General features: G+C 42.5%; 2 protein-coding genes across 2 annotated transcripts; both read right to left on the reverse strand.

The window, feature by feature from the left end:
• Positions 1–17,081: 17,081 nt before the first annotated feature.
• Positions 17,082–80,614, reverse strand: CUNH3orf20 (chromosome unknown C3orf20 homolog). The gene is made up of 15 exons (XM_016122029.2): positions 80,119–80,614; positions 79,198–79,338; positions 76,053–76,172; positions 67,892–68,027; positions 66,590–66,874; positions 58,827–58,979; positions 57,998–58,118; positions 51,878–52,009; positions 47,234–47,357; positions 45,656–45,908; positions 30,987–31,290; positions 28,857–28,964; positions 27,506–27,648; positions 17,811–17,945; positions 17,082–17,178 (listed from the first exon to the last, which is right to left on the reverse strand). Exons 1-15 carry the CDS (start codon positions 80,612–80,614, stop codon positions 17,082–17,084), a joined length of 2,748 nt encoding a protein of 915 aa, XP_015977515.2.
• Positions 80,615–87,338: 6,724 nt separating this feature from the next.
• Positions 87,339–110,568, reverse strand: CCDC174 (coiled-coil domain containing 174). The gene is made up of 11 exons (XM_016122068.2): positions 110,450–110,568; positions 108,225–108,329; positions 107,412–107,512; positions 101,706–101,764; positions 99,492–99,669; positions 96,426–96,521; positions 94,887–95,029; positions 94,356–94,450; positions 93,700–93,829; positions 91,862–92,014; positions 87,339–90,837 (listed from the first exon to the last, which is right to left on the reverse strand). Exons 1-11 carry the CDS (start codon positions 110,489–110,491, stop codon positions 90,539–90,541), a joined length of 1,401 nt encoding a protein of 466 aa, XP_015977554.2. The 5' UTR covers positions 110,492–110,568; the 3' UTR covers positions 87,339–90,538.
• Positions 110,569–144,179: the final 33,611 nt, after the last annotated feature.

A 144,179-nucleotide genomic window follows, 5' to 3' on the forward strand; every position in this document is an offset into this window, starting at 1 on the left:
CGTGGGGAACTGAGGCAGGGAGAACCCATGAGGCTCAGTGTGATTCTTGTTAGTGTGAGGGTGAGGAGAGGAGTGGACACCTGAATATCCCTTGGAAGGCCCAGGGAAGGGGTTCACAGCAGGCCAGGCCCCCCGGCTCACCCTTCTGCTCTGGTGTTCCTTGTTCATTATGGCAGAGCTCCATAAGAACAGCTTAAAAATGACTTTTAAGAAAAAGTATTTATTTGCTACTTAAATTATTAGAGGTATAAAAAGTTCTTGTGAAAGTCAAACAATAGCCCTGGGGTAACTGATATCAGCAGTTTGGTGAATATTTCTTTCCACTTTATTCTTTCAAACATACTTACAAAAATAAGATCACACCATATACCTGACTTTGCAATTTTTTTTTTCGTCTAATAATATACCATAAACATGGTTCCACGTTCATATATCTAGGTATGTACATACATACATATCTATTTTTTATCAGCTGCCCAATATTTTATAGCATGAATGTCTCAGGATTCAATCATTGCCCTACTGATAGATACTTAGTACGTTCTCTTTCCCTCTCTCTATCTCTCTCTCTTTTATAGCAAACACTCTTATAGGTATCACCTTATGTGTCGTGTCTATGTGGTTTTGCAGGACAAATTCTCCAAAGTGCAATTGCTGGATCAAAGGACATACACATTTTAAACTTTAATAGAAACTGCAGATTACTGTCCCAAAAGATTATGGCAGCTCACACTCTCACCAGCAGTGTCAAAACTGCTCGACTGCCCCCCTTCTTGCTGGCACTGGCTGTCATCAATATTTAATATTTTTTTCTAATCTGATGGGAGAAAAATGGCATCTCATTGTTCTTTTAATTTGCATTTCCACAACTGCCTGAGAGCTTGAGCATCTTTTCATTTGTTTGTGGGCTATTTGCATTTCTGTAGCAAATTGCCTGATCATATTCTTTGCCCACTTCTTTCTTTCTTTCTTTCTTTCTTTCTTTCTTTCTTTCTTTCTTTCTTTCTTTCTTTCTTTCTTTCTTTCTTTCTTTCTTTCTTTCTTTCGTTTTGTATTTTTCTTATCTAGTTTTAAGCAGTTTTTGTATGTCGATATTAATACTTCGTCTGTCTCATATGCTATCTACCTCTGTGCCAAAAAGACCTCTGCAAGCTGCATGGACAGAATTTGATTTAGGATTAAATGCAAATTCTTGTTCTTGGGTCTGCAAGCCCACACTGTGCACAGTGGATGGAGGAGGCTGGGCTTGTTGTCAGCACAGGGCATCAAAGGTAGGTGAACTCAGTGGGAGGTAACAGTGAAATCCGCTGCTAAAAAACAGCTAAATTGGGACCTTAGGTTCATTCATTGAAATAGAGGGTTTAAAATGCTCTGCCTACTTCTGCGAAAGATGTTTAGCTCTGAGCTGCTGGAGAAGGGTGAGGAGGGGCTGGAGCTCCCTTTGCATGAAGAGCTGGCTCTGCTCAGCCTGGAACAGAGCAGGGCTATCCCAGGACAGAGGGAGTGGAAGGGCTACAGGGCCCTGAGGAAAAAGTTGGGACTCAGGAGATAACCCAAGGAGCTGGGTCTCAGCTGAGAGTGAGGGCAAAATTTCTCCTTAACCCCTTCTTTTTAGAATTGTATCCAAAGGACCTTCTACTCCTTTCCCTGCTTTATCTTCTCGTAGTGCTTGCAATTTCTAATATACTATAAATGTTGTTATGTGTACTATCTGCATCTCTTCCTAGAATATTAGCTCCATGAGCACAGAAGTTTTTTGTTTCGTTCACTACTGTGTCCCCTCCAGAAGCACTGTGATTGTATTTCCCAGTCCAAGCTGTGCAGATATGGGACGGGCTGACTAATAGGTAGTGAGCTTCCCATTGGGAGAGGTGACAAGCAGAATCTACCTAGCCACCTAGCTGGCTTTCCGTGCAGGGAACCCCAGGAGCCATGTGTGGTCCTCTCATCAAGGTCTGGAAGAGCCTCTGGATCAACAGGAGACCCCCTGGGCATCCCCTGGCTGCACGGGGCCTGTGAGTCAGCCAGCTGGGACACTGGAGCGCTCCAACTGGGTCAGCTTCTGTTTATGTCCTCCTCCTGGCCCATCCTGAGCTCTGGCCCCACCCCCAGTCAGCCCCTATCCAACCTCAACTCTCCCCCCAGCATGAGGCCCTCATGTTTTGGAAAATCAACCAGCATCACACCAGACTGAAAATATCTCAAAATACCGCTTGTGACTTCCTCCTGCTCCCTGAGGCCCCACGCCTGGGAGGGAGCAATCTTTCCCTTGCTGTTGATTTTCAAGAAAGGCTCTTCCATAGCTAGAACAGGGAATTTCCAGTATTTTTCTTCCTCTGCTTTTTTTTTTTTTTTTTTTTTTTGCCTTAGACGCCCACATTGTGTTGTCCTGACGCAGCTCCAGGCAATGTTTTGGCCCCAAAGGCCTGGGCTGGGTCAGTGAGGCCTGAACCAACAGCCCTGGCTCCTTGGGCGCAGGAACAATGCCTCCATAATTCATTGAAAACTCCCCTCGGATGACTTTTTCCTGTTGCTGATTGCTTCTGCGTTCCAGGACTGGACAAACTGCTTTTTCCTTCAGCTAAATTTAAAAGGGCCAGACCCTGGAAACAGTGCACTGGCTGGCCTCGCTGTGGGAGCAGAGGTGGGGAGGCTGGGTGGAAGCAGAGCCCTGAAGCCACTACCTCCCACCAGCCCTGACACTAACACCTACACAGGTGGCCGCAGCCCTGTCTTCTTTGAATTCCTCGAAATACCTTTAGAGCCCCTTGGGCCACAGCCTTTGGAATTCAGAAAACCCTCTGGGTCTGTCATGGTTAGAGAGGCCCCAGGTGCTGTCCAGAGCAGGAGGGCTAAGCAGGTCTTGGAAACTACAGCACCAGACCCCAGCAAGCATCGATTTACAAGGTGAGAAAGAGGGTTCTCTCAGGTAGAGCAGAGTAGGGAGGGTACAGCCAGCCACTAGGAAGTGAGCCCCCCATCACTGGGGTGTACAAGCAGAGGTGGCATGCCTACCTACCAAGGGCTGACAGAGGCAGGTGGGATGCAGGTGGCCAAGGTCCTTTCCTGGCTCCACCCAGGCCAGGGCTAGGAGGGGCTGGCCCTTCTGTACCAGCAGCCTTGGAGGTCACAGCTGGAACGGAGACGATAGCCTTTCCCCCTCTGCCCACGCGGTCCTGGACCGTGGCGTTTAATAAGAGGGGAGCCAAATTCTCTGGGTTCGATGTCCAGCTCTGCCACTGACCTGCTGTGTGAACTTATGAAAGTCTTTTTACCTTTCTGTTCCTCGATGTCCCTATCTTTTAAACGGGAATAAGAGCACCTACACGGTAGAGCTTTTAGGAGAGCTAAGCAAGTTAATACCTACCTGTAAAGTGTTCAGAATAGTGCCTGACACAGAGTAAATATGATAAAAATGATGATTTATATTGAAGGACTCCAAAAAGAAGTCTTTATCTTTTGTATGTCAGGAACGGCAGCCTTTTGTGTTAAGCATGGCTCACTGGGAGTCAGATTTAAGAGCCTCTGAGGGAGAAGTAAGACCCCAATGTCTGGGGAACCTAGCTTTATCCCAAAGTCTGGCCACATGGTTGAGCCCACGAGTTTGGGAGGAGGTCCAGTCCTGAGGCCCCTCCCTCCATTCATCTCCTTGCTCCTCTGGCCACCCTTCCAAGTGGCTCTTCATGGAGCCTAGCCCAGCATCCACTACCATGTCTTCTGGGATCAGCCCCTCGTCCTTCAGGTGACTTCACCAGCCTTGTCACCTCTCAGTGTTGGTCCCATCAGTGGGCTGCTGAGAGAGAGGGAGCTGAGACGGTGCACAGAGAGCAGGGTGCTGTGACTTGGACAGCCCTGGTAGGCAGAAAGCAAAACTTGGTGCTTCTCCGAAGCCCCAAGGACCTACGGCACAAGGTGTGAAGTCAGTGCAAAACGGACAGAGCAAGTGCAGGCAGATCCCGCCAGTGTGGAGACGCCCCCCAGTGGACTGAGACCCAAAAAGGATGCAGACCCAGCTCTCCAGGAAAAGGTTCTCAAATGTTGCAAAGTTTGGCCAAGGCTGGAGGGACAAAGCCACTCCCTCAATTCTTAGAGGAAAAGGCCAGGGGACAAGAAAGAAAAAGGCAACAAAATATCATAGCGAGGCACAGACACAGAAAGTATCCTAAAGGACTGACACAAGCCAAACCTCACAGCAACCCTACAAACAAGATTGTTAAGGGAGTGTTTCCCAAATGGCAGGTATTTATGCATCACCTCCCTTATGCTTGCCTCATTTATTTATTGAATATCTTTCATTAAATCCATTCACATTTTCAACTTAGATGTAGTTAAAAGAAACTTCCAATCACTGCCATGATTTTCCATAAATTAAATACAAGATCACTATAAAAAAAAAAAAAGACTGGACATTAAACTAAAATGTTAAATTCCAGCCACACACTTTGTTGCCAGCTGAGGCTCTGAGCTTGATAACTGTCCCCCTCCCCCTTGGTTAAGAAGAGAAATTAGCAAGTGTCAAAGAGGTATTAAAGATGGCGTAGCACCCACCTGAGACTCTCCTTGATGTAATGGGAGGATTGGAAGAGAAAAGGAAAGAATTTCACCTTTCTCACTCTGAGCCCTGTCTACTTTCACCTAAAATAGCTTACCGTTAGTGACAGGGCTGAAATTTCTCCTTGAAAGAGCTCCAGCCATGCTCAGGGGACTCCCCTTCTGACCTCCCTCCTCACTTGGGAGTTCTAGATCTCAGGTCGGGGAACCCCAGGATCTAGGGTGTGTGATTCTTTCTGGTATCTCCTTTACCTCTTTCAGCTCCTCAAGGGCCTCGATTCCCCCAGAAAGCTCCTCCCGGAGCTGAAAGTGCCCCTCCTTTCCCCTTTCACCCGCAGAGGAGATGCATTGGATGGGACCTGGGGAAGATGGCACCGGCCCTCTCGACCTGGGTGCCTACTGGGTATCCCCAATTAATACAAACAAAATCCAGTTCCTAACGTCCCTCCTGAGGCTGGCTCCTCTGCAGCCCCCAACACCAGAACACTGAAGTCATTCCCGCCACCTCTCTTCTCTCCCACCCCAAATCCAATCTGTTAGGAAATCTTATTGGCTTGGTCTTCAAAATACATTCACATTCTGTCTGCCTCCACCTTGCCCCCAGTCAGACTATTCTTCCCCAGAAGCCAGAGGGATCCTGTTAAAACCAAGTCAAATTCCGTCCCTCCTCTGCTTTATACCCTCTGTGGCTCTCACCTCACTCAGGGACACAGCTGAAGTTTTTCCAATGGTCTGCAAGGTCTTCCCCAACTGTTACCTTTCTGTCCTAACCTCCGACCCCATTGTCCCCTAGCTCCTCCATTCTGGGCCACGTGGCTCTCGCTGCTTTTTCAACATTCCAAGCATGCTTTACCCCAGGGCCTTTGCTTGGCAAGCTCTTCCTTCCTTCAGACATCCACATGGCTCATCTCTTATCTCCTTCAGGTCTTTGGTCAAAGATCACCTCCTCTGTGAGGTGAGGTCCTCCTGGCTTTACTTCCCTATATCACTCACCACATGAAACACAGTGAGTATTGTACTTATTGGGTTTGGTGTCTGTCTCTCTTCAGGGAGGGATTTTGCTCATTTTGTTCACTGCCATAGCTTTTTGGGTCAACACATATTTGTCGATGTGAGCAGATGTAGAGAGAGGGACTCCTGCTGCCCTGGGAGCATTAGCTGCCACCAATATGGCCAGCCCAGCAGTGCCCCCCACTCAGCTCTAGCGACAGGCTCGTGGGGACAGAGCAAAGCCTGTAATGTCTGGCTTGGGGCTTGTGGTCATCAGGAGCTCATGGAGCTATGGGAAGCTGGGTGGCCTCTGGGCTGGACCCAACACTCTGCAGAACAGTCTGGCCTCAAGTTTTTGCCCAGTAGTCCAGTGGGCATGAGGAGCAGGCCATGGTAGCTCCAGTGGCTGGAGGGGGCCCGCTGACTCCACCTGTGTTTGTAAGCAAATCTGTCATTGATGCAGGACTAGACCCGTGTGTCCTGACTCCTAGGCTCTTGCACTAGATAACAGAGTTCCCCACCCTGAACTGTGCATAAACTGCCCTCTGTAAAATGGTCCCGTAGGAGCACCTATACCCTAGGCCTTCCTCAGGAGTTTTAAATGAGGTAGCTCATGCGGGGTGATCGGCACCTTGAATCAGGGTGAGATAAATTGTGCCAGCCTATGAGAGCCTCTTGTCGGGAGGGACTCTAAGGATGGATTTTAGTGAGTCTAAGAGGGAGAATTGTCTTTTAGAGTGGAGGGCTTTGGCTACCTCTAAACTGAGGCTAAGGATGAGAGATGAGGCAGAGAGTAAGTACACTGGAGCACATGTGAGGGTAAGGGGAGAGGAAGGGAGCTTTGCTGGGTAAGTTGGGGTCTTCTCTGGGGCATGCAGGTGTGCTCCTAAGTCAGGACTGATCAAAGGCCATCCTCTCCCTCCCTTCCTACCAGCCTACCTCCCTTCCTTCCAACACTCACTCAATAGGTCACACAGTCATTCAACAAACACTCCGTGGACACTTTCTCTGGATCAGCATCTAGCAGGAGCAGGAACATCAGTGAGAGATGAGATTCAGGTCTTCCTGGAGGAGCCCGGATTCAACAGGAGAGCCTGAGGCTGACAGGTATTAATAAGTATGGGAAATGGGAGTGAGGTGTTTCAGAAACCCAGAAGAGACATAGAGCCCCACAAGCTTGGGGAAGGCTTTCTGCAAGAGGTGATATCTAACCTGAACTATGAGTAGACGAAAACTAGTTAAAGGCACAGGGAGAAATAAGGCACAGGAAAGAACATTTGCAAAGGCAATGGGAAGCCATAGAAGAGTTTTGAGCAGGGGGTGCCACTTGTGGGGGCCAGAAGACTGGTTGTCCAGAGGAGCCCCAACAGGGGTCTAGGCTGAGGCAGAGGCAGCAGGGATGATACATGAGGCTGGCCTGGAGGCTGTAGAAGTGACCTATTTTCTTCTTCTGGTCAGGGCTATGCCAGACTGCCAAATCTGTGCCATGACCAAATGTCCATGGCCTGGAATCTTCCTGGCTCAAGAGCTCAGGCTTGTGGCACACAGGTGGGGAGCATCAGCTTTATAAACCGAAAACACTGCAGTGACAGTTGGAAACCCTGGGCACAGGTGACCCTGGGTAGGGAAAGTGATTTCAGGTCGCCACCCCTCCTACTCCTCCTCCCTCTGTCCTTGGCACCTTGGATCCTGTTTGCCATGGAAAGCTGGGAACTGGGCCTTAGGGAGTCAGGAGCCTTACTTTGGCATTTGAAGTCTTCTGGCTCCTATCCACTTTCCTACCATGTCCTCTACTGCTCCCTTCTAGAGACTTTGCCTTCTAGCCAAACACTCCCCAGTGCTGCCTGCCTCCAAGCCTTTGCCAAGGCTGTGCACACCCTACCTTTGCTTCACCTCTGCATGCCACACCCTCCCTGACACCCTCACCTTACCCTCCTCCCCACAGCTTTGGGGCGGGAGAGGCCCATATTTGTAATCCTGAAGAAAATTGTTGCTTTTCATTTTTCCCTGTCCCTTCTTCTCCCCTCCTTCTATCTTTTCCCATTTCCTGTGTTTTAATCTTTGTCCTAAGCACAAGCTTTGTCGTCAAAAGATTTGAGTTCAAATCATGGCTGTGCCATTGACTGTGTAATTTTGGGCAAGTTCCTTAACTTCTTAGTGTCTCAGTGTCCACTTCTGAAAAATGAGGAGTAAAAAAAAAAAGTCAGAAGACTGATGGCCCCTTACTTCAAGACTTACTACAAAGCTACAGTAATAAGGCTGTGGTATTGGTGAAAGAATAGATACATAGGTGGTTGGAATACAGAGCCCAGAAGTGACCCACAGAAGTATAATCGAGGGATCTGATCTTTGACAAGGGAAAACTCAACACAATGGAGAAAAGATAACTTTGTCAGCAAGTAGTCCTGGGACAACCAGACATTTACATGCAAATAAATAAATAAATACATAAATAAATCTAGACATAGATCTTACACCTTTCACAAGAATTAACTCAAAATAGATCATTGACCTAAATGTCAACTGCAAAACTATAAAACTTCTGGAAGATGCTATAGGAGTAAATCTAGATTACATTGAGTGTGGTGATGCCTTTTTAGATACACCACCAAAGGTACAAACCATGAAAGAAATAATTGATTAGCTAGAATTCACTGAAATTAGAAAACTGCTCTGCAAACAGACAATATCGAGAGAATGAGAAGACAAGCCACAGCCTGGGAGAAAAGATTTGCAAAAGGTACATCTGATAAAGGACTGTTACCCAAAATATACAAATCACTCTTAAAACTCAACAATAAGAAAATGAAAAACTCTCTTAAAGAGTAGGCAATGGACCTGAACAGACACATCACCAAAGAAGATATACAGATTGCACATAAACATATGGAAAGATGCTCAAAATCATATGTCATTATGAAAGTGTAAATTAAAACAACAATAAGATGACACTACAGGCCTATCGGAATGGCCAAAATCCAAAATACTGTTAACACAAATGTTGACAAGGATTTGGAGCAACAGAAACTTTCGTTCATTGCTGGCGGGAATGCAAAATAGTACGGCCACTTTGTAAGATAGTTGAGTGGTTTCTTACAAAACAAAACATGCTGTTACCATATGATCCAGCAATCACATCCGTTGGTATTTACACAGAATGATTCCAGCAGCCACAGCAAGTTGTTGGGGCGAGGGAGGCCAGTGAGTGGTGTAAACGTGGAGGGCCGCGCACACGCAGACTTGCCCTGGGGACTCTGGCTTTTCCTTTTCCTCTCAGGCCCTTCTCCCCTAATTTGCTAGGAGCAGCACCCCCTGCCTAAGGCTGCACCCTGAATTCTTGCCACAAGCAGGGCCTGTGGCCAATCCTCAAATCCAGTGGTTTTCAAGCTTTTATTACGACATCCTCTCCTGGGGAAGAAATATATCTTACACAGTGAAGACAGAAAAAGAGCCAACACTCACGATGGTTTCATGTTCCCTGAGCCCTCTGTACCACCCCTTTCATTCCTTACAGCAACCCATGATGGGGGTGCTATTCTTCTCCAAAGACGGATAAGGAAACTGAAGCTTGGAAGATCACTCTGAGGTCACACGGCCCAGCAGGTAGGTTCCAGGATCTGTAACTGGAATAAAGCTTGTCGCGTTATTATATGCAATGCACTCTATTGTCTATTCCAGTTCTCATTTTAAAAATGCGAATCACAACCCACTAAATGGATTTCATAGATCACTAACGGGCTGTAATCTGCAGACCCATGACAGATTGGGTTGGTTCTCTGAGACCTAGAGTGACGGACACACTGACTGGGTATCCCCAACCTGCCAGCATTCCCCCCAACTCCAGGAACCCCTCCTAGCTCCCCTCACCCTACCCTATTTTCCTTTCCTCCAGCCCCACAGGGCCGGGAGCTGGAATGACTCAGTCTCTCTCCCACACCAAGCTGACAGCTCCAGGGCAGCTCAGAGGCCTCTGCATCCCGGAAACCTAAGGAAGCCAGAGCCAAGAGGCAGAGAGAGGGCCCATCCCTATCTCCCTGTCCAGGGAAAGTCATTATGATGCAGGCAGCAGAGGTGCTTCAGCCTAGAGGGGCTTTTATTTCCCAAGGCTCGAGCCTGGGGGAGGGAGGAGATTGCTCACAGATAGGGAGACTGCGCTGGGGGCCGCTGCTTCATTTCTGCTCCTGGGCAGGCAGCCGAGCTCCTTAACCCTTGATGGAGCCTGAGACTGGGAGGCAGCCAGCAGAGGGGCCTTGCTGTGGTGGAGGTTGGCATTGGGTAGGGGCACTCTTTAACCCATTTCCCGTTTAGAAAAAAAAAAAAGTGCAGCTTACTGCCAGCATTAATTTAATTTTACATAAATGCATTCTTTGAAGCTGAAGCAAATTTGGTTTTCGATGTGAAAATAAAATATAAAAACTGTTCTTGGAGTTATTTCTAAACAGAACTTGTCTCTGATCCCAAAGTAAATGAAATGTATATGATGATCATATACATTTAATAATTTAAAAAATATATTTATTCAACATGTATTTAATAATTTTTTTGTGTGGTAAATTTCAAAGCACAGAACACAAAGCAGAACATTGTGTTCTGCTCAAAAATATCACATTTCAATTCTTGCCATCCTTGTCGTTGTGTGAGCAGCAAACTTTGCAGGAACCATTTGGATTCTGTTTCCCTGGTGTTGGTGGTATGCTCTTGGGGAAATGTCTTCCAGATAGGCCAAGAGGTGTGACATTATCAGAGCACGAATGTCCTCAAAGACATTTCTGCCCTGGTTTGCAATGTTTTTCCAGCTTTCTTTCAATCCATGTCAGTCTGAAGTTTTACATGGCTGATCATGTGCTCAGGATTGTCCTTCTTGAACAGGATGTAGGAGTTCAGCACTGTAATGTTTAGAAGGTGGCAAAAGAATTTCTTATATCAAAACGTGTGCCTTTTGCTTCCAGTTGGATAAGAAGTGAGCGTCTGATCAACTGGGGTCATTCTTGTTATAATCCACACGACATGTGGCTTCTTACTTTTCTTTCCATTTCTGTTGTCCACTTCAATCACAGTGTCATTGTGGAATGTTGACAACATTGTCATCTCCTTCTTGTCACACCATTTCAGTGCCGTAAGTTCACCACAGAATCTGGCTACGGTCGCGGCCGTTGCAATCCTTTTTCCCCCCAGATCATTTGGCATCTATTTTCTATTCAAACAAGGTGCCCAACTCCATCAGTCCTATTTCGATGTAATTCTCTGAAAAGCAGGAGAAATGTACAGCATACTTTGTGGGTAAGGCTGGGGCTGTAATCTGCGAGTTATCTTGGGGTAAATGCAGCAGCCACAAGCACTGCTGGTGAGTAGTTTTGGGACAAACGGTAAGTGGGTTAATCACTTTATTAATAAATAGTTATTTTCATCCACGATGAAAGGAGCTAAGTCCTTCCTCTGCCATATCATATTTAATCCACCCATATCCCTGGGAGGTTGTAACTGTCATCATTCCCATTCTATAGATGAAGAAGTGAAGTCCTAACGACCAAAGTCATTTGCCTACACTCTCAAGGTTTGAATGGGAGAAGGAATGCAGGGAGAAGCAGGTTTTGGTTTTTGAAGGGAGATATACTTGCTGGTTCTGGGTGAGGGGTGTTAGGGATCTCTACAACTATGCGCCTCAGGTTTATTCTTCGTCTTCCTGAGACCTCTTGGGCTCTCAGAAGAGAAGCTGCATCCTCTCTCAGGCAATCAATCACCCTGCTCCATCTTTCTCCTGCTTCGGTTCACTCCTGGCACCAATGCCACTGTGTTATGGATCTCAATCTGTTTCTCATCCACTCGTGCTGAGTCTTTAAGACCCTGTATTGTTGTGCATGCAACCGGCCCACCGCTTCTCACTGTGAGAAACTGACTTTTGTGCTGTTCTTGTGTCCAGCACCTTGTAGAATCCATATTAGCTCTAATAGTTTGTCTATTAATTCTTGGTTGCTTTTTCTGGATTGATGATTAATCACCTGCAAAAATGGTAGCAATTTTATCTTCTCCTTTCACATTCTTATATCTCTTTGTTATGGACTGAACATTTGTGTGTTTGTGTCCCTCCCAAGTTCCTACGTTGAAGCCCTGACTCGTAATGCGATGGTAATTTGGAGGCAGAGCCTTTAGGAGGTAATCAGGTTTAGGCGGGGTCATGAGGATAGAGCCCCATGATGAGATCAGTCTTCTTCTAAGAAGAGGAAGCGACAGATTCCCCTCTGTGAGCGCATGCCAAAGAAAGTCATACCTTGGAGGAAGGCCATGCCCAAGAAGAGGGACCTCACCAAAAACCCAACCATACTGGCACCCTGATCTTAAATTTCCAGGCTCCAGACAGTGATAAATAAATTTTAGTTGTTTAAACCACTCAGTCTTTGGTATTTTGGAATAGCAGACTGAACTGACTACGACACATTTATTTCTCTTTTTTCCATATAGGGTTCAGAATTTTCAATATATTTTGGATAGTGGTATTGACTGTAGTACCCTTGTCTTGTACCTAACTTAATGGAGAATGCGTTTAAAGTGTCTCCCTTAAGGAAAATGTGTGCTGCAGGGTTTTTGTTTTGTTTTGTTTTTGAGGTAAAATACATGTAACATAAATTTTATCATTTTATGCATTTCCATTTTGTAAAATTAAAATTCTATACCTATTAAATAATAACTCCCATTATCCTTTCCTCCCAGCCCTTGGCAACTACCATTCTACTTTCTGTGCTTTGGACTTTTCTTGGGACTTCATGTAAGTGGAGTCATACAGTAATTGACTTTTCGTGACTGGTTTATTTCACTCAGCTTTATATCTTCATGGTTAATTTATAGTGTAGCATATTGCAGAAGTTCCCTCCTTTTACAATATTCCACTGTATATGTAGACCAAATTTTGATTACCTAGTCATCTGTTGATGGACCCTTGGGTTGCTTTCACATTTTAGCTATTGTGAATAATGCTGCTATCAACATGGGTGTACAAATATCTCTTTAAGACCCTGCCTTCGATTCTTTTGGATATATTTAGAAATGAAATTGCTGGGTCATATAGTATTCCTATTTTTAATTTTTTGTGAAAACTCCATCTTATTTTTCACAGTGGATGTACCATTTTACATTCCCACCAACAGTGCATAAAGGTCTCAATTTCTCCATATCCTTACCAATATTTTCTGTTTTCTGGTTTTTTTGGACAGTAGCTATCCTGATGCATGTGAGGTGGCATCTCATTGTAGTTTTGATTTCTATTTCTCTGATGATTAGTGATGTTGAGCATCTTTTTATGTGCTTGTTGGACTATTCAGGTCCTTTGTCCAGTTGTGAATTAAGTTATTTCAGAAATTATGTATTCTGGGTATTCATTTTTATCAGATAAACGATTTTCAATATTTCCTCCCATTCTATGGGCTGCCTTTTTTTCTGTGAATGGTACCTTTTGATGTGCAAATATTTAAAATTTCCATAAAGCTGAATTTGTCTATATTTTCACTTGTTACCTGTGCTTTGGTGTCATATCCATGAAAACATTGCCAAATCTAATATCACAATGCTTTCGTCTTATGTTTTCTCTAAGAGCTTTATTGTTTTAGGTCTTATATTTAGGTCCTTTGCCCATTTGAAGTTAATTTTTTAAAATTTTTTCACTCAGCTTTATTTGTTAGAAAAGGGTCTAACTTCATTCTTTTGCATGTGGAAATCCAGTTCTTTACCTGACCACATGAAGCCACACCCTAAAATGTGCAGTTTAGCATTCAGCTGAAGACTCAGGGAGACCCCTATGCAGATTTCTAGAGTTCTGTCTGCATAGCTCTCTCTTCTCTGATACCCTGCCTCACAAATTCTATTCACTGCTCTCTCTATAAACCCTGCTTCTCTTGCCTCAGTTCAACAATATTGTCATACTTTGCTTGAATTCTCTCTCCCTGCACAGTGATCCAGAAATTATCTCTGGGAGAAAGCTGGGGGATTCTAAAACTCACTTTCTCTTGTCCTGGTTGTTTGTGTCAGGAGGACACTCCAGTACCAGTCACACCAACATGTCTGGAAGTAAAATTCAGTCTGTATTTTTTGTTTGTTTGTTTGTTTGATAGTGTCTTGCTCCTTGCTTATGCTTTCAGATCCTTCTTTTATATAAATGTTGAAAAAAATATTCATTTTATATTGTCTGACAATTCCAATATCCGAAGTCTCGTATGTCCAATTTAATGTTCAATATTTGTTTTTATTCACTTTGGCTTATATTTTTAAATTTTGGCTGATTCACTCTCAGCCTAGACCTCATAGGATTCCCACAGGGAAAATCCAGTTGAACATGAACTCACAACCCAAAATTTAAAAAGAGAAGATTTGTGTTTGTTTCTGTCAGGCCTGGGTTTCCCAGACCTCATAGACAGCATAGATATAGATATAGATATAGATATAGATATAGATATAGATATAGATATAGATACAGATACACACTAAACCCCCAAGTCTCTGGAAGGCCACCCTGGGTTATATATTTTCAGAAGGATCTATAACCAAAACATTTCTCTCTGAGACTGAGTGAGACATTCAAGTTCCCTTGTCAGTTTGTATGTATTAAGGGTCCCAGATTTATATTTGGCAGTCTCATTTAAAGCTTGGTGTCTTACCCAGGCCCAAAGTTTTGTCTCACGTCTCCTACAGCCATTAAAGCCCAGGTTCTGGGTCACTGGGATGAACAAAACAGCCTCTGGACCACTGTGGTTTTAGTGCTTGCTTACCACTTGGTTTCCCACATCCTCTTTCAGCCCTTGAAGACTTTCCTCACTACCTGGGAGTGCCAATATGTAATTAAAACAGCTTTGATTTATGTTATTTAATATCTCTGCGTGTTTTGTAATGAGATGGTTTTTTTTTTTTTTCCAGGCCATTTAATCCATACTACAGCTGGAAATGAAAGTCTTATCTTCGTCTCACTGCCCTCCTGGTTCCCCTTTCCTCTGGCCCTGGGTCCACCTCCACACAGAGGAATGAAGCGGAGGAAAGATGGTGGATTTGGTAGCAGGCACCTTTCCTAGCACTACCATGTGCTTACTGTGTCTGCCTCTGACAGTCCCTTCCTTTCTCAGGGCCTCAGCCTCCCTCTTTATAAAGTGAGAGATTAGATACCCTAATGCCTGGGTTTCCTTCTAGTCTTAATTTTGTTTGACTCTGTGTCTATTCATGTACAGTCTTCCCCTCCTGGCCCTTCTGCTGGGTGGATCTGAACAAGGATGGGGGAAAGAGTGTTCAGTGATAAGGGTCCTGGGGCTGCTGAGCATTACATGTCCCCTTGACAGGCTAAGTACCTGGGAGGTGAGTAATCATGTCATCCTTTACTTTCCTGCTGGCACAGGTAGCACATAGCAAGATGTCCTAACAAGAGCTACTCCCTAGACTCTGGCTCTAACTCCACCCTCACTGCCTCCAAAAAGTCTTCCTAAAAACTGAGGCCCTTGTATGGGATAGGACTACTCCGTGTCTGGCAAAGATTAGTAGTTGATTGGTAATGGCTGCCTGGACCTTTGCGGAAGATGGGTTCTGAGGCATCACCTAGATTCAGACCTCTGTGATTGATTAGCGATGCCTGGAAGGGCCTGGGGTGAATGGCAGCAGCACGTGTGATGTTTTTGCCATCTCTGGAGCTTCCACTAGAGTCATGCCACAGCTTTTTGCTTTAGAAAGCCTTGGACTTCCCTAAGTCTAAAAAAAGAGATGGTAGAAGGGAGCTTAAAGATAAAATCCAGCTACTTTAGTCAAGAGTGTGACTTTTACAGATAATCTCACACCTTTCCATCATGGCCGGTTTGTTTAGGGCAGTGTTGCAAGGGCGAAGCGCATCCCTCTCTCCTAGTGTTCCCGTGGGGAAGGGAGCTTCCCATTTTCTCCCTCCTCCCCCAGGGAACAATTTAATTACGTAGCAGTGGACATTCGCTGGGCCCCGTCCTATCAGTGGGAGGCGTCCCTGCTCACGTGCAGCTTGTTTCAGGGTGGCGAGCACCGGGGTTGGGACAAGGCCTGCCCTTTAGAGATAGGTCTGTACTCCCTGTGCTCGCAGCTGCGGACGCGCATGGCTGAGCAAGCGGGCCCAGCGTTGGATTCAGGGTGGAAGGTAAGAGGGTGAGCGACGACGTCTCCTTTCCAACCTTTGCAGTGTTGTGCCTGAGGGGTTGGAAGGTGCCTGCATGCCAGGGCAGAGGTGGAACTTGCTTCCCCTTGCCTTCTGGTCCTTGTGTGTCTCTGTGCTCAGACGGGGAGGTGGGGAGAGTCATTGGACGCCCAGGACACCTAACAAATATCAGGCCCCTTAAGTATGAAAGGATGCAGGCTTACGAACATAGCATGTTATTTCAAATTCATTTCTAGGGGACAAATGAATAATTTTTTTAAAAAAGCCTTTGAACGATACAAAGGATAACAATTAAACCTCAACAATTTCAGATTAATAAAGCATCTATTACAAAGGGAGCACAAGCAGTTAAGTGCATGTCACTGAATATCACTCACAGATCAGGGCCTGAAGTCTCTTCTGGGCTTGGAAAACAAGGCAGACCTATGAGGTCCTTGCCCTCCTCCTGGGAGGTGGCTCTGGGAGCCTCCGACAAGTGGGCCCAGAGCTGCCGTGCTATCCGTCCCTCTCAAGTGCCGCCAGGGAGGTAGGTGTCAGCTGTCATCTCCGGGCCCCTGATGCTGGTAAGGAATCTTCAGGCCCATTAGGTCAGGCACTGAGGCTGGGCCAAATGGGAACATCAGCAAATGGGGGACCGAGGGACTCTGGCTTTCAGGGACTCTGGCTTTCAGGGCGTCACCGAAGCGTCCCTGGGTGTGGCCGGTCACTGCTTCTTCTGCCCCACCCCACGCCTCTCCTTCTCTTTCCACCTGCCCTTCATTCTCCCTCCTCCCTCCCTTCTTCCTCCGCCCCATCCTCCCTCACCACATTTCTCTCTCTTCCCTCTCCCACTTCCCTCCCTCCCGCTCTTTCCCTTCCCATCATCTCATCTCCCCGTTTCTCCCTTTTCTTTTCTCCCATCTGTTCCACTTTTCTCTTTCTGCGTCCCCCCTCCCCCTTTTTTCTCTCACACCCTGTTTTCCACCTGGGCCAGAACCTAAGCCCTTCCCTACCCAGTGAAGAGGAGGAGGGCATAGTTTAGTCCCATCTCAGACGCCCCTCCCCCCACCCGCCTCCAGGGTTAATATCTCATTCGGCCTGGCCCCCTTGGAGAAGTTTGTTTCCTTGGGAGCATGAGATTCCCATGCTGACCTTGTTGGCCACAGAGGAAGCTCTGGGTCAGAGAAACCAAGTTTCCAAGGACTTGGCCTGGAACAGGGCTGCTGGGGGTCCTCTGGCCTTGTAGAGCCAGCCTTGCCCATGGCCTCACCCAGAGGCTGGAGGTACACTTGTTTATTACATAGAGGCTCAGAGAAAGCGGGTAGGGCTGGGAGGCGGGACAGGGTGGTGGGCTGGGTGTGGAAGGAGGCACATCCAGGCCTGTTGCTCTGGGTGGCTGAGGGCCTGAGGGGCTGCATCACTTCTTGGAGGCCAGTTTCTTCCAGGTGGTTATCCTCCTACTGCCCCTCCTAGTTTTGATGTGAGGATGCAGATCCACATCAGGATGTTTCATCCTAAAAATCAAAATAGAGAAAAGCAAATGCTGGGGAATAAGATGAGAGTGCTGGTCTGGACAGAGCTCCAAGCTGAGCTGAGGTGAACGTGGTCCTCCGTCATGCACAGCTGAGGCCCTCTGGGTGTCACTCCAACCTGGGGGTCCCAGCAGCACCTGTGACTTTTCTAGGTGCTCACAGTTTTGTTTTTCAATCTTCATGAGAAATGTTTGATTTTTCACTTCTTAATGAACACAGCCAAGGTAGTGGACTTTTGACAGGTCTAGGAAGTTTCTGGCAGGGAGACAGCCAGTAGTCTCTACCCTTCTCAGACAGATGGGTCTAGGCTTTGTGGGGCTTCACTACAAAGTTTACAGACTCCAATCCCAAAGACGTCAATCTCTACCACTCAGACCAATGCCAGCAGCTCCAGAGAGCAGCCTCAACACCAAACTGGATATCGTATTGATAAAATGGGCCAGAGGTCAGTGATTGTTGGAGATGACCTGTGCCCGGGGGATTATGACTGCCCAAGGTCACTTAGCCCTATGTGGCCTCTGGCCTGTGGCAGAGCCAAGGGCCCTGCTGTGAGACATCCCCATTCTGCTGACCACAGGAGGGCCCCTCAGCCCCAGGCCAAAGTGGCCACCTACCTCTTCTCAGCTTCAGAGGAAGGCTCCTCCATCTTGTCCCACGAGTTCAACGAGGAGAAGCTTCCTTGGATGTCTTCCATCATTGCTCTCTTGACTGAGTCAGGGTCTTCCAGGCTCTGGATGGAGGTTGAAGCACTGCAGGGGTGCAGGAAAGGGAAGACAGTGCTCAGTGGAGGCCCAGAGCTGGAGATGCCTGGGCAGCAGCCCTCACTGGGAACTGTCCCTTTAATTTCTAGTTCCTGGAAAGAAAATGGTGTAGATGCTTCTCCAGAGGGTGGGTGAAAGGAGGACCTGACCCCCTGGAGACCCAGAGACTCACTGGAGGTCAGCTTCCCTGGTTTCTTTTTAAAGTCAGGATTGTCCTAACTCTGTGTCCATAATATCTGTCTACTCAGCACTGGCCACTGGAGAGGCCTGCAGTGGGGGCAGGAGGGCTCCATCAAGAAAGCAAAGGAGAGAGGATAGGAGGCCAAGAAAATCAGTCATCATGAATAGTGTTATGGGTTGTGTACCCCCACCCCCACCCCCACCTCCAATTTACATATTGGAGTCCTCCTAACCCTTAGTACTCCAGAATGTAGGAAATAGTGTCATTGCAGATGTAGAGTTTTGATGAAGTCATACCAGAGTAGGGTGGGCCTCAATCTAATATACCTGCTATCTTTATAAAAAAGGGGGACATGTGGACATACACACAAGGGGAATGTCATGTGAAGACTGGAGTGGTTCTGCCACAGCTCAGGAACAACCAGAATCTAGGAGGCCTGGAAGGGATCCTTTGCTAGCATGCTCAGAGAGAGCCTAGCCTTCCCACACCTTCGTCAGAGATTTGCAAACCTCCCGAACCACAAGACAATACATTTCTGTTTAAGCCACTCAGTTTTTGGAACAGTGTTATGGCTGCCCTAAGAAACTAATAAACACTCGTCGTCACTCCTCACCTTCGTGCCACAGCTCAAGGCTTTGAAGCCATTCACTGTCTACAAACACTTTCTGGGTTACAAGATGGTTTTGAGCATCACAGAAGCCCTGGGAGACAGGCAGCTCAGGGTTCCCATTTTAATGACCAAAGGAGAGGGGAGACCGGGCTTGCTGGATGACACATGGTAGGTTCATGGCAGAGACAAGGCTTGCCCTTTCATAGTCTCTTTATATTTATTGAGTCCCTACTATGCGACTAACTTATGGGCAGGGCACTTCAGAGACAAGAGACAAAACACAAGGGGAGAAGGGAGAGCGGGACCCCAGAAAAATAAAACATGGAGAAATACCAAAAAGGGTCACATAGTCTGGGTATTTCAAAGTATTTGCATTTGTCAAACTAATGCCTCCCTACATGGCTCACTCTGCTACCTCGTCCCATGGGGAGAACACACACACGAAGTCCAAGTGACCCTTCGCAACGCTGCAATGGGGATGAGGGCGAAGGCCTACCTGAGGCCCTTTGAGAAGTGAGTTCCTTAGGTGGCTTGTGGAGGTGTCTGGGCTGAGCCTAGGGGCACTGGTGTCCATTTCCAATACTCCCAGAGGGCAAGGGAGGGGATACAGGAGCAGGGGAAGGGGTGCAGGGCCAGGGCCAAGCTGAAAGTCTCCTCCCGGGCCCTCATGCAGGGCCCCAGACCAGGGTGGAGGGGGAGGAGGTCCCTGGGCTCTCTGGGTGGCATAGTATACCTAGGGAGTGCAGGAGACGATCCCAGAAAGAAGAATATCCTCTCTAAATTTCTTCATCATCCCTTCATTCATTCATTCATTCATTCACTCACTCACAACATGAGTATTTACTGAGCACCTACTCCCTGAGATAAGCTCTAGGAACAGATGCACGCACGGGGCTCTGAGTTTGCAGCCTGCTCTTTAGTTTGCAGTGGCCTCTTCAGGACAGGGCCTGCTACCTGGCCTCCCTGCTTCTGGCCTCACCCTTTCTTGCTCAGTGTCCATGCTGCTGCCTGAGGGCTCAGCTTCCTTGATCCGGCCTTGCAGCTCCTGCTTAAAGCCAGTCTGTGGCTGCTCAACTTCTTCAGGGGTGAGCTCCAACTCCCTGAAGTGATGCCCAGCTCAAAGCCTATCTGAATTTGACCACAGACCACCAACACATTTTTCTAACAGCCCTCTTGGCAGCCCCCACTACTAAACCCACTGCTATTCCGCTCACTGGTCCCCAAAGTGGGCCTTGTCTTTGCTTGCCCTAGCCCTGCCAACACCGTTTTTTCTCTCTCCTTTTCTACGGGGCCTCTACTTATACTTCAAGGCCAAGTTCTTGCGTCACCTCCTCTGAGAAGCCCTCCTTGAACTCTTGCAAAAGGAATGATTTGCGCCACTGCTTGTCATGGTGCTGAGTTCATAGCTCTACAAATCTGCCTCCAGTCGCCTGAGGGGAGGACTTAGCATGGCTTTCAGTAGGTATGAGTGAGTGAATGAACAAATGAAATGAAAGGGACGTTAGAAGAACGTACATGAGTGACTAAGACGGTGGGGCCACATGGCCATCCTGCTGGGGTAACAGGAACACTCTTGTTCCTGCTGACAGTAGGCCAGGTGCTTCCCTGGAAGAATGATCTAGGGGTGGAGGTCAAGATTATCTTTGGTCAAGGATAAGCAGAAGACGCCATCTAGGGCTGCAGCAGACCCCTCCGGAAATTTCAAAAACCTTTATACTCAGCAAAGTGTGGCAAGAGCTGGCCCTTATGGGACATGAAGCCCACCTTTCCATGACATCAAGGCAGCCCCGTTTCTGAGCCCCTGCTCCACTTCAGGAAGGTAACCTCTCTCCATTCAGCCCACTCAGGCCCCCAGTACAGGACAGAGGTGGCTTTAAAACTACGCTCATTGTGACTGCTTCTGTGACAAGTTTGTTATGTCCTTCCTGGTTAGCCCTAACCCAGTCCCTGCCAGGTTCATAAGTCTAAAGCCCACTCTGATCAAGCTTCTCCCCAGCTTAAGAATCTTCAATAGTTACTCACGACCTGTAGGATCAAGTCACAGAAGCTCCCCCAACATGCCCTTCCCTGCTAAGACAGTGCCTGTTTACCCCTCAGCAGGGCTCTCTGCTCCAACAGGTCTTCCCAGGACTCCTCATGAACTGGTCCACAGTCACCTCATAACGTGTGGAGAACCTGGGCATTGCCTCATTCTGGCAGGCTTCTACTTTCTCCTCTCTATGAGTTGACAGGTCTTATCTCACCAACCAGGCCTGGCCTATGCCTCACATGTGTCTGGATCCCCTTACAGAGTGGCTTGACATAGAGCAGGTCAGCAACAGGCTCATAGTGCCACAAAACCCTGGAGCTGGACCAGAGCTGTGCTGAGAACGGACATGGCTAGTTAGGGACCAGCTGCCTGGCTGTGGAGGTGAGGAGGCAACTTAGGACAGGGAGGGAAGTTCGAGGGCCAGCTCTGCCATGCAGTGTCCCTGTAAACACACAGAGCTTATATACTCTTCCAAGAGCCTGGGTTGACCCCTCTTTTGCAAGAGCCGTTGAAGTACTTGAGGACAGAGTAAGCAAGGCCTTGGGAGGTAGACTCCAGGTGTGCTTTCTGGGGGGCGGGGGGGGGGGTGGGGTGGGGTGGGGTGGGAGGATACTGGTGTGAGCAGCTGGCAGGGGCTGAGTGCCTCTCTCTGAGCAGCATCACTGTGGGAGGGTCTGGAAGTGGCTGGCTCCTCCCTGAGCACTGGCACACTCTTCCCATCCCCATCTTCGAAGAGGTCCTGGCAGGGTCAGCTGAGGAGGGTGTGGGCCCCCAGGACAGCTGACCCGAGGAGAGCCCTAGGCTTCCTGACGCCAAGCTCCAGCCTTCCCCTGCCTACTTGCCTCTGCTCCCATTCAGTCTCCCTTTGCCTCTTCTCAGGTGGGTGAGAGGTAGGAGTGTTACTAAGTGGCACAACTGTGAAGAGCTTCCCCTCCATACAGATGGTACTTTATAGTCTACAAAGCCTATTGAGGGTGTTAGGTATTTACATAGCACTGTGCCTTTCCAGTCTGTAATGTACTCTGCACTTCACAGAGCACTTGATAGTTTATAAGGCACTTCATCATTTATGGAGTGTCTTGTGGTTTACAAAGTGCTTTACAGGGCGTAGGATACACTGCAGTTCATAAAGCACTTTACGGGGCTTCCCACTTACAAAGTGCTTTGGAGCAGGTCCATCTCCCAGTTGGGACAGAGGGCACACAGCACTTGACAAGATGCTTTGCAGGTTACAGGGCACATCGCAGCTTCCAAAGCCCTTGGCGATTTATTGGGTGTGTGGTACTTACAAAAGACTTTGTCTTCCATAGATTCCAGGACAGTTTGGAAGGTGCTCTGTGGCTCATGTTATAGTTTGCACAGGGCTTTGCGGTTTACAGGGTACATGTTTTGTCATTACAGAATGTGTCTTCTCTTACAGCTTTTGATTCTCTCAACTCACTCCTCTAAGAATGGTCCTGAAGGAATGATGTCCTCAACCCAGAGAGAGACAACAGCGGCCCAGGGAGGGAAAGTGACATATCTGAAGCCATGTCTGAGGCATGGCCTGGCACCCCGACTCTGCAGGGCGCTTTCCTGTCCTCGCTGGCTCCCTGTCTCAGCGGGATGGGTACACTAGGGGCACCTCCTCCCGGTTTCCCACATCATCAGCAGCTGGGCTTGGATGAAAAGGTCTCATGCTCCTCACCCCACCATTCTGTGCTGGGTGGGCCCCAAGCCGGCCCCGTGGGCAGATGGCGAAGGAAGGTCCAGGTGGCAGAAGCTGCACTGACAGCAGGATGGATCTGTGCTCTGAGGCCCTGAGGTGTGGACTGGGCTGCCTTCCCTACCCCCTTCAAGTCCTGGGGACACAGAGGCGGCAGGAAAGCAGTCCCTGGTGGTGGTTCTCTTTAGACTGCCTGGGCTTGGGCTTGGCAAATTGCAGTGAGAAGGATGGGCCATGGCTTGGCATTTCTTAGGAACTCAAAGCACAGCTAAATGGAGAAATGGAGTCAAATCCAGTGGGGTGCAGGGAAAGGACCCCCAGGTGAAAGCTGCATAGCATAGTGTATGACCAGGACATGGAGGGGCATCACTTCAAGGCCTCAGAAGGCCTCAACCAGAGCCAGGCTGCGATGGCAAAGGAGGTGCATTCATATCTGTGTAGTTAACCAGCTAGTAGTGAACAGTCTCATTGCTCCGTGAATGAACTGTGGCCCTGGATTATGGAGACCAGTCTTTCTGAGAGGTCCCAGCACTGAGGGTGAGTAAAAAGCTCCAGCCTCCCACAACCTTGCTCCTTCAGGGCTTCTTCCAGAGAGAGACAGGGGCCCTTCTTCGCAAAACTGCCCAGGCCGACCTCCTACTCAAAGCCCCCACAGTCCTGGCTGCGCTTGGAAAAGGGATGGCTGTCTTGGCGAGAATCAGGTGGCCCTATCTTGCCTCTAGTGAACATGGCCCACATCCCCATCATTCCCCTCCAGGGGCTCCTGGCATATAGAACTTCTTGGTGTTTATTCCTGAGAAAGGTGGTGGTGGGGGTGGAGGTGGGGGTGGGGTGGAGTTAGGGTTGTCTTACTGCTCTCTCTGCTTGGCCAGCCCTTCCTGCCCTCTGTCCCTGCCCCTTTACCCCTATGTCACATCCCACCCTGACCTGGTCCCCACTATAGCACAGCGTGCCTCTGCTCTCAGGCACGGATCGCAGGCCTGCAAATAACATGACCGCGCTTGGCCATGATGAGGACTCCCCAGGCCAATGAGGAAGTGGGGGAGGATCAGCCGCCCAGCATTCGGGTGGGCACAGCCCAGACTCACAAGGCAGCCACCTCCTCAAGATGCCACCCCATGTGTATTCTCACTGTCCTTTCAGGCAGGCTGCTGCCCACTTAGCCAGGAGCTAAGGTGAAGCAATTCAAGGTCTTATATGTCTCCAAATCCCCAGTGCAGAATACAAGGCTGGGCATATAGTAGTTGCTCAGAAAATGAAGGAGTGGCATGACTCTTATGCTGAAAAAGGGAGCCACTTCTGGAGAGAGGAGCCTCCCATCACTGGAGGTATGTGAAGGATGGCCTGATGACCATGGCAGGCAGCTATCGGCACTCTGTCAACCAGCCCTTCCTCATTCTGACCTAACCTCTGACACCCTGGGATGGAATGAAATTAGCCCTAGGTCATCATTCATTGCACACTTCCCAAGGGCCTCCTATGTGCTGGGCCCCGGGGTGAGAGAAGGACAAAAGAGAAGAGAGATGCAGTTTGTAGGGCATGTGACACAGGATACCTAGCCCTCTGAGCTGGCATAGCGTAACACATGCAAAGAGACCTGCAGTCCCTTCCCAGCTCACTGGTGCTCCTCAGGGCAGAGCTGTCCCCAGGCGACCCTAGCCCCACAGGCCTGCGTGAGTCTGGGGCCTTACCAGTGGCCCCGCAGCCTGCCCCAGTTACCCTTGGCCTGGCCTACCCCCATCCTTCTGCTCTGTTTGTCACAACTAGTCTACTTGCTAGGCAGGGGCCCACTCCAATCTAAGCTGGAGCTCAAGGATTCAGCAAGCAACCCTGTCTCCCTGGACATCCTAGCTCCATCACTAGCCACAGACAGACCCAGCTCTTCTTCCTTGCTCACAGCCCTTGCTTCTCCACAGTGTCCTCACAGACCCCACGCCTGGACTGAGGACCGTCTCTGTGGCCGGCTCCTCTGAGGAAAGAGAAGGTGTAAGTAAGTACCCCTAGCGCATGACTGTCCCAGCCTTTCCAGATCTAGCTCCCAGCTCTGCCCCCTCCCTTAGTTTACTCTGCTGATTGGTCTCTCCTCCCCCTACCTCCCTACCTACCACAGCTATATAAAAGCAAGCAGATTAAAACTCCAGGTGAGGAAGACATGATCCTCACTAAAGGATGGTGAGCCCCACCCACACCCCCAGCTCTGAAGGCGAAATTGTCCACAAACATCCTTCTTGAAACAGAAGACCCAGAAATGCAACATTTGCACTCCAGGTGCTACACCTCCTTTGCATTACACATGGATACTTGTGTCTTCTGATTTTTTTTTCAGCATAATAGTCTGCCATGCTGGGATGTCCACATCCACTGACTGTAAACCTTCCAAACCTAAAGGTAATCATTTGTTCTTTTGCTTAAACCACCTCTTGGTGGCTGAGTGTACTGTATACCCACTCAAAGGCACAGCTGAGCAGCAAGCCTCCCATGTACTCATCCAACTTGCATATTTAGGAAAAATGTGGACAGGCCGAGCACTGCCAGAGGTCTACCCTTAATGCTGCTACTGATCACCATCCACTGGGTGTGGGCGAACAAGCAGTTACTTGAGCCACGTCTATCCATCTGGTCCATAAGGGCATCAAGAGCTTTTACCCAGTGTCTTTCCAAATCCAGGCAATCTAGGCTAACAGTGAGCCTCTTGCTACTGATCTAGCTGCCCTGCTTGCTGGAAGAGGAAGTGGAGTCCATGGGTGGTTCTAAATCATGTTCACAAATTCTTCAACAGTCCTCCATCAAGAGGTGAGGTCTCGCTTCTCTCTCTTAAAGTCAGGCTGGTCCTAGGGACTCACATGGAGGGGAAGGTGGTGCTACATGACTCATGAAGATGAATCATAAAAAGCAATGCAGCTCCCACCTGGCTCTCTTGAGACCTTGCTCTTGGAACCCAGCCGCCATGTTGTGAGGAAGCCCAGGCCATGTGGAGAGGCCACACATAAGTATTCCAGCTCACAGCCTGCATCGACCACCCGCTGTGTGAGTGAGCAGGCCTTTCAGAAGAGACCAAACTCAGCCAACTTCTGACTTCGACTATGCAAGAGACCCAAGGAAGAACCAACAAACTTAGCCCAGCTGGCTTCCCAACCATCAGAGATGGTAATAACAAACAATTGTGTTGTTTCATACCACTAAACTTGGTGTGGTTAGTTTCACAGATATAGATAAGAGAACTGTTGTTATGGAAACATTTTCTTGTAGAGATTCCATTCCCTTTTTCCTTAAGTGTTTTTCAACTGTCAACCTAATAAGCCATTCTAGAATTAGGAAGAGTCCTACTGGTTTATAGTTTCAGGAATCTGCCCCTTTCCATTTTCAAGAACCTAAACCATCCGTGTGTGCATGTATGTGTGTGTGTGTGTGTGTGCGTGCGTGTATGTGTGTGTGTGTGTGTGTGTGTAGTTTTCTGATTCTTTCTCTACCATTCCTCAAAAATTGTTGAAAAAGTCCTTTCAGAAACCTTAGATATAACAAATTAGGAGCCCAGAACTCATTTTAGTGACAACAGCAGCAGCGGCAGCAACAACAGCAACAACATTAACAACTGTAATTTCTAATCTCTAAGTAAATGCTAGTGATGTGCCAGCACTTCACATATATTGACTCATCTAATCCTCACAACCCAATACAGGTAAAACTATGTTTATTCTTGCTGAGGTAAACAGAGGTTAAGTGGTTTTCCCAGTTTGCACTGCTGCTCCTTTCTCCTGGCCCCTCGCCTATCTTAGGCATAGGCTGCCTTTTCTTATTAAAGGTTATCCTCATTTGAGGACAGTAGAAGCCAAATAACATCTGTGTCTTTTTGTAACTATTTTTGACAACACACACTCCCCATCTACACACCCCTAAGAGGCAGGCTGGCCTTCTGAATGTTTCTGAAAATGCCTTTGCCTATTTTCTTTGGCCTCGGCTTATCTTCAGTTTGGGCCTTCCTAGAAAGCTGTGTGAGGGGCCTGGTGGGAATAGGGGCTGCCTGACTCAGTGCAGTGGGTGTGCAGTCGAAGGCAAGCCCATGTCTGTGGGCAGGTTTATAAATCACTGCAGCAAACACACTTTCATAATTTTCTCACAGCAACACTGCAAGGTGGGCATTATTACCCTCATTTCAAAGGTGAGGAAAGTGAGGATTAGGAAGGCAAACAGATTGGCCCGGGTCACCCAGCTAGTAAAGAGCAGAGCAGGGGCTTCAGCCTCATCTTGGGACCCTTGACCCAGTCAGTTTTCCAAAGCACCGTGAGGCCTAGACATTCTAGAATCTGGTCCCATTTCCTAATACAGCTTTCAGCAACTTCATGACCTCCAGGCTCCTTCCCTGGACCAGGCAGCATGCTTTTTGAACCAAGAGACCTATCTTTGCTCTTCTCACCCCAACTGGGCCCTGATGGTGCTCAGCAGATGGGCATCACCTAGTTGAGCTCAGAGGCTGAGAGGCTGACTTAAGCCAGGCCACACCGCTTCCTTTTACAAGGGCCTGAGCTCACTCTATGAATGACCCTTGTCTATGTGGCCATGCTGGCAAACAAAGCAGAACCTGGACTGGCATCGCACAAAGCATGGGATGAGGTTGGGTGCAATGGGACAAGAGGCAAGAATGTCACAGGGGCCTTTGCCCAAAACCCTGTCTTCATTATCTCTCCTACAGAAACTAGCACTGGGCAAACAATCCTATGTCTTCTTTCTCCAAGAGGACCCTTTTCCCAAGCTTGTGTCCCAAGGAAATCAAAAGCATGGCTTTGTTCAGCTCTTTCTCCCCCTCGCCGCCCCATCGCCTGCTCTCCTTCCTGCCCTGTCCACCTGCAAAGACCTCCCATGCCAGCCTCTACTGTAGGCTGCAGGTTGAGGCTATGGTCCCTATCTCTGCCCCCTCCTCACCTCACTCCTATTTGACTCACCAGAGCCCCTCCCACAATGCCAACTCTTCCCTCCCCTCCACCCGCTCCCGCAACACCCCCAGTCCCGGTTTTTCCTGTTTTACCTAAATTTGTAGTTCTCTGGCAGGAAGTAGCCCATCTTACAGTCCTGTCGGGCCTGGAAGATCTGTTTCAGCAGATTCTGCTTGCTGAAGCCATATCCATTCAAAACACAGCCCCCAAAAAGGAGCTTCCCGCCAGCGAACATCTGCTTACAGATAGGAAGGAAACAGAGAAGAAAGGCCCTCAGCACACGAGCACTGAATCTCAGGACAGGACCCCTGGCTCTCAGAGCTTTGCCAGATCCAGGCCTTTCTTTGGTGGCTGGGGAAGGTGTATTACTCTCCCCGAGTGTGGCTGAGCCTGCTCCTCCCTCCTCCTGTCCCCCACCTAGGCCACCTGGGTCAGAGGGCAGCCCCAACACCCTAGCCTCTGGCCCCTGCCGGACTGACCAGCTCTTCACACACGTCTTCCCCAAACCCTGAGCCTGAGGCCGGAAGGGTGTTTTCCTGCTCAGAAGCAGCTGGCCAGCTCTGCTTCTAACCCACTCTGATGTACTGACCAGCTGGGCCCATAGGATGGGAGTCCCTGGAGGGCAGGGATGCTGTTCACAGCTCTTTGTGCTCCCATCCTCTACATGTCAGTCTCCAACAAGTAGAGATACATCCAAAGGTTTCCGTGCAAGGATATTCATTAATGTTGTCCTGACTAAAATAAGTAAATAAATAAATACATAAAAATAATCTAAAAAGAGCCAACAAAAGTGGCACAGGTAGAAATATAAAATGACCTACTCAACACAGCAGTTAAAAATCAGGTGTTATAAACTATTATAAGACATGGGGAAATGCTCATATCATTTTAATTAAAAAAGCAGGACCCCAAAGTCAGAAAAAGACTGAACAGGCCAGATACCAACATGTTAGCATGGGGGTGGCCCGGGGCCTCCCGTAAGGCTGGACCGAGCAGGTGCTGGTACAAACTTGTTGAGTGAACAAATGAGGCAATCTGGGTGATCTGATGAAGTAACTGCTTTCTAAAATGTATTTTCCAAATTTCCTACAATGAATATATATGTTTTTACAACCCAATGTTTTTAGTAAATGGTTATTTAAAATTAAACTTATGAAGAGAATTTGGATTTCCAGTTAAGCATCCCTTCAGTCTCCTGAGATGGCAGACATGAGGGGTCAGGCTGGGGACAGGAGGCCGGGCTCCAGCCTCAGCTTTATGCTCCAGGTGACTCTGGTAAGTCCTTTTGCTCTCTGGGCCTCAGCCTGGGCTGGGAGAAGATCCCACTGGCCCTCCTTCCTATCCCCTCCCCGCTCCCAATCTGTGACTCCACAAGGGGGAGGAGCTGTGGAGACAGGGGTGGCAGGTGTTTGGCGGTGAGTCCCCCTCTGGGCTCTGGCTCACCAGGACCATCCCCGGCACCACAGCATACTTCTTCACCAGCAGGGGCGGGTTCTTCTGCAGGGGGCTGTCCAGGTCATACTGCAGGAGGCGGTAGGGGTCATGCCGGCACTGCCGAGAGAATGGGTGCCCGTCACCCCCACGTGCCAAGAGGACGCACTGAGATTCCCACATTCTCAGTCAGGCCAGGTTCCCACTGAGTCCTGGAGCCCCGTACAACACTCCCTCCCAGCTCTGGCTCAAAGAGACCATTTAGCCCTGTACACATAGCCCCTGTGGCCATCCCAGAGAATGCCTCCAGACAGCCTCTATTGGTGAAGGCTGTCACGGAGATGACTATCCCTACCATGTGACATCTATTACTAGACTGGCCCTCTTGGGTCTGTGGAACATGCCTGTTCCCTCAGCCTGAGAGAAGTCCTGTGGAGATTTGAATATAGAAACTGGGTTCCTGGGTGTACCCATTTCCAGGATTCTTCCTCCCCCGCCCCCCCGCTGGCTGCCCCTTGGATACCTCCCTGTCATTAAATCCTTTAACTTCACTGAATTGAATCAATCCAGAGTAAAGCTGGTCTCTTTCTCCTCCTTTCTAGGTGCTATGGATTCATTAATATAGCTAATGTGATCCTTTCTGATTTTATGTGCCTTTTATTTCAGGTGCCTAAGGTTGTCCCGCCTGAACTTTGAGTGTGAAACTCAGGATCACACCTGGTGTTCTAGCTATCAGAGGAAGAGAACATCAGGGAACGTTTCTGTTTTAAGATATCGAGTGGTGGAGCCAGAGTCCAGTGTAACCCAAAACCACCATCTGAGTCTGCCCTCTGCGCTCCCCCAACCCTGCTGCCCGTCCACCGGGGCTTCCACCAGCTCGGGCCAGGCCCTGTCCCGGCTCATACTGATCATGGCCGGGCTGCACCGCCATGTGCGCTTGTGCTTACAGACAATTATTAGTGAACAATTAATAGTTCCAAGGTAAACTAAAGTCAACTCTAAGTTTAAAACATATGTGGTTTCAATGTATGAGACTAGAAAAAAGCCTCTGATACCTGATTAGAAAGGTTCCAATGCCGAGCTCCTGGCACTGGCAGGGGGGCAGGCCTGAGGGTGGGAATGTCAGGGCCAGGGAAGCAGCACTCCTGGAAAGAGGACTTGAGAGGGTGTCCCCAGGGTGTACGCAAAACCTCAGAACTCGGGACTGCAGCCAAGGGGAGACAGGACAAAACGATGGGTTCGAGAGGGGACCAGGGTGAAGAGGGCTTGAAGGGAGTCAGCAGCTGGGTTGGAAGCTCTCATGCTCCCTATCCTTAGACCTCTGCTCCAGCTGGTCTGGGGGTAGGGCTATCCCTTGAACTGTGCTGGAGCAGCTGCTGACTCAGGATGATGATGAGGTTTAGAAACCACTATGCAGCAACGAGGTGGGGGTAGGTTTCATGTGTCCATGACCGATCAACCTTTGGGACTCCAACCACAACAAACTGGGACCTTGAGTGGCCTTTCCCCTGTCCACCTTGACACAGACCACTGGCTCTGCCAGGAACACTCACCCACCTGCTAAAACCCTCTCATCCTGGGGGATTCTCCAGCCCTTTGGAGGCACAGGCCCTATACCCCAGCTCCTACACGCCCACAGCTGTCCTGTCATGGGCCTTATGGGGGCATGCTGTAGTTAGTGCCCCACCACATTGGGAGCCCCTCCAGGGCTGTGTCTGAATCAACAGTGGAGGTGGGGGCCTGGCATAGTACCAGCACACAGTACTTGATCACTGTCCACAAATATTCCTGAGTCCTGAGGATCCAGTGGTGAGCGAGGCTCTGCTCTACATACTCACACCAGTACATTACCACAAACTGCAGTGAATGCCCTTGAAGAAAACAACAGGACCCTGACATTGTCTCAAGGTCAGAAAAGGCACTCACCTTGATGTGGTGACATTTAACCTGGGACAGGAGGATGAGTAGGAGAGAAAGAAGTAGGGATGAAAAATGCAATGCAAACAATAGGAAGTATACTGAGGTGGAGGAGCAAACTCTCAGCCAGGTGCTCAGCCAGTCTTCGTCCTCCATGGGGATCTTCCCCCACTTGCCTACCCAGCCCCAAACCCAAGGGCCTCTGCTGCTGGGCCCAGGACCCACCTGGATGCAGGGTGAGGCACGGCCCTGCTGCCGGTGACTGTAGAGTGTGTTGAGCAGCCACTGGAGTTGCCCCGTGCTGGTGGGATTCTGGCTTGACACTATCCCAAACACCAGCACCTGGCTGGGGTCCCGGGGCGCCGACAGGAAGCGCTCCAGTTCCACATCAGAAACCAGAGGTGCCTTCACTACGCACTTGCAGCCAGCGCGGATGTCTTCCTTACAGATGAGCTTCCGCAGCACCAGTGGGCAGTCAGAGGGTGAGGCTGCCCACCTGGTGGGGCTGAACGCCTCCTGTGCCTTCCCTCTGCAAGGAGGAGCAAGTGGGCAGGCGTTAAGCAGGTGGAACACAGGTCCCTCTCCCTTCCCACCCTCAGCCCCTGTCTTTGCATGGACAAAGGCCCCGCCGAAGAGTCTAGGCTGTAGCAGTTCTAGCCTGGCTTCTGTCATCAACACACAGCACTGACTTGGATGGGTCCCCTGACCTCTCTGGACCTCAGTTTCCTCAGGTGCAAAATGAGATTAACAAATTACTCGTTCACTTATCCATCTAACAAAAACTTTGGAGTCATTCTGAACTCCTTTCTCTCTCTCACATGCCACACCGCATCCAACCTATCAGCAAGCCCGGCTGCTCTACTTTCAAGAAAGATGCAGAGTTCCACCACTTTTCCTACCTCTCACTTCTATTAACATGGTCTAAGTCTCCATCATTTCTTGCCTGGATGCCTGCAAGTACCTCCTAATTGGTCTTCTGCTTTCTCCCTTGCTTCCTCTTCAGTCTATCCCAGCAGACTGAGGGAACTTCTTAAAATCTGAGTCACATCATGTCACTACTCTTTTTGAAATCCTCCAGTGGCTTTCCACCTTTCACAGAATAAAAGCCAAAGTCCCTACAATGCCCTTCAAGGCTGCACACAATCTGGCCTGCTTCTTTATCCCCTTAACCTCTCTTATCCTTCTCCAACATCTTACCTTTGCGCATCGAGCTCTGCCCACTCTAGCCATGGCTTAATCTCCAACCTCAGGGCCTTTGCTCTTGCTGCTCCTTCTGCCAGCTCTGCTCTTTCCCCAGCTAGCCACACAAGTCATTTTACCGCCTTCTCAGTAAGACTTTCTCTGACTGTACCATTCAGAATTGCATCCCTCCACCCCTAACACTTTTTCCACTTCCTTGCCTCATTTTCCTCCTTAGCATTGCTTACTATCTAACACTCTACATTTTACTTATTTATTTTGGTAATTGTACTTTGCCATCCCAATAGATCATAAGTTCCATGAGTTCATAATTTTATTCTTATCATTACTACAACCTTATATTGTTGTTAGTATTTTATAGCATCCTCAGCCCTTGGTATAGACATTGCCTTGGCTAGTTTTGTAATAACCTGTGTAATAGGCTAGGCAGAAAGTGTTATCACCATTTATAAAGCAGGAAACAGAAGGTTCCCACTGGGTGAATGGATTGCCCAAGTTCATATGGTAATTAAGTGGCAAGGGTCAGGATTAGAAACCAGGTCATCCTAAAACAAGAGCAATGCAAGTAATTTATTACTCAGAATCTTTCAAAGGCTATTTAATACTAATAAACAGTTGCTAAACAAACTTAAGAATATCTCTTGTTCAAGAACCTGAATATCTCTTGTTCGAGAGCCTGAATATCTGGGGAGGAAAAGATTGAATCTATTCATCACAACTTATATACAATGATAAACCCAAAATGGGTCAAGGTTTTAAATGTGGGAAAATTAAGCCAAAAAGTTTCTAGTAGAAAATAAAGAAGAATTATTTTTATAATTTTGGAGCAGGGAAGGCTTTTTATATTTAAGACTTAAAATTCCAGAAGTCATGATAGAAAAAAAAATTGATAAATTTAATTACGCAAAAGAAAAAAAATCCCAAAATGCTGACTGGCAAAACCAACACAAGCAAAGACCAAAAACAAATGACAGACTGTGAAACATATATGAAACTCCTATCACAGATGAGTGGCTAGATTCCCAACTATGTAAGAACTGTAAATGAATTAGAAAAAGTTAACAACCCAATAAAATATGGACAAAAAAGTAGATGTGAGATTCACAGAAAATATATAGAAATAATTTTTTAAATTATAAAAAAATAGAAGTGACATCACCGAAAATGGCAGAGCAGTGAACTCCTAAACTATGTCCCTTCAGTAACCAACAATTAAGCTGGCAAAAACTGTCAGAATCAACTTTATCAGAGCTCTGCAACAATCAAGGAAATACTTAATGAAGAAAGAAACTACTAAATTTTGGTAAGAGAGTGTTACGATATTGTCATGAACCCACCTACCATCCCCTACTCCCCAGCTTGGTGGCATCCATGGGAATGGCAGCCCATGTTCCCGGTGTGGCTGTTGGTACCAGAGGTGTTATGGACTTTGTTCTCAAGAAATTGTGGTTGTGTGGTTTGACCTGTCTGGAGGTTCCCTGAGGGATTGGCGAAGGAGCCTGCCTCTGTTTCGCCCACCCTGGCACTTCCTCAGTAATGGAATAGCCACCTGGGCAGCATTTGTTAATAGCATTTAAAGGGAAATATACCAGACACAACCTCCTAGGGCAAGGAATAACAGATAGGGAAAATAGCAGGTAGACCAAAAGCTTGGGAAGAAAGAGTCTGGGGGAAAAAATACATGAGGGAATAAAGGCTTTAAAGAGTTCCATGTATACCCAAGAATCTAAAGGGGAACATGCATGCCCAGGGTTGGAATCATGTTTAGAAAAGGGCCTGAGAACACTTTTGGCTGACCTCTGGGCTCTGTGCAAGTGGGAAGTGAAGGCTAACGCAGAATTTAAATAGTCTGGCTAAAAGCACTGAAGGAGTACTCCAACATGGAAGAGTCTATTTGCAAAAGGTGGGAGAGTGTTTTGTTTGTTTGTTTGTTTTGTTTGTTTGTTTTGGTTCCAACTATTTAAGGAAATCTCTGTCAAATTTAATTAGTTGACCACTAAGTTAACCAAACAGAGACTTCAGTGACCACATAATAAAGAATACAGTCTTTATAAAAGTAGTATAGAAAAATCATTAAACAAACAATTACAAACTATAATCAACAACAAACAACCCTGGAGAGAGGGTAGAATTTGATTTCTAGAGTTACCACTTTATAATGTTCAAATTGTTCAGTTTTCAACAACAAAAATAATTATGAAACAAAGAAACAAGAAAGTATGGCTCATTCACAGGATAAAAGACATGAAGAAAAACTCTACTTGAGGAAATCTAGATATTGAACTTTTTAGACAAAGATTTTAAGTCAACTGTTTTAACTATGTTCAATGTGCTAAAGGAAATTAAGGACAAAGAACTAAAGAAAACCAGGAGAACAGTGTCCCAACAAATAGAGAATTTAATAATAAAGAGATAGAAACTATAAAAATAACCAACCAGAAATTCTAGAGCTGAAAAGTACCATAACTGAATGAAAAATTCAACCTTGGATCTGAACAGACAAAAAAAAAAGAATCAGCAATTTTAAAGATGGGACACTTAAGATTACCCATCTGACCAGCAAAAAGAAAAAAGAATGAAGAAAAATTAATAGAGCTTAAGATACCTGTGGGACACTATCAGGAATACCAACCTACACTTAATGGAATTTAGGAGAGGACAAGAGAAAGGAGCAGAAAGAATATTTGAAGAAATAATTGCCAAAAACTCTCTAAATTTGAGTTTTCATAAGAAGCTCATAAGCAACAAGTAGGGTAAATTCAAAGAGATCCACATGAAGACACCTTATAATAAAATTGTTGGAAGACAAAGACTGAGAGAATCTTGAAAGCAACAAGAGAAAAGTGATTCATTACATACACGGGATCCTCAATAAGATTAACAGCTAATTTCTCATGAAAAATCAGAGGCCAGAGGCAGTGGGATGACATATTTAAAATACTAAAAGAAAAAGAAAACAAATGAGCCAAAATTTCTATATTGAGTAAATTTATCCTTCAAAATGAAAGAGAAATCAAGACATTTCCAGATAAACAAAAGCTGAGGGAGTTTGTCACTAGTAGGCCTGTCTCACAAAATATGCTGAAGAAAGTCCTTAGATTGAAATGCAAGAATGCTAGACAGTAACTTAAACTATATGAGAAAATAAAGAATACTGATAAAGGTAGTTATATAAGTAAATATAAAACCAGTATTATTATCTTTTTAGTTTGTAACTCCTCTGTTTTTTTTCTATATGGTTTAAAAGACAAATATATAAAATAATAATCATAAACCCATGTTAGTTGGGCACACATTTCATAAAGATATAATTTGTGACAAGAACATGGTGGGAGTACAGAGCTGTATAGAGTAGAGATTTTGTATATTATTAAGCTAAATTGGTATTAATTCAAATTAAATTGTTATTGTAATCCCCACAGTAACCAATAAGAAAATAACTAAAAATATATACAGAAAAGGAAATGAAAAGGAAATCAAAACTGTATATATGATTCAGGATTCTCCAGAGAAACAGAACCAATAGAATATATAGAAATATATGTAAGAGGAAATTTATAGGAATTGGTTCACATGGTTATGGAGGCCAAGAAAACCCATAATCTGCTGTTTGCAAGCTGGAAAACCAGAAATCCAGTGGTATAATTTAATCTTAGTCTTAAGACATGAGAACCAGAGGAGCCAATAGTGTAATTCCAAGGGACAAAGCCTAAGAACCAGGAGATTACTGTATAGGTCCTAGGTTCCAAAGGCCCAAGAATCAGGAACTCTGATGTCCAAGGGTAAGAAAAAATGAACTTTCCAGCTCAGGAAGAGAGAGAAGGAATTTCCCCTTTCTTTATTTTTTAGTTTTATTCAGGCCCTTACTGGACTGGATGATGCCCACTCATATTGGTGAGGACAAATCTCTTTAAACTGTCAATTAAATGAAATGCGAATCTCTTCCAGAAATGTCTTTGCAGATGCACCCAGAAATGATATTTATCTTTAGCCCAATTATCCCTTAGCCCAGTCAAGTTGAAACAGAAAATGAATCATCACACCATGATACACACACACATACATAGACCCAAACACAAAAGTCAACGATGGAGGAACAGAGGAAAAAATGATAAAATATTTATAGAAAACCAATAGCAAAATGGCTAATGTAAGTCCTTCCTTAATTGTCATTACTTTTAATACAAAGGGATTAAAATCTTCAACAGAAGTCAGAGATTGACAGTATGGGGTGGGGCAGGGGGGAACAACCCATGATCGAACTATATGCTTTCTACAGAAGACTCGTTTTAGATTCAAAGACACAACAGGGTTGCAAGTGAAAGGATGGAAACAAACTCAAAGGAAATAGCAATTAACTATTACCAGTGGTGGCTAAACTAACATCAGACAAAAATAGACTTTAAGTCAAAAATTATTTCAGGAGACAAATAAAGCATTATATACTGATAGTGATATGTATTAGTGATATATTAGATAGTGATATATGTTATATCATTATCTCTAGGAATGTAACAATTATAAACATATATGTATACAGCAATATAGCCCCTAAATATATAAAGCAAAAACTGACAGAATTAAAGGGAGAAATAGACAATTTTACAATAATAGTTGGCTATTTCAATGCCCTGCTTTCAATAATGGACAGAACTAGATGAATGATAAACAAGAGACAACTTGAAGAAAACTATAAACCAATTAGACCTACGAGAAACACATAATCGATTATTTAACCGAACTACAGCAGAATACACATTCTTCTCAAGAGCACATGGAACGTTCTCCAGAATAGACCATATAATCACCCATCAAAAAGTTTCTGTAAGTTAAAAAAGAATGAAGTCATACAAAATATCTTCTTCAAAACAATGGAATGAAATTAAAAAGAAGAAGAAAATTTGGAAAATTCATAAATATGTGGAAATTAAGCAACACATTCTTAAATAGACAATAGATCAAAGAAGGAATCACAGGGACACTAGAAAACACTTTAACATTAATGAAAGCAAAAACACAACATTCCCAAACTTATGGGATACACCGAGAGCAATACTCAGGGGAGATGTATAGCATTAAAAAAGAAAAAAAAAAATCTCAATTCAATAAGCTAACGTAAACTTACACTAGAAAAAGGAGAAAAAAATTAAACCCAGGGATGGCAGAGGGAAGAAATTAATAATGACCAAAGTTGAGATAAAGAAAAAAGAATAGAAAATACAGAGAAGATCAAGAAAATCAACTAATCTTTAGCTAGACTAAGAAAAAAGAGAGAAGACTCAAATTACTAAAATCAAAAATGAAAGTGGGACATTACTACTGACCTTACAGAACTAAAAGGGATTATGAAAAGATATTGTGAACAGTACACTAACGAATTAGATAATCTAAATAAAATAGACAAATTCCTAGAAATACACAAAGTACTAAAACTCAAGAAGACTCAAGAAGAAATATAAAGTCTGAATAAGCCTTTAACAAGTAAGAAGATTGAATCGGTAATCCAAAAACCTCCCCAAAAAGAATAGCTCAGGACCAGATGGCTCCACTTGTGAATTCTACCAACATTTGAAGAGCACCAATTGTCCTCAAACTCACTTAAAAAATAACTTCCTTACTTGGTCTATGAGGCTATCATCATACCAAAGCCAGATAAAGACACTATAAAAAAAAAAAGAAAAATACAGATGAATATCCATTATGAATAGAGATGCAAAAATTCTCAATGAAATACTAGCAAGCCAAATCAAGCAGCATATTAAAAGGATTATATACTATAATACATTGCATTAATACAATAAAGAGAAAAAAACCCATGATCCTCTCAGTTGATGGAGAAAAATCACTTGACAAAGTCTAACACCTTTTCATGATAAAAATACTCAACAAACTAAGATTAGAAGAGAACTTCTTTTAGCCAATGTTACCTCAATAAACAATAAAAAATGCATAAAAATAAAAATAAATTAAGAAAATAAAATAAATAAAAAAAGAACAGAACTTCTTCAATATGACAAAGGGCATTTATGAAACACTTACAGCTAACATTATAATCAATTGTGAAAGACTGAAAGCTTTACCCCTTGGAGATCAGCAACAAGACAAGGATGTCCTCTTTCACCATTTCTATTCAATATTATACAGGAAGTTCTAGCTAGATCAATTAGGCAAGAAAAAGAAATATAAGCCAACTAAAGTGGAAAGAAAGGAGTAAAATGACTTCTATTGACAGATTATATAATCTATATATGAAAGTCCTAAAACACACACACACACATGCACACACACAAATTGCTAGAGCTAATAAACCAACTCAGCAAATTTTCATGATGAAAGACGAACATGCAAAAATCAGTTATATTTCTAAACACTAGTAATGAACAATCTGAAAGGGAAATTGTAAAAATAATTTAATTTATAATAGTATCAAAAAGAATAAAATAGGAATAAATATAAAAAGTGAAAATCTCATGCAGTAAATGCTATAAAATGTTGTTGAAAGAAATTTTAAAACCTAAATGAATGGAAGACATTCCATGTTCTCGTACTGAAAGATTTAATATTGTTAAGATAGCAATACTGCCCAAAGCAATCTATAAATTTGATATACTTCCTCCTATAAAAATCCCTTTTTTCCAGATATGGAAAAGCCAACCCTCGAATTCATATGGAATTGTAAAGGGCCATAAAGAGCTAAAACTACCTTGAAAAAGGAGAATAAAATTGGAGGACTCAAACCTCTTGATTTCAAAACTTACCACAAACCAACAGTAATCAAAACAATGCAGTATTGGCATAATGATGGACATATAGACAAACGGGCCAGAATAGAGACTCCAGAAATAAATTCTCACATATATGGTCAAATGACTTTTAACAAGGGTACCAAGACCATTCAATGGAGAAAGGACAGTCTTTTCAACAATGATATTAAGAAAACTGGACATCCACAAGCAAAAGAAAGAGGTTGGACCCTTACCTCACACTTTATACAAAAATTAACTCGAGATGGATCAAAGATCTAAATGTTAAACCTAAAATAATAAAAGCCTTAAAGAAAGTATTGGAGAACAGCCAAAGCACAATAATGGATTTGGCAATAATTTCGTGGCTATGACACTAAAGGCATAGGTAACAAAATAAATTGACAAATTGGATTTTGTGAAAATAAAAATTTTGTGCAACAAGAGATGCTGTGTACGGAATAAAAAGGCAACCCACAGAATGGGAGAAAATATTTGCAAATCATATATCTGATATGGAGTTAAAATCCAGAATATATAGACAACTCCCAAAACTCACCAAAATAACAAACAACTTTATTAAAAATGGGAAAAAGGCTTGAATAGACATTTCTCAAAAGAAGATACTGAAATGGCCAATAAGTAGATGAAAAGATGTTCATCATCACTAATCATCAGGAAAATGCAAATCAAAACTACAATGAAATACAACCTCACACCCATTAGAATGGCTACTATCAAAAAAGAACAGAAAATAGCAAGTGTTGGTAAGGATGAGGAGAAACTGGAACCCTTGTCCACTGTTATGGAAATGTAAAATGGTAGGGCCACTGTGGAAAACTGTATGGTGGTTCCTCAAAAAGTTAAAGAATAAAATTTCCATATAATCTAGCAAATCCATTATGGGTATATACCCCAAAGAATTTCAGGTGGGGTCTCAAAAAATCATTTGTACACTCATGCTTACAGCAGCATTATTCACAAGAGTTAAAATGTGTAAGTAACCCAATGTCTACTGACAGATGAACGGATAAGAAAATGTGGTATATACATATAAGAGAATATTGTTCAGCCTTTTAAAGGAGGGAATCCTGTTATACGCTACAACATGGATGAATCTTGAAGATGTTATGCTATGTGAAATGAGCCAGTCATAAAAAGACAAATAATGTATGATTCCATTTCAAACTCATAAAGACAGAAAGTAGAATGGTGGTTGCCAGGGGCTGGAGGAAAGGGAGAATGGGGAGTTACTGTTTAAGGGGTAGAGAGTTTCAATTTTACAAGATGAAAAGAGTTAATGGAGAGAGATGGTGGTGATGGTTGTACATTATGAAACCATTTAACACCACTGAAATGTACACTTCAAAAATGATTAGGATGACAAAATATATTATGTGTATTTTACCACAATGAAAAATTGAAAAAAATTATGAAAAGATGCTCGATTTCACTTATAATGTGATAAATGTAGATAAAATTACACTAAGGTAACATAGTCTGTTGATAAAAATTTAAAGTAGTATAGCTCTTAAGATTTATTTGGTGCCATCTCTTAAAATTATAAACGCACATAACCCTTGGCCCAGCAATCCCATTTTTATAAATTTATTTACAGATATATTTGTATAAATATGAAATGATGAATACATATGGTTATTGCTTTCAGCATCGCTTAGAATAAGAAAAAAAGGATTGAGCAAATCAATCATGAAACATCTATAGATGGATATTAAGTAGAAAACACTATAAAGGTCACAAGAGGTTCATAGAACAATCTCTAAGATATGTTAAGTGAAAAAAACAAGTTCAGAACAGTGATATTAACAATGATAACTTTTAAGCGGGGAGGGGGGGAGAAATGCAGTATATTTGCATTTCCTTGCATAGGCATTGAGAAACTCTGGTTGGGTTTGCCAGTGGGGGTACCAGTAGGAGACTAGAAGGAAGGAGGAACATTTACTTCTCCAGTTCCCTCCTGTGGGGTCACATATCTCTCAACCACAGGCCAATGTTCCTCTCAGAAGGTTCTCAATCCTTGCACTCTCTTGTACAGGTCTTAGTCATTTGTCCTATGCATCAAATACAGCTCTTCAGCCTGGTCTCAGCAACTGTTCCCCTTCCCATTCTAACTGGACTTCTTTGCCGTTCGGACAGGCCTATACATTTGGAATAGCCCCCACCTTAGACTTGCCACCTCTAGCCTCTGCAATGATGAAAGCCTGGCACCTAAGTTTCTATGCCTAGTGGCTCCTCCTTACAGCTCCCCAAGCTCCCAAACTCAGGCTATCTATCTTTCTAGATAAGACAGCTGTTGGAGTAGCCAAAAACTGCCCCCCTTGCTCGGTGCTCTGCTGTTCAGCATCCTCTCTAGCGTTTCTGGTACTCAAAGAAAGGCTAGAAAAGGGGATTTTTACAGGTTTTATTCACCCTTGTTCACTGTCACCTCTGGAGAGGGAGTACTGCCTTCCAGATTCCCACATGAACCCCTCCCAGCCCCCTTGCTGCCTGTTTTCCCACTGTCTAAGGAAAACCTAATTCAAGTATATGGTAAGGCAGCTCTGGTGTAACAGATTTGTCAGTTACTTCCTTACTTCCCACCCATGTTTTTGAGGATATCTGGAAATGATATAAGCACACCACTCCACACTTTTGCAGCACTTACAGTCTAAGTAGCACTTTTGCACATCTAATAGTCTTTCTGCTCTTCATAGGAACCTGGAAGAGCATACATGGAGAAGAGAGACAGAGCAGAAATTATTATGCCCATTTGATAGATAAGGAAACTGAAGTTTTCGGAATTTGAGTTACTCAAACAAAAAAGTCTATTCCTAAAGAGCTGTGTAAACATGGTTAATTCCGAAGAGGAGACTGCGCTTTAGGATCAAAGGAGAAAAGGACTCAGGGTCCCAGTGAGCAGCCCTATGGAAATTCATAACAATGACTCTAAATGTTTCCTGAGTTCTCTCCATCTGGCCCAGGATCTTTGCTCACATAGGTATGAATGTTCACCGAAGGTAGCATGTTTTCAGTTTTCACATTTATTGTTACTGAACTCTTCCCAACCTACTTTGCCATGACTCTTCCCCATTTAAGATAATACCATCATTATTCAGTTATTTAAGCCAAAAATCTAAGCCATTCATGATGCTTGTTTTCCCTTATCCCACATCTATCAGTCATTTCTGTTAGCTCTACCTCCAAAATTCATTAGAAATATGTCTAATTTTCTTTTTTTCTTTTTTATGTTTTTTTTTTATTTTTTTTTTTAAATTTATTTTTGATGGTGACATTGGTTAATGAAATCCAGTAAGTTGCAGGTGTACAATTTAACAGGCATGTATATACTGCGTTGTGTGTTTCCTCCTTTTTTCTGATACTACCTTTGACAGCACAATATCAGTGTCACCTGGATTACTAAAACAGTATCTTAACTACTCTAATTCCACTCTTCCCACCCTAAAATAATTTCCCCTCAGAGCAATCAGAAATGTTCCACTTCCAACAATGGTTGACTAGGGTGTTTTAGACCAATCCTCTGAAAAAAAAAAAAAAAAAAGAAAGAAAAGCTCAACAAAATATAGTTTAAAAAACTGTTTAAATGCATTAGAGTTTTCACAAGTAAGTGAAAGTCTGCAGGGTCAGCATCAGGAAGAAGAGAAGAAGCCAAGAAAGGTGAGTGTAACATATAGTACAGCTTTACCCCTCACGGTGAATACTGATTCTGGACGTGAAACTTGGAGATGATAGGATGAGAAGCTGAGCAAAGCTCCTGACATGTTCATGGGTTGGAAGGAAAAAAAATGGGAGTTCAGGGCCCACCAAGGATGCTGGCCTGATGAACATTCTTGGCTTTTGGTTGTGGATCTGAAGAGCTATACCTGAAGAGTAAAGGTGAAAAAGAAATAGACAAGCCCTCACAAGATTGAAGCACCACTTCCACCTCTGCGTGGATGAATCTTGCATGCATTATGTTAAGTGAAGAAGTTGGATTCAAAAGGCTACATACTGTATAATTACATTCATATAACACTCGAGAAAATGCAAAACTTATAGCTACAGAAGACAAGTCAGTAGTCATTAGGAATTAAGGACCAGAGAAGAGTTGGACTACAAAGAAATAGCATGAGAGAATTTGTGTGTGTGCAATGGGGGTGGTAGAGAAAGATGATGAAACTGTTCTGTATCTTGGCTATGGTGGTGGTTATACAACTCCATGCATATGTCAAAACTCGTAGACTTTTACACCAAAAAAGTAAAGTTTACTGTAAGTAAATTAAAAATAAATTTAAATTCAGATAAAATCAATTTCCTTTCTATAAACCAACAACAAATAGAAAAATTAAATTAAAAACAATTCATAACAGCATCCAAAACTATTAAGTATTCTAGAATAAACCTAATGAAAGACATACAAGACCTCTATGCTGAAAACTACAAAATATAATGGCAAGATTAGAGAAGACCTAAATAAATAAATAAAAAGATAAACCATGTTCATGAATCAAAACATTCCAATATTACAAAGACATTAACAATCCAATTGAAATCCCAAGACGTTTTTTCAAATTGACAGAATGATTCTAAAATTATATGGAAATATAAAAGGCCAAGAACAACATAACAATTTAGAATAATAAAGTCTGAGTACTTACTCTGCTATACATCAGTACTTAATACAAAGCTATAGTAAGGCAGTTTGGTATTGGTAAAAGGTTGGACAATAGGGAACAAAATATGGAGTCCAGAAAATGATCCTTGACTTATACATAAAGAGCCTTGTGATTTATGACACAAAGAGTTGGGGGAAAATTACAATCTTCAATAGGTGATGCTGGATCAGAAATATACATGAAAAAATTAAAACTTGGCTTCTACTACACATCATGTGCAGAAATCATTTCCAGGTGGAGAATAAATATAAATGTAAATGATAAAACAAGAAAAGTTTTAGAAAGCAACTTGGAAGAATATCATCATGTTATTTAAATGGGAAAATTTATTAAACAGAATACAAAAAGCTAATTATAAAGAAAGACTGAAAATTGGACATTAACCTAACAACTTGTTTATCAATATGCACAAGTATTAGAGTAAAAAATGAAGACATGAGGAACAGTATAACTGACAAAAGTCTTGTATCTACAATATATAAAGAACTCTAAAATATAAATGAAGAAATGACAAACGCCCAGTAGAAAAGTGGACAAGAGAACTGAACAGGCACTTCACAGAAGAATATCCCAAATGGTCAATGAACAATTGAAAAGGTGTTCAGCCTCTGGAGTCACCAGGGAAATGCAAATGAAAAACCATTTCATCATTGTAGATTGGTTATAATGAAAATGATTGACAATATTAAGTACTGGTGAGCATGTAGAGCAACTGGAACTCTCATATGCTTCAGATGGGAGTGGAACTTGATACCACCAATTGGGAAAATGAATAGTCTCTACTAGAGGCTTCACATACAGATGCCCTATGACAGCAATTTCACATCCAGGCATATACCAATCAGAAATAAGGACACATGGAAACACTAGCACAGTTTGTCATTATCAAAACTGTAAACAACTCAAATATCCATTCACATTAAAATGCATAATTTGTAGTATGTACACACAATATATTATTATAAAGCAATGAAAATAAACAAACTACTGCTTCATGCAGCAATGTGGACAAATCTCACAATTATGTTGACCAAAAGAAGCCAGACTCCCAAGAATACATACTGAATATTTCCATTTAAAGGGAGTTGTAAAAAAATTAAAAACTAATCTATGGTGTTAGAAATCTTCCTGGTACGGAGGAGTGCAGAGTTACTGACTGGGAGGGGACAAAAGAGGACTTCTAAGAATCCAGTAATATTCTATTTCTAGACATGGTGGTTACAGGATATATTCACTTTAGGGTACTCATTGAGCAATACACTTAGCAAAATTCATTTTTCCCCTGTGTTTATTTTATATTTTTTGAGTTAAAAAATAAAAATATAAAAGATATATATCTATTTTTTTAAGTTTTTTTTTTTTATTTCATAAGTCAGGTGATGTCACTTCCTGTCTTAAAGTTATGGAATGACTTCCTATAACACTAACTAGGCTACTTGATCCAGCTCCTGCCTACCTCTCTGTCCTCAATTTACATTACTGTCACTTCTTCATCATGAGGCTCCACACTGGTCTTCTTACTTTTCCTCACACATACCAAACTTGTTCTTATCTTAGGGTCTTTGTACTTGCTCTACCCTCTGCCTGATGTTCCTTCCCCATTCCTTTTTGTGGCTGCCTATTTTTCATCTTTCAGGTCTCCAATATAATATCATCTCAGGACTGACTGCCTTTTCTAACCTATCTACCTCATAGAGCACATCCCACCCCACTTCCTAGTCACTCTCCATCCCAGGTCGACATTTTCTATAAAGGACCAGAGTATAAATATTCTAGTCTTTGGAGGCCAGATGGTCTCAGTCACAACAGCTCAAGATTTCTGTTCTAGTGGGGAAAGTAGCTATAGATAATATGTAAATGAGGGGACATGGCTGTGTTCCAAGAAGTCCTTACTTAGGGATCTTGACATTTGAATTTCATATCATCTCACATGTCATGGAAAATTCTTTTGATTTTTTTCTCCCCCAAGCATTTAAAAACATAAAAACCATTCTTAGCTCACCCATAAAAAAGGCAGGCAGTGGTGCCAGATCTGCATATGGCCCTAAATTGCCAGCCCCTGCTGTAACCCATCACCCTGATTTATTTTCTTCCTAGCTTTATCACTATCTGAAATGATTTCAGTCGTTCACGTGTTTCTCTTCCATATTTTCCCACCATTAGAATTCCAACCCTGAGAGGGAGGGGCTCTCATCTGTTTTCTTCTCCATTGTGTATCTACTACCCCATCGCAGCATCTGACACACCAAAGCTAGAAGAAATGAAGGCCCAAGCCCACCTGGATATAAACAGGGCTTTGGCTTGGTTCTTGATGGTCCTCCTCCGAGTGGGGCTCACAGGAGCAGACTCAGGCTCTTCCCTTACAGACTCTCCAACTAAAGATTCAGGTCGGGCAGACTGAGATCGTAATGAAAGGCCTTCTCCTGAGAATAGACTTAGCTTGGTGCCCCGCTCAAGATGGGACGAAGATTTCATCCTGGTTTGATTTATTTCTGCCTCTTCCTTTACTGGATATGTTATGGTGAGTAGGCCTGTTAACAGAAGGAACTGCTGTCACTCTCCCTTGTGGCCTGGCCTTCCCTCCCTGCTGTGAGTCTCTGCACATGGGCACTTTTCAGCCCATTTCCCTCTTCACACTTTCACTCTTGTAGGTTCTCCTGCCAGGCTGCCTCCCCTCTTTTGTCTGGCACAGTGCTCCAACCTTAGTACAGTTAGTGGATCAGTAAATGCTGACTGAAGGTAAGAACGAATCAATCTCACTTCTATTCATTCATCAAGACCCAGCTTAGATTCCGCTTCTTCCAAGGGGCCTGTCCTCCACAGCCCTCAGTGTAGAGACTGGGTACACAGTGCATCCATGCTGCTTCCTTCCTGAGAATGTTGTTCTTTGTTTCTCTAGATTTAAGTAATTTCCAAATAGTTTCTTTGTTATATTGTATGTATTCGTATTCTTATTTTACTTTCCCTACTAGACTGGAAAACTTCTGAGACCAGGGACCTCTCATTCCTTCATTTACTTACCAAACATTTATTGAGTGCTGGGTGCTGGGCATACAGAGACCACCCCAAACTAGTTCCTCTGCCTCTGGGAACTCCCAGCAGCAGTATAGGGGGGATGGGCAAACAGAAATATTCACAATGCTAGGTAGTAAGACTTATAATTACTTCCTATAAAGTGCTGTGGGAGCACAAAGGAATGTGGCTCCATTCTGCTGGGAGAATCAGGGAAGGCTCCCCAGAAGAGGGGTGCAGTTGAATTGAATCTCTAGGGATAGGAGAAACACCCCAGGGAGGCCATGGAGGGAGCCCAGTCCCTCTGTGCCCAACCAGGAGGTTACAGTTGGGGTCAATGTTCCTTTGTCCCAGGCCCACCAGCAGTGAGAAAAGTTCAGAAGTGGAAGTGGAAGTGGAAGTGGTCCTGAGACTACTCATGTGGGCCTAGCAGAGACAGCCTGGTGAGGTGGCTGTTCTCTTCTCTTCTGCTGAGATCTTCCATAACAAGAAGAGAGAAATGGGAGCTGCGAATGGATAATGGACCATATGGGAGATGGAGCTGAAAAGTAAACCAGGTGTAGGGGTGAGGACAGAGATTATAGAAAGATGATGAGGCCCAGCAAAAGAAGATAATTAATGGGAGAACACTCAGACATTGAAGGTGTCAAAGGTCACCATTGTTAGCTGTGTAGCCTTGAGCAAGTCCCTTCAGCACTCTAAACCCAGTAATCCAATCTACCAATGGGGAACTCTCCTTGCCACGCCCCGCTCCCTGTAGAGTTGTCCTTGGAGATGACTTGCAGGTGACTCAGGACTTGGGAAGCCATATGATAGTCTGTCACCCACCTTTCTGTCCCCTTACCTGCTGCTAGCAAGACAGAATTCATGAACTGAGACACTGTCTTCTGAAACCGCCTCTTGATCTCTGCCAGGGCTCGGCTCATCTTTGCCATCTTGTCGTCCAAGCTGCTGATTTTGTGGGTCACCTGGGGAGAGTCAAAGGGGAGGGCATTGTCACCTGCCTCCCCAGGGGTCATCTGCCCAGGCCAGCAACAACTAGGCCAGGCCTTGCTCTGACTTGCAGGATGTGCTGTCCGTCCTCTCTACCTTGGACACACCTTTCTCCCCCTCAACCCAGTGACTTCCTGAACTCTGGCTCAACCTGACTCAGATGCCCCCTCTTCGGAGGGTTTTCCCTGACTCTACTGGGCAGAACTGTTCCTTGTCTTGGACCTCCATCATCATGATATCTATGCAGCCCGAAGATAGAAGTTAGCCCTTTATGAAGTAAGTGGATACATATGAGCCTGTCTCCCCCACTGGACTGAGTGCCCATCATACAGGAGGTGCTCAATTAATGCTTGTTGCATTATGAATAACTAGATGAATAAAGGCTTCTCTGGAACCTTTGCTGTCAGTCCTTCTCTGTAGGCAACCCCCATAACCCCCTTCCTCTCTCCAGCTGCCAAGATTACATAGATTGACTGGTTACCTGTGAGCACAAAGGCTCCAGACTCCTGCCTCAATTTGGGGTTACCCTGAAGGGCCGTTCTGGTTCTGGGGCTCCCTGTGGGGTGGTGAGGCAATTGCTGGGGCTATCTTGCAGTTCAGCTTCTTCCTCTGGCAGTTCATCTCAGTGGTACTGCAAAACTAGGCTCAGATTCCTGAGTTAATGGCAGTCAAGATTTGACTTTTTCTCCAGGAAGGCTTTCCTGATTTCTTCAGCCAGCAGAAGTCATTCTTCATGCTAAACTTGCACATTTGCCCATTCCTGTTCTTTCTGCCCTAGGTACTGGTAATTTTTTTTTTTTTACCTTCTTTATCCTAAAGTTGGTCAGTTCCTGAAAGGCAGGATCCATGCTTTCTACATTTCCCACTTAACACAGAGGCAGTGCGAAAAAGGTTTTCTTCTGTGGAATTGAAGCCTCAGGTGGAGAGAGTTGGGTGGGCAGTAGATAGATTTTCTGAAGAACAATGAAGTCAGCCCACATGTCTTTCTTTGCCCTGCAGGCAGGATTTCTGTAACGAATGCCCCAATTAATGGCAAAACCCCAACCATCCTTCCAACTGCTGGCCTCAGCTGCTGCTTCTGGGATAATTTTATTTATTTATCTGTAATTTATACCCAGCCCGCTTCCAAAAAGGATTTGAGGTGGCACTCTGGGCTAATAAAGCATTTAAATTGAGGCATTGACTCACTTTCAAAGTGCTGCCTTGATAGAAATATTTAGTGAAGAGCCAGGCTGCAGGGCCGTAAAAGCTGGGACTGCCATTCTGCTTGTCACTCTCCTTCTGGGGAGATGGGTATATGGGGAAGCCATTTAACAAGCTTCCCAATGACAGGGACTTTGAGGGAGGAGGCTACCCTACCTCCTACCCTCAGCTTTCCTAGACTGCCATGGAATTTGCTGATGAGTGATAACTAGCCCCAAACACACACACAGGATGAAAGTGTGTGAAAGCTGGGTGGGCCCTTACACATCATGATACAGATGGAGAAACTGAGGCTCATAAAGGAAGGGACTGGCCGAAGAGCCTATGGCCTCTTCTTAGCCGAGGCTCTTTGCCAGCAAATTTTCTCAGGGGCTTCTTATAGCTCTCATGGTCCAAGAATCCAAAAAGAGGCAGTTCTCTGAGCTCAAGGATTTCATCTAAAACATTTCGAAGTGCTTATCCTGGCAGGTAAGGTCAATGATTGGAAATCTTTTTATCTACGATAATTCTTATCTTTCTTCATTTGCTGTTGTTTTTCTAGTTAGACAGTTATGATACACAGTACACCTCTCCACTCTCACACACAAGGGGTTATGACCTGGACACTTCTTGACAAGTCAGTCTTTTTGGACAAAATCAATGATTGTTGTATAGAATGCAGTACTGTTTTAAAAAGCTATTTTAATGTCTATTTATCCCTATGGTAAATGTCCCCAAGACGGTTATGCTTTTTGAGTTACAATGTCCTTTTTAATAACTCCCAGCCTCTATCACACTGTCAGTGACTCTGGGAGCTTCCCTTATGGAGACTCTGCCTCCTCGACCCACATAGTTCAGTAGAAATATAATGGGGGCTATTTGAGTAGTTTCAAACATTCCTGCAGCCACATAAAAAAATGTTCTTGAAAAGTGAAGTTAATTCTAAGAACATATTTACCTACTCCAATATATAAAAATATGATTATTTCAAGGTGGAAACAAAATAAATGATTAAGGAGAAATTTTCCATTCTCTTTTCATACTAAGTCTTGGTAACGGAGTATGCATTTTCACTTATGGCCCGTCTCCATTGGACTTGTCAGATTGAAAGTGTTCAATAGCCATTTGCAACTTTGCTTGCCAGGAAAGCAAATTTATGGAAAAGAATAATTTTCTAATACCTATTGTCTCTGATAAGAAAAGTAAATTTACAGGTTTTGGTTTTTTTTTTACATAGTCTAAAAGGGTTTTCAAGAAACATGGACATGTGACCTCATACATACTTAGTCACTTAATCATGACTTTTAGAGTAATAGTATGGAACCAAATTAACAGGATGGACTGATCAATAATTATGTCATTCATCTCAGTCCAGAAGGACTCAACATCCTGGAGTTGTTTTGCTCTTTGAAGTAACAAGAATAGGCTGAAGTCACAGGTATCTAAGTTTCCTGGGTGCTCTTATGAGACCCTGTTAGTGAACCCTGGCAGCTCCCTCAGAGCTCCTATCTCTTGGGCACACACCCATCAAGCTGGAATACAACTGATGTTAATGATTTTGCCCCTTCAGAGACTAGAGGGAGTGAAACTTCTTTCTTTTCTATGTCCCCAGAAGCCAACTTGGATATTGTAGATGCTGATAAATGTTTATTGAATTAGTTAATGAATTAATGAAGTTGAAATGTTGCTGAAATAAAAATGCAGTGGGAAAAACAGGTGCAATGCTTTCTCCAGGAGAAACACGGGTGTTCTCTGTATCTTGTTCAGATAACATGGGTCCCTAACAAATGCCTGTCTTCTGTGTCCCCATGTAAAGTGAAGACATTGGGCTGGCTGCCCCTTATGGGCTCTGTCAGCTCTGTGAGTCTATGAGCCTTGGCATGTGGTGGCAAATGCACCCACAGCACAAGAGCCGCACGCAGGGTGATCATATATATAACTGATCATCTGAACTGGGACACTTTTGAGAATGAAAGAGATGCTATTAATAATTCCTGTAGGCTAACAAGTGTAAACAGGGATTGACCCTGGGCAAACTGGGAGGTGCGGCCTTCCCGCTCCTATTTCATGGAGCCATCCTGAGTGAGCCAACCTTAGCCAAGCTCTCTGTGTGCAATGCAAGTGGCCTGCTGAATCAGTGAGCCCTTGATCACCCCAGTCTCATAATGTATGCAAACTACCCTCTTCTAGATTATAAACTCCTTAGGAATCATGGATTGTGTCCATTTCATTCTTTCCATCTCTCTCCATGATGTTGACTTGGGACTAGGCACACAGTACAATCCATAAAGATCTAGCAAATGAAGACTTGAGTTTCCAGTCTCCACTGCTTTCCGACCCACTCCACAAATATTTAGTAAGTACTTAATTTGAAGCAGTTCTCGTGCTGGGCACTGGGGCAACAGACATCAGTAGGTATCACAGGGAATTTCCAATTTGGTGGAGAAGATTGGCTTGTAAATAAAAGTGTGCTAGAATGGAGGTGGAGTAACAGCTGGGAGGGCCAAACAGAGGGAAAGGCAGTCTCTACCTGAGATGGATAAGGGGGTGATAGAGACATATACTGGCAGTTATTCTGTCCAGCATTACCTCTCACTCTTATGGTAACAGCACCATGATTTTCCTTTAGGAAAACACTCCTGCCTCATCCTTCGTCTAGTGTTACTTACACCTGAGGCTGATCACATCCATGGCTCCTAGGATGGACATAACACTTAAGTTGATTAGTGAGAGTGACACACACTCCTGGCTTAGGGCACATTTCAGGCATGGGCAGCCAGTAGAGCTAATGATGTTGTTGTTGGCATTGCTACTAGAGCACTTAGGAAACAGAAGCCCTCCTTCTCCTGGGAAGACCAACGCTGGTAGAATAATGAGACCAGAGATGCTCATGACTATTTTGTTACCATAAGGGGAGGAACTCCCTGACAACAAAGCCAAAAGTCAAAAAGCAGAGCCAAGAGATGGCAAGATCTGATGGATGCAGTTGAGGGCCTGGATCCAGACATGCCTGAAGCTGCCTACTGACAGACCTGTTTACTTAGCCAATATAGTCTCTTTCCATGTTTAAGCCAGTCTTCATTGTATTCTGTCACAACTGAAAGACTCCTAACTGATAGAAGTTTCACAGAGAAGGTACTAAGGTTAGGCCATGAGTGATGAGTAAGAATCCACTCAGCAGAGAAAGAGAAAGAGCCTTGCATGAGTATAGGTGGGGTGGGGTAGGAGGAGCAAACACATTGAAAGGTGGAGTGGCAAGACATGTTGAGATACCTTGGGGTCAGGCCTGGGTGCCTGGTCTACTTAGCCTTACCCGTGTATCATGCCCTACCCTGTGGGGACAGTTGTTGGCTGATACAGTGAGTGTTACTGTCTCATTCAGGGAAGTGAAGGTGACCGTGATCGAGTCCTGTCCCAGCACCGTCAGCTTCATTTGCTCATTCACCTGCAGATGAAGAAACCAGTACTCAGCGGACCCCTGCTTCTATTGTCGCCACCCGCCCCCGCCCCACCCCCCCGACCCCGGCTCCAAACACGTCCCTTCCTGACCCACCACAAAGCATAAAACCCCTACTGGCTGGGACTGAGGGGGCCGTAAAATCTTTCTGGTTCTTATGTTGGAATATAGCTTTCATGGAGAAGACAAAAGAATTCCAGTCTCTCTTCATGAAATAAATGGAAAAAGTAACTGATGACTTCTTATGCCTGCCCCCACCCTTTCCATCCCACGCTTGGAACCAATTGTGAAAGACACACAGGCGTCTGGCAGGTGAGTTAGTTTTGGTTCTGGTAGAACTGGATGGGGATGCAGCTTCAGCCAGAAGCCAACACTATCCCCGAATCAAAATACGTTCACCCAGGTACCAGATCTGACTCCAAGCCTTGCTCTACAGCCTACGGAGCTGCCTTGGGAAGCTGACAAATGGCAGAGAACACCAGAACATACCCCGCCACAAGTGGGTGGGAAGATAGCAAAAGAGAACCCAGCAGAGGCCAAGCCACACGTGCTCAATCTCCTCCCCTACAGTCACCAAATATGTCACCACTTTTCCCCTGAGGTGGAGCCAAAAGTAACTATCCTTTTCCAGCACTTCCCAAAGGGTGAGGTTTCTTATGTATTGGTCCCAGAGAGGAACACAAGGAGGGTGAATTGCCCTTATAGCAACTCACTTCTCACTGAGAACTCTGTGTTCTAGGGGTGAGTCCCAGTTCTGCCTTCTGTTAGCATGTCATTGAGCCTCTCTGAAGTGAAAGTTCTTCAGTATGTAATAGTTAAAAGGCTAGTATCAGGTTCAAATTAGATAAGGAACGGTGGAAGTGGCCTCATGAGACACAAAGGCCCATACCAAACACGAGCAAGTATTGTCAGGATGTGGCAGAGCAATTCATGTGTAAGGCCCCTGGATGGTTCACGTGTGCAGTTATTTAAACACATTGCTCCTACCCACAGCCTAGGAGACTGAAGCCCTACCTGTTGCATGGCAATGCTTCCTTCAGTCTTCAATGTCCTTGATCTACATATGCCCAAGGACTGCTCTGAACTAAGAAAACACTCTCCTTTGTGCCTTTCATTTCTTTCTACTATTCTATTTGTTAGCCCAAAGGTCCACACTCAACTTCATCATCATTGAGTCCTATCCTCACACTGTGTAATCTGGATGCTAGTCCCCTCCAACACCCTGAAAACATTTGACCCGTGGCTGTCTTCTTGCCAAGTCTTTTGACATCTTCAAAATTGTTGATTACTCTCACTTAAGAGAAACCCTACCCTCTCTGATTCTCTTTCTAGAGAGATGTAGAATAGAGCCATGGTTGAAAACTCAAGCATTACAGTTGGGCAAGGTTCAAATCCCAGTATTGTTACTTGCCAGCTGGGCAATTTCAAGCAAGTTGATTTTCTTCTCTGAGCCTGGGGACAATAATAGACTCTATCTCCTAGGGTACTGAGCAGATTTCATGGGATAAAACAGGCAAAGGGCTTAGCATGGTAAAGCTGTTTTTATTATCCCTCCTTCCTAGGGGGTTCCTTTTCTTCTCTCCAATGCCCCAAATAAAGATGTTCTACTGCTTGTCTTCTCATGAGTTCATGAGCCAACTCAGTTAGTTATACATATCCACATCCCCAATCTCTCACCCTAGGTGAGGATCCAACAACCTTTGCAAACCCGATCAGCACACCTAAAAACACACTGATTTCTGACCCTCTCAGAAACTTCTCTGTTTCCACCCAGATACACATTCTATTGTGAAGTCAATTCCTTCTTCCTCTCATTTATCCCTCACAGCCCATGCCTGAATAACATTGAATTATTTTATTGAAATGGTTCTTTTTAAAAATATTGCTACTATCCTTAATCATGTCAGGTCTGGCTAGTAACCCCCAACCAGTCTTTCTATTAGCCTATCCATTGATCTTTTCCTCTCCATGAGACCTTTCACACAAATGCTGGACTGAGCATGCCAGCCCTCAGCTTAAAAACTAACCAGTTGGTTCTTCTTCCAGTATAGCTGAATCAGCTCTTAAGAGGCTTAAAAAAAAAAAAAAATCCCCTCACACACACACACAAAACAAAACTATGAAGAGTTTAAAAAGAGCAGGAAGATTTTAAAGAGTCAAAACTTAAGGGAAAAGGACCAGCACAGGCTGAATTTCTGTTTTATAGCTTTAGCCTGAAGACAACCCACAGTCATGGTCCAAACTCTACCATCTTTCTGGTTCAAGGAACCAAAGGTCAGAACCTGGGGCAACTACAGAAAAGTAAACATTTCCAAAAGGACAGATCCAGAGAAATAAACCTCCTAATTCTATGAATAAAATGCCCACATCTCTGGCCGATCTCTGAACTATGCATGAGCAGGGCAGACTCAAGACAGCTTACTACTAGGGAAACAAACAAACAAAAAAACCAAACTGAGATTCCAGTCGCTGCCTACTGCAGGAGAGAAAAGTTCATGGTGTGAGTCTTGCCTGTTAAAATAAAAACGTCAACACTCTTCAGAGAAATGCATCAGAATCCAGAGACTCCACCACATAACATTCACCATGTCAGCAATTCAAAATTACTCAACATGTGAAGAATCAGCGAAGTCTGAGCCACTCTCAAGGCAACAGATAATCAGTGGAGGGCAATCCTATCTGATATGATCCAGATGTTGAAATTATCAGAGAAAGACCTTAAAGCAGGGGTCCCCAACCTCCAGGCTGTGGAACTGGTACCTGTCTGTGGCCTGTTAGGAGCCGGGCTGCACAGCGAGAGTGAGTGGCAGGAGAGCAAGTGAAGCTTCTCTGTATTTGCAGTCACTCCCCAGCGCTAGCATCGCCACCTCAGCTCTACCTCAGATCATCAGGCAATAGCTTTCATAGGAACACTGGTATCTGGTGCCAAAAAGGTTGGGGACCACTGCTTTAAAGCAGTTAATTTAACTCCATTCAACAAGATAAAGGAAAATATGATAAATAAAAAAGTAGAAAATGTCAGAGAAATAGAAAATGTAGAAAAGAACTAAATGAAAACTCTAGAACTGAAAATGTCTGAAATTTACATATATCACAGGATTAGCATAATAGCAGAATGGAAATGATAGGATAAAGTCAGTGAACTTGGAGACGGATCCATGGAAATTATTGAATCTGAAAAGGGAAAAAATTTAAACAACAACAAAAAATAACAGAGCCTCAGGAACTTTTGGGATGATCTTCAAATGTCTAAAATACATGTAATTGGAGTCTCAGAAGAAAAGGAGAGAAATTGAAATATCCTCTTTTTCTGATGGCAGAAGACTTCCTGAATTTGAGGGAACTATGAATTTACATATTCAAGAAGTTCAATTAATCCCAAAGAGAATAACTATGAATACAACAAATAGACATATCATATTCAAACTTAGAAAATCAAAGGAAATATAAAATCTTGAAAGCAGCTAGGGAAAATGAACAGCTATATGAATAACAACAGACTTCTGATCATAAACTCTGGAGATCAGACGTAGTGAAACGTCACCTTTAAATGCTGAAAGGGAAAAAAATGTCAACTCAGAATTCCAGATTCAGCAAAAATATCCTTTAATAAAGACATTTTTCACATGAAAAAAAAAAGAGAGAGAGAGAGAGAGAGAATTTGTTGCACTTTAAGAAATGCTCAAGGAAGTTATTAGGGTGGAGGAGAAATGATACCAGAGAGAAATTTGGATTTTTCAGGGAGGAATGAAGAATACTGGACATGTTAAATACCTGGGTAAAAACAAACTGGCTACTGCAGACTCCAAAAGAACATGAACACTCCTCAGCCTGACATCCAATACCTTCCACCTCCACCCACAACATACACGTCTCTTGCTCCCATTTCTTTTATAAGAGACATGTGTGAACATTTAATAATGCCACAGCAAGTCCTAACTCCAGCCTTTACAGATGCTACTCCCTCTACCCCAAATTCTCTCTCTTTCTTCTTCTATGTGGATCCTATACATCCATACTGATGTTTCAACTCAAGGGTCACACACACTGTCTTCCACTCCAGCCTTGACTGCACCAGGCCCTGTTGTGCATTTCTGTATGCAGCTCCAAGGGAGAGAACAATTAACTAAAATACACTGATAAAACACTTTAGTGATGGAAAAACACCTTCCCCTCCATTATTTCATTTAGTCCTCACAAAGCAGTGTGAAGTAACAGAGCAGGTCTGGTGAGACAACCAAGTCTGAGAGAAGCTGAGTGTTTTTCACAAAGCTGCACAGCCAGAGTCTGGGGAAGCTGGCACTAATATTTGGCTCCTCAGACTCTCATCCCAGTTGTCTTTGACTCGGCCACACTGACACATAACATATGGTGCCTGCCTGAAACCAATTTATTATCTTCCTTCAGTATAAAATTTTCATACAGCTACAAAAAGTTAAATATTAAAACAACTCAATATACCCCTAGTTAAGGATCTTGGACCTGGCCAAGCACCAGAAATACTTTTGAACAAAACTTTGAAATCCAGAACTCAAAACAGACCAATGGAATCAGAATCCTTCTGGGGCTGTGCCTGGGGATCTGCATTTTTAAAAGTCCCATAGGTGATTCTGATCTACAGCCAGAGCTGAGAACCTCTTCATGTACAACTAATCATCACATGACTAATCCAGACTGTAGACACTGTGAGGAGAGAGAAATGGTGTGGGCTGGGGTGCCAAAAAAGAGGAGAAGTCTGAGCAGGGGTCTGAAGAAGGGAAAATCTGGATTGGCCGAGGGAAAAGGAAATGCACTTCAGGCCAGGGGAGTAGGAAGGCTGAGATGTGTTCAAGAGATTGTATGTTTCTGAGCAGAGGTTCATTGATCTAAAGGAATCAGGATATACGGATGAGAATGCAGTGGCCAATGTGGATGCTAAACAGGAAGGGCACCAGACGGAAGGTTAGGCGTAGGATGCTTGAGCCCCACCCTACACTCCAAGAGCGTTTCCGTCCACAGTCTTACCTTGGGGCTCTTAATCCCATGCCACTTTGGGTAGATTCTATGTTCTGCGATCTTTCTCTGAATTCCAGCCTTATGAGCTTGTCCCTCTCAGCCCTTCTCCTTCTCTATCCTGTGTCCTTATTAACTCCCACCCAGACTTCTGAGTTATTCAAGGGGTCTTATTTATCTTTTTCTCTCTGGATTGGCGATTCTTACCTAGGGGAAATTTTGTCCCCAGGGGACATCTGGCAATGTATGGGAGATATATTTTGATTGTTACAACTGGAAGAGAGGGTATCGCTGGTATCTACTGGGATGTGGCTAAATGTCCTACACAGTTATAACAAAGAATTACCTATCCCCAAATGTCGGTACTGCTTACTAGGGATGAGAAACTGCTTAGATAAAGTGGCAAGCACACTTGATTGCTTTATTAATAAATTAAATTTACTGAGTTGTTATTTAATATTAAATAATAAATTAATAAATCTTTGATGAATGGCTGTCTGAACAACCCAATGAATGAAAAGAGGGTTGTGCCTATCAGACACCTTTGACTACCAGATTTTATTTCACAGATAGTAAAGTTATAAAAACAAAAACAGGGGAGACCAACGAAGAATTGTTAACTTTTCTTATTGCCACATATAGGTATAAAAAAAACCTCTATCAACTACTATAATGATTAATAATGGTTACTTTATAAAATAAAAGGGATTTATACTATTAAAATGTAATAATATTAATAATAAAAATAAAATAGGAAAGCTTTACCAATAAAGGTGAGTACAGCAGCCAACGGTTGATGTAGGCTGGTGAAAAGTTCACTTCATCTAGCCCTGGACCACTGCCCTGCAACTTGGGAACCTCTAAATGAGACTACAGACTCCTGGAGGAAAGGTATCCTGTCTTACAGGTAGCCCTCTGACTATAAATGTTGAGCATCCCAGGGAAGGCTGCTGGGGCTGCCCCACCTGTGCTGCCCACCCCTACCTTATATTCCAAAGAGAGTAAAGTCTCCGTTTTGGAAGTCCAGCTCCACTTGTGGACTACGTAGCCCCTGTAGTCATTAGTGGTCCCGCCTTCCTCATCCAAGACCAAGACATATGGGCAGCTAGGAGAGACACAGAGGTGAGGAGCTGCCACCAGGCCCCAGAAGGAAGCCATCATCACTACAGGCAGGCAGGGCTCTGAAACTCTGCCCCAGCTGCAGGCAGCCTCACTTTCCCCACTGAATGCGGTGTGAGGCCCCCTCACACCCGTTGATGCTATTTCAAGAATATGTTGTGAAGGGCAGGATTGAGGGAGATGATGGAACTCAAGCCAAATCCAGGGATAGAAATGGAATGTGCACCCTGTTGCCCAGGCACAAAATTGGGAACATATATAACCCAAAAGTAAGTAATTTCTTCTGAGAACAGTTCTTTAAGAAAGGCTAGACAAAAACCAACTGTTGGCTGGCAAAAATATGTGCTTCTCTTTAAACACTCCACTGAAGGGATGTCCAGGGTCTCTTTTTCACACTCTCCACTAAAGAATCCTTCCATGAATCTAGTCAGCAATCAAGTTTTTAGTGCCGTGAGGATACAAGTGGAGTAGGACTTGGAGAGTTGCCATTCTCATTGGCTATATGACACAGATCCAGCAAGAGAGGGCCTGAAAATATCTACATCCCTGCAGCCAGTGCCTCACTGCCTTCCTGGACCTTTGGACACTGCCTGGCCTCTCCTTTTCCCAAGGACTCCTATTTGCCACCTCAGTTCTCCTCTTTGTTACTCCCAGAAATACTTCCCTGGAGCCAGAATTCCCCCAACCCACTCACCGGGCCTTTAGGTTGTAGTGAACGCAGCCCTGGCCTTCAGCATTGAACAAGGCTAGGAAAGAGAAGTTGGGTGTGTCATTAAAGAGGCAGGTGATGGTTCTCCCTCTGCAGCATGTGGGTATCTGACACACAGCAATGTTTCCGGAGGGATAGCTGGCAGAAATGGTTAAGTAGAACTAACAACAAAACTCTTCAGGTTCTGCTCTCAGGTGCCCCAGGAAAAGCAAGTCTACAAGTCAAAGTGTTAGTTAAATGGTACATAATTCCCAGTCTTCGAAGACTCTCCTTGCACTTTGCATAAGTAACAACTAAATGGCCATAGAACTCACATGCATCTGGTGCTTTCCTGTATCTTCTTTCTATTGTTCACAACCACCGTATGGTAGGTATTATCACCATCGCAAAGATGCGTAAGGTTTCCCTGAATCTGAAGGATATCCTGGGATGGTGGAACTTTCAATGCTAAAACCAGGAAAGTCCTGGGCAAAACAGGATGAATTGATTACTCAACAGATCAAGAATCCAAGGTGAAGAGAAATGATCTGCTTCATAACACACCACGAGAACATGATAGAGCCAGTGTCTCAGCTCCGAGGCCAGTGATATTTCTAATGCTGCCAGACTGCCTCCCCTTCTGACCAGGCTGCCTCCCCTTCTGACCAATCTACGAGAGAGGTCAATATTTCCCTGCTCATTTCCTACTAAGGAGGCCCAAGAAGCAATGGTCCCAACTAAGAGGGATACGATTTAGGCAGCTACTATCCTGTTTGCAAGAATTTCAGGAGTATCCTAGACAAAAGAATTACAGTGGTTGGCTCTAGGGTCCACTCCCTTAATCCTTTCCCACCAACTGATAAAAAATAAAAAATGAATTTATATAAATTATAAAAATTAACCAAATAGAAATTCTGAAGTTGAACAGTATGATAAACAAAAAGAAAAAAAATTCATTAGATGGATTTAGCATCAGATTGGAGCAGCAGAAGAAAAAATTAGTGGATCAAAAGATAGATTAATTGAAATTAATCCTGTCTGAAAGAAAAAAGAATGAAGAAAAATTAATAAAGACTAGTGGGAGACTACCAAGCAGACCAACATATATGTAACAAGAGTCCCAGAAGGAGAGGAGAGAGATAAGAGGGCAGAAATAATATTTGAAGAAATAATGGCTGAAATCTGTCCATATTTTATGAAAGACATTAATCCACACATTCATGAAGCTCCACAAATTCCAAGTAGGACAAATTCAAAGAGAGCCACACTGAGGCACATTATTATCAAACTACCAATAGAGAAAGATAGAGAATCTTGAAAGCAGCAAAAGAGACTTGTCATATACAAGGTATCCTCAATAAGATTAATGGCCAATTTCTCATCAGAACCTATCCTTCAAAAATGAAGGAGAAATTAAGACTTTGCAGATAACAAAAGCTGAGGAAGCTCACCATTACAAGAAACACTGAAGGGAGTCTTTCAGGCTGAAATGAAAGGACGCTTGACAGTAACTCAGAGATATGCAAAGAAAAAAGGACACCAGTGAAGTATTCTATAAGTAAATATAAAAGCCATTATTATAGTATTTTTGGTTTATAATACCTCATTTTCCTATATGACTTGAAAAACAAGTGCATAAAATAATAATTGTAAATCTATGTTAATGATATATATATATCATTAACATAGATTTATATAAAGATGTAATGTCTAATAAAAAACATTATAGAAAAGAAGGAATGGAGCTGTATAGGAGCAGAGTTTTTTATACTGTTAAGTCTAAGTTAGTATTAATTCAAACGAGTTTGTTGTCAGTTGAATTCTCAAGTGTATTAGTTTCTTTGGGCTGCTGTAACTAAGTCCCACAGACTGGGTCACATGAACGGCAGAAACGTATTCTTTCATAGTTCTGGAGCCTAGAAGTCTGAAATCAAGCTATTAATAGGGCCATGCTTTTGGAGGCTCCAGGGAAGAAGTCTTCCTTACCTCTTCCCAGTTTCTAGTGGTTGTTAGGAATCTTTGGTATTCCTTGGTTTATAGCTACTCCATTCTAATCTCTATCTCAGTCATCACATGGCCTTAATACCGCAGTATGTGCCTGTTTTCTTGTCTTTTAAGGACATAAGCCATTGTATTAGAGCTCACACAAATCCAACATGTGCATGTTAATTATCACAACTGCGAAGACCTTATTTCTAAATATGGTCATATTCTGAGATTTCAGGTGGACATAAAATTTGGGCAGACACTATTCAACCCATTACACCAAGGCAACCACTAAGAAAATAACACAAAAATATGGAGAAAAGAAAATGAGAAAGGAATCAAAATGGCATGTTACAAAAAATCATATATATACAAAAGGAGGCAATAATAGAGGCACTGAGGAACAAATAAAATATGACACAGAAAAGAAAGAGCAAAGTGGAAGGATTAAGTCCTTCCATATCAACAATTACTTTAAATATAAATGGATTAAACTCTGCAAACGAAGGCAGAGATTGACAGAATGGATTTTTTAAAAAAACATAATCTACCTATATGCTCTCTACAAGAGACTCACTTTAGATTCAAAGACATGACTAAGTTGAAAGTGAAATAATAGAAAAGGATGTTCCATGCAAATAGTAACCAAGAGAGAGAGAAGTTGGCTGTAGTGACATGAAAAAATAGACTAAGTGAAAAATTTTTTATAAGAGAGAAAGAAGGACATACTGAAATGAGAAAATGGTCAATGCCTCAAGAAAGTATAACAGTTATATATATATATATATATATATATATATATATATATATATATACACACACACACACACACACACCTAACAACAGAGCCTCAAGATATATAAAAGCAAAAATTGACAGAATTAAAAGGATAAATACTTCTACAATAAGAGTTGAAGACTTCACTGCTTCACTTTCAATAATGGATAGAACAATTAGGCAGAGAATCAATAGAGAAATAAAAGTCTTAAACAATATTATAAACCAACTAGACCTACCACTCATATACAGAACACCCTATCCCAAAACAGCAGAATACACATTCTTCTCAAGTTCACATGGATCATGCTCTGGTACAGACAATATGTTAGGCCACAAAATACATCTCAATAAATTTAAAAAGATTATAACCATATAGAGTATATTTCAATAAAACAAAATTAGAAATCACTGGCAGAGGGAAATTTGGAAAATTTACAAATAGATGGAAATTAAACAACACACTCAACCAATTGGATAAAGAAGAAATCACAAGGAAAATTGGAAAAACTTTGAGATAAATGAAAACAAAAACACAGTATACCAAAACTTATGAGGTAAAGTGAAAGCAGTGCTCAGAAAGAAGTTTATAGCTTTAAATATTGACATTAAAGGAGAAGAAAGATCTTAAATCAATAACCAAAACTTCCATTTTATTGAACTATAAAAATGAAGAGCAAAGTAAAGCTAAAGCTAACAGAAGGAAGCAAATAATGACAATTAGAGCAGAGAAAAACAAAACAGAGAATAGAAAAACAATAGAGAGAACCAATAAAACCAAAAAATTAGTTCTTTGAAAAGATCAACAAAATTGACAAAACTCTAGCTAGACTGATGGAGAAACAAGGAAGACTCAAATTTCTAAAATTATAAATGAAAGTGGAGACATTACTACCGACTTTTCAGAAATAATTTTTAAAAAATCATAAGAGAATTATATGAACAATTGTACATCTTCATGTTAAAAAACCTAGCTGAAAGGACCAATTCCTAGAAACACGCAAAAAAAGTTGCAGGATACAAAATCAACACACAAAAAACAAGTTGTTCTTCATGAATGCAAGACGTCTTTCCATTCTTTACAGTCTTCTTTAATTTATTTCAACAATATTTTATGGTTTTCAGTGAATAAGTCTTACACCATTTTGTTTAAATTTATTCCAAAGTATTCTATCCTTTTTGATGCTATTGTAAGTGGTATCATTTCCTTTTGTTCATTGCTTTTTATTGTTGTACATACAGCAGTTCAGGTCATTTGTTACTAGTATCCATGGATTAGAGAAGTAATGCTGTTAGTGGCGATATCCCCCAAAGTGACCTACAGATTTAATGCAATACCTATCAAAGTCCCAATAATATTTTTTTTTTGCATAAATAGAAAACTTATCCTAAAATTCATGTAGAATTGCCAGAAACTCAAATAAGCAAAATAATCTTGAAAAAAAAAGAGTCGAAAGACTCACACTTCCTGATTTCAACACTACAAAGCTGCGATAATCAAAACAGTGTGGTACTGGCATAATAATCAACATATAAATCAATGAATATAATTGAAAGTCTAAAAATAAACCATAACATTTATAGTCAACTGATTTTCAACTATAGTGCCAAGAACATTCAAATGAGGGAAAGAATAATCTCTTCAACAAACAGTGTTGGGATGATTGGGTAGCACATGCAAAAGAATGAAGATGGATCCTGATCTCACATCATGTGCAAAAATCAACTAAAAATAGACCAAAGACCCAAATGTAAGAGCTATAACTATAAAACTTTCAGACAAAATTAAAAACCACCAGGAATAAGCAATGGTTTCTCATATACGAAAACCAAAGCACAAGGAAAAAAAAAAAGAAAAATAAGACTTCATCAAAATTGAACATTTTGTACACCCAAGGATGCTATGACTGACACCCACAGTATAGGAAAAATATTTTCAAATCGCGTATCTGATAAGACTCCAGTATAAGATAATCAACAAACAGGCAAAGGACTTGAATACATATTTCTACAAAGAAGATACACAAAGAAGGCACATGAAGATGCTCAAAATTATTATCTATTAAGGAAATTCAAGTCAAAACTTCAATGAGATATCACTTAATACCCACTAGAATGTTTGGAATTAAAAAAAAATGGAAAATATCAATTATAATCAAGGATGTAAAGAAATTAGAAACCCTATACATTGCTGATGGGAATGTAAAATGGAGCAGCCACTACAGAAAACATTTTGGAGGTTCCTCAATAAGTTAAACATAGAATTACCATATGACCCAGTAATTGCCCTCTTAGGTATAGACCCCAAAGAACTGAAAAAAGTTCTGCAAATAAAAACATACAAGAATGTTCATAGCATTATTCACAATCGTCGAATGGAAACAACCTCATGTTCATAAATGAAAGAATGAATTTTAAATAGTGGTATATCCATATAATAGAATACGATTCAGTCATAAAAAGGAAGGAAATTTGGATACATGCTACAACATAATGAAAACATTATATTAAGTGAAAGAAACCAGACACAAAAGGCCACATATTATAGGATTCCATTTACATAAGATGTCTGAAATAGGCAAATCTATAGAGACAAAGTATATTGGTGATTGTTAGGGCTGGGAGTAGGGGAAGTGTGAAGTGTAGGGTTTTCTTCAGGGATGACAAAAAGATTTTAAAACTTGAAAAAGGTTGTGGTTGCACAATATTGTAAATGTACTAAATTCCACTGAATTGTACATATAAAAAGATCAATTTTATGTTATGTGAATTTCACTCCCACTTAAAAAAAAAAATGAGGTACTGATGCACACTACAGATGACCCTTAAACAACATGGGGGTTAATGATGTCGACTGCCCCTGTGGTCGAAAATCTGCATATGACTTAAGTCGGCTCTCCACATACAGGGATTCTCAACCTCTAGTTGACTCTTGAACAACACAGATTTTTGAAATTTGGTCAGCCGAACTCAGCAGGGCCAACTGAACTGCATGAGTCAATCGAAAAAAAAAAAAAAAAAAAAACCCACATATAAGTAGACCCACACAATTAAACCCATAATGTTCAAGGGTCAATTGTATAATGTGGAAGAACCTCAGAAGCATTATACTAAGTGAAGGAAGCCAGATACAAAAGGCCACATAGCGTGCGATTCACTTTATATGAAATCTCTGGAATAGGCAAGTTCATAAAGGTGAAAAGCAGATTACCAGCTTCCAGGGAGGGGAGGGGAGGGAAAAGGGGGAGTGCCTGCTTAAGAGGCACAGGGTTTCCTTTTGGGGTGATAAAAAAGTCCTGGAACTAAATAAGAGTGATGGTAGTGTAATATCATGAATGTACTTAACACCACTGAATTGTACACTTCAAAATGGTTAAAATGATAAATTTTATGTTATGCACATTTTACCATTTTAAAAAAATGCTTACCTCACACAGTGGCTCTGAGTGCTCAACAAATCCCTAAAGGAACAGTGTTCAGCACAGTATCAGGTACACAGGGATTATGGTTTGTTTTTAATGTGATGAATTTATATCTTCATATTAAAAAAAAAGACTTTAAGGGAAGTTTGATTAGAGAATAGTGATTGAGGGAAGAGAGATGCTGACAACCCAAATGAAATCGATACTGGAATGGTTCTAGGGCCTGATGCCGACAAGTGCAAACCCATCAGGGCTTGGAGATTTTGGCATCCCAAGGGCAGATATATCATTTCTACCTGAGAGCTTTGCCCAGTAATCTCCACGAAAATAGAATCAACTGCTGAGCCCACCGTTCTGTGGAAGCCATGAGGCAAAGGAAGTGTTTTCCAAACATTTTCTCTACTCAAGAGAGATCCAAAGTTGCACATGTGTTTTAATCATTTGAACACAGTAACACAGAATCTCTTTTTCAAGATCACTGGGCTCTGGTTTCTGACTCTAAGCAGTGTAGAGTCAGAAAAGGGGGGAGGCAGAAGCCCCATTACCAAGAGTGAGCAGCAGCTACCCCAGAAGGAGTATGCTGTGTTCAATATCACAGGGCATTAGAAGCAGGGCCGAGCAGAGTGTGATGAATGGATTCATTCATGGTCAAAAACAATAGGATTCCTTTGGCTGGGCGCTGAGTTTCTGAATTCCCAGTTCAGTGGAGAGGGTTGTTGCCAGGCAGGCCTGTCTGGGCAGCCTGTTTGACAACTCAGAGAACCACCCTCTCCTCCAAAGGTAGGGAACACTGAGTGTCCAGTGGTTTTGATCAGTCCCCTTCAGTTTTCCCTATCCTGCTCACTGCCGGAGAAAACAATCCTGAAAGGCATGAAATGGTGCCTCAGAGAGAGCTCTAAATGGAGGTGGGGCAGCCCTGAATCCAGGCCTGGCTCTGGTACCAAATTCCTTTTCTGACATTGAGTGAGTCAATGACAGGAATGAATGGCTTGGTGTCATCCCCCTTTAACAGCTATCTAGCTCAGACCATAGAACCTGGGATAATTGTTTCTCCTTCTCTGACCTCAGCCTCGCTGTCAAATGTGTTGGGTATCTGGGGTCTAGACCAGTTCTAGCACATGTTGAAGAGTGAGTGGCAGCACCTCTGCAAAAAACACAGGGGTCCAAGGTGACTTTCTGATCAGCAGCTTCCCACCCAGACTTTCTCCAAAGGGCCCCCTCTCTGACCTGAAGGAACTCTTAATATCCTGGAGGACCTGCCACCAGGCTTCTCTGATCAATAAAACTAAAAACAAAAAACGAACAAGACAAACAAAAACTCATAGATACAGACAATGATAGTTCAGTGATTACCAGAGGGAAAGGAGGGAGGTGGGGAGATAGAAAAGGGTGGTGAACACACAATGTAATATACAGATGACGTATTTTTGAGTTGTACCCTTGAAACCTATATAGTTGTATTAACCAATGTCACCCCAATAAATTTTTTAAAAAGTCAAAGTAAATACTAAGGATTTTTTCTGGCCCGGAAGTTCCCTAGAGCTGAATTATTGGGAGAAAAGGCAGTACCAAATAAAAGGATACTAAACAAAGGAAGTCCCATCATAGAAGGTGTAATGCAACTTGATGGTCTTCTTGGATCCCTTCCAATCCTGAGAGTGCCGGCCGAAGTGAGCATGTTGGATGGGAGGCTGGTGAGGGGTGGAAGTAGAAGTCTGAGCACCTGGAGTTTGAGGGTGATGAGAGCTCGAGGTTTGAGTGTCCCTTTTCGGGGCCGGCATTGGCTGAGAAGGCATCTTTGCCTTGTAGTGGCGTAAGATCATGGGGTAGAAGACATTCCTCCCTTTCCACGAGGTCCTTTCGGCTTCTCTGCAGGGAAGGACACCAACATATCTTCTAGTCACTTGGTTCTTACTCACCAGAGAGGGTTTCTACAGGCTCTCCCCAGCTCCCGAGACTCCCATCCCATTTCCCTGTCCCAAAAGTACACATTCCCACTCCACACCCCTTATCCTTAAAGGAAATGTTTTTAGGAAAACTGGGAAGGTCCTGGTACCCCTCTGAGACCAGTTCTTTCCACCTATAGTGCGAGGTGAGGACCCATGAAATGGGACTGCTTTTAAAGGGGACCTGGGGGATCAGTCCTGAGGTTACAGGGAAAGAGCGCTTCCTTCCAGAATGTCACAGTAAGGGGCAACACTTGATGGTTGCCTTTACTCATGTTGTGTATCTGTAATTGCCCAGGGAGTCCAAGACATATATGGCTTAGGTATGACTAGGTTTTAAATCCTTTATGGTCCATGGTCTGGGATTTTGGAGAAATGTAGATTTAACTTGCTGGGACTTGTGGGACCCACAAAATCATAAATATCATTAATCATCCATGTTAATATTTTTTGTTTGTTTTGAGAGGTGTTTCTTTTCTTTTTCTTTCTTTTTTTTCTTTCTTTTTTTTTTTTATAGGAGAACTCTGACAAATTATGTTAAGGAAGAAACTTTCAGGACACAAGGCTGCAAACTATAAGAAGTCCTGTAAATGGGGTATCACTGGTGAAGAGGCAAAGATCAAAGCCTTGGGGTCAGGCTCACCAAGATGCAGAACCTCAGACAATGCCTTACCTGCCTGCTTGGTCTCCCTTAGCTTCCTTATCTGCAAAATGGGTATAAATTCTGTCTTCCTCATGAGGTCATATGAGGACTGAAAAGGATTGTGAGTGGGAAGGATGGTTACAGGCCGTCACCCTGTCACTATTATTGGGGGCACCGGGTACCTGACACTTGCTGGCACAGTTCAGACACTTTTGTGATATTCCCCTTCATGCGCACACAGGCTACTGGTGGCTGTGTCTTCCTCTTTCATCCACCCCCAACCACTGAGGTGCTCACATATGGCGACACATCTCCTGCAGCTTCTCCCGGGCTTCTGGGCAGGGGTCGCTGATCTCCACATTGTCAGATGCAGAGGTTCCCATTCCTCGTTGGGGGGATGACATGGTTATCTCTTCTAAATTTTTTGATTTACCTGTAGTTGGAGATGAAGAGGTTAGGCAGGGTTTTAGAAAATGGTTTCTCCTGGGGAGAGGGGTTGGGGAGAGCAGAAGAGCAGCATCCCCTGAGAGTCAAAAGGATTGGGAGAATCGTTTATGCTTCCTTGGGACAGGAATCCCTATTTTATAAGGTTACTTATATGGTCACTGATAAAACAGACATATCACTCTCTGTAAGTCAACAAAGCATGTATCAGGAACAGACTTGTGTAGAATGATGAATCCAGCCATATTTCCTTAAAGGCAGCCTTGTTCTAGGTGGAGAGAGCACAGATGTGTGCTGCTGTGGACACTTAAGTGATTCCCTTCTTAAATTTTTGATCAAAGACAAAAAATCTCATTTCCATCTTGATTGGCTTCAACACTTCTCTGATATTAGTTAATCTCAGGTCTTCTGCAGAGAAAAGTGTGGATCTATTGAGACTAATTTTGTTAATAGTGTGGTAAAATATACATAACAAAAATTTACCATCTTACCATTTTTAAGTGTATAGTTCAGTGGTATTAAATACATTCACGTTGCTGGACAACCATTACCACTATCCATCTCAATAACTCTTTCATTTTGTAAAATTAAAACTCTGTACCCATTAAACAATAATTCCCCATTCTCCACTACTGTAGTCCCTGGAAACTACCATTCTACTTTTTGTCTTTTTTGACTACTCTCAGTACCTCATATAAGTGGAATCATACAGTATTTTTCTTTTCGTGACTGCCTTATTTCACATAGCATAAAGTTCTCAAGGTTCATCCATGTTGTAACATGTGTCAGAATTTCTCTCCTTTTTAAGGCTGAGTAATATTCTAATGTATATTTAGACCATATTTTATTTATCCATTCATATATTGATGGACACTTGGGTTGCTTCCATATTTTAGCTACTGCAAATAATGCTACTATGAACATGGGTATACAAATATCTCTTCAAGACCCTGCTTTCAATTATTTTGATATATATCCAGAAGCAAAATTGTTGAATCTTATGGTAATTCCATTTTAAATTTTTTCGAGGAACTGTCATACAGTTTACTATCGTGGCTATACCATTTTATATTCCCATTGGGAGCATGCAAGTGTTTCAATATCCTCTTCAACTCTTATTGTTGTTTGCTTTTGTGATAGTGGATATCCTACTGGGGGTAAAATGGTATCTCATTATAGTTTTGGTTTGTATTTCCCTAACGGTTAGTGATGTCGATCATCTTTCATGTGCTTATTGGCCATTTGAATATCTTCTTTGGAGAAATATTTATTCAAGCCCTTTGCCCATTTAAATTTAGGTTTGTTGTTGTTGAGTTTTGTTCTCTTCATATTCTGGATATCAATCCCTTATCAAATATAGAATTGGCAAATATTTTCTCCCATTCTGTAGGCTGTCTTTTTTTTTACTCTGTGGATAGTGTCTTTGATGCACAAAATTAATACATTTCCATAAAGTCCAATTTGTCTTTTTTCTTGTGTTGTCTGTGCCTTTGGTGTTATAGGCAAGAAATCATTGCCAAATCCAATGCCATAAAATCTTTCTCCAAAGTTTTCTTCTAAGAGTTTTATTGTTTTAGTTCTTACATTTTGGTCCTTGGTCCATCTGAAGATAATTTTTGTATATGGTGTCAGGTAAGGGTCCAATTTCATTCTTTTGCATGTAGATATCCAATTTTCTCAGCTCGATTTGTTGAAAAAAATGGTCCTTTCTCCAATTCAATGGTCTTAGCACCTTGTCAAAAATTATTTGACCATATATGCATAAGTCTACTTTTGGGCTCTTTATTCTATCCCTTTGGTCTACATGCCTGTCTTTATGCTAACACCACACTGTTTTTGATTACTGTAGATTTGTAGTAAGTTTTGAAATTAAGAACTGTCAGTCATCCAGTTTTGTTCTTTTTCAAGATTGCTTTGGCTATTCATGAGTCTCTTGAAATTTCATGTGAATCTTAAGATGAGCTTTTCTATTTCTACAAAAAATACAATTGGAATTTGTCAAGAGAGTGCAGTGAATCTGTAGATTGCCCTGGGTAGTATTGACATTTTAACAATATTAAGTCTTCCAACCCATGAAAAGAGGATGTGTTTCCATTTATTTATGTCATTTTAAATTTATTTCAACAGTATTTTGTAGTTTTCACTGTACAAGTCTTTCATCTCCTTGGTTAATTTCTGAGTATTTTATTTCTTGCAAATGGAATCGTTTTTCTAATTTCCTTTTCAGATTGTTCGTTGCTCATGTATAAAAATACAACTGATTTCTGTGTGTTGCTGTTATCCTGGTACTTTGCCGAATTAATTTATTTGTTCCAAGGGAGTTTTTTTGGTTTTTTTTTTTTGGTGGGATCTGTAGGGTTTTTATATATAAAATCATATTATCTGCAGAAATAATTTTATTTCTTCCTTTCCAATTTGGATGCCTTTTATGCCTTTTCTTGTGTAATTGTTCTAGCTAGAATTTCCAGTCCTATGTTGAATAGAAATGGTGAAAGCAGGCATCCTTCCCTTGTTCCTAATCTTAAAAGACAAGTTTACAGTCTTTCACTATTGAGTATAATGTATACTGTGGGTTTTTCATATATGGCTTTTATTACACGGAGGTGATTTCCTTCTATTTCTAGTTTGTTGTGTTTTTGTAATGCGAGTGTATTAAATTTTGTCAAATGCCTTTTCTGCATTAATTGAGATGGTTGCGTGTTTTCTTTTTCCTTCACTTTGTTAATGTGGTGAATTACATTTTTTTTTTTTGTATTTTGAATCATCTTTGCATTCCAGGAATAAATCTCCCTTGATATTATGGTATGTAATCCTTTTAATATGCTGCTGAATTCCGTTTGCTAGTTCTTTGTTGAGGAATTGTGCATCAATGTTCATAAGGGATATTGGTGTGCAGTTTTGCTTCTATTGTAGTGTCTTTGTCTGGTCCTGGTAGAATAAATTGGTAAGAGTTCCCTCTTTAAGTTTTTGGAAAAGTTTGAGAATGATTGGCATTAGTTCTCCTTTAAATGTCAGGTAGAATTTACCTTTGAAGCCATCAGAGCTTTTCTTTGTTGGGAATTGTTTTTTTGATTATTGATCCAATCTCCTTACCATTTATAAATCTATTCAAATTTTCTATTTCCTCATGATAGTCTTGGTAGGTTTTGTGTTTCTAGGAATCTGTCCATTTTATGTAGGTTATCCAACTTGCTGGTGTACAATTGTCCAAAATAGTCTTGTATAATCCTTTTATTTCTGGAGAATTATTAATAATGTCCCTTTTTCAATTTATTTTAGTAATTTCTCTTTTTTCTTAGTTGATCTAGCTAAAATAAAGATTTGTTAATTGTGTTGATGTTTTCAAAGAATCACATTTTCTCTTATTCTCTACTTCATTCATCTCTGCGCTGATCTTCATTATTTTTTTCCTTCTCTAACTTTGTGTTTAGTTTCTTGTTCTTTTTCTCAGTGCCTTGAGTTAGGTTGTTTGAGATTTTTCTCATCTTTTAATGTAAGCATTTGTAACTATAAATTTCCCCCTTAGTATCACTTTTACTGCATCCCGTAAGTTTTGGTAAGTTATCTGTTCATTTTCATTCATCTCTAAATATTTTCCAATTTCCTTTGTGATTTCTTCTTTGATCTGTTGGTTGTTTAAGAGTGTGTTATTTAATATCCAAAATTATGTAAGTTTTCCAGTTTTTTTTTTCTGTTATCAATTTCTAACTTCATTCCATTGTGGTTGGAGAAGATACTTTGTATACTACCTATCTTTTAAAATCTATTGAGACTCAATTTGTGGCATAACATATGGCTTATCCAGGAGTATGTCTTTTGTGCACTTAAGAAGAATGCATATTCTGTTTTTGTTTGTTTGAGTTCTGAATATGTCTTAGAATTAGTTGGGTCATTGTATTATTTAAGTTCTCTGTCCTCATCTTCTGTCTGTCTTTTTTTTTTTTTTCATTATTGGGAGTCGCATATCAAAGTTTCCAACTATTATTGTAGAACTGTCTATTTCTGTCAGTTTTTGCTTCATGTATTTTTATGGCCTGCCATTAAGTACATAAATGTTTATAATTGTCATATCTTCTTGCTATATTGACACTTTTACTAATATAAAGTATTCTTCTTTATCTCTTGTAACTGTTTTTTTTTTTTTTTACTTAAGGTCTAGTTTGTCTAATATTAGTATAGCTTCTTCTGATTTCTTTTGGTTACTATATGCATGGAATATCTCTTTCCATCCTTTCACTTTTAACTTGTTTGTGTCTGGATATCAACTGAGTCTCTTATAGATAGCATATAGTTGGATCATGTGCTCTTATCCATTCTACCAAGCTCTATCTTTTGATTTAAGACTTTAAGCCATTTAAAATAATTGCTGATAAGAAAGGACTTGCTTCTATCATTGTGCTCTTTGTTTTCTATATGCCTTATAGCTTTCTGTCTCTCATATCCTGCATTACTATCTTCTTTGTGTTTAGTTGATTTTTATGGAGTAGAATGTTTCAATTCCTCTCTCAATTCCTTTTTTTTTTTGTATATGCTATAGCTATTTTCTTTGGAGTTACCATAGTGATCACATTTAATATCCTAAAGTTATAAAACTCTAATTTGAATTTTTATCAGCCTAATTTCAACGACATATGAAAACTTTCCTTCTTACTATTTTATCTTTACTCTTCTCAGTTGTCGATGTCACAAAATTATACCTTTATATATTATGTGCCCCAAAACTTAAACTAGCAAGTTTTTTAAATGCATTAGTCTTTTAAATGACATGGAAAACAAGGCTTGGGACTATAAACCAGTGTTACAGTAATACTAGCTTTTACACTAATAATATTTTTTAAAATGTTATTAGTCTTTCAAATCATGTATTAAATAAAAAGTGCAGTTACAAACCATTGTTACAATACTACTAGCTTTTATAACTGCCCATGTATTTACTTTTATTGAGATCTTTATTTCTCCATGTGGCTTCTTCACATGGTACTAGCTAGTGTCCTCTCATTTCATCTTGAAGAACTCCCTTGAGCATTTCTTGCAAGGTTGATCTAGTGGTCATAAACTCCCTCAGGTTTTGTTTATTTGGGAATGTTTTAATATTTAATATTAATATTTAATATTTCTCTCACTGTTTTACTGGATATAAAAATTTTGGTTGATAGGTTTTGTTTTTTTTTTTAAGTGCTTCGATTATATCAGTACAGTGCCTGTGGCTTCCAAAGTTACCGATAGGAAATATACCTGTAATCTTGTCGAGTATTATTTGTATGTAACAATTTGCTTTTTTCTTGCTGTTTTCAAGATTTTCTGTCTTTGTATTTTGAAAGTTCGATTATAATGTGCATCTCTTTAAGGTTATTTGGAGTCCATTGAGCTTCTTTGATGTTTATATTCATGATTTCATCAAGTTTGGGAACTTTTCAGACATTATTTCTTCAAATATTTTCTCTGTCTTCTCCTTCTCTGTCTTTCTCTCTCTCTTCTCCTTCTGGGACTCTCACATTGTGTATGTTGTTCCACTTGATGGTGTACCACGGCTCCTTTCATTTCTGTTCATTTCTTTTCAATATTTTCTTTCTGTTCTTTAGGTTCAATAATTTCCATTGTCCTGTCTGCAAATTTGCTTATTCTTTCTTCTGCCTGCTCAAATCTGTGGATAGCAAAGTTTTGTGCTTATTGCACTTATTTTCACATTTATTGTCTGTAGAAAATATTAGGTGGTATAAGGACATGGTGACATAAAATTATGGAAGTATATCCTCCATGACTGAAATTCCAGAGGCATCGATTCAGGTTCTGCCTGCTTCTGAGCCTCTACCACCCACCCAGCTGGAGCCACATGCTCTCCCTTGATATATGCAGAAACTACTGCACTTTGGTTTCAAGAATAAAACCTGACTTCATGTCAGGTGTATTGCTCAGGCTCCAACTGAGCCCTGAGGGCCTCAGAAGGAGTTTTCCTTGTTGTCAGCCAAGCTTTGCAGTTTCTGGCTAGTGTGTGGGTACCATCTCTGGTATTTGCCACCCTGAGTCATTCCTGGTTCCTTCTCCAATTCCACCAAATACCAGAGACCAGAGACTTGACCCTGAGGCCAAACTACCAGCTGAATAGCCTTCTGAAACATCTGCTGGCCTAAGCATCCATGTTTGGCCTATCCCTGGTTGCCTTGGGTCCTTGAGAGTGGTAGCTCCAACCAGGATCTACTGCTGATAGATTTCCCTCAGTTCTCTTCTTGTAAAGTTGGGCTACTTTCCAGAAATAGTTGTTGTCCACTCAGGGAGTAGGCCCAAATCCTGGAGCCTGTGCATGCTCCAAGTCTGTCTGGCCCTACAGCTACAAAGGGGGCCAGCTGGTGAGGTGTGATAGCCCATGTGCATGGAACAGATAGTAGAGGTCCCAAATCCAGAGTGACAAAACCAGAATGACTCCATATTGTCCAAACTGGGAAAGTTTTTACAGTGAAAGTAGGAATAATTAAGTTATGCCAAGATAATAAGCATAAACTGGGACTTTCCTGGGCAAGAAAGGTTACATGGTTACTTATAAACTATTAGGGAAGGTTAGTCACCCATCCTAGCATGTGTATGTGAAAATAATTCCAAAATTTATCCAGAAGCTATAAGAAATACAGCATCATTGAACATACATCCTAATCAGGATGATGCAAAATCATGACAAATCACATCCTGGTGGGGTAGCAGGGGAAAACAGCTATATAGATAAAGAGACAAAGAAACATATTTAACTTTAACTTAGTAATGCCATTACTCAAGCATTACCTTTGAGGTGATTAGGGGGAAAAAATCATGAAATCACTGTTCGTTTTCCCTTAAAGCGACTGTCGATTTAGGGCCAGCTCAGGAGTTGATATGATAGAACCAGAGGTACATAAAGTGGGATGCCAGAAGTGATGACATGGGTTATTAAACCACAGGGAGAGAAAACGCATCAACAGACGTAAAGGAACAGGGGAAAGAGAGGGGTAGCTGATTCTACTCTGTGCAGGGAAGCTGAGGATGCCAGCTCCATTAGGGAAGGCATCCTTTGTCTTAGAGTCCACATGGGTATCCCTGACATTTAAAACAGTGACTGACAACTAGCAATTGTTTGATAAACATTTGTTCACTAACTGAAAGGATATAGGATCAGCTTGATATGGAGAGTTGGGTCTGGAGGAAGGCAAATCACATAGCCAGCCAGGGGCTGGGGCAGGAATAAAATCCAAACTTCTCAACTTCCAGCCTTACCTCCAGTGTCTGTGGGAATCAATTGGACAGTCATTGAGTTTTCCTGCAGTATGTCAATCCTCCCACCTCCTCTTTTGAATGCAGTCCTCCCCCACTTACCCCACTCCCTTACTCTGCCGTCAAAGCCCAAGGAGAAGGGGAGTGACTCGGGAGTCCCTTGAAGCCTTACCCTGCCCTCCTCAGCCCAACGTATCTGCCCTCTGAGCTTCTTGCTGCACGGTCATTGTGATACCATTTGGCCTCAATGCCACCCATTCTTTCTCTTAGGCTTTTCTTTCTGTCGTGTGTCTTCCTCAATAGGAGTGCCCTCTGGATCTTTGTTTCCTGCCTGCATAAACTGACCTAGCTTAGAACACACTGTTAGGTTTGGCATCCAAATATCTCACTTCTGATATTGGTTCCCTGCTTGCTGTGTGAATAGGAGCAACATAGATCCCTCTGAGTAGAGGAGGCGAAGTTGGGAAACTGAGGGGATGGAAATATGGGGTCGAGAGGGGTGTTGCCTCAGGTGAGGGGGACCATATCACCAGGAGGGAGGCCATGTAAACATTCAAATGATGAGACTGCACTGTGGAGTGAGTAGGTTGAGATGCACCAGTTTTACAGGAAAGAATCCGTGTCAATAGCTTTTGTGTATAGTCAGGAAATTGTGTATCCTTCTTACCAGAAAACCAAATCAAACTATATTAACCTAAATAGGGAATCTTCTATCCCTCTACCCAAATCCACCCCTACAGATAGGCTAAAAGGTCTTGCCGGGAACCACTGTTACCTGCTTTCTTCTTGATTTCCTTTCCAGTTGAGAGGGAAAAGCTCAGACAGCCAGTAGAGGCCTCGTAGATGAGCTGGTAAGGCGAGTTCACTCCCACGGCGGCGATGTTCATGAGGGACTCTAGAGTGGAAGAGAGAGGGATTCTTCTTTTAATTTTTTAATTTTAATTTTTGTAACTAAAAATGTAATATGGACTTTTTGTTCTAGCAGTATGGCAGACCAGATAGTATAAAGTGCTCTATTGTACAAAACAACCAGATCTTAGAACAAAAAGACTTTAATGCACAAGCAGGCTCAGAGTAATTAAAGAAATTAAAGTTCATCTCCACAGCACCCTCTTCCTCCTCAATATCTCTCAAGAGGAAAATGACACTAGAGCAGGCAGCAGGGGCAGCAAGCAAGCACAAAATGTGACAGTACTGAAGGGCAAATGCAGGTCTAACTGCTACATCAGGTTGAAAGAATTAACACTGAGCCAGCTAAAAGAAAATTTAGAGAAAATTTAGAGTTTCCCCTTATCCAAGCTACAGAATCAAACACTTCTTCAACACAGAGATCAGTCTCTTGCAAAACTATACTGTGTTGTGTAGAATTATTTAATTATCTGACCACTCAAGAACGAATATTTAGCATCTTCATCACTAATGGAAAATATCTATCATTCTTCCATAAACCTCATTAAATCCTTTCCTTGTTCTTCCCCCAAACATAGTCATTTAACTGGTTAGGCAGGAAATTGTTAGAAAGGGTTAAGCAATTCATTCATTGACACAGCTCATTCAAATTCATAAAGAATATGGCAAACTTAACTTCACAAGCAGACAAAAATTATAACTAGAGACTGCACACTGCATGATGGAAACAATCACTTACCTTCACTAGTAATCCAAAAACTGAAATTAGAACAATTTTTAGTATCTTCTAACATAGCAGATATGAAAAGAACTAGCAATAGCCAATGCTGGTAAAGACAGAATAAAACTAATCAGTTCTCTGTTGGTGTATAGAAAACCCATCAAGAAAGCAATATTTAGTCAGTACTGAACATGTATTGAGACTCTCCTGGATAATCAGTCTTAATTTACTCGCAAATAAAACAGAAATAAGAAGTGATGTACATAAAGTTGCCTATTACAGTGCATATTATGCTACTAATAAAAAAAAATCTGGAAACCTAAGCATTTGGTTAATTATGAAACATAAACAGAAGAAATTTACTCCCACTCAAAGTGATAATTATTAAAAGTGTATAGCCATGTTGGAAAACATTTGTCTTTAAGTAAAAGAAACTGAGGCATAGAAAATTGCAATATGTTTTATGTATAAGTGAGGGAGAATGTTTATGAGCAGTCCCCCTTTAGCCACAGGAGATATATTCCAAGATCCTCAGTGAGCGCCTGAAACTGAGGATAGTACCGAACCCTCTGTATACATACATACCTGTGATAAAGTTTAATTTATAAATTAGGCACAGTACGAGATTGGCAACAATAAAATAGAAGAATTATAACAACATACTGAAATACAAGTTATGTGACCATGGTCTCTCTCCAGTAATTTTTATATTTTTCAGTCCAAATCTATTTCTAAATAGGTGTGACCATCCCTTACCTACAACAAATGGCTCAGTTTCACTTGTTTCAGGGGACCCCTTGTTGAAGTCTTCATCCAGGTTCAACGCTTTCTGGAGCAGTATGATGCTATCCATCGGAATGTATTTTCTTCTACCCACAAATTTAATGCCTTTTCCGTCTTAATTAAGCGCTTATCATACACCATGGCCATATCTTTGGCAGTTTGAGGTGCAACAACAAAATCAGCATAAATTTCTTTTTCCTTCTTCATAATTTCATAGGTAGATTCCTTCTTACCAGGGATCTTAACAACCTCAGCATACAATTTTTTTTTTCTTTCCTCATTAGGTCTAGAAGTTTTACCTTTTCACTTAAAGAAAGAACTCTTTAGCATATCCGAAAAACCAGCATCACGACTCTTGTGCTTTGGGGCCATGATTAAGTAAAATAAGGGTTACTCGAATATAGGCACTGTGATACTGCAAAAGTCAATCTGATAACCGTGATGGCTACTCAGTGACTAATGGGCTGGGAGTTTATACAACACGGACACGCTGGATGTAGGGGTGAGTCATGTCCTGGGTGGGAGGAAGTAAGACGGTGGCAGATTTCATCACACTATTCGGAATGGCACACAATTTGAAACTTAGGAATTTTCCATTTAATATTTTCATACTGCAGTTAACCACAGATAACTGAAACCATGGAAAGTGAAAACGCAGATAAGGGGGAACTACTGTATAAATTTTTTATGCTTCTCTGTGAAACCTCCTAACAGCGAAGACTTTCAGGCATTCAGAATGAATACCTGTATATCCACCAAGCTTAAGAGATACATTATAGATGTGACTGAGTCACTGTCTTCCAGATCTATTCCCCTCCACCCCTTTCCAAAGATTACTTCCCCCAACTTTGCATCATTCTTCTTTACACTTTTACATTTGTACTTTGTATAATATACCCATAAGCGATATATTACTTTGAAATCTTTTAAATTTAAATAGTATCATACCAAATGTAGCCTTCTATAACATTTTTTTTTTTTTTTTACTTAACACTAGTTTTTGAGATTTATTCTGGTATGACTTCTTGCATACATGCTAAGTGCAACTCTCAAGTGTGACCTGTGTACTGGTATAACCCACATCAGGCCATACTAGGTGAGTACAAAAATTGAAAGTAAACATTTAGAAAACTATGTAACGATTTAAAGTTGCTGTGCGAATTTATCATATTTTTAAAAGAGTCACTCCACAAAAGTTTGGAAATTTATAAATTGGTCCTTCACTGCAGATAGTTTGAGAAGCACAGCTCTAAGGAATGACCTAGGAGAGAGATTGCTGGGTCGTAAGATGTTAGAGCATCTCCCTCCTCTCAGATACCACGAAACTGCTCTCCACAGGAACTGTACAAATTATGCACTCATCTACAGCTTCTGAAAATCTCTGATGCTCCACATCACTCAACTCTTGGAAATGTCAAACATTTAAACTGGGGATTTGACCTTTCCATTGCATTATGATTAGTTATTGTTTGAATTTTCACCTAAGGGTTGAAGCTTGGGTACCCACCTTTCCACGCTGATCCAATACCATAGCTACTTCTCCCAACTGTGCCAGTCAGGTAGTCAAAAGTCATGTCCTTGGCATTGAGGTGGAGGAGCTGGCTGGCCTCCACGAAGCGCCTTGTAATATCCAGGGGATTGGCACCTCCTAAAAGAATCATCAAAACAACTCATTTTCCTCCCAGCACAGGGCTAATGCTTCCAGAAAGGACCTTCATAAATGGTCCAGGAAATAAGGGTACAGCGAAGATCTATTCCTAAGGTAAGCAAGTGTGAGAGGGCTCCTAATAGAAGGGTCTTGAGCTCTCAAAATCTGTCAGGTGGCACTTTGCTCTCTGACCCCTTGCCCTTCTCTATTCCTACCCATAGACCTGGGTACAGATGCTGTTTGTATTTCAAACAACACAACATCTAGAAGGCTTGATTACTGATGTGGCTCTAGGTCCTGGTCTTGATCTTGGGATGATGCTGTCACCATAGGCGAACCCTAGTTCTCATAAGTCTCCCTAATTCTGGCTCTCTTGGGCTCTGTCTTGCCACCCAGCAATCATCCCCCCTGACAGGCAACTCCACATAACCTCTGCCCCTGAGTGCCACCTCTCTACACCTCTGCATCATTCCCACATGAACTCCACCTTTCAGTATCTCTGACCTTGCACCATTCTCCATAGCCGACCTTCCAGTCTTGGCTCTGCAAAGTTGAGGGAATAAGAGGAAAAAGTGGAGAACAGAGAGAGGTGAGGGGATGCTTCTTGGGAGTGGTCGTGAGAGGAGTGCAATTCCTACAGCAGACCCATGGCTGTCACCTGTTCTCAGCGCAAGCTTATAAACCTGTTTGGTGTGGGTGTGCTGGACACACACAAACCAGTCCAGGCAGACTCTTCTGAGTCCAGAAAAAATGGGAAAGAATCTGACGAGGCAGGCTTACCAGACACAGACTCCACCATGGCCTTCATCTTCAGCGTGAGCAGCTCTGTCAGCAGGTGGACAGACTGTTGCTGGAACTTGCGCAGGGTCTCCTGGCCAATATGCGCCTGATGGCCATGGGTGGGAGAGTGGGCGGAGAACTTGGATGGCCCTGAGGGTGTGGATACCATCGGTGGTGGTTGTACTGGTGGTGGTGGTGGTGGTGGTGGTGGTGGTGGCTTCTTCTGGATGGGGACCTGCATGGGGGTTGGTTCCACAAGCACCACAGGTGGGGTTCCAAGGTTGATCTCTAGGCCCGAGATGTCGGACGGGGTAGGCACCATGGGGTCAGTGATGAGCTCCTCCCAAGTGAACTCAAAGATGTTTTTGATGCCCTTAGGTACAGCAATGCCTGCATTCCGGCAAACAATGAGCAATTTGGAGATGTGGGCCAACAGCTTGGGGGCCATGGCTGTGTACTGCAGGTATAATTCTCGGTTACTCTTGATGTCGTTCATGTTGCTAGAGCGTGCATACTGCTAGGTAATACTGTCCATCTCAAACAAGAGGGACCTTCTGTTGTAAAGACTCAGAGGTGAATGAGAGCAAAAGTTCTTACCTAAGGTGAAGCCTTGGAGACAGACAGAATGAAGTGCTGAAATGGCCCTTATAGGTCATTGAGCCAGCAGATCCTATCCAGGAAGGATAATGAAATAATTGGTCACTCCCCCCAGAGTAGGGCAAAGGGATGCCCCTCCTCCCTTTTCTTCTCAGAGATACCTCAAATAGAAACATATTAGTGAGTTACTTTGGAAAGGATATGGGGAGAGCAGGTTCCAGAAATGGCACCAGGGACAGTCACACAAACTGAGTTCCTAAGGAGGGACCCCCAGGGCTAGAGGAATGGAAAGGATGGGGAAAGGAGAAAGGTTCCATGGTACCTTTTATAGTTATAGATCTGAAGATGGAATATCTGCTTGTGGTCTATTAATAAAAACCTGCAAAAACCAAAAGATGTTTCACTGGCTCTCTCTGGAAGAGGGTGATAAGCTTCCTGATTGTGTAAGCTCCTGATTGCGATGCAAGGATGGGCACAGAATTATTCAACATGTACATCCAAGGGCAGACAGGAAAAAATGAGGAGAATGAGTTTTCTTAATTCAATGACTAATATCATTTGTCACATTTCATCAAATCTAAGATGTGATATAATTGATACACCATCTATGAGGAAATAAAATCAATGTAAGATGCCTTTAACTGTACCACAATTTCAGAGGTGTTAAAATGAGAGAAATGTGTACATTAGAATCCATGAGCTATAATAAGTATTTCCCCACTTTAATAGAAGTTCTTGAGGGCTCTGAGCGTTCAAGTAAACATATGGGGTCATGAGGTTAGCCGATAAATATACTCAAGTCTGGGTCAGCTGAACACCACTATAAGCTACTAGGTAGTTTTTACTCTGACATTCTTATAAATTGTGTTTTATTTTTATCTTCTTACTTTATAGCAAAAATTGACCACTGGTTGAAGAGAAGGAGTATGAAGAACAATCTGATGAACACGAAATGGTTACAAAAAAATCTTCAAATAAACTAGGGTATTATAATCAGGTCTGAAAGTTTTATCTATCTGATCAAAATGAACCCCCTAAGGACATATCATTGCCCACATATCAATCTGATATACCTTTACAAAAATAGTCACTTCTTGATCTTACACTACACGAAAATGATGATTTATTTCTTTTAATACCCGAGGGGCTTTGTGAAAATATGAGCCTCTGTAAAAGATGCTCGAGAATCCAGAACACATAGAAAAGGTTGATCTAAGGGAATATGAGAGCAGAGGAGGGTAGGATCCCCTCTGATCACCTTTGCCAGCATTTCCATGCAGTGCCAGTGAGCTTCCTCTGTTGTCTGACTTAAATGGCCCCAATGAGCACACTTGCTAGTAATGCCAGCCTTTAGAGCAGAGGAAGGGCTGGCACCTTCTGACAATCCTTGTTACCACAGCCTTTCAACCATCGATTCTACCACATTCAGCCTAATAACCGCTCCCTACCACATCCATGGCCATCTTCTCCTGCCAGACAATCTTCATTTTGTCACTTTTCAAACCACGTCCTCTGAAGCCACTCGAAGTTTGCCAAAGACCGCACCCCTGGTGCACACCCTCATCATTTTCAGAGCAGGATCATACCTGCCCTTGACCTGGTGCGATCACCTTGGGGTGAGAAGGCCTTTGCCTCTGTGGTTTTGTTGATGAGGAATCAGAGGCCGAGAGAGACAACTTTTGGTCAGGAGTCACCTGTCTGCAGACTACTGGCACAGAGGCCTTTCCAAACGTGATACTACTTCCCCATGGCCTTTGAGCTGCCTCTGCCTATCTATCAGCAACAAAATCTCCAAAGAACAAGAGTCCTATAGAGCAAACTCTTCTGACACCCAGCTGGCTTGCACATAAAGTGACTTCCTATGTCTATTTGCTGACCCCCTAGCATCTCTATTCCTCAGCTTTGGAGATTCAGAAAAATAAGTTCATTTTTTAAATGATGTCTACAGAACAAAGAAATCACTCAAAATCTCAATCATCTGGGCAGCCGGCCAGAGGTTCTGACCCTGACAGTACAGTCATTTTTTTTTTTTTTTTCAAAGCCAGGATTCGGATGAAGAGAAGGCAAATGAAATCCTAGAAATGTTAACTGGTTTGAGGAACTTCTCCTTAACCTCCATCAGTTCCTTTCCTTTGAGGTTAATTTTGAAGATATGTCTTACAGATAAAAGCTGATTTTAAAAACAGCTTTATTGAGATATAATTCACATACCATACAATCTTTCTAAAGTGTAAAATGGTTTTTCATATTTCAAAGTTGTACAACCAACGCCACTATCTAAATTTAGAATATTTTCATCACCCCATAAAAAAAGCTCATTAGTAATCACTCTCCATTCCCCCTTATCCCTAGGCAACCACTGATCTAGTTTTTGTCTCTGTAGATTTGCCCGTTCTAGACATTTCATATAAAAGCAATTATACAATACGTGGCCTTCCGTGACTGGCTTATTTCACTTAGCATAGTGTTTTTGAGGTTCATCCATGTTATAGTAGGCATTAGTACCTCATTTTTATGGTAGAAATATCCCATTATATTGCTACACCATATATTGTTGATCTATTATTTGACAGACATTTACATAGTTTCTACTTTTTGGCTATTATGAATATTGCATCTATGAACATTCATGTACAAGTTGTTGTGTGGACAGATATATTCATTCTTTTGAATATATACCTAGGAGTAAAATCGCTGGGTCATATGGTATCTAAATGTTTACTATTTTGAGGAACTGCCAGACTGGTTTCCAAAGTGGCTGCACCTTCTCTCTGTCCTTGTCAACACTTGTTATCGTCTTTTTGATCAGAGTGCCATCCTAGAAGATGTAAAGTGGTATCTCATTATGGTTTTGATTTGCATTCCCTAATGACTAGTGATGCTGAACATCTTTTCACGTATTATTGGCCAACTTATATTTTCTTTAGAGAAAGTCTATTTGGATCTAAAAGTTATTTTTTTTAAATGTCATTTTAAATGAAATACATAAAAAACTTATTACCATATGTTTAGCTCTTCAAAATTCAGCTAAAGGTGACCATATGACTACATTCTGACCTATGAGAAAAAGGTAGAAGTTGCTGGGTAGGACCCTGAGAAATCTTTTTAAAGGAAACTGCCTTCATGAAGAGAATACTTTATTTACCCACTGCCCTTATCGTTCTTCTGAAATAAATGAGATGGTCATAGTCCCAGCAGTCATTTGGAGCCATGAGGTTACTTTGAGGACAGAAGCCACACATGGTAGCTGACTAGAGCCACAGAGCCTGGTTCCAGATAACATGATGGCACACTCATATCAGCACTTAACCATTTACTTCCAAACTTGTTCCACATGAGAGAATGAATGCTAATCTCTGTATAAGGCACTTTATTTAGCTCTCTATTCTTGAAGTCACATGTGATTCTTGACTGACAATCATCCATGCTGGTACATCATCCCTCCCTCCTTCCCAATTACACAATTTTCATTGTCATTTTTTCATTTTTCCATCATTAATACATGGGTTTTGCCCTCTGGTTGCTCAATGTTTAACAGACAAGAGACTTACAACACTGATTTTTGGAACATACGATATGGGTAACACTGAAGGTTGTCATAAAAGATTAGTAAGAAGTTGCCAGTTGGTGAAAAGGGGTAAGGGATTAAGATGTACAAATTGCCAGTTATAAAAACAGTCGTGGGGATGTGAAGCACAGCATAGAGAATATAGTCAATAATATTGTAGTAACTATGTATGGTGTCAGATGGGTACTAGACTTATTGGGGCAATTGCTTTGTAAGTTATATAAATGTCTAATCACTATGTTGTTAAGTGCTGAAAGAATGTTAAGTAGAAAAAGGTAATTACTTGAAGTGGTAGAAGAAAGCTACACAATGGAAATGACAGAAATTGGTCCAGAAATAGAAGTTGACTAGCAAAGAAGAAAGAGCATTCCTGGCAATGGGAACGACACTTGTTCAGGCTGGAGACTTTAAATAAGCCTGGCAAGTTTAGAGAACTCCAAGTTTGCGAGATAATGCTACAGGTTAGTGTGGATGGGGGTGGGCCGCGTGGAAGCGGTTAGGGCAGGGGCCGGCTGAGAGGGGCTTGTATAAAATGCTGAGCTTGGAGTTCATCTTGTAGGCCATGGGAAACCCTCAAAGGACTGTAAAGGCAGCATCTGTATTTTGGGGTATTCCCAAAGGCTGGCAGTAGGGGGAGAATGTGTGGTAGGAAGGAGTGTGTGAGACGTACAGCTGCTGGAAGGATTAGCCAAGGAGGGGAGCAAAACCCATGGCAGCCTGACTTTCGCCTACAGTAAAAAAGGGTTTTCAGTTCTAGGTGCACCTGGAAGGGTACTTAAATTGCAGACACAGCAAACTGTCAGGGCACACAGGAGGGAACAAGCAGATAAGGGATGAAAAGGAGAAAAATTCTGAACAGTTTTCAGGAAAATCAAGTGCACTCAACTAGAACAAGCTGAGGGGGAAATTTGGGTACAATGACAAGTCAGAGAACTCTCCTTTTTATAGATTTAAAAAACAAAAAAAGGGCCTCCTGCCTTTTACTGGTACTGATCCAGGAATGCATTTTTGGGTAGAAGCACATACAGCTTTATAAAAACAAAATAAAAGGTAGCTCCCTTAGGTCATCTGGTGCCGGCTTTCTTTGCTATTTTCTCTGGTTTCAGCTCTCTCTGGTTTTACTCAGAAACACTCTGATAAGTGAGGACAGTGAGCAATCCAGATGTAACTACGTGACTGCAATCTGTGAGCAAACAGGGCTTTAGGCTAGGACAGGCATGAAAATAAGCCCTCACTTGAAGCATGAAAGAAGTGGAGATGGGGCTGGGAAAATTAATAGACACTGTCCTCTCTACTTCTCAGTATATCAACAGTTCTGGACAGATGCTTGAATTCTCCTAGCAGATGGGAAGAAAAGGCAGAGCTATAGAGAGAAGTGGATCTGAGAGTAAGCAGAGCTGGAGGCTGCACAAATGATAAAGCTTAACCGCTGGCTACTGAGTAAGGTTTACACGTGAAACTGGAGCCTCACAGTCACCCCTCATCCTGGACTGGAATTAATTCACTTGCAAGCCACTTGCATCCTCCACCACGGAGATTTATTGTGGTACCAAAGGCCCTTATTAAGACAGGTCTTCTGGGAAGACCCATCAACAAACATAAAAATGATCATCCCTTTAACCCAGTGATCTCAGTTCTGAAAGTAATACCCAAGGGGATGGTTGAAACAGGGGAAGGAAGGTACTTGGGTAAAGATCAATGTTGGTTAAATGAAACAAAAAGATGCTTATAGCCACTTCATTACTAATAGTGAAATAAATAATGCAGCCAGTCAACAACCGAGGAAGTATCTAACGATGATGTATGTTAATCTGATAACTATTGGGCAGCAATTAAAAATAACTGAGCTGTTTCTGAAACATTAAATGAAAGGAGGAAAAAACCCCCAAATGGTATGTTGACATTGATCACACATTCCATAAATACCTGTGCAGATCATAGAGAGATATAAAGCCTTATCTTTTTATGCTAACGGTGGTTTTTGAAGAGAAGACAGTAAAACACGGGTCCCCTACAAAGACAGCAGCACTGTTCTTACACACACTTGTGACCTGGGAGACCTGGGCTGGGTGCAGGGCCCATTCTTGTTTTCTGGTTCTCATAAACAACACTCAACAACCTTGACTGTATGTGGAGAGGAACCGCCACAGGAAACCCCTCCACGGCGCAGGGTGAGGGAGAATGAGGGATCGAGTCTCTAAAGCTACTTCCCACTTTCGAGTTCAGAGAGACTTAATCCTGATAATAATCAAATAGAAATAGAACACAATGTAACCCAGGAAAAATGCTTAAAACCAGGCAAAACTGCCACAAAGCAGGTGAGTTTTCAGAGTTAGGGAGAATGATGCAGTTAGAAATGTAGTAGAGAAAAGAAGCTGTTTAAACTGAGGGTGAAAAAGAGTATTTCAAACCACTCCCATTACTGGACACACACACATTTACTAGGTGTAAATATATAAACACAGCCCAGGACTAATAAACACAGGAACAGATTAATACTGGGCCTGGGTGACAGGTTTTCACTAAAACACCTGGCTTCATTTGATTGCTTTAACTTTCCAGTTTTCCTAGATCTCCCCAAAACCCCCACTCCGACTCATCCCTCATACACACTCTTTAAACATTAAGCTAGATGTCCACAACCTCTCCTAGGCAAAATGACTCACCTAGACAGTTGGCAACGGCAAGTGGGAGGACTACGGGAGTCTCATTTTTGCTCCCAGGTCAACAAATTATTTTCAATGATCGTTACCTTAGCCATGTAGTTTTTTAAAAGAACTGCTTGACATATAACTTAGTTCAATTTACTGGCTGAAAGAAACTAAATACGGTGTGGCTACTCTGTTGCGTTAACTGTAAAGACCAGTACCCACCCTCATTCCAAATTCTAAATTCTACTGCCTCCTCTGTATGTCACAACAAGGTTAGCTGAAAACCACCCCGTAGGCTGCACTATGGCTTTAAGAAAAAATAAATTACACAAGTCTTTGGCAAATGTATGGCTATACATAGCAGCAATCTCATGTATATGGATTTGAAGTTTCTCCTTTGGGAATTTTGCAAGCAAACAAAATGATTTATTTAGCCAATTCAAATGAACTGTATCAAAACACACAAAAGGCCTGGAGAAAAGATTAAAATGAAAAAAATAATTCAAAGCAATTTCTGATCCAGAACATTTCACTTAGCTCTACAAAATCATGAATAAGGTGTGGTCATGTTTACTGACAAGGGGTTTTACCACTTCTTGCTCCCAAGTTAAACACAGCCATAAGAATATCTTGAATGTTTCATGTACACCTGGAAAAAACTGTTTGTCAATCCTTTAGTTACTACTACTGAGAGGATGATGTGTAGTCAGACTCTAGAGCTTGTAAAAATAGATCATTTAGAATTGTACTGTGCAGTACAGTATTATAAGACATGTCTTTTGAGCATCAGAAATGACATTAAAATGAATAAGGGACTAAATTAATTTAAATTTAAAACTTGGTACCTGATTGTTATTTGCAAACTTTTAAACATGGCAAAAGATGTTTGGAACAGCTCCGGCATGTGAATCTACTTTTTCAATTGACATTTTATGAAGTCTAAATACAGATCAAGTGTCTATGATGAAAATTTATATAAGCAGATACACAGTGGATTTTGAAGACTTGGTGTGAAATATAAAATATATCATTAATATTTTTGTATATTGATTAAATGTGGAAATAATATTTTGAATATACTGAAGTATATACTAAAACTAATTTCACTTTTTAAATGTGATTCCTTGAAAATTGAAAATGAAACAATGGTTTACATCATATTTCTTTTGGGCAGTGCTGTTTTAGAGTGTGGATCTGAAGTCTAAGACCTCTAATGCCATCTGTTGGATACACTTGTACAAATCAGGCCTGTGAACAACAGTAAAACAAATTGTATTAACATCTGAAGAACTCTGGATCTGAAATAGAAGAGAATGTAACAACTGGGCTCACAAAAGACTAAATGTCTGCTGTTAAAAGTGGTTTGGAAATAGGTTTATACAGTCTTTGAAATCCTAGGGAAAATCTTAGTCTTTAGTTGACAGTGATGATGAGCCACTATGCACAGACTGCTTCACTACCCACCCTAGGTGTTCTGGGAGACAAAAGGTTATTTGGTGGCCTCTTTCATGACCATTGGCTCCATACTCATGGGTGTAGTGTTGCCTGACTAGTCTTCCTGTTTGTCCCTTTTTCACAATTTGCCTCTAGTTCTTCTGCTCTACCTTATAAACGCATCTTCTTTCCACCTTCCTCAGATTTGTCTGTTTGCTTTCCTTATTTCCCTTTGATTCTAGGCCGTCTCAGAATTTTATTTTTTTAATATTCCATTTTTCTGGCTCCTTTCTTGTCCTACAAGCTGTTTTAGTTGGTTTTGTAGTTAGAGTTCTCACATTTAAATCTTGATCCACTTTGAATTGCTCTTATACGTGGTGTGAGCTATGGGTCCAAATTCATTATTTTGCATGTGGATATTTATCCCAGAATCCTGTTGAAAAAACGATTCTTTCTATATTGGATGGTTTGGCACCACTGTCAAAAACCAATTGACCATAGATGTATGGATTTATTTCTAGACTCTCAACTTTATTCCATTGATCTATATGTTTATACTTACATCAGTACCATACTGTTTTGATTCCTATAGCTTTTTAGTAAGCCTTGAATTAAGTGTGAGATCTCCAACTTTGTTCTTTTGCAAGATTATTTTGGATATTATAGGTCCCTTGCAATTTCATGTGAATCTTAGGATCAGCTTGTCAATTTCTATTTAAAAAAGCAGCCAGATCAGTTGGTTTTAATGTGTATTTGTTAAAAGAGGTATTTGCCTGAGTAGGCTGACAAAATGACCATAAATAAGTCTGGCAGCTTTGTCCGATATGGAGTTTAGAGTCTAAACTTTCTAGAATTTGGGATTTGATTTTGGAGCAACAAGACTAAGAGCAGAGGGTTTTAGAGAAAGCATAAGCCTGGAACAAACCTGAGCCAAAACAAACTACATTTAAGCCCAGATCTGCCATTTAGATGTCACCTGGGATTACTTGCCGATCCTCTCTGCACTACAGTTTGCAATCTGTAATGAGAACAGGGGCACCCTCACCAACACCAATGTGCTGTGGAAATGGAAAACATGTTTATTACAAAGCTCAGGAGAAGGTGGACTCCTTTGGGCATGTGGAAGATCTGCTCTAGCACATTCATACAGGACTCACTGGCATGGTAGGGTGGCCCTATGAACCCTGTGTGCCTGGTGGCCAACTCTGACTGTTTGCAGCTGTAAAGAGGACACTGAGGTGTAGGAGACCGAGGACGGGGACAATACCCAGGCACAGGTAGCCCTTCTGGTGCTCTGCTCACTCACCCATTGTTAGAAAAGATGAAGGGACCTACCTGCCCCTCACTCTAACCCAAATCTATCCCAATCAAGTTTCTGAGAGAGTGATGAAGGCCTACAGTGGGAATAACAGGGAGGCAGGTGAACTGGAAAATCCTTTACAGTTAGGGAGCATCTCACTCTCTAACCAGACGCAACAGCTCCCGCATGTACCCCAGTCATTAACACATACTTACTGAATGCCCACTATGCACAGGTGATGATAATCACTTAGGATGGGATGACAATAAAAGTTAGTGACTTCAACTTCCACTTTTCTGGATTACAAAGTTCTCCCCCCGGTCTTCCTATCATTTATGTTTTAGTCCACCAGCTTCAGGGTCCTCTTAGAGATTAGATCACTTGGCCTTTCATACAGTATCCCCTCATTTGCCACTGTTTGACAGACAAAAGTTATTCCTGAGAGATGCTCCATCAATGGATCTAGAAGCTGAATCCTTGGAAAAAAGACATCTATGTGCTAGTATTTGCAAAAGGAAAGGAATGGAACCCTCAAATCTCAGTAAGTCATGGGAGTGGGTGTAAAAGAGACAGGATAGTAAACTCCTTGGTGTGAAATATTACAGAATATTTCTACTTTATCACAGCTTACACGTAAATCCAGATGAATATGTCTCTTCCATACCAATTAGAACGAAATGAACAGCCAAGTGGCTACAGATTTCCCACAGTGCCATTCACGTTCTTCCTTGCTAACAAATCCCACCCGTGTCTTCTATGGAAAGGACAGGAAGATAAAGTTACAATCCAGTCCCTAAAGTCATTTTCCCCGCCCTGGGAGAGGAAGGCACACCATTGATAGTATGGACCCAAGTCAGAATGTTTTCTAGTTCATGTCACTTGTTTATAATATGATATCATATCATCCAGAGTTTCGAAAGTGACCGTGGTAGTTTGTGGCGGATTGTTGGGGGCAGGAGTGGATGATGTATGTGAACAGCTGGGGTCATGGCTCTGGCCAGGGTACTGCCCTGGGTCATTCTGTGTAGGTGCAGACCTGCTCCAGGTCTGGCTACTGAAAGAACCCGTTTTCTTTTGACCCACAAAGTAATCCGATGGTGGTGCAAACTCAGGATCTCTCTCTGCCCAGAGATCTGACTGCCTCTTCGACCAGTACCCGAAGGAAAATTCTAGTGAAAACAAAAAAGAGTATTATTAGAACAGATTATTGAATCAGCTGAATTTTTACTGTTATTACTTTTCAGTCACTGTATGTATTTCTCAAAAGCCACCTCAAATTCTCTGGATAACAAGGATAGCAATAACAAAGCTATAATATAAAGTATAAGGAAGCAGAAGGGCAAAGGTTTGAGGAAGGCTCTGGAGACACTGTCAAAAAGGTACTAAATCTACATTTGAGAGAGAAATACAGAAAAATTAAACACTCAAGTTGCTTGTGTGACATGATGCTGTAGGTCTTCAGAGCAAACACAAATGTTGTTCTTTGAATTTTAGAAGACACAAGAAAACTATCCAAATCTAAGTAGGTATTTCATCTCTATTTCTAACAGCCACACTCACCTATTTGCATATCTTTTATTTTAGTATTGGACCTCCTCAGTTCAAACAGTATGAGCTAATGTAGTGCTAACACGATCTCTTTCAAAAAAGGCATAAAACACAGCCTTCTTCGAAGAGAAGTTGCTGTGGACTCTACAGGGTATTTACAGAAAATTCTGCGTAACTGAATGGAACATATGTAAATCCAAGTTAAGACACTGACATGCAGAACATTTCAACTGAACATAAAATAAAAGAGACCACTAAAAATCTCAAACAGAATACATTAAAATATCAAACCATCATGAGATTTTAAAAGCGTTTCCTGAGAAACGGCATTCCACAGTTGCAAAACCACGTGAGGGCGGCGCGAATTTCAGAAAACTTTCTTCTAAAAAGAAAACTCATCCTTTTGACATGGTGCCTTGTGAATCCTTGTCTTTTGTAAACACTCTTTCTAGTGCTTCTGCTTGTAGACAGCTACTGTCTGGGTACTGAGAGGAAACAAGTTCAAAGAGGGTCTAGAGAATTCCTTAAGTCTCAAAGACCTCTAAGACTCACCAGAATCACACTAGGATGAGGAGCTCAGAAAAACCTCTCGTGCAGGGCCCTTTGCTATAAAGGTTTCTACACCTTGGAGCCCAGCCCCCTTACCTTTTCCTCTGTCCCACTCCCGGACATGTGGCACTCCGGGCCTGGTATCCTTCCTCTCCTGAACGATGACTTCTACTTTGCTGCTCTGAGTGGAAACATGTGGAGTTGGCACGGCCTCTGGTTCTGGCGGCAAAGGCCCGATAACACCTCCATCTATTTTTTGCAAGGGAGTAAGATTTCATTATAATAAAATTTAAAGCTACTTAAAAGTGTTTTTAAATAAAATACGCTATCCTGAGAGTAGAAGTAATAATCAGTATTTACTGAGCGCCTGTCATGTCCCAGGCAGTGGGCTAAGTACTCTGTATACAATAGTTCATTTAATTCTGTAACAACCCTAGTAAGGTCAGTATTGGTATCCCCAATTTATCTCCATTTTATAAATGAGGAAAATTAAGTTCAGAAATGCTGCACAGGTGGAGAGTTATAAGAGCCAGGACTCAAATCCAAATTGGATGGATTTCAAAATCTCTGTGTTACTCCAGACCAATTACTGAAGTATCAGAAACCCCTTAATTACTCAAATAAAGAAAGGGACTCAGACAAAGCAAGGGAATTTAGTGTCATGAAGAAGAACTACAGCTGGCAACAGGCTACAGGCTATTCATTTTGACCATGTTTTAAAAGAAAATGGATTTTTTAAAAACACTATGGTGGTGTTTTACATCTGTGAAAATGACAAATATTCAGGAGTAAAAATATGCAAAGTTTAACATGTTACAGGGAGACAGCATTTACATAAAACTAAACTGTTGATTTTCCAATTCATAAGTATTTCTGGTCTCCTTTCAAAGCTAAACTGAAATTGTGTTTAGAACTAGAAAATGGCCCATGGCTTAGCATAAGGCTTGTGAAGGCTGGAAAGGCTTCTATATGCCCCTAACGCCCACACATCCTATTTTCCTTTTGGGACCAGAATGCCTGTTTCAATTGGAAACATAGCACCTTGCTAGAGAGGCTATTCCCCAGCCTCCCCTGTAGTGGGTGCTGCACCACAGACTTCGTTCTGGCCAGTGGGATGTAAATGCATAGGCTGTGTGTGACTCCTGACTCACATTCCTAAAAAGGAAGCTGGTTTCCTTTCCCACTCTTTCCTCCTTCCCCAGGCTGGATCATAAACAGGTGCTGGGGAGCAAGCTTTGACTGTGCAGGTGAGGGGAACCCTCTAGGGGATGGCAGAAAGAGCAAGACAGGAGGAAGCTTGGGACTGCGTGGTCATCTGGGGCAGAGCTACTTACTACCTGCCTGGACACTTAACACCTCTGAAGTGTTAGAGAGAGAAGACTTCCCTCATGTTTGAGGCAGTCTATGTAGGGGTCTCTTTGTTATGGTAATTTAGCCTAAACTGGCATTACCCATACAGTGAACTAGTTTGACCACAACACTTAACTGTGTTTCCTAGTGTTTTAACAGTCCTTTGGTAAGCTGTCCACACTCACGTTTGTAAATTCTTTATTTCATTATCTGACTCTGTGAATGTATTGTTTTCTTTAAAATAAATTAATATATAATAACCAACAAAAACTGTGACCACAGCAAAAAAAAATTAGGTTTAAAACAACTAAACCAAGTCTCAGTTACTGAACTGTTCTGTTCTATGAAGTGAAACAATGTACTATTAATTACCTTAACTATAACCTAAAAAGACTCCTTGGAGTGTCACTCCGCATCGCTTTTGTCATAAAAACTGCTCGCTCCTGACAGTACCTCAAGGGTGCTTGCTTAGAGAATAAAACTAAATGGCTAATTTCTGTATTGTAATTACCAAGACATTACTGAGATATTAATTGAATTAAAATTTTTCCCTTTGAAGTTTAGAAACATGAGCCATGACATACCTCTATTTTCTTCCTCTGCTCCGTTTTCTTTTGTTTTCATCTTTTTTTGTCGGAGTTTGGCAAGTCTTGCTTCTAATATAGCCTTTCGCTTTTCCTTTACGTTTTCTCGTTTTGTTCTCTGATCCGTTGTCTGAAAAGAACAGAAAATTATTTAAGCCAAATGCATATTTCTATTTAAAAGGATGAAATGATTGTTATTCTAAAAATAGACTAGTTGATTTTCATGCCACCTTTAAGAAGCTATCCTGGAAATCTTCAAAATTAAGACCCATGAAGTATTCTCATGCAAGCTCTCTGATGTTTTCTGAAGTTTATATGAGTTTACAGAGCATCCCGGAAGGCTTAAAAAAACCAACCAGTTCTGTTCTACTCCTTAGTCCCTTACATAACTTCCTATTTTCTCACCCCCGCCACTCCAATCGTACCATAGTTAAAACCAAATTTAAGACATCAAAGTTATAATGGTAACTTCTGAGCAGCAATAATCTTAAAGTCTGAAACATCAAAATAATACAGCAATTTATGAAACCTATAATTGTATTCTGAATATCAATTTAAATTTCTAATTAACTTATCAGATTTTTTTTGCAGTATGGTCCAAAAAGAAACCATCTGCTCAAATCCTTCTTAACATAAACTCTGAATTTAAATTGTACCTGTTCACGCAGCATCTCTAAAGTTTTCATTTGCTTGTTTCTTAACTCTTTATCTCGGGCAAAGGCAAAATATCCAACACCAAGTTGCCGGGCCTCTGAAATAAGTCAAAAATAAGTTAAAATTATTCAAAACATTATAAATTACACTAAAACCAAATATCCTACAAGAAACTTGGCAAAAAGAAATACAGTGATACTTGGTACAAGTTTTTTTTTTTTTTTTTAAGACAGCTAAGCAAAAAACAAAATAAGTTAGAAAGTTTTTTCATCCTGTTTGCAAAGTGATAAACCTAACAAAATTCATTAGTTTTCAGTCTTAGGCTGTTTCTACTTCTCTTGGGGAACAAACCCTCTATTAGGAAGATGTTCCCAATATGAATATTTTTTAGGCTATGAAGTGAACAAAAGGGATATTTTCCATTTCCAAAGTAGAATCTTTCTTTCTATGTAAGAATTGCTGCTTTATGATTACTTTATGCTTGCATTAGTTCAAGATAAAAAAATGATTTAAAAGCTGTAAGATGATTATACCATTTTCACGAATGTCTTCATAATGTATGGGCCCCATTGGCCTTTTCAGGGCCTCCCTTTCTTCTTCCTCCCATTGCTGGCGTTGAAGTTCTTTTCTCATGTCTTCAGATAGTAAGGTTTTTTCATTAGCAGGACTAACAAAACTAGTAGGAGAATAAAGCAAAAACTGTCTTTAGACAAGAGCTGTGAGTCAATAATGCTCTGGTTCAGTCAGCTGGATCACAGATAAGTAACTCTAGTGAATAAAGATGACAATTCCCTATAGAGTTTTCTGATCCACCATACCACTGGGAAATTGCAAAAACAGTTTTCACCTTTATTCAATCAAGCAGCTAACTTATTACATTAGCGTAATGGAATCTTGACCCCACTCAAGACAAACCACTTTCCTCCCTACCCAGGTCATGGGCTGAATAGAGGGAGGCAGCCCAGGCAGGGAGGACACCATCTCTAGATGGTTTCCCATGCAGGCCAAGGAAGTCGCATAACGCTGTGGCTGGGCCAGTGCCTCATGTGCTGTCAGACAGCTCAGGGCTTCTGCACTTGTTCCTTTGTTCAGGCCCACCGGAACCTGGAGGACTTGGAGAAGGTGGACCTTCTCCCAACACAATCCACACAAAAGCTGCACTTAGTGAGGTTGATTTTTTTCCCTGGCATGTTTTAGTAAGTTATTTCTTAGGTGTGTCTTAGGCCACACGGCGGGGGTGGGGGGGGGAATCTAGCTATAAGGCCCTTCCTTACTTCGAAATGCAAAAAAGTAAAAAGAAAAAGTTAAGCCAACTTCCTCCCTGGTCACACTTGCTGTGGTATAACCAAGTGTATATTCTTAAACACCTTTATCCACAGGAGTTTGTTGGTTTGGTTTAGGCTTATGCAAAATTCGTTACTCTGTAATTAGACATCCTTCCAAGTACAGGCATACCTCACTCTATTGTGCTTTATCTACCTTATTGCACTTCACAGATATTTTGTTTGTTTGCTTTTTTTTTTTTTTAATTGAAGATCTGTGACAAACAAGCACTGAGCAAGCCTATTGGTGTCATTTTTCCAACAGGCTCAGATGGTTGGTACTCTTTGGCAATAAACTATTTTTTAATTGTGTACATTGCTTTTTTCAGACATAATGCAATTTCACACTTACTGGACTACGGTATAGTGTAAACATAACTTTTATATGCACTGAGAAATCAAAACCAAAAAATTCGTGAGACTCATTTTACTGTAATATTCACTTTATTGCAGCAATCTGGAACCGAACCCACAAGATCTCCGTACTATGCTTGTAAATAAATATAGCTCAAACTCATTCCTTTTAGTAGTTACACAATATAAATCATCCATTCAGGTTGTGCCCTGAGTGTGGATTAGGTGTGCATGTGTATGCCAACCATGATAAAAAGTGCTTCAGCAAATATTCTTATACATAAAAAAAGATCTCCTTACTGGAGCACCAAAGATAATTACAGCCTTGCCCACAAAACTATCCCTGTGTCTGCATTTCGAACATGGGGAGAACTTTGCATATAACACACTACTTACAGCCTTCCCTGGAGATTTTTATCCATCTCCAGCAGATGTGGCAAATCCTTTTTCATGCAGCGCCGGGATCGCCCTAAAGAATCCACATAATCCACCCTGAAATAAAAGTGAAAAGCTGTGAAGGTGGCTTTGTAAATGATATATGATTCCTTAAGTTAGGGAGTTAGTGTACTGTAAAAGAAAAAATTAATGTAGGCCTCACTACCAAGGCAGCCTCTCAATCTGAGAGACCACTACCACTGATATGAACACACTTTTTAAAGTTAAAAGTTGACATACAATAAATACATTGTGCTCTTTACTAAATCTTAGTTTTAGGAAAATTGAACATAACTGATCATGTATATCTGATTTCAAAAATAAATACCCATACAGACATATGCTGCAACATCTCAGAACTTATGTTGTTTAGACAAATCTAAATATTTTATTGGCATTGTAAAAACTTTGTTTTGTACCAGACTCAATTTATTTCCTCAGTTCTCCCAAATCCGACATTTTATTCTTTCTTTTATTTCTTCTAATTGGTCTAATTCTTCCCAATGAATCGGAAATTTATTTCTTATTATAAGCCATGGTATTTGGGGGATGCTTTTTAAGTAGGAGGGAAGCCAAGAGACACACTTTTTGTACCACAAAAGTACCTCACCAGCAGGCCAGTCTGTTATCTTTTTACCCTTAGTTCCTCTTTCCTAATCTTGCCCAAACTAGCTAGGGAAGCCAGGAAGACAGCAAAGTAAATGAAATACTTTCACTTCTCACAACAGGAAATAGGGACAGATTTTCATGGAAAACATTTCATTTACATTCTGATACAACAGATTTTTTATTTTTTTTAATTATGGGCAAGGAATTTCCCACAGCATTTGGTAGGGTGCTAAAAACAGAGAAAGGGGTGAGTATTACTGGTGGACCAATTCAAGGTCAGATTTCCATGTATATGACTGTACTTTTGTTAGTAATTTCTTTCCTCTCACACACGCTGATTCCAATTGTCGGCCCATGATTTAAAAACAGAATGGGAATCTATCACTATAGTCCCAAAGCTGATTACCACAAGAAATAAAACCTCCAACTGAAGGAAGCAATTTTTCTTCTTTTTCTTAAAAAAAAATGAATAGCGAAAGAAAACCATCTAGCCAGATGGTCTGAGTTATTTACAATATCTTTGCAGAAAGATCTTCTACCACCTGGAATTTAGCTACCAAAAGATTTTAAAAGCAGTTAACAATTTTGGAGCCTAATTTTAAAACAAAAAGTTTCAGAATTGCTTGCAATGTGTCTTCCTTCACCATAAGGTGGCATGTAACACCTTCGATTGCCCTCCAAACTTTTCAAATTACTGACGAATTGCTTGTAATCTTACAAGCATTAATAAGAGAAAAAAAAGGATATTAAACTTTTCAAAGGAGATAAAATTTCTGCTATGAAAAGCAATCATAGACTATTCTGTTTCTAGAGAAGGCCTCCAAAACATACAGATCCCATAAAAACAGCAGTGGCAAGACTACAGTCAGCCAACTGCTCTATATAATCAGCAATTACTGAACAAGTGCTCAGGGAAACAATTACTTGAAGCACCAGAGTAACATAAGAGGGCTCAGTCATGCCACCTTTAAAGGGCTCTGGGAGAAGTTAAGGTGCACGCTTACTAGCAACAGCAGGCAGGATATTAAAAGTACCAAAAGTTTGCCTCAAATCTCTTCCTGTTAATGAGGCCAGTTATGTATTAATAAAGAAAAGGTAAGACCCAAAGGAGAAGAAAGTATTCAAGTGCTACCAGGGTTGAGACGAGGGAGAAATCACTTAGAATGAAGCGGCATTGCTAGAAGAGACTGTATTGTATGTGCTTCTCTTTCGGTAGTTTATAGTAAGCACACAGCAAGTTAACCTACCCCAAATATAAGTTTTTAGAAAGTAGGTAAGAAGACACCTGTTCTGCCCCAATGCAAATGCTTTCTCTAGACACCATTGGTAATATGAAGATGCTGTTCTTTGTGCTCCACAGTAGTTGGGTCTGCTCTCTTCAGCTCATAAACAACTCCTGCTCAAAGGGCTCAAGGCTGACAAAAGTCAGCTAATGCTGCAAACAATCCTAAGCAGTTCTTGACAAAGACCCCACAATGAGGAGGATAGTTGAGCCTTGAAGGGAAGATGGGTGGGCTCTGCACAGGCAGGAGGGTGGGCAGGCAGAGTTATTCCCAGGACATTTTCAAAACATCGGTGCATCTCTACCCAATTTTAAGTATTTATAAACACGTTTCTAAACAACATTTTAAGTAGAGAAAATCATTAGAATGCATTCTGGTCTCTTATTGACACATTGGTCTCTTCATAAGTTAAAGACTACTTTGGTTTCCCCACCATTCACCTACGTGTAGGTGAAATTCAAAATAATTTCAGTAATAAATATTTACAAAATGCCTGCTTATACTCCACAGACACCAGTTTCTTGGGTATCTTAGTCAGTCTTACTTCTTGTAGGGAGTTTAAGGCAAACAATCAGAGAAAGTAGGCATTGCCATCCCTGCTTCATAGGTGAAGAAATTGGGCGGGCCTCAGAAAGGTAAGGAACTTGATCAAGGTCACATCCCCAAGGAAAGGCAGAGCTAGTGCTGTCTAGGTCCAAGGTTTATGTGTCTACGCTGCCAAAAAAATGTCACAGCCAGAGTAGGGCTTAATGGGAACACATATCGCCAACTACCTAGACAATGATTCTACGATGTCTGAATAAGGACATGGGTAAGGCAGCAGCTCTAGTAACAAGGGAACATACTTCTGCTTAAACAACTCCTTCACATCAATGAAAGAGGCAGATGAATGCCTCCTGCACCTGGCACAATGCCTGGAACATGTCAAGAGCTCAGTCTTCATTTGTAATGATTTCTTCGTTGGCACTACTGTTTCTACACCTGTAAATCCAACCTTACTTAAAATGGAGTCTTAAAAGAAAGAAAACTGAGGAAGAATAAAGAGGAATTGTTTGATAACAACCAAAGTCATTGTCAAAAAGTAAACGCCAAGTCTGATGATGTTAATATGATCAAATCACATAATATCACCAACCATTCTTCACTGGGGTCCTGCGGGGGAGGTATATCTTTTTCAGAAAGATTTTCTTCATCCTCATCTCCTTCTTCTGCCTTTCTAGAATCTCTACTGGCACCAAGCGCCTCCACTTCTTTGTGTCTGTCTATGATTTTCTGTGTGAAATCCACAAGGTACATATCTTCCACTTCTTCATCTAGGATATAAAAATCAATTGTCAGATTCTTGATATCGATGAAGAAAAGCACACGTGGAATTTATATGAAGCAGTCACATGAATCTCTGGGTGCCTCCGTGCCCCTTACAGTTCACTGGCTGACGTCTCCATCCCCAGAACACTTACAAACACACAGAGCCACCTCAGGACCTGATAGGGAAGCTGTAAATAGGCTATCATAAACATACAGAAAAACATGCAAAAATTCTTTAAAAAGTCTGCAGTTTTCTGCTGCCTTGTCAATATCCTAAGTAATACTGTCTCAGAATGTAATTTTAAGATAAAACCATTTAATTTCAAAAGACTCATACAGCCAATTATATAATCTAGAAGAACTACCTTTCCCACGTCATCAAAGTAGGACAATAGACCTTGTTGTTATAGGTGATACACCTCTCTAATCTGGTGGGCTGTAGTACTTAATCCTAATTATATTGTTGTGGTATAATAAATATTTTAAGGGTCATAATATGGGTAAAAGAAGTAACTTGAATTCTTTTCAATCCAACAAACATCGCTTTTAGGCAAGACATGGTGCCAAGATCTGGAGGACATTCAGAGATGTGTAAGATGCTATCTGCCCTCAGGGATTATAACCTACTTGAGCTGAAACATACGCTTTAAGTTAAACAGCAATCCATAACTTGAATTTAACTCAGGATATTTGATGTATGTGCAAATAATATTTACATGAAGTTTCACTATGTGGGATTTAAGATACAGTCACTTGAGACTTTTTCTTTGAGATGGAACATATATTAGGTTCTCTATTATCTGGTGCTGGTGTTACCCACTGTACAGTGGAGAAAAACTGAATGTCTAAAACTTAATTTGCCCAAACATGTTAGCCCAATATGCCTATCGGGAGGTAGGCCTGTAGTTTAGACAGAACCAAATCTCTACATCTACAGTCACACTCCTTTGGACTCGATTTCTGTATAAACAAGTAAAGTTTGACTCTAAAGAGAAAAGGCTTGAATTTTTTTTAATAAAGGTTTTCTCAGACAGTTGCTTTTAAAGCCACAAAATACCTCAAATGGGAAAGAGATGTGCTTTCCTAGAGCTGAGTTACAAGACCACATAAAAGTTAGGCCTCCTGGTTGTGGGCCGCCCCCCACTGCTTCTTCAAGAAAAAAGCAAAGCCTCTCTCTCCCCATGGTCCCTAGCTTCGAGAGTGCCTGACTCCCATGCTGGGCTTCCTGTCATACAGGAAACTGCCCCTGCTGTCAGGGAAGAAGGAGCTGGGTGGGGGTTCGGCCTGCCTCTCTCCTGCTGCCCTTCTGCCCCCTTTCCCAGCTCCTTGGGCCCAGCTGCACTAGTCTGCCTGGCCAACTCTGCCCTCTCCGCTGTCTGCTGATCTGCTCTCATCACTCTCCCCTGTAGAATTCCTTTTTCCAGCTCTCTAAAGCCCTTAAGACTCTATTAGAGACCCTCTTCTCCCTAAAGACTTCCACATATGCCTTTGGTAATGAAATATGCACTGCTTTATAAAAGCTCTTCTACTGTTGTCTAACTGTAGGTTCGATTTCCGTTTCTGAGGGTTATAAGAAAAGGGGGATCTTTTTTTTTTTTTTTAAACTTTAAAAGCAATTATAAGCATATCACAGGAAAAATAGAAAATAGAGAAAAACAGGGAAATAGAAAACTTAACTCTAGCACCCTGATATAATTCCTTTAGTTTTTTAACGCAGATGTAATGGTTCATAATTGTAGCCTATTTAGACCTAGTTTCCTAACTCTGCTTTGTTCTGTGCCACTTCCCTTCACTGATGACAAGCCCGCTGAGGGCAGAGGCAGAAGATCTGGCCTATACTGTACTTGCTTGTCCCCTCACAGCACCTAACATGTTCCTGCACTGGGTAATTGGAAAATTATTGATTTTCTTGTCTCTGGCACAGAAAGTAATCAATCTGATTTGTTAAAGTTCTCTCTATTATTATAGTTATTAATGAACAACAAAAGACCATAGGGCTGTATGAATTACAGAAAAGTGCAAATAAACAATTGTTATTTACCTATAAAGTCTCCTTTAGTCATTTTTTCATATAATTTAGCTTTTTCTTCCAATTTCTCCCTGTAAGAAAACAAGACAAGTATTAGATATGTCTTCTAACTGCCACCTTAGTAAGGCTGCCCTACCCTCAGCTTCACTGCTGCAACTTGCCCAAGAGGCCCAGCCTAATGATGAGGCGGCCGTAACTAGAGCTGACCACGCCAGCCTGAGGAAACCCTAAAACCCAGCCACATCTCTTTGCCAACTAACTGCAAGCCCATGTTTCTCTAAATTTGTGACTGTATCTCAGGGCCTAAAACAATACCTGGCACATAGTAGGTGCTCAATCATTAATTCATTTGATAAATAAATAAATGAAGATTCTAACTTAATTTAAATACCAGATATAATTTAATATCAAAAAGAGAGAGCAATGTCTAAACAAAAACATTTTCAATTTGCAACCTTCCAAGCAGGTCACCAAATTCAATGCAAACAACTTGCATTGTTTTTGTACGAGGGTCCCTGGTCGTCCATGGCTTATTAGGCTTCTCTAAGGGAACTAGAGATCAACTTCTTCTAAGCCTGTTAAAAATGTATTAATACCAGTTTTCACAGAACTAGAATAATATATTCATGACACACAGCTAATAAAAAACAAACATCAACGTGGTATTTCAATATAGCAGCCTCTCTGTTAATGTTAATTCTGGTGACATTAATTTTCAGTGGGGAGAAACTAATAAGATGGCTAGCAATTTTCTATTTTAGAAATACTTAATGATGGCAAAGAGCCCCAAAGAAGTCACCTGAGCTTTTATGAAGAACCATACTTAATCTTAATGGAAATTTTCATTTCTAACAGCATTGTGAAGCAGTAAAGTTACTTGGTCACAGGGCTGTGTACTTTAGAACAAGTTACTTAACCTCTCGCATCCCTCAATTCCCGCATCATAATAGATGGAAAGAAACAGCACTGCCTCTAAAGGTTGTAATGAAGATTAATTAGATAACACACGTAAACCATCAGTGTGTCATCTTTATCTTCATCATCTGTCATTCAGCAAGTATTGACTGTATGCCTCCTCTGTGCCAAGCACTGTTTAAGTGCTGAGGACTCAGCAGTGAACAAGACAGTCCCAGCTTTTATTGAGTTTACATTCTAGATGGGGAAGAAAAACAATAAATAAATCACTGAAAAAAAGATTTTAGACAATGAGAAGTGCTGTGAAAGGAAGGACATAAAAGCAGGGCTTCACTGAAACTTTTTATGCATTAATGGAGTGTTCAGTGAACCAGCTTAGTCATATAGACTTCTAAGAGGTTAAGCTGCTCTATTTCAGAGGGGACTTAATGTAACAAACTATGTTATTGTAGAATCTTATTGTCTTAGTGAAAATAAAACTTTAAAAAATTTAAAAAACAAAACACAACTGTCAGGACAGAGTAACTGGGCAGAACACTATGTCAGGTAGGATATGTATAGGGGAAAACTTTGTAAAGGCGACATTTGAACTTAGCCTACATAACTAGAAGCAGCCAATCATGGGAGGATCTAGGAGGAGAAAACAAGTCAGGCAGAGGAAAGATGAAGTGAAAATGAGCTTGATATGATCAAGGAAAGGTCAGCATGGTAGAGGGTGCTGAGCAAAGGAGAGAGTGTTACAAAATAAAGATAGAAAAACAGGCAGGGACAAGAGTGCATGAAACAGTAAGTCTGGATACAGTGTAATAGAAAAAAAAGACTTTTAAGGTGGCAGAAAGAAAATATAAATGAATAATGGAGATTGAGGAAAATGTCAAAGAAATTGCCACTGGATTTAGTGGATGACAAAGTCACCGGTGACTTTAAAGAACAATTTCTTCAGTCAAGTAAGGAAGGTGGAAATCAGAGAGCGAAAGTATGGAACACTAATCTGGAACCCACTATGTACTAGATACTATGTATCTCCCAAAAGGCTTCATGAACTAAACACTAACTACTTCACTTCACAGATAAGGAAAGTGTCTTAATGGATAAATAACTTGCCAAAGGCCTTACACCCTCATGGAACTGTCTCTGTACTGAGCTCTGGAGAGAATGCAGAAGTCCTGTATATCATGGATAGACTTGACTCCTTATAAGCATAGTGAAACCAAAGTAGTACATAAATAAAAAGTTACCAGATAGAAAAATCACATTAAAGTGCCAAGGAAAACTCTGTTATGGAGTAAACAATAAAAGAGTATTTCCATAGCTAACATCATACGCAACAGTGAAAAGGTGAAAGTTTTTCTCTGAGATTAGGAACAAGACACGGATACCCATCCTTGCCACTTTTACTCAACACAATATTGAAGGCCAGAACAATTAGGCAAGAAAAAGAAATGAAAGGCATCCCAATCAGAAAGGAATAAGTAAAGAACTGTCTCTATTTGCAGATGACATCATATATGTAGAAAACCCTAGAGAGTCTAACAATAAACTGTTGAATAAACAAATTCAATAAAATTGCAAGATATAAAATCAATATACGAAATCTGATACATTTTTATATACTAATAACAAACTCCCAGAAATAGAAATTGAGAAAACAATTCCGTTTACAACTGCATCAAAAAGAAAAAACACATAGAAATAAATTTTAAAGAGGCAGTGAAAGATCTATACACTGTAAACTATAAGATACATGAAAGAAAGAAGACACTAATAAATGAAAAGGTATTCCATACTTATGGATTGGAAGATTGGAAAAATTAATTTTTTTTTTAAGGCAAGGCAAACCTTGGTTGACCTCACAGATTGCAAGGACCTTGTCGGCTTACAATCCCTTATTTTTTTATTTTCTACACCTACAGCACCAGGTCTTCCTAGGTGGTTTCCCATGTAAGTGTCAGGCCCACCCTGCTTAGCTTCTGAGATCAGACGAGATCGAGTTTGTTCAGGCCAGTAGCATGGCCATAGATGGAAAAATTAATATTGTTAAAATGTCCATACTACCCAAAGCAATCTAAAGATTCAATGTAATCCCTGTCAGGATTCCAATGGTATTTTTCATAGAAATAGAACAAACAATCCTAAAATTTGTATGGAACCAAAAAAGACTCTAAATAGCCAAAGCAATCTTGAAAAACAAAGCTAAAGGCATCACACTCCCTGATTTCAAACTATATTACAAACTATAATAATCAAAACAGTATGGAATTGGCATAAAAACACACACACAGGTCAATGGAACAGAACTGAGAGCCTAGAAATAAACCCATGCATATATGTCAATTAATTTGTGAAAAGGAGCCAAGAATATACAATGAGGAAAGGAAAGTCTCTTTAATAAATGGTGTTGGGGAAACTGAACAGCCACATGCAAAAGAATGAAACTAGATCACTCTCTAACACCATACACAAAAACTAACTCAAAATGGATTAAAGACATGAATGGAAGAGCTGAAACTATAAAACTCCTAGAAGAAAACATAGGTGGTAAGTTCCTTGACGTCGGTCTTGGCAATAATTTTTTGGATTTGACACCAAAAGCAAAGGCAACAACAGCAAAAATAAGTGGGACTACATCTACCTGGAAAGCTTCTGCACAGCAAAAGAAACCATCAACAAAATGAAAAAGCAATCAACCAAATGGGAGAAAATATTTGCAAATCACATATCTGAGAAGCAGTTAATATGCAAGATACAAAGAACTCATACAACTTATTAGCAAAAAAAAAAAAAAAAAAAAAAAAAAAAAAAAAAAAAAAAAACCAAACAAGTCAATTAAAAAATTAGCAGAGGATCTGAATAGACATTTTTGCAAAGACATACAGATGGCTAACAGGTATGTGAAAATGTGCTCAACATCACTAATCACCAGGAAAATGCAAATCAAAGCCACAGTAAGATATCGCCTCATACCTGTTAGAATGACTATCATCAAAAAGACAAGAAATAACAAGTGTTGGTGAGGATATGGAGCAAGGGGACCCCTTGGGTACTGTTGGTGGGAATGTAAACTGGTATAACCACTATGGAAAACAGTATGGAAGTTCCTCAAACAATTAAAAATAGAACTACTATATGATCCAGCAATTCCACTTCTGGGTACTTATCCAAAGAATATGAAAACACCAACTTGAAAAGATTTATGCACTGCCAAGTTCACTGCAGCATTATTTACAATAAGCCAAGACATGGAAGCAACCTAAGTGTCCACTGATGAATGGATAGAGAAAATGTGACATGCACACAGTGGAATGCTATTCAGCCATAAAAAAAAGAATGAAATCTTTCTATTTGTGACAACATGGATGGTGAGGGAATTATGCTAAGTGAATTAAGTCAGACAGAAAGAAAGATACCATATGATCTCACTTACATGTGAAATCTAAAACGAAAACAAAATAAGTTCATAGATACAATAGATATAGAGAACAGACTGGTGGTTGCCAGAATCAGGGGGTGAGAGGTGGGAGAAATAGGTGAGGAGGCTCAAAAGGTACAAACTTCCAATTATAAGAGAAAATAATTGGGGATATAATGTACAGCATGGTGACTACAGTTAATAATACTGTTTATATATTTAAAAGTTGCTAAAAAAGTAAATCTTAAAAGTTCCTATCACAAGAAAATGCAATAACTCATAAGTGGCAAGACTCATCAGTGATTGCGCAACTACTGTGTGGAAATAAGTTTGTGAACAAGATAGTCACAGAGTCTCACAGTTTCCCCCCTTCATTATTATTATTTACAAACAGGGAAGGGTAACTTTATGGTGGAAAAATCTAGAAGACCTACCTTAACCAAGGGATCAAACTTATTATCAAACTGACATTATGACCCTCACAATGTGACTCAATGGGAAAGACATATTACCACTTAGATGGTGTTCTTATCGAAAACAGTTAGTGGCTAATCAGATTGTGGGACCTTGTAGAAACAACTGGGGTGAACAACAAAAAGGGAATTGTTTTAAATTAAAAGACACTAAAGAGATATGACAAATGCAATGTGTAATCTTGATTGAATCCTGTATTAAATAAAACAATTTTAAAGAACATAACTGTATTAGGATAATATGGACCATATAATAGATAATACTATTTTATAAGTGTTAAATTTTAGGAGTATGACAACAGTGTTGTGGCTATGTAGAAAAATGTCCTTGTTCTTAGAAGATACACGCCAAGATATTTACAGGTAAAGTATCGTGATGTTTAATGAAGTTTCTTTACACATATGAGCCTGCACACATAGGAGAAGTGGGAGGGGGAGAGGGAGGGAGAAGGAAGAGAGGGGAGGGAGAGAGGGGGCAAATGTGGAAAGATATTTGTCATCGTAAGTGAAGAGTATTAGAATGTCCTTTGTACTCTTCTTTCAATTATTCTGTTAATTTAAAGTTTTTCATGTTAAAAAGGTTGGGGAAAAAATTTAGTTTCTAAATGCTAATGTCATACCACCTAGCTCAGAACCACACTCCCATGGGGACACTTAAATATCTGTTGATAGATAATCTTAGTTCCCAAAAGAGGCTCAAATTGGGACTCTTATCTTTTAAACAGAGGCTAAGTCTTTTCTTCTTTTAAGACAAGTACATCTGCAAATTATATTATTTTTAGAGTATATTTTATATTGACAAAGTATTTGGCTAGAAGGATGATAAAAATTAAAACTAAATCAAAAAAGAGTAAAAGTTGAACTTTCATTTCTATGCTTAAGGCCTCAGCAGTAACTACATTTATCAGCGTTCAACTTTACCTTGCTTTGTCTAAAGTCTTCTGTTCCTCAATCTTCTGTTCGGCATCCTTCTCGGCTCGGTTTGAAACTCCTGCATTCTGTTTGCTCCAGATACTTGGTTTCTGGAGGATCATTTAAAAAGACAAAACAATACCACCAAATATGACTGCAAAATATCTCTACTTGTACATCAGAAGAAAAGAAGTGACCATTAGATCTATGAATCAACAGAGATAACTAGATATTCTACCAGCCAACTTACGTCCTGCAAATAAGAGTACATGGCAAAGCTGGAACTGAAAAAAAAAAAAGCCCTCAACTGGATAAAGAATTTCTTTATACAACTGCATAAGATTACTTCTCTTTTATCTCCTGAATGATTATAACTTAATTCAATATGCTAGTGAAAATGTATACATTGCAGAGAATTAGTAATATAAATAGTAGAAATACTACCTGTAAAATTGGAAAACCATTCATAACTCTTAAAGACCTTGACATTTTTTTGCTATATTTCTATATTATCTGTTTGTTTGGATTTGGAGTTAAAAAATCTATGTAATTAGATAATCTTCTATGAGAATGCAACAAACTACTAATTAATAGCATGTACTTTTCCAAAGTGCTAAAAAATTAGAGCATTAAAATGTGCTTTTAAATAATATTACTAATTTCTATTTTAATATTTAAGAAATGTAGATGTTCAAACACAAAACAGAGATTTTTCCTTAATATTTATAGGTAAGCAGACACCATGGACACTTTCTAAAAACCTGAGTATGATATAACTCTCCATGTTTGGAATCAATGGAAACAATTAGATCTTATTTTTACCTTATTAGTTAATTTTGGTTTTCCCAAAACTCCAGAATCTTTTAGAAGTTTTTCTTGTTTGAATTCTTCTTGTTTTCGGAAGAGTTCGGCCTTAAGGTCTACCAACTAGAATAAAAGCAATAAACAAACAAAAAAACATTTAATTCTATGAGGGACTGGATTTCCGAGCTACTGTAATTCTCAAAGCCAGATTTCAAGTTTCTATAAAGGGACAAAAATGGATACAAATTTAAAAGTTTACATGTAGAATCCAGTACAAAACAAAACCAAGTCATATTTCATCCAGCTCTGTTAAAAATGTATTTCTACTCTAACTTGCAATATTCAAAGGCTTTCCTCTGGGCAAAGGATGAGTGATAAAGCAAAGTAAATGAAGTCTACATCTTTTAGATCCAAATTCAACTAATATTAAACACCTTTCTGACTGGCACCGTATCTGGCTTTTTCATAAGGCATAACCATATTTAATTATCACAATGTATTATTTCTATGGGAAAATATCTATGTGAGTGGCACATAACACTGGAGAGTAGGATACAAACATGAATTAGATATAGTCGTGCTTCATGTGGGGGCCACGACCTAATAAGATAACTAATGGTACCAGAAAGAAGTAATTAAGGCTTTAAGAGTGGAAGAAAGTAGCATAAAAGTTCAGGTAAGGAAACATTTCCTCCCAGAGTGGTAAGAAGCAGCTTCAAGCTGAACCTTAAAAGACAGGCAGATTTCAACAGCCAGAAATAAAGTGGACTGAATGAACGGTAAGAATGGTTCCCAATTTGTTTTAGTATGTTTTAGAAACTCTAGTTTAACTCAATCACGGGGTTCAAGAACAGGAAAGACCAGGGCAAAGGAAACAGGACAACTGAGTGAATGCCCAGGCCTAGCCCTCGACTGTATCAGTCACCACTGTTTACTCTGCGGGGGAAAAAAATATGACAGTTGATTCTCTTTAAGGATTGAGAACTGCGTATTATACACATGGTCATTTGTCAATTTTAACTTATAAAGCCCAGTATTATGGACTAACTTTTAAGGGAAATCAAAATGACTGAGTTCAATGATTTCTATTCTGGAAGAAATCAATTTAAAAAGCAGCCTTAGCAGGAGTTTCAATAATGCAAAGGGCAGCTCATCCCAGGACCTTTTATTCTAAATTTTAAAAAATAAATGTAAAACTTTCACCTTCTCTTCCAACTTTCTTAATCACATTAGTTTTCCAGCCACATTTTCCTATTCTACAACTACTTTTGAATTTTAAAAGATGCTCAGAAAATTTTCAGTTCCCAGATGGCCTTCCTATTTAATATCATTGCTAATTTTAACCTGTTGGGATAGGATAACTTTAATATTTATAGTTTTTTGGTTCCTAATCCTCAAACATCATAACGAATACCAATTTTCAGTATTACACGAGGAAAAAGGGCTCAAATATTGGGATACTTAGATGTTTTCCTTTATACTCCCCTTACATCCTAATACTCGGCAGTAAATTTAAGATTAAATCAAAGGTTAGGCAATTTGTTCTGATGTAATGGAAAGGGCAACACACCTTTGGAGTCAACCAGAATGAGTGAGCCAGTTCTATCACTAAGAATTCTGTGTGTAAGCTGTAAAAAGCCACTTAGTCTTTTTGGACATGAATTTCATCAACCATAAAACGGGGACATTACTAGCACTACCTCCTAAAGCTGTTGGGAGGCGTCAATGAAATAGTGCATATAAAGTGCCGGCACAAATAGGTACTCTTCTTCCTAGAAGTACCTAACTTTTAAAAAGCCGCTTACACCCTACCCTGCCAGACCCTATAGCTCCCAAGCACCGCATCCTATGGCTGCATTAACAACTCTTTAGTTCCTAGTCGGGGACGCTGGGCACTCTCGGATCCTGAGGACTAGGTCACATTCTCTAATGTTCTGGGAGGACCTTCCTGGTCTCTGGATTGTAGGAAAACCAGGAAGGGGAATGTGTAGGCAAAGCAAGCACAGGCCGAGATTCCTCTCCGACCGTAAGGGAGACAGGCTGGCACGGAGGCCTGGCTCGGCTGCCGCAAAGAGAGGCCAGGAGACACCTAACCGGGAAAAGACCAGGTTCAGGTTCGTGACGGACCGGCAAAGCCCGGTCCGGGTTCCTGTTTGAGGGGAGGCCAGGTCTCGGACTCCGAATTAAGAAACAAGCTAGATCGAAATCGAGATTCTTGTCAGGTGGGTGCAGGGAGAACTCACCGAGGAGGCCGTAACTTCCAAAGGTTTCTTTCTCCGGTCCATGGTCGCTCCAGAGTGCCCCGGCCCAAACAGAATCCTTCAAGGTATCCCGCATAACTCATACGCCTTCCTTTGGCGTAACCGGAAGTATCTTTATGATAATGACGCTAAGTTTGCGACGCTTGCGCCATCTTGAGATGGTCATTTGTGGTGCAGAAGCGTCCACCACCATTTTGGGGAGGTCATCGGTTCCTTCGCTTGAAACTAACTGCTACGGCCATTTTGAAGAGGGCGGAAAATGAAAATGCCTGGTGTTTGGCACCATCTTTAGAAGGTCGCAATCGCTTTCAGTAATAGATGCCATATTGAGTGGGACAGATTTTGTGTGGCTATTGCGCCATCTTGGGGAGGGAGAAAAGTACTCACACATCTTCATAGTGAAAAGAAACGTGAAGTAGAACTGGAAATATTTAAATACCATTTGAAGACCTGCTGTATACCAGGCACTGTTTGATAATTGTCATACGTTGATTTATTTAATTCTCACAAGTCATATGAAATAAGGATTATTATATTAATCTTAATAAAGATAACCATAATAACAGCTAACATCAATATAGTACTTTTATGTGCCAGCAATTATGTGTCACTTTACATAATTCGGCTTGTGAGAATAAGAACTCCAGAAGCCATCTTCCTCAGTTAGAATTGCTCCTTCACCACTTATTGGCTCTGTGACTGTGGGAAAATTATTTAATTTTTCTGTGCCTCATTTTCCTAATGGGAATAAAACAGTATTTATTTCATGTGGTTTAATGAGGACAAATGAGTTAAATGAGCTAGTCTTGAATGATTGGGGTTAGACTGACATCCTCCGCTCCCCCCCCCCCAGCACCAAAAATGACCCATCTTCTTCTAATCCCCAGAATTTGTGACTGTGTTACCTTATACGGCAAAGGTGAATTTGCAAGTGTGATGAGGAGATTATCTGGATGGGCCCAATGTAATCACAAGGATCTTTATAAGAAGGAAACAAAAGGGTCAAAATCAATGAGAGAGATTAGAAGATGCTACACTGTGGGCTTTGAAGAAGAATGATAGGATCACATGCCGAGGTGTATAAACAGACTCTAGAAGCGGAAAAAGGCCAAGAAATTAGTCCTCTTCTAGAGTCTCCAGAAGAATGGAACACTGCTGACACCTAGATTTTAGCCTTATAAAGTTCATTTCAGACTTTCCACCTCCAAAACTGTGAGAATAAATTTATTGTCATTTTAAATCATTAAGTTTATGACAATGTATTACAGTGACAGGAAACTGATACAAATGATAATGATTTTAGCGATAGCATTATTACATGTCAGGCATGTGTGTGACTCTTTTCATGGATAATCCCTTTTAATCTTCGCAATGATCTCAAAGATGGGAGCTATTTTCTTCATATTATAGAGGAGAAAAATGAGGCCCAAAGAGTATTTGCAGCTAGCGAGTGATGGAGCCTAGAGTCAAAGAATAATTCAGACATTGAGTTAATTATTCACCTGCTATTTATTTATAAAGAAGGGAATTCGTATAGTTTGACTTCATCTGAAAAAGTCTAGAAGAGGATTTATATAAAAAAGAAAAAAAGAGGGAAGGAGAGAAGAGCTGTAAACACATTGGAAACCATGAACTCTGGTTTCCTTCTCTAGCAGGCCACTGGTAGTGAGGCCAGACAGAGTGTTCTAATATTGGACAGCTAGAAAGAAAGAAATTTTAGTTGTTCGTGGATGCCCCTGAAACCCCAAGAGTTTAGCTTCCCCTGTATAATGCCTGTGAGTGTCCTTGTTATCATCTTCATTGTTTGAGTCAGTTTTGTACCATTATCCTTATCAGAAGTTCTCACTAGAATGGCATCCAGATGATTTTAATTACCTTCCAAGCCATTTAAATTACTAAGAAAAAAGCCAAGTATTCTTTATTCCCTCCTACCCCTGAACACATCACGGTCTGTAGAAGTACAGAAAGCTTAATCTTGGGTTGAACAGAATGCACTCCTGGCACACTAATGATTTTTCACCTATCTCGTTTCTTCAAATTCTCTTCCTTTGATGCTTTCCAAATGTCTGGGCCTATCTGGAATCGCCTGCTCTACCAAATACACAAATCGAGGCCACAATCTTTATGTTCTTTACCAGGCCACACTGTCTTCCTAGGATGTCATCTTCTGAACCAAATTTCAGACTAATGTCTCACCAGGTTTGTTCTGGAAGAAAGGGGAGAGAGACTGGGCCCCCATCCCAGCTGTGCCCCTCAAGTTACCTTGAGACTATCATGTCACTCTGCTGAGCCTCGGTTGTCATACCAAGTTGGGCACACAGGATGTTTGAGATAAAGAGTATGGAAATTGTTTGCAAGCTGAAAATTGCTGTGCATGCATCACTTGTGGGATGTTTTGCATGGTGCCAGTTCTTTTGCAGCAGAAAGTGTGTGCTTGATGATCTTCTGTGGTATGACACTGCATATTTTTGGTGTTTTGAGCTTCAATTTGTCCTCACCCTTGCTGAGTCCTAACGTGGTGAGATTGGTGGGAGATCCATTATCTTCTTCCTTCTCGTGTCTTACTGGGTTTTCATTGTCAAATTTCCAAAGTGCTTTAAATAAAGGAGGAGAGAAATACACAGCTATTATTTCTCTGTAAGCATGGCCCCCAAGCCATGGTGGGGGTCCTGCGGTTATTTTCCAACATGAAGGCCCATAGCAACATGATTGCAGGCTATAGCCTGTGCTGCTATTGTAATGCTTTAATCGGTGGTTAAGTCGAGAGGTTTAATTTAGTCCAGGCCTTTTGGCACATGAACGATTTTTCTACGTATTCTGTTTCCTCAAACTAAAAATGTATCTCTTCCCCATGCATCCAGCCCACAGCACCTCAACCTTTGTTCCATCTCCAGCACACTGTCTCTGATAATAAATTTCCCAGCAGTGGATAAATTAGCCGAGTCCAATGTGTGAAAAAAAAGATTAAGTAGGACCTAAGTAAGGAAATTAGATTCTAAGCACAGACACAGGATGAGGCATAAAGATACTGAGACTCTTGCCCTGGGCGACAAAGAAGCTAACCTTTATTTACATTAGGCACAAAATCCGTTATTGGCATTATCTTATTGAATCCCCATAGCAACTTCAGGGGTAGGTGCTACAATTATTTTGTAGATGAGGAAACTGAGACAGGGAGAAGTTAAGTGAGACAGGGAGAAGTTAAGTAACTTGTCCAAGGTCACACAACTAGTCTTGGTCCCAGGATTTGAACCCAGGCAGCCTAGCTCCAGGACCTCACACTGAGACTATATTACCTTTGCTTTCATTCACTTATTCATCTCCATTCAGCTCTACTGGGGAAGGCGGACCATTTTATAGGAGCTTGCCCCAGAATATTTCTGCAGGAGGGACCTGTCATTAAGGCATTGAGGGCAGAAAGAACTGACTGGGTAAGTGCCAGCTGGCCTGATGGTGCAGGCTGGGGCTGGACAAGAATCATTTGGTGGCCTAGAGCTTATTTGCAACTGAGCTTGCAAATCTGGAGTAACAGGATAGTAAGTAGGGCTTTTCCTATAGCCTGGGAAACTTGTGCTTAAAGCAGCAGTTGAACACGAAAAATGCTAAGAATTCTACAGCCTTGAGAAAACTGCTAACAACTGGGGACCAAGTGCTGCCCCTAACCTCAACTCAGCAGCTTACTAAGAGCAAGAGAAAATGCCTTTACCATGTTCAACTCCACTCCAGCCCCACTGCATATCCAGAGACAGCTAGGAGCGGGCAGAGGAAGTCTGAAGCCCAGTGAACACCTCCAAGGATGGGGCACAGAGAGCAAATCAGGGACCTGGCAATGCCCCCTGGGAAGTATCCCTCTGAGGGTCTTGAAGGCCACAAACTGGGGAAAAGCAGAGAAACAACAGAGACTGGAGAAGCCAAAGGCATTCCCTCTTGCTTTTGGCCCTGTGTTGTTTCCTAGGGCAAAACTAGGCAGCTTATAAAAACAGAAATTGTTTGTCTTGCCATTCTGGAGGCTAGACGTCTAAGATCAAGGTGTCGCAGGACTGTGTTCCCTCTGTACAGCCTGTAGAGGAATTCTTCCTTGCTTCTTCTAGCTTCTGGTGGTTTGTCAGCAAACTTCGATGTCACCCCAATCCTCATCTTTGCCTGGTGTTCTCCCTGTGTCCCCGTCTTCATACGGCCATCTTCTTATAAGGTCACCGATCATACTAATTTGGGGCGCACTCTACTCCAGTGTGACTTCATTTACCTAATTACATCTGTATTGACCTTATTTGCAAATAAGATCACATTTTGAGATAGTGGGGTTAGGACTTAACATAGGGGGACACATTTCAACCTGGAACAGACCTCTATGCCTATCTCGAAAAAGATTTCTTTTGTAGACCTACTTTTGGAAGCATGTCATCTGAAACAGCCCACTTTGAACTAGTGCATTATGCATTCTAACTCATCTAACTTCCATAATAACCTAACCTGGCAAGGACTGTTACCATCTCCACTCGACAGATGAAGAAATTGAGGCTCTGGGAGGTTGGGTGCCCCCCACCCTGAGGTTGTGGGGGAACTCCCAATCTCACATTCCTGCCTCTCCTAGAAAATGGGGCTCCTGCTCCCGTCTCTCCCCTGGTTCACCAACTTCTCTGCATCCTTCCTGCCCATCCTCACCTTTCACAAATCCAGAGAGGAAACAATCCCAGTTCCTTTGTGTCCCCAAATCTGACAAGAGACTTTATTTGAAAGAAAGAGGCCGCTGAATCACATTCCTTTTTGCAGACACTCATGAGTTCCAGGACCTGAGTCCTGAGCTATTTATTACAAATGCTCTGATACCCACATTCATTTCCTGTATGGTCTAGATGCACACAGATAGAGAGAGACAGCAGGGAGGTGCCTGCCCAGGAGGGGCTGTAAATCCCACAAGAAGGACCATAATGATGGCTGTGTCCCTCCAGGGTCCTGCAAGGGAGAAGAAGGCAGCAGGGAAGGCATCTGCCTCGGAGACTTGACTTTGGCAGGAAGAAGCTAGGGTCATGGTCTTAAAGGAGGGGGACAGAATAGGATCATCAAGAGAGGGAGAAGCAGAAGCTACCTGAGTAAACAAGGCTCTGTTCACGAGCACATCTTCTCCATCCTTCCATTCCAAGCAGCCTCCCCCAGCACCCCACCGCCATCTTCTTCCTTCCCAAGATTTTCCCCTTAAAACAATAGCATGCAAGAAATCAACTGTCCTCATGCTTTTGTTCATGTATTTTATATTCAATGCACAACTTATAGGTGCCTTTTCTCTACTGGGAGCCATGCCAGGTGCTCTGCATGTGCTATCTTCTTTCATCCCTGTAGCAGCTGGGAGGTGGGACTCATGTCCATTTCACAGATGAGGAGATGGAAGCTTGGAGAGTGAAGGTGACTCACAGCTGGTGGTGGAACCAGAATTCAATCCAGGGGTGTCGCACTGCAAAGACTCTGCTCTTTCCACCCATTATTCATTGACTCATTCATTCAACAAATTTATTTTTGACCCTTGAAAATATGCCAGCTATTGTGCTAGGTGCTGGAGATACAGAAAGAAACAAGATGGACACGGAGCTTGTCCTCACGTCCTCCCATTCCAGGGTGAAGACAGATCCCTCCCCTCCAAGGTAACCGGCACATTACCTCGTCGTGAATGATGATCAGTGCCGTGAAAGGATAATGGCTGTGTGGGGTGATAACGGAGAATCGTGAGGTGGTGGGAGGGAGATCTAACATAGACTGCGTGATCAGGGAAGGTGTCTGACATGTAAACTGTACCTGAATAATTGGAAGAGCAGGGGAAATGCATGTAAGGAAGTGGGAATAGCAAGTATGAAGGCTCCAAGGTCTGAAAGAGGACCAGAAGGAAGGGAAGGGTGATTGGAGTAAAGGAAGCAAGGGGGAGAAGAAAGGATGTGAGGTAGGAGGGGTAGGCAGGATCCAGGTCATGCTGGGCATTGTAGATCGAGGTAAGTAAAGGTCCAGAACGTGTCCCCGGTGTGATGGAAGCCATTGGAGGGTTTTAAGCAGGGCAGCGATGGGTCTCTTTTTTCAAGATTCTCACATTTTAGAGCAGGGTCTAAAACATTTGGAGCCAAGTAACACTTCATGATGGCAACCACCCCAGACATTATAGGATGGCCTTGACCTACTAGATGCCAGTAGCATCATCCCACCCTATCCCAACCCTAGTTGTGACAACCAGATGTCTCCAGACATTATCAAATGCCCCTATTTGAGAACCGCTGACTCAACATATTAAAGGTTTATACATTGCTGTCACAAAGTCCTGTGCACCTAGACCTGGTTGGTGATCTTCTGGGTGGCTTGCTTCCACACATGACTGAAGAATCAGAGTTTGAAGGTCCATCAGGCATTTCCACCATCTCAGGACCTTTTGCTTCTACCTGACAAGCAGAGGAGTGAGAGAGTGAAAGATTCCACAGGACATCTCATAGCCAGGCCTGGATGGATGTATGCCATTCCCACCCACAGTCCATTAGCCAGAACTCGATCTCATGGCTCCAGTCTAACTGCAGAGGGTCTGGAAATGTGCTCTCCAGGAGACCGAAGTGGCTTTGGTGGCATAAAGCATGGCCTCTGCACAATGAGCTAAGCTCGTCGAATGTATTACGTGATCTCCTGAATGCTCACAACACCTAAGCAGGTATGTTAATTTTTTTCTCCCTAACACTTATCGGTAACATGGTCCAGCAATTAGAGCAGAGACACCAGGTCCCAAGTGAAGGCACCAACGAGAAGGCTCAGTGCAGTGTTCCCTGGACCAAAGCATGAGGCTGACATACATAGTAGATGGTTGTGGTGGCTTCTTGCCAGCATCCCACCTTCCTTTGATAGCAAGAACCCTGATTTCTGTTTGTGGAGACAGCTTTGCATACTCTTGGTCTAGGTGAGGCTCCCTGCCAGGGTCAGCCCACGACCCAGGTCTGAGCCAAAGAGTGTCGTGTATTCCTTGGGCCACTATAACTGGATCATGGTCTCCTTAGCCTGCCTGGTCAGAGTAAGTCTCAAGATTTTGCTTAGGATGCTGAGACAGAGACTTGCCTTTTCTCAGCAGTCTAAGGACCAATGCTTCTGATAGCCATCTTGTGACCATGAGGGAAAGCTGTCTGAAAATGGAACCAACCTGGAGAAAATGGAGAAGAAAGACAGACAGAAAAAATTCAGGTACAGGTGACCTTTTTGAACCCCTATGTGTGTCTATCTGCTCTGAAAGTCAGATATACCCCTAAACTTTCTAATTACGCAAACCAATAAGTTTCTGTTTTCTGTCACTTGCAACCAGAAGAGTACTGAACAACATAATATATCTTCCCTTCTAGCCCAGAGATGGCTGGAAACTGGAAAGGGGCTGAATCTTCAGGGGAGACAGCTTTGGACCCACCCCTCAGATGCACGAGAAGGGCAGAGTTGGGAGCAGGAAGCTGAGACCCAGGGCAACTATAAAAGGTTTGCAATATCTCTAATATCAGGACAAAGTGTGCTGACAGGCCACCCTTGACTTAAAAGCTCAAATAAAGAAAACAGTATCCAATATTGCTTCTGGCTTATGAATCACTAACCTAACTCGCCCTGGCCGCAACCTGAAAAATAGATACCTCTGAGGTCTCCATTTTACAGGTGAGGAAGCTCAGAGAGGCTAAACAACTGATCCAAGGTCACCCTCCTAGTTAACTGACAGAGTTGGGACTCAAAACCAGGTTTCTCTGAATCCACAGCTCATGTGTTATTCTGTTTTTAGTTATAAGCGGGCACCTTCAGTGTTTATTCCATATAATAAAATGTAACATCTTTCTGAGCTTTTAAAAAATAAATAAATAAAGCCAGGACAGCCTTTTCTTTTCATCCAAGGCTGGGATTTATCTATCGGGCTCCTTGTCCAGGTCACCCAGAGATAGGCTTGGGGAAGCCAGAGCCCACCCTTCCTCCTCCTCCCTCAGGTCCTGTGTTTGGGTAACACATGCCTTCAATAGAGAGTACATATTTAAACACTGCCAAGGCACACAACTTCTGCTACACTGATGCTCACATCCCCTCCTGCAGGTGTGTGGTTCAGCGTGGGCGAGAAGGAGTGCAGAGAAGATGTGCTATGTATGTCAGCACAATATTCACACCAGACTGTCTAAGAATTAACAAGCTTTTGCAGAATGGCTTCTGTCGTGAGCCCCAGGTGTGGGGGGACACGCCCCCTTCAGGCATGGTATGTTTGTGCAGCTGGCATCAAGAACTGGTGAGATTGAGCTTTGGAGTTGTGTGTGCATGCGTGATTTGTGGGTGTGGATGCACTCTCATGCACGCATGCCCCCCAACTGGATTTGAGTGGCTTGACCTCACAGAGCCCAGCGGGTCAGCCACTGCCACCAAGGAAAGGGAAGCATAATGAAGATGACTTTTTTCAGATAGAATGTTGCTTCCTGCCACTTAAAAAAAAAAAAATGTCTTCCTGGTAATTTAGAGGAAACAAAAACCAAAAACGAATCAAACCCAGCTTTTACATGCTCTGGGGAGACTCATTGGTGTGAGAGGTACTTTATCCTAAAGGAACTGGGTTTCTCTTTGTGTAAGTGAATCAACAAGAAGGCTGTTTACTTCTTGCAACCACTTTTGGATAACAAGCCAAAGTGAGGGCTTTTGTTTATTCTTCCCCAGAGCCATCAGGGGCCAACTCTTCACTTTTGCTAACTGTCTTCACCTGCGGCATGTTCACACCCATTGATCTATAACATTGTCATAGAATGAGATGAGACAGTGGGTGTTGCTGAGGCATCAGGAATAGGGACAGGGCCCTGATCCCCTGGTCTAGTGGACACCTGAGGTTTCTGTCTGTGCTGTGTCCATTCTCCCTTCTGGTGACAGCATCCCAATTGATTGTGGGGACCCACCACTCCTTCACTCTCAGACAACATGGTTGGAGAGGAGGGGACCCCGTATCTAGTTCTAAGGACGGAGACATGACCCAGGCCTTGCCAATCAGCGAATTACATTGCCACGGCCACAGTGATTGGTTTAAAGATAGGCACATGGTCCCAGTTAGACCAGTGAGAGAAACAAGCCTGGGACCTTAGTCGTAGCTATGGGGAAAGAGAAGTTCTCTTTTCAGTGTTGTCACTGACTGCAAAGAGGTGCCACCGAGAAGGGAGAGCTTGTCACAGAATAAAGCTGACCTAGTAGAAAGTAGAGCTCAGACTGAGAGTGATAGAAAGCTTCCAGATGATATCTGTTGAGCACCTAGATCCTCTCAGAGACAAGAGACACTGGCCCACTTCCAAGCCTGGGGGCTCCTAACAGACTAAATAATGAAAAAATGGTGTCACGAAGTGGTATATTTTAACTATTTCAAATAAGTGAATGAAAACTTTTAAGTAACAACACAATCCAAAAAGACACAATGAGGAGTGTGTGAGTGTTGCGCTCCTGAAGACCCTGCATAATTTAAAACCCACAATTCAAGACCAACGTGAACAGGACAGAGGCGACATCTGTTTATGACTGACGTGGCACCACTGTGTGCCAGCAGCCCAGTAAGACTTAACAGTTCTCATGGTCTGCCCCCTTTGAAAATGTTTCCTTCCGCTTACAGGTGTGTGTATATGTGTGTGTCAAGGGGTATGATATTTACATTATTTCAAGTTTTGCATTTAAAATAAGAATTAGTTAAAATTTTTCAAAGCACTGACTCAAGTTCAAATAGAATGTGACCCCTCAGAAGATCCCAAGTTCTGAGTGTGCGAGGCCCCATGTGAATGTGAGGATAGGACAAATCGCTACTCTCTGAACAGTGACGGGTCCCACAAGCCACCATGCTCACTTGTCCACACTCCTATCTCACTGGATCCAGTCCCTGGGTATGGAGGCAGAAAGCCAGAGTGGCCCCATGGCCCCGGGGGGGGTACTGTCCACACTGTAGCAATGATCTCTTTCAGAGGCAAGCCCTTCGCTCTCAGGTTCTGCAGAGGCTCCATATTAGTCTCGAGTTTGGGGTTCAAGACAACATCTCAGACTATTCGATCACATATCCAACGAATAAATATTTATTGAGCATTTATGATGCGTTGGCTGCAGCACTGGTGCAGAGTGTCCCTGCTCTCACAGAGTACTGTCCTGGGTGCTGCTTTTTCATCAGAGGCCTTTATCGACATGTTCCATCTTACATCAGATATTCACGTAGCTCATTTGGGCAGTTATTTAGGCAATCTTTCTTGAGAGTGAAGAGAAATCATTTATATTCAACAATATTGCAAGAGCACCTACTATGCGCCAGGTGCCGTTCTAGGACCCAGAAGGGAACAAAACAGGCAGAGACCCTGCCTCTGTGGAGCTGCCATTCTAGTGTGGAGAATAGACAAGACACAATATGCCATATTTCAAGGATTCTATGATTCATATTTCTAGGGATCACAGGGTTGCCAAGATCTCAATCTTCTCTTCCTTCCACCCTCTCCCTTTCTCCCTCTCTGGAGTAAGGCTGAACCTGCCAATTTGAAGACCACATGCCTCAGCTGTGGGTAGTGGCAGATGAGATAGGCTGACCATTCAGGAATGCCTCCCTTTTGTAGTGGATTCACTGTATTGATGGCCTCCCTGTGCTCACATCCCTTTGCAATGTAACTTCGTAGCTCTTCCCACTGAGAGATGAGTCTATTTCTCCACCTCCTGAATATGAGCTGACCTCATGATTTTCTTTGGCCAGTAGAATGTGGCAAAAGTAATGTCGTGCCAGTTCTAAGCATTAGCATGCTTCCAAACTTTCTAATGCCATGAGAATAAATCTGGTTTAGCCTGCTGGGGCATGTAAAAAGACATGGAGCAGAGCCCAGGTGTCCCAACTTATATCCTAGATGAGTTTACAGCCAGTCTGACCCCCAAAGTTTCGAGAGAGCCCAAAGAAGATCAGAGAGCTGCCTACCTGACTCAGCCAACTTTAGACACATGAGTTTAGACAGCAATTCATTGTTTTCTTTCAGTTCCTTCACAATGTCCAGGCCTCCAACTATGAGCTCCCCCTTCACGTACAGCTGGGGGTACTCGGCCAGTTGGAGGACATTTTTAACCCTTGCCGAACTTTTTCATCCTCCTATATACCAAATGTCTCATATTCAACACCAGTACTATTTAGTATCTCCAAAATTTGCTGAATCCACATTTAGCTTCCTGTTTGCTTCCTTTCATAAAGAGCATCACAGAAGCTTTATTCATCAGTACTTTGAGCCTTTCCTCTAATTTAGGAGCTTTAGGGCAAATTGTATCTAGTCCTTCAGATGCTTCTAGCTCCTTAATTATGTCAAGTCCTCTGATGAGCTCTCCAGACACATAGAACTGGGGACAGGTGAGCCAATTGGAATAGGTTTTGAGGCCCTGACGAACTCCTCTGGGGATGCCTGAGGCCTTTTTCTAGCTGCCGGACATGCTGGCAAGTTACCTCCCCCTGAGGGCCACCCCAGCCAATGACTGAAGGGAGTCAGGGTACAAACATGCTAACTTCCTGACCCCTCAGGTAAAACAACTCTGAGCTATGTTCCTCTCTGACCCTCAGCTAGTCTCCACAGCATCCTGCTTCAGTTGCCCACAGTGATGTCCACGTCTGAAGCTCTCTTCACTGTCTGCCTTCCCCTCTCTGTACCACATGGGCACTCTCTCAGTGGGGTACCCTGGATCCCCACCCATGTAAAATTCATGCACTTGAATCTTTGTCTCAGCGTCTGCCTCTGAGGGAACCAAACTAAGGCAGAGGAATATCTTCAAAAATCCCCAAAGGCGATTCTAAGATTTTTCCCTCTCTGTTCTCCTAAATTAAGAATCCCTTCAGCAAACCATCAGAAAATCCTGGAAAGTCAGCCTGCCTGGGATTAACTCTCAGCGATGCCGCTGGCCAGCTGTGTTTCCTCAGATAAACTGCTTACGGTATCTGGACTTCAGTTTTCTCACCCATTCGGGAGGGAAGGGTGCCCTCCTTCTCCAGCTTGTGGGGATTCCATGAGAGACACATGGACTCACCTTGTAAGGACACAGACGCTGAGCGAAAACTTGATTTGTAATTTAAAAAGTGTCAGGAAGCATGACCTTAATATACATGTCATAAAAATCTTTGTCAGACTCTGTTCTGATTTGCTTGCTATGTAGGTCACATAGCAAAGAAATGCTTAAAAAGTACAATTGAATGGCCACTTATTAAACTCCTCTTCCCTTTGGCTGGAATGATGTTCTGGAATTACAAATTAGAAGGACGCTTGTTTCCTACCAGCTGGATGAGAGTCATAAAAACAAATAATAATAAATTGTAAAAACTGCTCTAAGAGACATCTGTGGTAGGCACTTGTGGGTTTTGGCTGTCTGGCCTCCACTCGGCCTCAGGTTCCAGCACCCTGATTTCCCTTCAGAAGCTGCCCTTTCCCACTCTAGTCCCTCTGGCTCCCAAGGTGGCCGTGTGACTCACACTGGGCCAATTAGAGCTGCCCATCCCCTGGCCATGGTGATTGGTTCAAGGATTAGTGTGTGACCCAAGCCAGACCAATGAGACTCAATTCTGGGACTTTTGCAAGGCGGCTGAAATAGTGAAGTCTTAGGCTGAATTTAAAGCTGGAAAAAATTAAGTATGGAGCTTCCAAAGGATTCTGGAGGCTGCCTGAGAGAAAAGCCTACACAAAGGAAAGGAGAGCCAATCTTCGGCTGGAAACAGTACCAGGGGCATAGTTTAGCTCTTTGCTCAGCTGTATCCAAAGCCAGCTCTACCACTTGGACATTCCCATTACATAAAACAATGAATCCTCCCCCTTCTTATTCTTTCCTAAGCCATCTGTTACCAAGAATCATGCCTATGGAAGGTCTGTACAAGACACAAGGGAATCAAGGGGCAAAAGATCAGTCATTGCATGAAAGGGTCTGGAAGGCTTCTGAAGAAGGAGACTTCTAATCTAGGTTTTGAGGGATGAATAGAAGTTTATTCTTTGATGATCAAAGCAGGGAAGGGCATTTGAGGTAAAGGAAGTAACATGGCAAAGCATGGAGGTGGGACCTGAAAGTCCTTCATACTTGGAGTATAGGACATAAGAAGAAGCAGAGATGTTAGAAGGGGTCCAGTCATGGACGGTTGAATGCCAGGCTACAAGAATAGCTGGCCTCCTGTGAAAGGCCAAGGGAAACAGAAGGCAGAATCTATGTGGTATGCAGAAGGGAAAATGGATCAGGCCTCACTAGAGCTGTGGATACTTAATGAATATCTTTTGTAGAAAGTGCCTCCTCTTCCAAGCAGATATCTCAAGGGCTTAATATGCTAAGATTTTAGCTGGGAACGTACTGCATGAACATGGATCAAGGCTGCGGTCTCAGTTACCTGGGTAAGCTAATCCTCTGGCAGTAATCATTGTCGTTATCATCATCATCATCATCATCATCTAAGCTGTGCTAAGAAATTATGCCTTGGACACCTCTTACTAGATGACCCTTTAATCCTGCCTGAGGGTCAAAAAAAGACCCCTCAGAACCAGGGCTCATGGACTAGGGCAAAAATGCTGACTAGATTTCCTGAGGCCACACAGCATGGAGTTGACCTCAGCTTGAGTAACTCAGTGCATGGTCCGGACCAGCACTGGCATCACCCAAGAGCTTATCAGAAATCCCAGACCCTACCCCTGGACCTACTGAGTCAGAATCTGCATTTTAATAAATCCCCAGGTGATTCTTAGGCACATCAAAGTTGGAAAAGCACTAGGCAAACAAAAAGACAGTAGAAAAATATGAAAAACTAACTTCTAACATTGGTTGGGTTGAAATGACGGAACTATAAATATTTTTTTTCTTTTTCGCATAACCCAAAGATGGTCATTTATTTTCATAATGAAAAAAAAAAGTTTAAAATTTAAGAAAATATGAAACATGAAATTATACAATGTTATAAAACTGGTAAATTAAGAAATGGTTCTTTGCATTTAAAAATAGGCCCACTTTTCTGTCTGTTATTACTTTTTTGTTTTAATTGCCCCATCCTTTAAAAACAAACAAACAACAACAACAACAATAACAACAACTCTGTCTCAAAGTCAGAAGCAGAAGGCAGGCTTGGGCATTGTCCTCTTGGGAATGGCCAGTGCAGGCAAGGGCATCTTTCTGTCTGCAAAGGAAGCTCATTATAATATACATCTTATCAAAAGTAAATAGAGATGAGCATCTCCATGTTTATTGAAATGAAGGATAATGAATGATTTAAGCATTCCGTGTGGTCTGTGACTTGCCTTCTTGCCATGATGATCTCCCTTTATTAATCCTTTTTCTGCCTACACAGGATTAAGTTCCCTTCCATTTCCTAAATTCTCAAGGTTTTCAATCCCCCAAATTGCTGACTTCACACTTGGCCTCTTCCCCCAGTTTACTCTTACTTCAGTGACATTCAGCATTCACTTTTCAGGAAAACCTTCCAAGACTTGTTAGTCCTATATTAGGCAGAGCTCTTGATTGCAAGTGGTAGAAAAATAAACTGACAAAAACCCAAAAGGGTGATTGCTGGTTCAGATAACAGAAAAACCCAGGGAACAATGGCATTAGGTATAGGTGGATATAGGGTCTCAAATGATGTTGCCGGGAAATTGTCTGATGACAAATTTCTCAGTCTTCTCTGTGGGATGCCAGGCTTTGGTGGGCTCTCTCCTAGAGCCACCATGCTAGACTCCAATTTTGATGCTCTAATTTAAAAAATCCGTAGTTAAATCTCATCGGCCAAACTTAGGTCACATGTATATCTTTGACTAATCATTGAGTGGTCAGAGAGTAGAATGCTCTCATTGGCCGGGGTCATGTACCTAGCCTAAACTCATCCCTACCTGAATCACGTGGACTGATGGGAGGGAAAAGTAGACTCGCAAAGGAAAACTGAGAAAATGAGAGGATGAGGCTGGGTGGGCAATAACAATAGCAGTTTACAACAGACTGCCTATTACAAGTTTTCAGAGCATGCTGCAATTTACCTTTGTAATATTTGCTGACTTTTAAAACCCGTATATTTATTTGTTGGTTAATGTCTGTCTCCCTAATTTAACTGAAATGCTAAGGGCAAGGATTATGTGTGCTCACAGATCATGGTATTCTCGATGCCCCGCACATATTAGGTGTTCATCAAATATTTATCGAGTGAATGGACTCATTCCAACTGCTTTAACAACAGCTATGTTTGCTCACATTTACCAGAAGCAATTCTAGAATGCTGGCAATCAGAGTCCCCATTTGAAGTCATGTTCAACTATTGACACAGCCGGAACCTATGTCCTAGTTATGCTCTGGGACAATCTGTGCCACAGAAATGCTGAATCAGCCTATGGCAACTAGAAACCGTTGTCAGATAGTTTGACCCCTTGGATGGGTTGGCAGCAGACAGGGTGGGAAGAGAGAGGGAAGATTTTGAATTTTACTGCACTAAAGCACCTGACATCTGAAAGTGGACTGTCTTAAGCCCCAGTGCCTCTCTGTACAGTAATTACATTCATTTATTTATTTTAAGGAAGACACCGAGGTTCAGAGTACTCCTCAAGGTCTGCCGGCTCATACCCAGCAGAGCTAGTACTTGCACCAGTACTTGCCAGTACTTGATGTCTTCCAGATATCAGCTTTTTCTGCACAAACTTCAGCAAGTCTCTTTACCTCTGGGAGCTTCAGTATCCTTGTCTATAAAATGGGCATGGTTATCTTCATCTGAAGGGAGTGTTATGAGATGACATGAACTCTTGTACAGAATGCGGAAGTCTTGGGCATGTAGTGGGCATTGCCTCCCCCTCCTTTTAGATGTTGCTCCAGCTAAGTTTTATATTTCAAGTGGTTCCCTGGCTGTAATTGGAACAGAGCTGTGAGCCAATTAGGGAAGTCCTCAGGGCAGTCTTCTTTGGGTTCAACTAGACAATAAAATTCTCATCATTGTCACTCAAGATGCAGTCCAAGGAACAGCTTGCTTAAGGAGTAGCACCAGGCCTTTCCCATTCCTGGAAGTTTCTGCAGCAGTTCAGGAACTACTCACATGTGGTCCCAGGTGACAACTTAGGTTTAGGAGATGAGATCTGCATTGGGCAAGTGTAGGCCTCAAAGACCCATGCCTTAGAAACTAATGTCTTTGTACCAACAGCTCCATATGCAAATCTTCCAGGGTACTTGCAAGGGACATGCTCAGTCTTTGCACAGAGGAAAGCTCAATAGTTTGGCATCCCCACCAGGCAAGTATAATTCATTCATAGATCTTCCAGTCCAGATCAATTCACCAGTTAAGAGTCATTTTTAACCTAAGGAATGTTACCTGGCAATACAACTGACCTTACACCTTTATGCAGTTTCTAGGGTTAACAGAGATGGTAAGTTAACCCAAGGTCTAATTTGTTCTTAAGAGAAGGAGAAAGGGTTTTGTTAACCCTTCATTAACAAATATTTACTGATGTTCCTCCCCATATATGTGAACACACACACACACACACACACACACCCCCCCCTATCCCTGAATCCTTGGCTCTCTCCTATCTTCCAGTGGTAGTCATTGTTTCAGGGAAAGAATGATAAGTAGAAACACACATACGCACATGTGCACGCATGCACACACGTGCGCGCGCGCACACACACACACACACACACACACACACACACAGCTTCGAGCCTAGACTTTTTGGGTTTAAATGCCAAGAATTTCAGAAGCTAAGACTTTTTAGTTTGAAAAGTTGACTTTTGAGTTTCAAATGTCAGGATCTTTGAATTCCAAGGACAAGTTTAATAAGATTCAAATGCTATTTTGATTTTTTCTGAGTCTGGCCTTTTGGGTTTCAAGAATTGAAGTCCTGAGTCAGAGCACAAGCTCATGTTCTAATTATTAGATTTTAGGAGAACAGATGAAGAGCCAGGTGACCTGGGACTGAGAATATTGAAGGGTTTTCCGAATTGAGGAAGCAGGGAGGAGAGGCTATGATAAGGAATGAGGTCAGTTGGGTTCAGACAAGGGGCCCCGGGCTGAGGGGGTCTGACTGTTTTGGTCCATACACAGCAAGGATCATCATTCAAGAGAGCAGCCAGAAGGACATCATCCGTGCCCTGAGGTGTCTCTTGGCTCTGACTTACCCTATGTGCACAGCTCCCTACTTGCCCACTCCATCTGAGGTGGCAAAGGTGTCTGGACCCCAGCAGGGTGCTAGTGGTCTAGAGAGAAGCCTGTGGCCTTGCACTTGGGTGGTTCTGAGCAGAGCCCACCTATGGCCTCCCTGCCAGCCGGAACGATAGGGACACCCAGCCCCACCATCCTGGAAGATAAGAGCACCTGAAGCCTGCTGCCGCTGCTGCTGTGTGTGTGAGGGACGGGAACTGGACATCCTAGTTAGGGACCTGCTGATCCCAGTTTTCCCATGTGATCTAGGGCAAGGTGATTGATTCATCTGGCAAATCGTCTTACCTGTCTGAACACAGGTTCTGGGGCCAGACTGCCTGAGATTCCCAGTTCTGCTACTCTCTTGGGCAGGTTATTTCATCTCCGTGTGCCTCCATTTCCTCACCTAAAAAATGAGGACAGAAACAATACCACTACTGGGTTCATTTTGAAGTCTAAAAGAATTGATATGCCTAAAGAACTCAAAAAGTGCCACATAGCTAATAAACACTCTGTGAATGCTAATACTGTTATTACTACATGCCAGACATTTTTCTATACACCAGGAGTTCAGGAGAGAACAAATGCTCAGCCTCAGGGAGCTTATGTTCTAGTGAGGGAGACAGATAATAACAGACATAAAGCTATCTTTCTTTGAAAGAAAGATAAAGTGGGGTAAAGCTGAGGCAGTTCCTCTTGTTTCTGAGCGTTGGTCCCTTCGAAGTAAATAATGACATCCATGCAGCTTGGCAGTGTCTGACACAGGCCTGGCATATAGTCAGTGCTGACTGAAAGGGGTGCCCTTCCCATACTTGTCTGCTCTCCTCACTGCTGCCTGGGTGACTGACATGAGCTGCACTTTTCTGGCTGGAGAGCCCTGGCTGTCCGGAGCACCAGGAGAAGCAATTGGAAATACAGATACAAAAGAAATTCCCAGAAGCACAGTTCCACCGACCAGATGTTCCCATGCCTTTCTCAAATAGATTAGTGTCCTAGCAACTGGAAAAGGGGGGAAATGGTCTGTTTCTTTCTGGCAACAAAATGGACAAAAAATATGTGTTTAAGTTCAACCTTCTGGGAAAGACCTATGGCAGGGAAGGCATTTGGTGACAAGAGCATTCAGTTCAGTACAACCTCATTGCCATCACTAGGTCACCGTTCCTCTTTGAGAGCGCTCAGTGACTCCTTGTTGTCGTTCAGAGCAAATAGAACTGGATTTCTATTTCTCTGTACCAGAACTGTTCCCTTATTAGCCTCTTGGGCCCTCTCTTTCTTACCTTGATTTAGGTACCCCATCTGCACAGACACCTGGGGAGTTCCCCTTGACTCCTCCTTCACCTTCATTCCCATATGCAAACCATTCAGTACATTCTGCGGGCTCTGCCCCTGAAGCAGCTCTCCCTTCTGCATTAACTATCTAGTAAATCAATACTGCTGCATAACAAGCAACTTCAGACCTCCATGCACACAACACTAAGTATTTATTCATATGTCTGTGGACCTCTGTGCATACGACTCTATGCATTTATTCGTGTGTCTAGGATCAGTTGTGGGTAAGCTTGGTGGCTCTGTTAATCTTGACTCACTCATATGCCTAGGGTGGCTGGCTGGCAGAGAATCTAAGTCAGCCTCTGTCTAGGGCAACTCCGCATGTCTCTCATCGTCCTCCAGGTCAGCCCAGTGATTGGTGATGGCAGACGCACTGGATGAGCACGCCCCAAGTTCACGAGCCCATTTTAGCCTCTGCTGGTGTCACCTCTGCTGATATCCCATTGATTAGAGCAAAGGATGTGGCCAAGCCCAGAGCGAAGGAGCAGGGTGCTATGGAGTTAAAGGACAATGCGTGAGGTTACAGGAGGGGTGAAAAATTAGGACTGAATGGTGTCATCTCCCTCACCTTCTCGGCATTCTCGGGGCCACCATTGTAGCCCAGGCCACCACTAGCTCAAGTCTACACCCCTGCCCATCCTCCGCTTTCTCCCTCCCTCCTCATTTCTTGTGGAATGGACCCTTGCAGGCCATTTCCTATCCAGAATCCCAAAGGAACTTCTAGAAATGTAAATCTTACCATGTCTTTCCCTCTGCTTAAAACCCCTCCACGGCTTCCTGGATGAAATTCCTGGAATTTCCCTCCCTTGGAACGAAATTCAAACTTTATGGGATAAGGCTTTGCCATTTTTCTCAGCCTTGTCTCTCACCACTGTCTCTTTTCCTCCGGATCTTCTAGCTGCTGCAGTCCTCACTTAGTGCCTCAGAATGGCTCGGCTACTTCCTCTCTTAGGATTTCTGCACATGCTGTTCCGTGGGTCCAGAACGTTCTCTCCACACCCCTCTCGGGACTGCCTTCTCCCTGACACTTACATCTCAGCTTAAATGCCACCTCCTCAGAGAGGCCTTTCGTGATATCTTCCTGAAGTAGACTGTACTTTGTCTCTGTTGTAGCCACTTTTTGTTTTCTTCTCACTACTCATTATATCTCATATATTTTTAAAGTTTTCTCCCATTTTCTTCCCCCCTTCCCACTAGAATGTAGCTCTGCAAGGGCAAGAACTTTGTACATTTAGTCCACCCTTTGTAACCTGTACCGACATATACTAGGTAGTTGCCATGGACTGAATTAGATCCCTCCAAAATTCATATGTTGAAGCCCTAACCCCCAATGCGGTGGCACTTGGAGGTGGGGCTTTTGGAAGGTGACTGGGTTTTTGATGAGGGCATGAGGGTGGGCCCTCATGGTGGCCTTAGTGCCCTTATAAGAAAAGGTAAAGATACCAGAGCTCTCTGTTCATAGGAGCTCAGAGGAAAGGCATGAGAAGATGCAGTGAGAAGACAGCCATCCGAAAACCTAGGAGACAGACCCCACTGCACACTGTCCCTGGTGGCATCTTGATCTTGGACTCCCAGTCTCCAGAAGCATGAGAAAATAAATTTTGATTGTGTTGGTCACCTAGTCTGTAGCATTTTGTTATGGCAGCCCAAGCTGACAGAGACAATGGTCATAGTGAATGAAAGATCAAAATATGCATTTCTCATTCTATACTTAAAATACTCTTTCTGCAAGGATACCAGGAAAAGGGTGGGAGGAAAGAGAATAGCTGGAGTTTGCCATTAGGCTTGTCCACTGGAGTGGGAGCCAAGGACAGGATGGTGGCTCTGGGGTCTGTATAGATATGTTCCCTAGCTCAGTGTCCACCTTAGCCAGAATGGATGAGTGACCAGAAAGCACAAAAAATTTGAAGCTTAAATCCAGCTCCAGAGTATCCTTCCGCATATTTTTATTGAGCCCTTTGCTCTGTGCAGGGACCTAGCTAGGTCTTGGGGACCTAGAGAGCATTGGAAAGGACTTTCTTCTCTTTCATTCAGCAGACACTTAGCACCTCTTCTGCATGAACATGGGGCCAGGTGCTGGGGACATTCTTGGGTCATTTCTCTGCCAGTGCTGTCTTGTGGTGACCCATTTACCTATCTGTTTGTGTCCCTCACTGGTCCCATAGCACTTTGGGGCAGGGACCTTGTCTGAAAGATTCTGATACCTGAGGGCCTGATATACGGTGCAGAGCTGGAGAAAGGAGCACTGACTGAAAGTGAGAGGGATCCAGAACTTGCCCTCAAGAGGCCACAGTCCAGGCAGTGACAGTCTGATTATCAACATACGGCATGACAAAGCAAGCCCGGATGTGGGGATGGTGCTTGGCTCAATGAAGTATTGAATCTGTATTTTTAATTCTCCACTCTTGGAAAACGCCAACTTACCTTTTGTGACCCTGGTCAAAGGTCCTCTCCTGCAGGAAACCTCTTCTTTCTCTCCCGCTGTATCAGGCACTGTTAGTGCTCCGCCCAGATCCCATCACCAAAGTGGGGCACCAGCTCCCAGCTTCGGTGAATGTTGGCAGCTAACAGCTCAGTTATACCTTTCTCCTAAGGATGGCTTTCAGCCAACAGGAGCCTCCCTGGGGAATGTTTAGGATGTTACACTCTTCCCACGGAATGGTGGAACAACCTTTCAAGTATCGTTGGTGTTTCAGAGTTCCTCATGGGGTCAGGCTGAGGCTGGACTTCTCTAGAAACTGCATGTTTGCTCAGTTTCATCCCTGTCTCTTTCTGCTTCCCTCATTCCCTCACCAGTTTCTCCTGAGCTCACCCTCATAGACGCTTCCACAAGAGTTCTCATCCAAGGCTCTGCCTCTAGAGAACCTAATATAAGATGATGCATTTCTATCTTTCATGTGATGTAGGCCTCTTTCAGGCCTGCACCCTAAAGCCCTCTCAGACCACCCTGCCTCCCGTTTCTCTTTCTGCCAGCTTGATGTGTGTGACCATGTGGAAATGCCACAACATAGAGGAAACTTGATTCCTGAATCCCTGAGAGGAGAAGAGGCTTCACATGAGTGAAAAATAAACTCATATCATATACGAGCTATTATATGTCTGGGGGTCCATTTGACATAGCAGGTAATGTTACTGAGACTAATATATTTGGGTGAAGTCATTTGTAAGCCCTGACTCATGCTGTGGAAAGAACGTGAGCTTTGGAGTTAGACAGCTTGTGTTCCGGTCCTGCACACTTCACCTCTCTGAAACTCAATTCCTCATTTGTACAGGGAAAAGCACAAACTCTCATCTGAGGGTGATGATGAGCATTAAATGAGAACATGCTTAGCCATGGTGTTTAGCCTGGCATGAACTTGCCGGGGGCTTGTGGCATGGTATCACACTGTGTATTCTAGGCCTGGGCCTGGGCCTCTCCCTGAGCATGCTGTGTAGAAGGGCCTATGACTACCATGGTGTGATGGTTAATTTCATATGTCAACCTGACTGGCCATAGGGTACCCAGATATTTGGTTAAACATTGTTCTGGGTGCATCTGTGAGGGCGTTTCCTGATGAAATTAACATTTGAATCAGTAGACTGAGTAAAGCAGATTGTCCTCTCCAGTGTAGATGGGCCTCATCTAATTCACTGAAGGTGTGAATAGAATAAACGCCTGAATAAGAGAGAATACTTTTTCTCCGCCTGAGTGTCTTTGAGCTGAGACTTTGCTCTTCTCTTACCTTCAGGCTCAGACTGGAACTGACATCATTTGCTTTCCTGTGTCTGGACTTCTCAGTCTCCATAATCATGCGAGCCAATTTCTTATAATAAATCTCTCTCTCTCTCTCTCTGTCTCTGTCTCTCTCCACAGACACACACACACGCACACACACACACACACGCACACATGCACACACGCACACACACATACCATTGGTTCTGTTTCTCTAGAGAACCCTGATTCATACACATGGAGTTTTTCAGGCAGACTCCAACATTAGCGCATAGTCACATCACACAATGTCACCTGTATGTGCCCCTCCCCTTTAGTTATCTCCGTGATCGCTGTCCCAGGTCAGGCCTCTTCACCCTCATTTGCACCACCACACAGACCCCTCATTGGTCTCCCTTTCTCTCACCTTGCCTCTCCAATTCACCATCAAGAACGAGGTTTCTAAAACCCAGATTTTCCATGTTATGCTTGTATTTAAAAAGCTTCATTTTGCATACAAATCTCAATTTCCTATCTATAAAATGGGAGGATGACTATAAAAACTCTTTGACACCTTCCGGATATTTGTTTTCATGATATGGAAATGTGATCCTCACTCCTAGAACCTGTATTGAGAGTATACTCTTCATCCAGCCCTCCAGGTCTTCACTGCTTTTTCTTTCATGATTCATGTGTACAAATATTCTGCTCCATCCGAACTGTTCTGCTCTCTGATACCCAGTGCCCCTGGCTGCCCCTGATCATTTGCTCATGTTGCTTAGGTCTTTCTAGCAGACCTACTCCACCTCCTGTGAAAATCTTCCCTATTCTTAAAGGCCCAGCTCGAATACCACCTCCTTCCTAAAGCCTCACTTGATTTTCAGCAGGATATGACAAGATTTCTTTCTCTCTTTAAAATCCCTACTAAATTGTATGGTGGAAGGCACTTAATTATCTACATATCTTGCATTGAGCGTAGTCTCTGAACTTAATAAGTACTTTAAGAATATTTATCAAACCGATTCCATTTTATATTTACAATTTTACTATTTGTTTTCTATACTTTATATTACAATCTTACTATTCGTTTTCCATCTGTACCACCTGTTTTATGTTTTGTTTTATGTTTCCTTTTTCCTTATCTTAGACTAATCAAGAAAAAATTTTTATTTTATTTCCCTCTCTGTTAGTTTATTAGTCATTAATTTACTGGTCATCCTCAGTATTACAATGTGCATCTTTGACTTATTAGAGTCCAGTGTAAATTAGTATTTTATCATATTATAGACAATACTATATTTACCCAATTGTTGTCATGCATTTTAATGCTATATATAGATATTAAGCCCCAGAAGACATTATTATAGTGGGGATTTTTTTTTTTTGGTACAGTTAAGTTTCATTTCTCTTTACTTCAAATTCACCCTCATTCCTTTCTGCATGTTCATATTTCCATCCATCTACTTAGAGAACTCCCTTTAGAATATTTTTTAGTGTGGTCTGTTAGAACATTTCTCGGTTCTCTGCCTTTTTATTTTTAGCCTTCGGTTTTGAAGGATATTTTCTCTGAGTACAGAATTTTAGGTTGGCAGTTGTTTCCTTTCAGCACTTTAAAGATGCCATTCATTGTCTTCCACCTCCAACGTTTCTATTAAGAAGTTAGCTGTCAGTATTACTGCAGTTCCTTTGAAGGTAATGTGCCTTTTTTCCCTCTGACTGCTCATCAGTTATTTTTTATTTTTTATTTTTTTGCCTCTGGAAAAAAAATTTAGCAATTTTTACTCTTATGGGCTTAGGTGGGATTTTCCGTACATTTATTTTCTTAAGGTAGCATTTATTGGAACTGTGGTTTGCTGTCTTTCTATCAATTTTGGAACACTTTTGGTTATAAGAATTATTGCTTCTGTTCCATTCTATTCCTCCTCCTCTTTTGGGACTTCAGTTCCATGTGTGTTAGACCTTTTCACTGTGTCCCATATCTATCTTTCTTATATTTTCCATTATTTTTGCTTTTTATATTGAAGATATTTTTCTGTATATTTTCTACTGACCTATCTTCCAATCCACAAATCCCCTCTTCAGATGTCCATAATTATCTGTAAATCCATCTATTGAGCTCTTGATTTCATTGATTGTATTTTTCTGTTCTTAAATTTCTGATCAGTTGTTTCTGATAGATTCTAGTTCCCTGTGGAAATTCTGCATTTGATTTATCACATTTTCTTGAACATACCAGCTATGGTTATTTTTAAGTCCATACCTGATAACAGTAATATCTCAGTCACCGTTGGGTCTATTTCTATTGGATTTGTTGTTGTTGTCATTGTTCTTGTTGTTGTTGATTTCAATTCTGTTTATTGGTCTATCTGGCTGAAAGAAATTTTTAATTGAACGCCAGATACTGTTCATGAGAAATTGAAGAGGGTCTCTGTGATGTTACTTTCTCCAGAGAAGACTTGCCTTTTCCTGTGAAGGTAGAGCATATCATCTTAATCTAATCAGGCTCTGCATGCTGGTTCAAGTCTAGTTTGCAGTTTTTTAAGTTGGGTCTACCTGTGGTTCACCCCTTACTCCTGGGCTATAACCCTTCAGTGGTCCAAACTAAAAGCCTGGGACCATTCCTGGGGCTTCTCTTCCGTGTTGAGCTCCGAACTCCAATTTTATCTATTAATCTCTTCCCTTCTTATGGTTTTTGAACAAGAGACTGTGACTGGTTTAAACAAACAAAAAACCTAACATTGCAAATGTGAAGGGAACAGAGATGGTTTTAGGCATTTCTGGTCACATCTCAAGTATGGGATCTATTTATTTAAAGATTTCACTGGAGATATTTAGCCCAATCCCATGGACACTGACCTGGATTAAGGGTCAGGCAAATGAGGCGCTCTCCTGGTGCCCCAATCTTAAGGCATAAAATATTCCTACAAATGTGGGAATGAAAGCATCCTTTGTGGGTTGAATGAAAGCATCCTTTGGTGAGCCCCTGTCACTGGAGGAAAGGTGAGAACCTCTGAGAGCTTGCCCACCAAATGGTCTCTAACCAAAGGGCAAAGATCAGCCTTTTTGTTTTGCTGAGTAAGATGTGCAGGTTCGTGGACAAGCTGAATTGCAGGGAATGAGGAAATAAAACCTGATCCTGGGCTCCACATACTCCTCACCCTTCTCCATGCCGTCCTGGGCCTTTTCCTTGAATAGCTGTGGCTGAACTGATATTTAGAGAATAGTCGTTTCTGTGCAACTCATATACTTGGCTATGCAGGGCTCCCACCCATGGTTCTGGCCCAGACATTAGATGCTGCTGTTTCTTTAAGTAAGCTGGGGTACATTTCCCCCAATGACCACTTGGTGGTGGAGTGAGAAGGGAGAAGCCAGCCTCCTCCCTGACTGGCTGGCATGAGGGTGAAGATAGACTCTGGAGTCAGATACCTTTCTTTCCACCCCGGAATATGATGGCCCTCCTCAGCCCTGACTGGACCAGGCAGAAAGCCTCAGTCTTGAGGGAAGAAGGACGGAAGCGGATTCTGGGTCCCAGCTCTTGCTCTGCCTCATCTCACTGAGTGACCTTGAATGAGTCACTGCCCCACTCTAATCTGCATTTGCCAATAGCTGCAGGATAAGGGGGTCGGACTGAGGTTCCTTCCAGCTCTAGGCACCTGAGATGCCTTCCATCAAATGCCTCAGGTCCCTTACCTCCTTTCATCACAGCCATGCTGCAAGGTTGGGGGTTATGAGCCCTACTTCACGGATGGATAAGTGAAGACTCTGAGAGGTAGAGTGATCTGCCTGAGGTCATGCAGGAAATACGCTGTTTTCTTAGGATGACAGCTGTGTAAGAGCAAGGATTTTGTCCAAGCGACTCACACATCCCTGCACAAAATGCAGTGCCTTGCACATAGCAAGTGCTCAACAAATGTCCACTGACTGAAGAAATAAAATGGTGGGCTAGGACCTGAACTTTTCTCTTTCCAATATTCAATGCCATTTCTCGGCCATCCAGTTGGAAATATTTGGATTATTTTCCTGTGCAGGGAAAGACATATGAAAATGTAGAATATCAATTGTGTAATAGCAATAAGCACAGGAATGAAGTAAAAGCTCAGGCTGATGGAAAGGCTGGTCCCAGATTCGGAGCTTGAAAAGAGAAGCAAGATGCGAGGCCTTGTACAGGAATTCAACCAGAGCACAAAGACTTTTCTGGAGCTTACTGGGATGCTGTGTAATTGCAGAGTGACTGTTAGTGCATGACTGCACGGAAAATTCCCCCAGAGGGCCAATTTGCTCTGGAGTGAGTACTTTCACACAGGGCTCTCTGAAATTCTGCGGTCTCATACCCCTACTGATAAAATAATTTCAGAGCACATAGCCCCAAAATGCATGTATACTTATAAATTAAATATATGTACTGCTGTCAATGATTAAATACCAATACATTAAATATCAGTATAGCTGACTTTGTTTTTTGTAATAAAAAGAAAGATAAGCAGGAATGGTTCCTTCCTGCCCCCTAGTGATTTAGTGCAGAAACTCACCAGTGCCTCCCGCCTCACTAGACCAGGGATTGTCTGTCCTCCCATGCCCCCACCAGGAAGTGTAGGCTGGGTCCAGAGTCAAGAAGATTCTAGTGCACCAGCTTTGAGCACCTGGAGACAAACCTGAGCTCCTTTTACCCAGAGAGCCCTGGTCATGGGGAAGTGGACGTGGCGGGCGGGGGATGAGGGGGGTGGGGTGGGGCTGGCAGCCTGGGTGTGGCCCAGGTCCTGCCACCCCTTGATGAGTAACTTTGGTTGAGTTCTGCCCCTGCTTCGGCCCTTGGTTCCTGCTTTGGCCCTTGGTTCCTGCCTGGGGCAGGTCTCACAGTCCTCACTCTGTCTCATGCACAGGGAACTTCTCAGAGGCTGAGGGGTCAGGGGCCACCATAAACCAAGTATGCTAGGTGGGAGGCTGGGCCTTTGAGAAGGGGCAATGTCCCAGCAACCATGGAGACAGCAGCAGGCCAGGCAGGCCTTCAGGTCAGCTGGTCCTGCTTCCTTGACAGGTCCCACCCACTGCAGCTACTGTTGCTCAGAATCCCTCTCCCATAGAACTAGTAACAGTAGCTAACACTTACATAGTCCTCACTAGGAGCCAAGCACTAAATGCTTTACACATATTAACTTATTTATTAACTCTCACAACAACCTTATGAGAGAGGTATTATGAGTATCACCATACCCACTCTACAGATAAGAAAACTGAGGCATAGTGCAGAAACTCACCATAGGCCATGCAGTTTGGAGGCGGATTTGAGAACAGGCACCTGGTATAGAATCTCTTGGGTCCTATACTGCTCTGCCACTCCACCTCCTATCATCACCCTCATCATCTGTTCACTTCTCCCCCATTATTGCTCCTCTTCCTTTTTCTATTCCTCTGATCACATGCTCCTGTTGCTTCTCCCATTACCACTACCTTTTCCTCTTGTCCCATTACACTGCAAGGTGACTCACCTGCGGCCATCCTTATTACTACTTCTTTTATACTATTCCTCCCAGTTATTGCTCTTCTGTTTGCACACCTTCTCCTTCTACTCTCCTTACCATCTAACAGCCTCCCCTATTTTATCCCTCTTATTCCTACTTCACTTCTTCTTGTTCGGGATGGTATGATTTTTATTACTATTTTTCACATTACCTCTCCAAATATTGCTCCTCTTCCTCCTAGTAAATAGTTTCATCTCTGACTTCCTCATCCCCATTACTTCTCTCCTACTTCTCCAGTTAATAAGATTGCCTCTATTACTCTTTCTCCTCTTATTTCCTCTGATACATTTTTTTTCTCTTCTGTGAATTTCAAAAATACTTGCAAATTCTTTGACGTTTCTCCCACAAGAGGCAGAGTGTATGCTGCCTCCCTGGAATTTGGGAGGCTTGTAACTTGAAAGTATAGCAGAAAGTGACACTCATGATTTCCAAGGCTCGGTCATGAAAGAGGATGTGGTGTCCACCTTGAGCTGTTGGCACACTCACTCTGTAAGCTCTGAGCCCTTTGTGAGAAGTTCAATCGTCCAGAAGCTGCCATGCTGTAAGGAAGCCCAGGCCATATGAAGAGGCCATTGATAGGCACTGGAGGCAACAGGCTCTGCTGAGCCCAGCCTTTGAATCATTCCAGCTCAGACAACAGTGAGTGAAGAAGCCTCCAAATGACTTCAGACCCTGGTCTTCCAGTCTTCCCAGCTTGGGCCCTGATATCATGGAGCCTAGACACCACTCTGCCCTGTCTGAATTCCTGACCCACAGAATTCTCAACCATAATAAAAAGGTTTTTTTGAGCCAGTTAAATTTATAGTGACTTGTTATGCAGCAATGGGTAACTGGAACAGTCCTCTCACACATCCATCCTCGTTATATCACTCCTCCTCTTCTGCCACTGGAGAGCTACTAGTCCTGTGCTCTGCCTTCCTAACTGGCCTCCTCTGCCAGAGACTCCTGACCTGGGTGCTGGTATCTTTGTCTCTCCCATCAGTGATCCAAGTCCTGTCATCCTCTGAGTAGTAGGCCTCTTGGCTGTGGAGGCCATCAATCTGGATGTAGACAGGAATGATTCACAATTCTACTGCCAGGGGAGACTCACTACCTTGTCAGAAGCTTACACTCGTTAAGACGAGTTCTGGAGTCAGCACTCTGCCAACTCGGGCTTGCATGTTGATCTACCCTTCCCTTGTCCCAACCCCCTTGCCTGTGCCCTACTTATTTGAAATGATTAATAATTCAGGATTAATATGGCGCTTGGATATGACCCACCCAAAGGTCTTAGGAATATGAATAGATGGTAAGTATATCAGATAGATTGGGTGGGCAAGACTGTCTGGAGGTGCTTGGAGCTTGGCCGATCTGTAGTCAATGCCAGTTCTGCCAATAACTGGCTGTGTGACCTTGGGAAAGACACTTAACTTCATTGAGCCCCAGTGTCCTCATATGTAAAATGGGGCTAATTACACAAACCTCACAGAAGTAATGGGGATCTAAGATCACATAAAAATCCTACCCTTCCCTTATAAAAGCGGTAGTTCCAAAGGTCAAAGTTTAGGTGGCTTCATTGATAAGATCAAGATGTCTGGGATTCTACCACCAAACTCCCTTTTGGAATACACACACTTGGCTTCAGCTTTATTGGACCCTGTTAGGACATTATGATGATCACTAGTTTGCACATGGGGGATCTGAGGCTCAAAGAGATGAGGTGATTTGCCCAAGGACACAACTAAAAATTGACAAACCCAGGATCCAAGCTGAGGCCACTTGCTTTCTTCACAACACTCACGGAGGTAGAATGCGCTCTGTGCTGATCATCATGTTCACATTCCACTCTGCTGTTGTCTAGCAAGACCCTCTCCTTCTCTAAACTGGAGGACAAAGGGAGGGAGTCCAGAGAAATAGGCTGACTTAATTGGTTGTGGTGGTAGTGAGGGAGGCAGTCTTTACTGAGGTACAAACGCTTTTTAATATTGTTGTGAAAATTTATTTCGTTATAAACTTTATTTTTTAAATAGGCAATACATTTCTAGCATTCAAAATTTTAAGAGCACAAAAGAAGATTTAATGAAAAGCAGGTGTCTCCTACTTGCTCCTAGCCACTTGATTTTCCTTCTGAAGGGGCCCAGTGTTTCCACTGGATATAATTTTCCACATACTTGAGCAAATATGAATGTAGAGTCTTCCTTTTTATCTGCACATATTACAAACACTGTTCTTCATTTTGCTCTCTTCCAAAGAATGCCCCTCCTTTTTCTGGCTGTGTAATACTCCTTAGTCTGGATTACACCTTCCTCTTCCCTCCATCCTCATTGCCACGGAGGAAACAAATCTAACTTCTGTGGATAGGATCCCCAAGCTTCTTCCTTGGGCTATCCTTCCTTAGAGCCTCTGAGACCTCGTGAATTCAATGGCTGCCAGGCAAAGGGAGGAGAACTGTGATTGAATGCGTTGGAAAAATCCTGCAGATACACAGACTCTCCACTGGCCTCCACCTTTGCTGTTTATCCACTGTCTCTGATACTCCTTAGCCTCCTCTGTAAGACACAAGCCGAAAGGCCTCCCTCCCAGGGCAGGAGTGAGGGCTCCTGTCGAGGAGCCTTTGCCTATTGCAGGCCTGAGGCCAGGGGGCACTCGCTCATTCATTAATTCACTCATTCATTTATTCACTCAGTCACTTATATTCATATTCCTTAGCTATTTATTCACTCATTAATTTACTCATTAATCAATTCAGTAATACAGTCATTCATTCTTTCACTTATTCAATTACTCATCTCACATTCATATACCTGTTTATTCACTTATTCACTCACTCATTCACTGATTCATGCACTCACTTATGCACCCATTTATTCATGCATTCATTTATTCATTCATTCATGGTGATAATTAGCATTATTAGGATGTGAGGTGAAGAGCTGGGGTGGGGGAGATTAACGGTGGTGTGTAAGAGGACCATTGCAGGTTAAAGGCGGGGGTGAGATGGTTCAGGCCCCTTCGGGTCCGGCTCGAGCCTCCCTCTCGGCTCTCGCCCCCGCCAGCAGCCCCGCCCCCCGCTCCCGAGAAAGCGCGCGCTCTCGGAGAGCGTCGCTGCTCAGCCGCAGGCTCGGGAGCTGAGCGGAGCCCCAAGCGGCCACCCCAATACCCCCGACCCTCGGCGGCCGCCCATGCCCGCCGCGCCCTGGGCCCGCGGCCCTCCCCAGCGCAGCGCTGCGCCGCCCGGCCCGGCGGGGGCGGGGCCGGGGCCGGGGCCCGGGCCGGGCTGGCGAGCCCCGGCCGGGCCGCAGGGCGGCCGCGGGGATGCGGGGCTGGCGGAGGAACCTCGCGCTCTGTCTGCAGCGGCTGCCGGACGAAGGTAGGACACCGCGGCTGCCCAGGCCGGTGAGCACCGGCGCGGCGCGGGGCGAGGTGGGCGGACCCAGCACTGAGCTGGCCCGGGGCGCACACGCGGGGGACGCCCGATGAGGGTCCCTGCGGGAGGCGAAGGGCGGGCGGCCTCATCTGAGGCGTGGGAGGGTAGCGGGCAGCCTGAAGGGGTCATTGCAGGACACACGGTGCGGAAATGAGCCTACCCCGGCGGAAGCCTGCAGGGGGGCTCCACACGGCGCGCGGAGGTGGGACCTGGGACAGAGCGACCGCCAGGGGCTGGAGCGCAGGCTCTGAACCCTCGAGGGTGCATCCCCAAGAGTCGCATGCGAGTTCGGTTCCTGGAGCTGGCCCTGGCCGGCGCGAGAAGCACGTGCCTCCTTGCTACCCAGGAGTTTGCTCGCGGACGCTCACGGCAGAGAGACCTTTGGATCCCGGGGATGCAGTCACTGGGACCCAACTTTCCTGGGCATACCAGCAGCACCCCGGCGTCGACCCCAGACTCTGCGGTTCCTCCAAGTTGCAAAGAGACTAGAGGCGGGAGGGTCGTGGAGTGGGGCGGGTAGACTTGGCCGCACGGCCCCCTGCCCCGGCCGGGCCCCGCTGCAGCGCTGCGGCGCAGCCCCGCTTCGCCGAGGCCGCCTCCAGGGCTGCTCCACCCCTTACCTGTTGTCAGAACCGCATGTGGAGAAGGGAGTAGGAAGGAGGACCCGCGCCCACGTCCTGCCACAGCTAAGGAAAGTTCGGATTTGGTGCTAGTTGACAATCGCCAGAACTGAGCCGGGGGCAAAGTGCGGGGGGAATGACAGCTGCCCACTATCTGTTCACTTAGGGGGGCATAATGGCTGGCATGCAGGCACGAGAACTGTGTGCCCTGGCACCTCACATCTGCCTCTGTCTTTAACCTTCACAGCCACCCGCTCAAGAGGGCGCTACTATTCATTCCACTTTACAGGTGAGGACACTGAGCCTCAGAGAGAGAAAGCCTCTTGCCCAAGGTCACACAGCCAATAGATGGTGAAGCTGCAGTGCAAACCTAAGTCTATGTGACCGGCAAGATTTTAGTGGTGTCCAGGCCTCCCCCTTTCTGTGTGCTTCCCACCCCCAAGTTGGGTCTGGCTCAGTTAATGAGAAAGGATACATTTTCAGTCCAGGCCAGAAGCTCCTCTGTGGAGTATAAGAGAGGTTTTATTTTTTTGGGGTGGGGGGGGAACTAGAGCTGGTCTTTGCCCCTCCTGCCCTGTCCCCAGGGCTAAATCAGGTCCTTAACCTCTGCCCCCACTGGAGCCCTAGGTTCTAAGAGTCTGGAAGCAGAGTCTGTGGAGGGTCCTGCTTAGACCCCCATCAGGCCTTAGCTGGTGCTCCCCGAACCTGGCAGGCCTTCTGCTCTGCCCAGTTGAGGGAATAGGCCCTCCATTCCTTCTCCAACCTGAGGTGGTGCTCATGGCACAGCTTTGGGGCACAGAGGGTACCCAGGCTTTTTTCCCTGCGGTTGAGAGAGGAGGCAAATGGATAGGGCTGCCAACAAGGATAGGACCTTGGAGGAGCGCACCTACTCACTGGAACTGTCACCAAGGAGCAAAATAAAAAAGAAATCTTGCAGAGCCAGGTGCTCACTACCAACCTTAAGTCCGAGCTTGGTCCTTCAGAAATTGGGGCATCTCAGCCGGAGGCATGCTCTGTGAACTTGGGCAAGTCATTCCCTCTCTCCCAGGCTCACTTTCTGTGTCTGTAATGGGAAGGCCTAACTCCTATCTTACAGGATCTCTAGGGAAGTCTTGGCCCTGGCACAGCATACAACCCAGAGCCGGCTCAGAAGTGGAGGCTCTAGTGTCCTGAGAGAGAGGGTATTACTCTCTTGCTCCTGATCCCCCTGTATGTGTGTATGTGTGTCTATGTCTGTGGTGTGTGTGTGTGGTGTGTGAGTGACACATGTGTATGATGTGCATGTGAGGTATGCATGGAGGCACATGGCTGATGCATTTGAGATGCATGTGGGCATGCATGAGGCTTGTGTGTGACATGTATGAGACATGTCTGTCTTGTGATACCGATAATTATTTTTCTTGCCACTGGCCACATCTCTTGAGAGGAGGCCAATCCTCCCTCCTCAAGGCCAGGAGGTACCCAGCATTTGAGTTTTCCTTGGAAAATCTTACTTGAGATTGATCCTTGAGCTCAACACTAAATCAGAGGGTGGCTGGTGCATCTACCCGCGCCAGCAGGAAATTACTATTTTAAAAAGAGAAATCCCTGGCTTTTTCCGGGCCACAGGAAAATTGGTTCCTGTGAGCTGAGTCTCAAATGAGAGGTTCTGAGATGTAGGTCCAGCATGATGAGAGGCTCGTAGCAGGAGGTCAGCCAAGGCTGAGAGTGACAGAGATGCAGAGATAGGGCTATAAACCTGGCATCCTCAGAGAAGAGCTTCAGCAGGAGGGATATTTTGACCAAGACCAGCTTATCTTCTTATTCTACGGTATAATTTAAGGCCTTCGGGAAAGAAAAGTGGGTTTGAACACAAGACTCATGCCCTTGACTTAGGCCCCTTCGCTTGCCAGCTGTGTGACCTTGGGTACACTAATTAATCCTTCTGAGCTTCAGTTTTTGTTTTAGTTTGTTTTGATTTTCATCTGTAAAGTGAGAAGGGTAACCTTTCAGGGTGATCTCAGACACGTTAAC

Source organism: Rousettus aegyptiacus, unplaced genomic scaffold (genome assembly GCF_014176215.1).
Source record: "Rousettus aegyptiacus isolate mRouAeg1 unplaced genomic scaffold, mRouAeg1.p scaffold_m13_p_4, whole genome shotgun sequence".
Lineage (NCBI taxonomy): Eukaryota > Metazoa > Chordata > Mammalia > Chiroptera > Pteropodidae > Rousettus > Rousettus aegyptiacus.

Excerpts from the sequence above, each read along its gene's own strand:
- CUNH3orf20 (XM_016122029.2), bottom strand. The coding sequence starts at position 80,614 with ATGAACGACATCAAGAGTAACCGAGAATTATACCTGCAGTACACAGCC. Across the intron at positions 45,909-47,233 it reads TTCTGTCTTGCTAGCAGCAG|GCCTACTCACCATAACATAT; the intron begins GTAAGGGGACAG and ends TTCTGTTAACAG. Across the intron at positions 28,965-30,986 it reads GTGCCTCACCCTGCATCCAG|TGCCGGCATGACCCCTACCG; the intron begins GTGGGTCCTGGG and ends TTCTCTCGGCAG.
- CCDC174 (XM_016122068.2), bottom strand. The coding sequence starts at position 110,491 with ATGGACCGGAGAAAGAAACCTTTGGAAGTTACGGCCTCCTCG. Across the intron at positions 108,330-110,449 it reads TGGAAGTTACGGCCTCCTCG|TTGGTAGACCTTAAGGCCGA; the intron begins GTGAGTTCTCCC and ends CTTTTATTCTAG. Across the intron at positions 96,522-99,491 it reads CAGGACCCCAGTGAAGAATG|GGTGGATTATGTGGATTCTT; the intron begins GTTGGTGATATT and ends CTTTTATTTCAG.